Below are 101,699 nucleotides of genomic sequence, written 5' to 3' on the forward strand. Positions count from 1 at the left end.
GGCATTATACTACCACCAAAATGCTTCACTGATGAGGTGGTATGCATTGGATGTTGAGCAGTTCCTTTCCTTCTCCTGACTCTGCTCATCCCATTGTTCTGGTACAAGTTGATCTTTGTCTCATCTATCCATTGGATGTTGTTCCAGAATTGCACAGGCTCCTTTAGATGTTTTTTGGCAAACTGTAAACTGGCCTTCCTGTTTTTGAGGCTCACTAATGGTTTACAGCTTGTGGTGAACCCGCTGTATTCACTCTGGTGAAGTCTTCTCTTAGTTGTTAACTTTGACACCGATAGGCCTATGTCCTGGAGAGTGTTCTTGATCTGGCCAACTGTTGTGAAGGGTTTTTTCTTGACCAGGGCTTTCAAATAGAGCTGTCCACTGTCTACCAGCTTGACTTCTGCACAACACAACTGATGGTCCCAACCCCATTAAGAAGGCAAGAAATTCATCAAATTAACCTTAACAAAGTACACCTGTGAAGTGAAAACCATTTCAGGTGACTAGATCTTGAAGATCAACAAGAGAAGGCTAAGGGTTTGCAAAGCTGTCATCAAAGTGAAGCGTGGCTACTTTGAGGAATCTAAAATATAAAACATATTTAGAGTTATGTCACAATTGTTTGCTAAATAACTCCATTTATCTTGCTTCATAGTTTTGAAATCTTCAGTATGTGTCTACAATATAGAAAGTAGTAAAAATAAAGAAAAAACACTGAATGAGAGGGTGTGTCCGAACTTTTGACTGGTAGTGTGTGTGTGTCTACATACACTGCTCAGAAAAATTAAAGGAACACTTTTTAATCTAAGTATTGCATCAAGACAGTTAAACTTCTAGGATACTGATCTGGTCAGGTAAGTAAAAGAGGTGTTTTTTAATCAGTTTCCGCTGCTTCGGTGTTAATGAAATTAGAAACAGGTGCACTAGAGGGGTGACAATGAGACAACCCTCAAAACAGGAATGGTTTTACACATGAAGACCACTGACATTTTTTTCCCTCCTCGTGTTTTCTGACTGTTTTTCAATAGTTTTGCATTTGGCTAGGGGTCAGTGTCACTAGTGGTAGCCTGAGGTGATGCCTGGATTCTACAGAGGTTGCATAGGCAGTCCAGTTCCTCCACGATGGCACATCAATATGTGCCATTGCCAGAACTTTTGCTGTGTCTCCGAGCACAGTCTCAAGAGCATAGAGGAGGTTCCAGGAGACAGGCAGTTACTCTAAGAGAGCTGGACAGGACTGTAGAAGATCCTCAACCCATCAGCAGGACAGGTATCTGCTCCTTTATGTAAGCAGGAACAGGATAAGCACTGCCAGAGCCCTACAAAATGACCTCCAGCAGGTCACTGGTGTGAATGTCTCTGACCAAACAATCAGAAACGGACTTCATGAGGAAGGTCTGAGGGCCCAACATCCTCTAGTGGACCCTGTGTTCACTGCCCGACACTGTGGAGCTCGGTTGACATCTGCCATAGAACACAGGAATTAGCAGGTCCATCACTGGTGCCCTGTGCTTTTCACAGATGAGAGCAGGTTCATCATGAGCACATGTGAGAGACATGAAAGGGTCTGGAGAAGCTGTGGAGAACATTATGCTGCCTGTAACATGGTGTAGCAGGACCGGTTTGATGGTGAGTCAGTGAAGGTCTGGGGAGACATATCCATTGATGGACGCACAGACCTCTACAGGCTGGACAATGGCACTCTGACTGTGTTACGCCCAAGTCTAGGGGTCACTGTGCATAACACGAAGAGGCATCCTTCCCCTGGTCCCAAGCATCTCCAACACACGTTTTCTCATATAGTTTAGGTATTTATTTACAACAAATTTATGAACTGAAACAATGGGGATTGGTAACTGAAAGTGACAGTGAGCAAAACCAAAAACAACAAACAAAACGCCACTAAGCTATTAACCCAAAACTGATCTGCCAAAACAAAAAGGTAAAAAGAACAACAAAGTCTAACCTCCCTATCCTAACTTAAACATGAGAAAAAGCCGGTTAAACAAAAGGTGGCTGCTCACTGCGATTACTCAATATTAAATCCCTAAATCACAGCTGATCACTGGAACTCAAGCGTGCTGGCGTGTAGGTTGGAAGCAGGGTAGGATGTAGCCACGCCCTCTGACCCTCTGACCCGGAGACGACGTCACGGTTCCGTCTTTATATCGCGGTCTTCCTGGTATAGACAACCAATCCAGTGCCAATCCGTCATCCTGGCGTCCAACCGTGGCCGTGGTGCAGCACAGCCCTATTTGCATACGTGATAGGGACATAAGAAGGACACACGCAGCACAGGAAACTACATAAACGACCGGAGTCGTAACACCCCCTTCCCCAAGAATTAAATACCCCCCTAAGGTATTTAATTCAAATAGGACCTAGACAGAGTGTCAGCCAATACATTTTCAGAACCCTTCTTATGAAGAATCTGCAAGTTAAAATCTTGCAGCAAAAGAGAGCAACGCATGAGCCTCTGGTTGGAATTTCTCATCCTACAGAGAAACACTAGAGGATTATGGTCTGTAAAAACCTGAACAGGCTGTGAGCTAGAACCTAGATAAACTTCGAAGTTCTGCAGGGCAAGCAGCGAGGCCAGTGCTTCCTTTTCTATGGTACTATAATGTACCTGATGCTTGTTGAACTTTTTTGAAAAGTAGCAGATGGGATGGTCGAGCTTTTGGTCATCTTTCTGCAGGAGAACAGCGCCTGCGCCCCACACACTAGCATCCACCTCCAACTTAAAAGGACGCGCAAAGTCGGGTGCAACAAGAACAGGAGCGCTACATAACAGAGCTTTGGCTGACTCAAAAGCAGCTTGACAAGCGGGGGTCTACACAAAATTTCTTAACAGACTAACTAGTGCAGTAAGAGGAGCGACAACCTCCGAAAAATTTCTGCAGAATCCTCAATAATACCCACACATACCAAGAAAACAGCGCAACGCCCATTTCGACTGAGGAACAGGGAACTCTACTACAGCCTGCACCTTGGCTGTTACTGGACGAACCTGGCCCTGACCCACCTGTTTCCCCAGATAAGTCACAGTTCCTTTCCCAAATTCACATTTTGCGAGGTTAAGAGTGAGAGATGCCTGTCCTAAACGACTAAATATCTCAGATAGTGTCTTCAGATGATCTGACCATGTGGAGGAATAAGTCACTACATCATCCAGATATGCCTCAGTTTTTCACTCCAGCCAGAACTACATGCATAAGACGTTGGAAAGTAGCGGGAGCGTTTCTCAACCCAAATGGCATAACAGTGTACTGGAGGAAAGCATCAGGAGTAACAAATGCGGATATTTCTGAAGCACGGGGGTCCAGTTTGGTCACAAATCTGGCAGAACCCACCCGGTCTATACAATCCTCCATCCGTGGCAACGGATAGGAGTCGGGTTTTGTGACTGCATTTACCTTTCGGTAATCATTACAGAAACGAGGAGTGTTGTCTGGTTTCAGAACCAGCACACATGGAGAGCTCCATGTGCTGATGCTGGGGACAGCTAACCCATGTTCCACACGATAGCTCACCTCCTGCTGCATTAGGACCCGTTTAGTCGGATTAAAGGCTGGAATATACTTTCCGCATGAGCGAGCCGCGCGGAAATCAAATTAAAGTCCCAGCCCTAACACACATATATATATATATATATATATATATATATATATATATGTATATATATATATATTGGCTTTCTCTCCATGAGATTCATGAGGAAGTCACCTGAAATGCTTTTCCAACAGTCATGAAGGAGTTCCCAGAGGGAACTTGTTGGCTGTTTTTTCTTCACTCTGTGGTCCATCTCTTCCCAAATCATCTCAGTTAGGTTTAGGTCAGGTGATTGTGGAAGCCAGGTCATCTGACGCAGCACTCCATCACTCTCCTTGGTCAAATAGCCCTTACACAGCCTGGAGGTGTGTTTGGGGTCATTGTCCTGTTGAAAAACAAATGATGGTCAAACTAACCACAAACTGAATGGGATAGCATGTCACTGCAGGATGCTGTGGTAGCCATGGTGGTTCAGTGCGCTTTGAATTTTGAATAAATCCCCATCAGTGTCACCACCAAAGCACCCCCACACCATCACACCTCCTCGATGCTCATGGTAGGAACCACACATGCAGAAGCCAATCACTCACCTTCACAAAGACACGGCAGTTGGGACCAAAAATCTCAAATTTAGATTCGTCAGAACAAAGTATAGATTTCCACTGGTCGAATGACCATTCTGTGTGTTTCTTGGTCCCAAATAATTCTCTTCTTTTTGTGCTTCATCCTCAGTAGTTACTTCTTTGCAGCAATTCCATCATGAAGGCCTGTTTCACGCAGTCTCCTCTGAACAGTTGATGTTGAGATTTGTCTGTTTAAAGTTTACATTTTTAAGAATAAAGTACAAATAAAAATGACATTGTATGCAACACTTCTTCCCCTTCTTCCTGGACAAAAAATAACACATTCCTCCACTCACAGAAACACTACTCACCAGTGAAAGTTGCAGGACAACAATGTAGGAAGAAAACTACAGTTCACTACTTCCCCCTAGTGTACGGGGCAGTCCACTGCAGTCTTCAGCAGGAAAAGGAACAAAGGAGACATGACCAATGGACTCTACAGCACAATGTAGTCAATAAATACACAGTGCTCACCAGAAGCACAAATGTAATTTAACATAATATATGTTTCTGTTGTAATAAATACTCTTACAGAACACAAAATAAATTAATTAATAAAATATCAAAGAAAGTTGAATTTCTGAAGTGCTGTAATAATCAGGTAGCAATCAGACTAATAGTGAAAAGTTTGACCAGCAAAATAGGAGAGAATTATCCACTTACTTTCACCACTTAACCGTCATTAGGGTTGTGGGGGGTGGGGGGGCTGGAGTCTAGCCCAGTAGATTTAAATCAGCTGGAAGAAGCATCTCCCTTTAAACATTATCAGATGAGGGAAAATGTTTTATTTGTTAACACCTTGTACTGCATATTACGAAAACCACTGAATGAAGCTGTTATGGTGTCCCAGACTGTTTGCATCTCATTGCCATGGAAACCTAACATGTATTTAGCTGCTGATGCAGAAATTGCATAAATACATCCAATTCACTGCTGGCACTGCAGCTGATAAAACATTGATTAGAAAACTGGTTATTATACTCATTTTGGTACAGACGATATTCAATCAGATATATTAATTTCACTTTGATTTGGCCACAAATTAAAGTGATTTCCTGCATTATCGGACAGTGTCAGACCTAAATGCACTCCAATACAATATCATGTTGAAATATATGAAGTCTAAACTTTAATAATTTTATTGTGCAGCTGTCAATTGAAAAAATAAACATATTAACACACATTTAACAGTTTTCTACCAGCATTCGTGTATTGCATCATTTGTAGTAGCAGTGCTTTTTGCATACACTTGGTACCAGAGTACCTTAGGCCAAAGGTCGATGATCAATTTCACTGTCGTGTGATCAGACCTGTGGCCATATATCTCGGACACTCGGGTAAAAAGAGGAGCAGAGCTGTCAACTGATTACCATCTGGTGGTGAGTTGGATCCAGTGGTGGGGAAGGCTGCCCGACAGACATGGTAAACTCAAATGTGTAGCGAGAGTGAACTGGGAACATCTGGCAGAGGCCCCTGTCCATGGGGTTTTCAACCCCACCTCCAGAAGAGTTTCTCCTGCATCCCGGGGCAGGTTGGGTACATGGAATCTGAGTGAGCCAGGTTCAAAGCCTCCATTGCAGAGGTGGCTGTTAGAAGCTGTGGCCTGAAGGTCACTGGTGCCTTCAGGCCACAACCCTGTTCGGTGCAGAAACCCAAAAACCTGCGGGTGGACACCAGCATGTTTTTGAGTTTCTGACACGACAGTGAGGGACGCCATCAGGCTTAAGAAGGAGGCCTTTCGAGCTTGACTTGCTCGGGGGTCTCCTGAAACAGCTGACGAGTACCAGACGGCCAAAAGGCTGCAGCTGCGGCAGTCGCAGAAGCAAAAACTTGGATATTGGCGGAGTTCGGAGAGACAATCGAGAAGGACTTTTGGTTGGCCTCAAGGAAGTTCTGGCAAACCGTTCAACGTCTCAGGAAGGGGAGGCAGGGCTTTGCCCAAGCTGTGTACAGTCGGGGGGAGAGAACTGTTGACCAGTACAGGGGAAATTGTTGGACAATGGAAAGAGCACTTTGAGGAACTCCTGAAACCAGTAAACATGTCCTCTGTGAAGGAGGCAGAGCCTGAAGACTTGAGGGAATCTTTGTCCATATCCGTGGCAGAGGTTGCCGAGGTAGTTTGGAAGCTCCTCTGTGGCAAGTCGCCAGGTGTGGATGAGATCTGCCCTGAGAGGCTGAAGGCTCTGGACATTGTTGGACTGTCTTGGCTGACACATCTTTTCAATGTACGGTGTCTGTGGAGTGGCAGACTGGAGTGGAGGTCCCCATTTTCAAAAAGGGGAACCGGAGAGTGTGTTCCAACTACCGAGGTATCGCACTTCTCAGCCTCCCCAGGAAAGTTTACTCTAGGGTGCTGGAAGGGAGACTCCAACCAATTCTCGAACCTCAGATTCAGGAGGAGCAATGTGGATTCTGTCCTGGTCATGGAATAGTGGATCAACTCTTTTCTCTTGTGGAGCTGCTGAGGGGGTCATGGGAGTTTGACCTGCCAGTCCACATGTGTTTCGTGGATCTGGAGAAGGCCTAGGACTGTGTACAGGGGACATTGTTGGACAATGTGTGTGCCCAGAGGGGCTCTGTTGGGGGTACCACGTTTCCCGTGGGTGTTGCACTCCACCAGGGCTGCCCCTTGTCTCCGATCCTGTTTGTGGTCTTCATGGGCGGGATCTCAAGATGCTGCCGGAGTGAGGAGGGTGTAAGGTTTGGGGACCTCAGGATCATATCTCTGCTTTTTGCAGATGATGTGGTTCTCTTGGTTTCTTCAGACCTTGACCATCAGCACGCACTGGAGCACACGCAGTGTGAAGAGGCAGGGATGCCGCTCAGCACCTCCAAAGTCTGAGGCCATGGTTCTCTGCCAAAAACCAGTGGATTGCTCCTTCTAGGTTGGGGGGGAGTTGCTTCCTCAAGCGAGAGAGTTTAAGTCTCTCGGGATCTTGTTCACGAGTGATGGGAAAATGGAGCATGAGATGGACAGGTGGATTGGTGTGGCAGCAGCAGTAATATGGGCGTTGTACCGAACTACCCTGGTGAAGAGGGAGCAGAACTGCAAGGTCAACTAACAGTCCATCAACGTTCCATAAGTTCCAACACTCACCTGTGGTCATGAGCTCTGGGTAGTGACTAAAAGAACAAGTACGTGGATACAACCGGAAATGAGCTTCCTCCGCAGGGTGGCTGGGCTCAGCCTTAGAGATAGGGTGAGAAGCTCAGACATCCGGAGGGAGCTCGGCGTAGAGCCACTGCTCCTTCACGTCGAAAGGAGCCAGCTGAGATGGTTTGGACATCTGATTCGGATGCCTCAGGGGAAGCTTCCTTCGGAGGTTTTCTGAACGCGTTTGCCTGGGAGGAGACCCCGGTGTAGACCCAGAACTTGGTGGAGGGATTATGTACCTCATCTGGCCTGGGAACACCTCAGTGCTTTGAGAGACTGGTTCTCCGGCACATCAAAGACTGTCTCCCCCACATACTCGACTCCCACCAGTTCACATACTGAGTGAACAGACCCACAGAGGACGCCATCGCCATAGCTCTGCACACTGTGCTGAGCCACCTGGAACAACCGCATGCCAGGATGCTCTTTGTGGATTACAGCTCGGCATTCAATACAATCATTCCGGACATCCTGATCAATAAACTGGACACCCTGGGCCTCCCCCCTCTCACATGCGGCTGGATTAAGGACTTTTTAACCAACAGACCCCAGTCTGTGAGACTTGGTCCCCACCTTTCCTCCACCCGCACACTGAGCGCCGGTACACCACAGGGCTGCGTGCTGAGCCCTCTCCTGTACTGCCTCTACACCTATGACTGCAGACCGGCCCACAGAAACAACATCATCGTCAAATTTGCTGATGACACCACAATGGCCGGTCTGATCTCAAAGGGAGACGAAACAGCCTACAGAGAGGAGGTCCAGAAACTCACAACCTGGTGTTCAGAAAACAACCTGACACAAAACACCTCAAAGACAAAGGAGACCATCATGGACTTCAGGAGGAACAGAACTGACCCGCCCCCCCTCTACATCAACAGCGAGTATGTGGAGAGAGTCCACACATTCAGGTTCCTGGGAGTCCAGATCTCCAATGACCTCTCCTGAACAGACAACATCACAGCTGTCATAAAGAAGGCTCAGCAGCGGCTACACTTCCTGAGAGTCCTCAGGAAGAACAACCTGGACAGGAAGCTGCTGCTGGCCTTCTACCGCTCATCCATAGAGAGCCTGCTGACGTACTGTGTTTCCACCTGGTCTGGGCGCTGCACTGAGGCAGACAGAGCGAGGCTTCAGAGGACAGTCAAAGCAGCACAGAGGATTGTTGGCTGTCCTCTCCTCTCCCTCATGGACATCTAATCCACCTGGTGCCTCAGCAGAGCTCAGAGCATCATCAAGGACAGTTCACATCCCGGTTCTCAGCTTTTTGATCTGTTGCCCTCTGGAAGGCATTACAGATGCATTAAAGCAAGGACAAACAGACTTAAAAACAGCTTCTTTCCGTGAGCCATCACCACCCTGAACTCTCACATGTCTCATGTCTCACACCCAGCCAACAATATAATGTGAAATGTGCAATATACACCACTGCCTCTTTCACTCTGTTATTTATATTCACTCTTATTTATCCTGTATATTTGTAAATAGACTGTTTTGCATTATCTTTAAGATTTCTTTGCATTGAAAAGGAGAAGCGCTCCAACCTCATTATACATGGTATAATGACAATAAAGCATATTCTATTTTTCTATTCTATTCTAGGAGCCCCCAGGAAGATCTGGAAGGCATCGCTTGGGGGAGGGCCGTCTAGAATGACCTGCCTTGTCTGCTGCCTCCGCAACCCAGCCCCGGATAAGTGGAAGAAAATGGATGGATGGATGGATGGATAGATGGATGGATGGATGGACAGATGAACGGACAGACGGATGGATGTATGTTTCAAAATTCTGTTTTCAATGAATACTTTGTCTCTCTTTTGGTGTGGAGGGGAGGAGTCTGAGGGGAGGGTCAAGGAGTGCCTCATTTACATATCATTTACATTTCAAGGAGCATTGTCCTAATTACATTATGCATCGTTTTGTGTGTGAGTGTGGTTTGTTGTTGTTTGTTTTGGGGGTTTATTTCTATTTTTGACATCAGTCATATCTATTCTAAAAAAAAATAGCGTGCTCTATATATAGCTTGTCTGGACTGTTTTTGATTTACTTAACTCAATTTCGCACTGTCTTTTACCTTTGCTTGTTAAGCACTTTAAATAATCTCTAAGGTGCTATATAAATAAACTTGCATGATTGCTGTTATTTTTAACAAATTTGACCAATACACATTCATGTACCAGCTCCTAAATATTTATATATAATATAAAATCATACACAATTCTGTGGAGACAGTATTTTATAGCACAATTTCACCACTGATCAAACTAAATACAATCCATTTTCTATACACTACTTAATCCTCATTAGGGTCTCGGGGGGCCGGAGTCTATCCTAGCTAACTGAAGGTGAATTCACGGGACACCCCAGACAGGTCATCAGTCTATCACAGGGCTACATGTAGAGACAAACAAGCACACTCACATTCACACCTATGGACAATTTAGAATCCCCAAATTACCTCAGCATGTTTCTGAACTGTGGGAGGAAGCCAGAAAACCTGGAAAAAAAAAACCTACGCATGCACAGGGAGGATATACAAAAAGCTTTGCTTTTTGGTTTTCCAGCACATTAACTATCTGGTTCAGCAGCTGTTTCTTACAGTTGTTTGCTTGTTTTCTCATCCAACAAGCTTTAATAGACTCATTGTACACTACTGGCCCAGCACCAAAGAGTAGACAGAAACAATAGCTGGTGAAGATAATAAACACTGCCAGTTACTACTGTCATGAGTTTGTGGAGGCCAGATCATAGCTATAAGTGGAGTGAACATTGAACTTGCGTTCGCCAGTTGGACACAATCACTCCAACCCACTGTTTTCTCCTTACTTGTACCTAAAAAGATTTTTTTTAGTTAGTTTTTATTCCATTTATTGACAAAAGCAAAACAAAAACAACAAAAAAGCAATTCAATACAAGCCATAAACAAAAGTTTCCAAAGTTCTAAATGAAAGGGAACAGAAAGAAGAATACACTTACGTAATCTGCCCCTTTAAAACAATCAGTTTACAATGAAGGTTAAAAACAAACAGATGTACTTAATGGCTTTGTGGCAAAGAACTGAAGGTAAAACTGCATTTCCCATAGACAAAAAGGTGAAGTCTTCCTTGATTCAAGGCTTCATCTGCTCAACATGGAAACTGTTTCTGAACTCATCTGAAACGGGACTTTAAAGTATGAGTAGGCAAACATGACGGCACAACGAATTTGCAATTTTGATCCTGGTCCAATGGGCAACTTACACAAACCTGTTGTGGAAACATGGAAAACTTCAAATGAAAAACACTTGCATATTAATAGATTGTGGGTTTTTTAGTGAGGAAAGAAGGCTAGTCTACATTGCACAAGGTGACAAAATGTGAGTTGGCTTACAAAAGAGTCACCAGTGGTAAGAAGTGACAAACTAAACCTTACGGCCATATCTCATGTAATATTGCACGACATGTTACGTCATCTCTCAGACTTCATTTGACTCCTCCCTCTCAAGTTTTGAGGATTTTTTTTGTCTCTTTCTGTCGGATAGGTCTATTGCAAAGACACAATATCCACCTTTTAAACCTCAAATCCCTGCAGGGCTGATCCTGTGCTGTGAATCTGTGTCACTGTGTACTTGCAGAGTCAGAACTTCCACTTGAGTCACTCCATGCATTTATCTGAACAATATGCACCTGTTGTCACCTGTGTCCTCTGGGGCCACTCCCATTCCTCCCTTCAGTCTGCCAGCTAGCCTAGGAAAAAGCACTCAGCAGATTTCTGATCTACACCACAGGCTTTTTACCTGCATGGATATCATCACTATACAAATATATGTAGACAGACTTGTCTTTGCACGCTGGAGAAGCAGAAAATCTCAGAATACTTTTAATTAAAAGTGTCTTGCTTCTTCTTATTATCTTTAAGTCAATTTTGCTTTCCAAATCCCAGGACAACGACCATTAAACTGGTTTTATCCACTCTACTTAGATACAAAGAAATATTAAAGGGTAAGATCTGTATTTTGGAATATTAATTAATCTGTTGCATGTTAATTTTTCTCTTTCTAATTTTTCTTCTTCTGTAATCTCCCATTACCAGATATCTTTACTGTTTCTTACGGCTATGAGGGTTATTATTAAGGCTTGTTGTCACAAAAGGAATTTCCACACAAATTTTGTAGGGATGTGGGCAAGATGTAATAACAGAGCAAGAATGTAGAATATCTTTCTATGTGTGTGTGTGAATAAGAGATAGAAGGTCTTTGATGCTGACTAACCCTAACCCTCTTCTCCCTTTTTTACAGATTAAAATGGGCTGCTTTACATTTGTCAAATTGATGATGGTTTTGTTCAACTTGCTTACCTTCGTGAGTATGTTTCCACTTTGATTACAGGCTGAATTAAGTTGATGGAAGAGAGGTTAGTGATGTGGTGGTGGAGTTAGGGTTAGGGTTTCATTTAATGAAATCTTTATATGAAAAGTTCTGTGTGATTTTAAATGACAAATCACATCTTTCAACACAATGCAGTAAATAGTAAGTTGAATTTGCGTACCGAGTCTGGCCCGACCACTCTCAAACTGTTACAGATGAAGCTCTCAGCCGCTGGTATGGCATCTCTGGAAGTCGCCGCAGTGCACTGATGTGTTATTCCTATGAAATGCTAGCCAACAAAGCAAAATGTTTTCTCTTTAGTTCATAAAGACAGTGCATTAATTCAATGGCTCAATCACATCAGCCACTGTAGCTGTAATCAAAGTTCAGCGTTGCAGTTTTATCATCTCGTCTTTATCAGAGGACTCGTCTCCAGGGAGCATCTGCCTTTAGAGAATGTTTCCTTTGAAGAAGCAACCCCTGTCTATAGCGGAACTGAGAAAGCTATTTACAAATGAGTCAGTATTTTTTTCATACTGAATCAGAAAAACACATTTCAGCTGCTGTTTCCTGCGCTGTAATAATGTTGTGATTTAAAAGCATTTCAGAAAGACAGTTAATTGTGCTGTACAGTTGCTACCGGTAATGTTGTGGCTGGGAAAAAAATGGTTCCTAATTGATTTGTCCAAACTTCGATATACAAAACAAAATTAATGTGTCTAATGCACTAGTATAGACATTAGCTTCAACAAACCTCTTTTCTTTGCAACACCAACACCTATAGGTTGGGTTATGGAATGTACTTGCCTCTTCATTTTCATCATGTATTAAAGCTACATATCTCATTTATCTATTAACCTGCAAAAATGTTACTGCCCTCCATGACGTGATCAGGCATTTCTCCTTTATGTCAGCCTAAGATAAGATTTTGGAACAAAAAGAATCTACAGGACATTCTCCCTTGGCAATTTTTGCATGCAGTGCCAAAATATTTTGTATAATAATATTTTTATATTATTTTTTTAAAAATATTTTTATTTTTATATTATGTATAGATGCAACCAAGTTGCTAGTTTTTTCCCTTACTTTTTGGAATATTTGTTGAAGCTGAATGATGCTCAAACTATCCTAGGTTCTGATAGGATTCTTTCTGCCTCTGAAACACTGATTTGACCAATAAATAAGATTGCCTTTTAATTAAATTTAAGTAAATATAAGGCAGATGACCTCAGGGCTTAGTCTTGAAAACTCAAAATTTCAAGCACTGATGGCTTTTCTCCTGGAAGACGCAGCTTACAAGGTTTTTTTCCAAGAATAGACTCCACCACACTTCAAGTTGCTATAGCAAGTTAAAACAACTAATGTTAACTCAATGTGTGACTGAAACTCTGAAAAATAAAGCAGAAAAAGGTGTATAGAAATATAGAAGGGCACTGAACCCACAAAAGACAAACAAATAGATATAGGATCTCATAATTGTGACTTACTATCTCATATTTACAAGATAATGTACATTAAACTTATGAGACAAGGATTGGACAACTTCAGAACTTGCCTGAGAATAATTAGGTTAACAGAAATTCATTGAGAGCTGGCAGTTCATCCAATGATACAGAGCAAGATGGATCTGTTAACAGTGACTTCAGCATGTTTGTTTGTTTTTTTAAATACAAACAAATGGAAGCTAAGACCCATCCCTCATGTTGTAGCCCATGGCAACATTAGGCAGTATACACATCTGTGTTTGTGTTAAAAATGTTTGCTGCTCTAAGGAGGCAGCGAGAGCTGAATGAGTCCTCCAAAGAAGGTAGTGAACAGCCGATGATCATCTGAGTGCTGATCTCCTGTCTCCTGTTGAGCAACTGGTGAAAAACACAGTGATATAGTATGCTAACACCCTCTCAACGGGCCAGTGCTAAAAAGAAAGTAGGAGATTGTTTTTCTGTGGATCCTCAGGAAGCGGAGCCTCTGCTGTGGCTTCACACACAGTCCCCAGTGATGGTTAGTGGATCAGTGTCTGCTCAGTTTCTTCAAAAGTTTGATGAGTTCTTTAGTTTTTGTAGAGTTCAGGACCAGAATATTCTCTGAATACCACACTATCGGTCTTTGGACTTCATCACTGTAGGCAGACTCTTCTCTTACTGATATAAGTCTAATCAAAGCTGTGTCATCAGTGAATGCAATCATAGTATTAGAGTTATGGATGGAGCACAGTCATATGTAAACAGTCAGCAGATAATGGGACTCAGGATACACAGTGTGAGGGTGGAGGAGAGGTGGTTACCTTTTCTGATCGTCTGGGTATGATCGGTTAGAAAGTCCTTGATCCAGTGACAGGTGGTCTGTGAAAATCTTAGGTCACTCAGTGTGCTGGCGATGACAATATTAAAGGCAGAACTAAAGTCTATGGAACTCATCCTCACATAGCTCCCCTGGTGTTCAAGGTGGGTCAGTGCAGTGTGAAGAGCAGTGGCGATCCCATATTCTCTGTAGACCTGTTGGCTCTGTAGGCAAACTGGTGTGGGATGAAGGTGAGCGGGAGGCTAGCTTTGATGTGCTGTAGGACCATCCTCTAAAAGCATTTCATAATGACCGTGTGAGACTACCAGACAGTAGTCATTCAGCCTGCTGATGACAGACTTTTTTGGCAGTGGTATAATTGTTGAAGACTTCAGCCAGGGTTGGATGATGGATGTGGACAGGCACAGGTTGAAGATTTTAGTGAAGACCACAGACAGGTGATCTGCACTTTTATTTATTACGCTTCCTGCCACCACCATCAGGACCAGCAGCTTTCCTCAGATTCACTACTCTGAGCACACACCTCACCTCATGCTCCATCACAGTGAGGCTGTGGCTGTCTGAGGCTGAAACTGTGGCATTTGTGTCGACTGTTTTCACCTCAAAGAGGGCAAAGAAGCAGGAGCTTGTGGTCACTGAAGTGTCCTCAATCTTCCTCCTGTAGGCTGCTTTAGCATTCTCGATGCATCTCTTCAGTCTGGCTCTATCAGCACTGTATGGAGCCCTTAAAACAGCCCCATGATTTGAGCTGCCTCTGGATATATGCTCTACTGTGACGTTATGACTGTACAAGTAACCTAGGTCTAAACTTGCACTAGCATCTGGTGGATTGTATACAGTTGTGACTATAACAACAGTAAGCTCTAGTGGAAAGAAAATGGGCCTGTATTTAACTGTCAGAGTTCCAAATTACAAGAACAGTGGCTGTCCATGATTTTGGCAATAGTACTGCAATTGCTGTGGACACATTGTGTTAGCTGTAAGTGGGATTCATAAAACTGAAATTAAAATTTGGCACTACAAGAGTACAGAAAAGCATTAAGCCGCTTTGTCTGTGCAAGCCGCCATCTTGTTTTATTCTCTACATGCTTCTCCTTGTCAGGCCTTTCTAAGTGAGGTAATTTCATTGGTGTGGGTCACTATTTACCTCCTCCTCTCTGCAGGCTATGGTCTCCTATTCCACAGGATGTTATTCACTCACTGTCCTTGAACTGTCATAGACTATATTTTCCATCTCCATACAGATGACACTGCTTTTTTTCTTACCACTATTTCAAAAATCGGATTCATTTTCAGTCGTTTTGCCATGTAGGTGTTCAATGGATAGGCCATTCACCTGCAGATGACACACCATCATAGGGATTAGCAGAATGAAGGAAAGAATCCAAAATTAAATAAGAAGAGCAGGAAAGTGAAAGAAAAGAAGCAGGAGATTACCGTCACATGAGAACTGTCAGTGTCTGACAGTAGGGGTTTAGTGCTGGTTCCTGATGGAGATCAGAGCAGGGCAGGAGTGGGAGGAATGACTGATATCACCTGTCAGGTTCTTATGGAGCCTGACAGGTGATATCAGGTTTCAAACATGGTTTCAGTAGAGGAAGAGGAAAGAAGAAATCACTCAATAGGGCGAGTGCAGACTGAAATACAAATAGGGGATAGAGGAGAATAAAAGGGTGGAAAAGAAGAGAAGGTCAAAGGTGAAGAGATCAGGGAGGAGAGATAGGCAGACAGACAATGACAACGAAATCAAAGGACAATGGCTTGTACTTTGCTACCAAGCCATCCAGTAGTTATTAGAGTATAATTGTTCCCTGTTCTCTGAGATTTTTAATGTGAAAAATCTGCAGGAAAGGTAGAGTAATTGACATTGACTGACTGAATGATGAACAAAGCAGAAGATTTTTTAAATTATGTTACGTTCCTTGGTGTGAGTTTGTGTGTGGGTAAGGTAGGTTGTGTTATTTTCCTCTTTTTGTTCCCCCCTTTTTTCAGGTTACGTCAGAGTGCAGATTGGCCAGGTGCACCTGTGGCTCCTTTACAGTCAGCAGGGATTGTTCAAAGCTGAGCCTCCCTGGTCATCATTGCCAGCAGGCCAGATTAGTTGTTTGTGTGCTGAGTTGGTGTTGTAGTCCTCTGCCTAAAGCCAAGAGTGTGGTGCCTTTGGGTCAGCTTTGTGTTTGAGAAGCTGACTTTGTATTGAATTTTGGTTTTGTTTACTTTTTGGAAATGAATAATTTTTGTTACATGATCACTTTTCCTGCCTTATTACCCAGTTTTTCACTACATTTGTTACTCCCTTCATCCCCTAGTTCTCGGAGACGTAGCAAATTACTTATGCAGTAAAGTAACATCGCACCACTACAGAGCATCACTTGTAATTATATCCAGTGGTTATATCCAGTGGTCCAAATGCAGATACTTTGGGTAAGCAATGCAGCGTGGGATTGAACAAGTAGCTCAACAGCTTCATACTACTCTCAAGTCCACGTTAGTTACGTTTGTTTTTCTCATGAAACCAAAACTGTTGACAAGATTTCTCCCTTTGCAACCTGAGGTATGACTAAAAGCAGGGACACAGCTTTCAACTGATTGCTTGGTTTAAAGTGATTTGGATATCAGAGTTAAAAAGACCCAATCTGTTCTCATCTGGGTCATTTTCCATTAACATTATGGAAGTAAAATCATGCAGCTTGGTGTCCAGTAAAAGTACCTAATAATTTGCTCTCTGATGCCATTACTACCAATTGTATTTTTATGTTTTGCATAAATGACCGTAGTTTTGACTCAAGTCAAAATTTTATTGTTAATGTTAAGTGATTGGCGCAGGGGGTTCTGTGTTGTGATTCAGCCTCAGCACTGTGGTGAATCAGTCAGTGCAGTGGGAGCATGAATTGTATGCTCTGGCTGTGCAGGTACGGTTTGTTGTGTCATACAATATTATAAAAACTGAACAGTTTCCCAGTTTTTCCCAAATGAAGTTATCTGTCCTTCCAGCTTACTGCAGACCTTACTGATTTTATTGACCATTTAACATGGAACTAGGTAGAGACACAGTGAACTAAAAGTTTCATTGCACTTATAATTTGTTTATTGCTGTGTATGGCAAAAAAGCCTGAATCTATTCAGTTTTTTCAATTCAATTCAGTTTTATTTATATAGCGCCAATTACAGTCAAATTGTCTCAAGACGCTTTACCGAACCCATACAGAATCTCTTGATTCCTTAGCATTTTTAGCATTTTCAGAAAGACAGCTTTTCACTAATTTCCATTTCTGATTTCAAGAATTCAATTTTTCTCAGGATTTGCAGGAATGTGATATAATTATACAATAGTTTACTGGTCATCTGGTGTTCACTGTACTTGTAGTTGTTAAATGTGTACATTCCTGTCATGGCATTCGGTGTATGACAGTGGAAACACTGGTCACATATTTGTACAGTCTTTGTTGGGCTGAAAATAGAAAAACCTTAGTGTTGTCCACAAAATTTAAAATTTATCTTCTTTACTCTTTATAGTCCTGTAGCCTACTTCTGCACACACTATGGCTGCTTTTATCAACTAGCACAAGATGATCCCTAAATGAATTTCTGTCCATTGCATCTGTGCAACATTAATGGGGACAAAAAGGCAGCACTGAAAACAGGCAGTCATTATATTCAGATAAGTAAAAAGAGGCCAAGTTGTTGCACAGCCTCAATGCACACTAGGAAGCCTGAGGCCCAACTCTCTCGGCCTCACAACAAATCCTCCTCTCTGAATAGGAGGGAAGACTATTGAGGTGTCATGTTGTCACTAAGAGGTAATAGTAACGGAGGGATAATGACGTAACATGGCCTCTCATATTCCAAACCAATTACCCCCTCAAGAGATGTTGACTTGGCCAGGTATGAATGACTGCTTGGCAGCCAAATGATTGAGATTTTACTCGCTATTGTTAAGTGTGGACGACTAACGGTCATTATCCCACTTTCATAAATTATATAAATTAATTTGCTTCTTGCACACTTATGAACATATATATGTTGATCAATTTTTTCTGCATCCTCCTGCAGCTAGGTGGCCTAACACTGCTGGCCATGGGGACCTGGGTGAGTGTAGATGGGGGTTCCTTCCTCCACCACCTGGGGCCGTTCTCCAGTCAAGGCTTGCAGTTTATCAATGTGGCCTTTTTTTGCATTGCCATTGGTGGTGTGCTGGTGCTGCTGGGACTTCTGGGCTGCTGTGGGGCCCACAAGGAGAGCAAATGTCTGCTGCTCACAGTAAGTGCACTCAAGATTGTGGTAACATTATGACACATTCAAGTGTAAGGTGGTATTCTGGTTGATGATGTTCTGTCTGCTGAGATCTCACTCACCTGTAGCGTGTTATACGCTGGTAAGTGTACACCTCATCAGGACTGTCTGTGTTGTCTTCATGAGTGTCAATAACTGGCTTAAAGTCTTCGTCATCCTTTTCTGACATTTTGCAGGAAGTATTTTCTCTAGGTGCAGTTTATTCACTGGCAGGAATAAGTTCCTATGGACTAAGTCTGCAGTTTACCAGGCCTTCCTCTTTCTGACAGTTTTTTTTTTCTACCAGGTCAGTCAGGTAGTAAGATATTTTAGTCACTTATATTGTGTCCCATTGCCCTTTAAAGAAGACTTTTAAGAGTTCATGGACTGTGTTTATAATGTAAATCACCATAAATGAATATGTATGGGTTGATGGGGTGTGTTTACACTCAGCTGCTCAGTATTCAGTGTCCCACTCATTCTTGCAGTTTTCTGGTTCTTCAGAAGCCCAGCTAACATCCATGTCCACCTCCCCTGCCTTAGCAACACCACTAAACCCTGAACAGCGAAGTGTACATTATTGCACTTATTCATGATGGAGCTAACTGTCTCTTAGTCCACTAAGAGTGCATCAAATGAGGAGCACAGGCATCACATTTCCTTATAGAACATCCCTGTACAAATCTCCCATTGTGTTGAAAGATGATGGTTGTGTTGAAAGATGATGGTGGAGCAGATCCTGTGACAGCTCAGCACCCAGCGCATAACTGGCTCACAGGAGAAACAGCTGTAATGGACTGAAAAAAGACAATGGATGAGCTGATGCAACAGATAATTCAAGCTCTGTGTCTTCCTACTGTCTGTCTCTGTACTCAACTGAGCTTTAATGAGTGGAGTGATTATTATTATTTACCGTACATAGTACTGTTTTGTTTGTTTTTTGTTTATTAATGTAGACTTTTCTATCATCTTCCTTCTCATCTTCCCCCACAGTTTTTCTCCATCATTCTCATCATATTCCTTGCTGAAGTGGCTGCTGGAGTTGTAGTTTTGGCCTACTCTTCATTCGTAAGTTGTCATTTACTGCATACCCATCACATTACCTCCTTCTTCCCACCACTCTTTCTGCTTCTCCACTCGTCCTTTTTATTTCCTTTTCCTTTGTCTCTTAAATGTATTTGTTCCTCTGCTTCTCTCCCTTCCACCCTCTCACCTTCCTGTCCTATTCTCTGGATTTTATCTCCATTTTATCTTCTCTATCATAGCGGCAGACTACCATTAATTACTGACTTCATGTCCGCCTCACTAAATTCGGCTACTTAATGACTCTGTGATGGCCCAAGGCCATGTGCGCTGTCTCTCATTTTGAGCAATTTATCACCCAGTAATACTGAAGCTAAAGCCTTTTATATGCAAAACAGCCTATTTACATATGTCTGCCCCTCTCTTTCACTCACACACACACACACACACACACACACACACACACACACACACACACACGTTTAATAATTACAAGGATTTCAAATGAGCTATGTAAAAGGAGGTTAGTAACGACTGGCATCCTAATAAAGAAAGTGGTGGAGTTTTTTTTATCTAGTCAGAAGACGTATCTGAGACCACGTGAGCAAAGGAGGCAATGTAACATATATCCATCTGCAGGAAAGAGCTGATGGAAAAAGCGAGTAAATTATACAATTCTTGAAGCATTTCATTTGTGTGTGCTTCTGGTACTCAGCTTGCAGCTGCACTCTGCAAAAACATCAGAAACACAGCAGCAGCGTTAGTCCTTTCTTTAAACAGATTTTACCTCAAAGCCATGCAAAGTGACTGCTGTTTCTCAAAAGCAAAAATGTAATGGCCATGATATTTTTCTAGCATCACAAAGCTTCATAATGGCAACACGCACACATTTTGATGCACATTATCACAGATGTAAGCACATCAGCTGATCAGGATATTCTATTGACCTTTTCCCTGACGTTGCTGCCAACCACACAAAAGCAGCAACCATCAAGAATGGAGTACGTTAGCTACTGTGAATCATAATGATTTACAGGCATCAAATGATATAATGATTCCCTTTAAAGAGTCTGGACTTACAAGAAGAGGTCTGAGTGGATGGTTGGAACATGACATTCCATAAACCTCATAAATAATTTTGGTTGCAGATCTTAACTCCATAATAGCTGCAACAATTTAGTGGACATGGAAGTTATATGACTCCTTAAAGTCTTATTTTCTTACAAGGAGAAAAGCTGCCAATCACACTGTCTAAATTTTCAACTATTCATATCATTCTGGGAACATGAAGGTACTATGCAGCACATGGCATGCTGCCAGAGTAGGATTCTTGTATAACATGACCACCTGCCCAATATTGTGCTGGTCTCCTTTGTGCTGCTACAACTCCTCTGACCCAGTGGGTCATGGACACAGGACCTCTGGGGATGTCCTGTGGCAACAGGATGGTGGCTGCGAATTCTGTGGGTCCTGTGGGTTGTAGGACTTACCTAGATCAGGCTTATCCTGGTACATCCCACAGATGCTCAATAGGATTTGGATCTGGGGAGTGTGGAACCCGAGTGAACACCTTAGCTCTGTTGTATTTCCACTCCTGAGCAGACTTTTGCGGTGTGTCGGGGTGCATTGTCCTGCTGAGGGTGGCAATTGGCATCAAGGACTGCTGTTGTCATGAGGGGTGGGGATTAGTGGACACGAATTTGAGGACTCGAGGTTTCCCAGCAGAACATTGTATTTGAACAAGATGATCAATGTTACTCACTTCACCTGTCACTGGTCATAATGTTGTGGCTGATTGGTGTGTATATATTAGTGATGGGATGCAATTTAAAAAAGTAATCAAATTAATTAGAGGTTTTGTAATTAATTAATCACAATTATACCATTACTGCAGGGCTTTCCTTCCTGCTGGAATCAGACTTTATAATCAGCTCCCAACAGACTGTTAGCAAACTTCATGTGCAATAAACTAAAGTGCAATTCATTTGTGTGTATATGTATAATAATGAAGCTAACTAACTAGCTAGCAAATTGTAGGCCATGTGCTTGCTTCAATAATAATGAAGCTAACTAGTTACTAGTGACCTAGTTATAATGAAGCTAACTAGTTAGTAGCTAGCTAGTTATAATGTAGCTAACTATTTACTAGCTAGCTATTAATTATCTAACCTTAAAAACATTTTTCTATTCAATGAGAAAGTCATACGAACCTCAAAGTGTTAACCTATCACCTTTGACCTTCAACAGCTGCTACAGCTGTTACAGCCCCTGGTGCATCTAGGCATATGCTACTCCTGACCAGTTGAAATCTCATGCTACTTTGGACAAATGTAATGTACAGAAGTAGCTGCACTGCTTAAATACAAAACTTTTTGAAGGAAAAAAGTAATAAGCATGTTCAGGCATATGGGTTCTGTAAAGCGTCTTGAGACAATTTGACCTGTAATTGGTGCTATATAAATAAAATTGAATTGAACTGAATTGAAAAAATAAAGTAATTTTGATGACACAATTTTTTATGTGAAATGTGCATATTTACCCCCAGTTGTCATGGTAAGGTGAAAGCTGTTGGTATTTTAAACTTGAAACCTATTTTATTGGATTCCTTGACCCCAAAAATGTACACTTTGACACCAAATGTGTCATTATACCTATAACAGTAGCAAAGATATGGGCTCTAGAATATTTTCGGCGCATTAGTGGCCATTTTTGAAAAAATGTTTATTTCCAATACAAAATGTGAACTCACTTGTGTCTTAGGATAAGTTTATTAGTATGACCCTAAGGTACTTCCATACCAAAGAGGACCTTTGCATCATGACTTGAAGTCAAAGGCCTATTTTTTGGTCTTAACCTCCCTACTATTCATCGCATTTTTGTCAAATAGCGATATTTTTAAGATAAAGATAAAGATAAGATAAAGTTCTTTATTTCTCCCCACTCCAGGGGAAATTTACATTGTTACATTGTTACATTTGACTAAATAAGCAAAGTTTTTCAATTCAAATACATTTTGGTTGATGACTGAATTGATGAATAGACATAAATGGGAACTTTAACCTTATATTACCATTTGTATCATGTTTGATACATTATATTGCCAAAAGTATTCGCTCACCTGCCTTGACTCGCATATGAACGTAAGTGACATCCCATTCCTAATCCATAGGGTTCAATATGACGTCGGTCCACCCTTTGCAGCTATAACAGCTTCAACTCTTCTGGAAAGGCTGTCCACAAGGTTTAGGAGTGTGTTTATGGGAATTTTTGACCATTCTTCCAGAAGCACATTAGTGAGGTCACACACTGATGTTGGACCAGAAGGCCTGGCTCTCAGTCTCCACTCTAATTCATCCCAAAGGTGTTCTATGGGGTTGAGGTCAGGACTCTGTGCAGGCCAGTCAAGTTCATCCACACCAGACTCTGTCATCCATGTCTTTATGGACCTTGCTTTGTGCACTGGTGCACAGTCATGTTGGAAGAGGAAGGGGTCAGCTCCAAACTGTTCCCACAAAGTTGGAAGCATGGAATTGTCCAAAATGTCTTGGTATGCTGAAGCATTCAGAGTTCCTTTCACTGGAACTAAGGGGCCAAGCCCAGCTCCTGAAAAACAACCCCACACCATAATCCCCCCTCCACCAAACTTTACACTTGGCACAATGCAGTCCGACAAGTATGGTTCTCCTGGCAACCACCAAACCCAGACTCGTCCATCAGATTGTCAGATGGAGAAGCGTGATTGGTCACTCCAGAGAAGGCGTCTCCACTGCTCTAGAGTCCAGTGGCGTCATATTTTACACCACTGTATCTGACACTTTGCATTGCACTTGGTGATGTATCGCTTGGATGCAGCTGCTCGGCCATGGAAACCCATTCCATGAAGCTCTCTGCTGAAGCACTGTTCTTGAGCTAATCTGAAGGCCACATGAAGTTTGAAGGTCTGTAGCGATTGACTGCAGAAAGTTGGTGACCTCTTGGCACTATGCTCCTCAGCATCTGCTGACCCCACTCCATCAGTTTACATGGCCTACCACTTCATGGCTGAGTTGCTGTCGTTCCCACACACTTCCACTTTCTTATAATACAGCTGACAGTTGACTGTGGAATATTTAGGAGCGAGGAAATGTCACGACTGGATTTGTTGCACAGGTGGCATCCTATCACAGTTCCACGCTGGAATTCACTGAGCTCCTGAGAGCGACCCATTCTTTCACAAATGTTTGTAAAAGCAGTCTGCATGTCTAGGTGCTTGATTTTATACACCTGTGGACATGGAAGTGATTGGAACACCTGATTCTGATTATTTGGATGGGTGAGCGAATACTTTTGGCAATATAGTGTACATGAGTTTCTGAGACTACTATCTCATCAACATGGTAAATATTTAAATAAGACAAAACTAGTTTCTGTTCCTAAAATCAACTTTGCTGTGAGCAAAAAATTGTCAAAACTGCCCAATGTATCAAACGTGATTTTTTAAAAAATCATTAAAAAATTATATGGCAAATTATTTATTTGTATTTTTTGTGGATTTTGTTGAAGAGGTTGTTAAATATCTCAGTTTCAAAAAAGTAGAATTTTCTGGCAATTTTTGATAGGTCATGCTTTACAGGGTGAAACAACAAAAATGTCTGTTTCATTTATATTTATCTGCATTTTTCATCTTCTACTACATTAACAGATTACAGCAAAAAAAAAAGTCCAATTATAGTGATTACATTAAACATTTTAAGAATTTTTGTAAACTCAAGCACATTCACTGTCTTGAAAAGTGGTCCAGAACTGTTGTAGCTTACGTTACCTCTGGTGCTAACAGCAACATGTTTTGCATTGAGGTGATGCCGTTGACTTGAAGTGCTGCAATGATAAGAAAAATCTTTGTAGCACAATTTGCACACAACCACGCTTTTATCCGAGCTGGCATCATGAAGTTTTTAAAAAAAGAAATTTTAGACCAACAAGCTCAATACAGTCTTGTCTTCCTTCACTGTTCACCAAACTTTCTTGTGCACTGATGTCACTCCCATGCATCTTCTTCATGGTTGGCAAACACACTTTACCACCACCTACTGAGCTGGAGTGTGTATCAGTGTTACCGGCAAAGACAGTCTATGGTTACCAGTGTGCCAGAAATTAAGGAACTGCGAAAGGTGTGATTAAATGCGCTATTTTTTTAACGCATTATTTTTTTCTGTCATTAATTAGTAATTAATCAAAATTAACAAATTAAAGTCCAAACCCTATTTTTATATCTTAGATTCTTCAAAATAGCCACCATGTGTTTTGATTACTGCATTCTCTCAATCGGTATCATGAGGTCGTCACCTGAAATGGTTTTCACTTCATGCGCGTGCCTTGTCAAGGTTAATTTGAGGAATTCCTTACCTTCTTAATGGTGTTGCAAGCTAGTATGTTTGGTGGGATCGTTGCTGAGTGCAGACTTCCCAGTCAGCTAAGCAGCAGGTGAGGACGCTTTCGTCTGGCAGTGTCCGCATCTCTGAAACAGTCAACTGTTGCAGCTGTATTTCCCAATGCTTGCGTATTTCTCATAGATCTAACACATTTGGTGGGACCCTTACTGAATGAAGACCTTCCAGTCTGCTAATGGTGGATGTCAGAACATTACTCCAGCTGAGCCACCATCACTCTGACAACACCTGAATGTCCCTTGAGCATGATGATTATGGACATGGTCCTTCATCCCAAGCTGATGTTCCTGCCTATAACTTCATCTGAATTTAACCTGTCTCAGTTGGTTGAGCTGTGGTTACTTTTATCTTCCAGGGAAGATCAAGAGGATGAACACCAGCCTTGTCTGGGCTTATCGGAGCACATTTAGTGCAGACAGGCTGTCACGAGGACTGACCAACTCTTCATCTAACTCCAGTAATTTGGACAGGCACTTGTTGGGCTGACCTGCTGGATTGTCGACACCATTCAGCAGATGTGTGTTTCCCAGGTGTGCCAGTCACATCCTGGGTCTGAGTAAACTCACCTTGTGGTGTGACTACCCCATGGGCCCCGTAATGTTGAGCGTCTCTAGCTGCCATATGTGCAGCAGCCACATGGTCATCTCAGTCCACTTTTATCTCAAATCCATTACCTGAATATAGCAGCCAGTCCCTCCTTTGGGGTGGGCACTGGGCATGACTCCTTAGTGGATGGCTAGGCCAAGCCTCTGTTCACCTTCAATGTCTCCCTTGGTCTGCTTTACAGCTTGTTAGTTGATCTGAGTTCATTTTGACCTTTACCAGTGTTCCTGAGGTCATTCTTGCATCTTGTGGACTGGCCTACACAATCCATCTGTCTCTTGGGCCTGGTCTTTGCATTGTCCATTGCGTGCATTGTATTGTGGTTGATATGTAAATAAGTGTATATTTGCAAATAGTTCATTTGTCATATACATGTGGTTTAGTCTGCAAAGTCTCCTCACGGGGTGTCTTACAGAGTTACTCTGAGCACATAAAATATGTAAGTGGATAAAGAGATAGTCTTGAGATGACAGAGAATGTATAGTTAGTTTCTCTGAGTGAAGAGACTACCTCTCCATCGCTTCTGGGTGCTCAGAGACATGTTTTGATCAAAACTATCCATGAATTCACATGAAGGAGATTTTTATCATGTGTGTAAAATGTGTTTACCCAACCGTATGCTGATAGATGTGTTATCACCTCTTACTTCACTCCTGGCTTTGTCCTGCCTATCCATTCTGTGTGTGTGTGTGTGTGTGTGTGTGTGTGTGTGTGTGTGTGTGTGTGTGTGTGTGTGTGTGTGTGTGTGTGTGTGTGCGTGTGCGTGTGTGTGTAGGTTTGGTGAGGCTCTTATCAGTGCGTATGTATGGTGTGTGCTTAATGGGATGCAGCGAGGCCCAGGGAGTGACAGTGATGAATTAGCTGCCTGGTAATAACCCTCTCTGATCTCAACCACTCTCTCAGCTTCTTGAGGGGCATTTTTAATTGTGCCATTTATGCCTGCATTCCCTTGGGCACCACTGCCTCATTCATTACACACATGCTCACACACATCTACCACCACACACATGTTAAAATGAGTGCATGCATATACAGTAAACCACACAGTCTCGGTCCTCATGAAATGGGTCTTTGTGTGACTGTATGTAAGGGGATTATTAATCAAAAGTGTGTGTGTGTGTGTGTGTGTGTGTGTGTGTGTGTGTGTGTGTGTGTGTGTGCATGCTGGGGGTGGAGGCGAGGGGTGGAATCCTTCACAGCGAAAGAATTTCCCCAGCCTGAAACCTAACCTTCTTCTTTTGCATTTTCGAGGCAAAATGTTTTCTCACCAAAGCCATCAGGGGCATCAATATATATGTAAATGTAGCACCTTTTGTGACCAAAAAAGGAGAAGAGAACTGGAGAATACTGGCTTGGCCATCTTTTGATTTATTTTCTTTCTTCCAGGTGCCAGGCTAAGGTTGTTTATTTCCCAGGTAGCTTGTGTGAGAGAAGATTCTTTTAATTTCTGATGAATAGATGACTCCCAGTGAATTACCTTCCCTGCCCATGAAATCAGCTGCAGTGTTTTACTTTCAAGAGGTTTCAAAGTATGAATGTATCTGTACCTATGAATGCATAATTGTGTGAGACTTTGACAGTAAAAGCTCTGCTGTGCAATGATGAGTTTTCATACCAGTCCACAGGAAGACATTAACATATAAAAGCCCCTTGTTTACACAATGACCCCTATAAAAAAAGACAGTATGAATTTCTGATGCTGTTGAAAAATGTTTTTGATTTGATTTAAACCTTCAAATGGTAAGTACCTTTAAAAAGATGGATATTTTGAAAAAATGAAAATTACTGGAAAGTAGGGATGTTTTTGTATAACTATTTTTGACAATGATAAGTGGGGATGTGTACAGTGAAGACATTTTTGTGAAACGGAAACATTTTTAAAGCTACAAGAGTGGGAAAATTTTTAATACTTTGGAATTTGAGCACATGTTAGAGATCATGAATAATTTTTGAAAATTGGGAATTTTCTTTGGACAAACGGGACATTTTCCCTGCAGCAGTTTTCAAAAAGGGGACAGTTTTGTACAACAGAGAAGTTGGAACATTTTTTGAGAGTGAAGACATCAGTACAAGCAGAGGACATTTGTACTAAATAAACAAAATTTTGGAAAGTGTGGACATTTTTGAAAGAAGAGGACAGCTTTGCAGAGTGGAGAAAGCTTTGAAAATTGACTATATTTTTGAATAGAAAATTTTAGAGGGCAAGGACAGTTTAGGAACACATATGTTTTTGGACGACTAGGACATTTCAGTAATAGTTTCAGAATGTAACGGCTGTTCAGAAAAATTGTGACCTTTTAGCAGAGGTGGGTAGTAACAAGTTATATTTACTCCATTACATTTACTTGAGTAACTTTTTGAAAAAAATGTACTCTGAGAGTAGTTTTACTCTGCCATACTTTTTTATTTTTCTTCAGTAAATTTGTGAAGAAGAAACGCTACTCTTACTCCGTTACACTGGGCTACACTCGACTCGTTATTTTCTTATTTACCACATTAGATCTGCTTTATTTTGCCAGAGAGATGCCCGCAATGGATCTACCATATGACTGTGTTTCACCAATCAGATGAAGCAACAATAATCACGTGACTGTGTTTCACCTGCAGTCACATGACCTCATACGAACTGTGGCAGCATAGCGGCACAAATTCTACACACGTAGCAGAAATGGAATGAAAAAAATGCATTTTCGAGAAATTTGATCTTGCTTCGGAGTCTGAGAACATTAGCATAGCATTAGCATTGATGTCTTCAGCTTTCGTCTTCTGTTTACTAACACAGGTGAAGTGAACGGTGACATCAGGCTTGATAGGTCCACGTGATACAGCGAGGACGGGGGGTTTACAGCATACAGTATATCTTGTCACTGGAAATAGTTTGCACTGTTCAAACATAAAAATGTTGCCATACTACAGGTATTTGTTTCAAAAGCTTTGTGGTGAAAAACTGAGATTTGTGTTTCTTGTGCCTTAACTTGATATTTTGTAAAGATGTTATTTATTTTTGCAATTTTTTTTATTTTATTATTTGGAAATACCAGAGTTTGCACATTATTTTACATTTTTGTCTGTCTGATCACATCATTTCTTAAAAAATAAATCAGACATTGCAATCAAACAGTTACTCAGGACTTGAGTAGTCTTTTCACCAAATACTTTTTTACTCTTACTTGAGTAATTTTTTGGATGACTACTTTTTACTTCTACTTGAGTGAAATTATTTTGAATTAACATTACTCTTAATTGAGTACAATTTCTTTGGCTAATCTACCTACCTCTGCCTTTTAGACAATGAAAAAATTTTAGAAAGTGAGGATATTTTAGAGAAATACAGAAAGACTGTTTAGGAAAATAGGATATGTAAAATAGAGAGGCCATTTTAGAATGTAAGGATATACCAGAATACAAGGAGAACATTTTATCAATATTTGAACATTTCGGCAAATGAAGACGTTGAAAAATGTGGATAATTTTGAAGGTGAGGACATCAATCACACTATTTAATTCAAAAGTAAACAGATGACACCAGACAATTGAATTTCCCTTTGGGGATTAATAAAGTCATTGTATTGTATTGTATTGTATTGTATTGTATTGTATTGTATTGTATTGTATTGTATTGCTAGCCACCTAAGGTGGAGAACCTCCGTGATTAACTGGAAAATCTGGAGAACCCCAATAGGCGCAATAATCTACGTTCATGGGTGTCCCAGAAAGCAAAGAGAGCAAAGTTTGAGCCAGGTGTGTGTCAAGGTTAGGGAATGTAATCTAAGTAGGCTACTCACAGGTGTGTATTCGTGCATGCATGTGTTTTCCACAGGCTGAGGGGATCCTCAGAGTGTGGGCAATTCCTGCTTTACAAAGAGACTATGGCAGTGATCCTGTGGTCACCAAGATCTGGAACACCACCATGATAGAGGTATAATATGTACAGCCTTGAACAAAGTTTACATACCCTTGTAAAGACCATGTAAATCATGGCAGTCTTGAATTTCCAACGACTCCTATAACTCTAAATATTTGATGATGGAATCATTGAAACTTCAGTGAAAACAATGTGTCCTTTTCACAAAACATGAAAATATAAAACAATCATGCATTTTGGCTCTTTCATAGGTTTATTACAGGTCTTCTAGAATTATGACAACATTTGCTGTTTCAAAAATATACAAACAACAACTTGAACGATTAGTTTTGGTGACGCAGAAAACTGCGGTCATCAAATTTTCTTAGTGGCATGGCCTCTTAACTTCTTCTGAATCATTAAAATAGAGTACAGCTGCTGACTCAGGTCCAACAGGGTCCATTTGATACACTTGTTAGACTCAGCCACAAACACAATGGGGTCATTTTACATCAATTCATGAAAGTTTTGAAAAACTGGTCTCACCTATCATATTTGCTCAATGATTGTTCAAATATTGACCATAAATGCAATAAACTGAATTTCAATATGTTTTTTCTCGTAAAGTATGCCTCTGACTGGCCCTATATTTTACATTTTTAAAGCTTCTATTGGTCCCAATCACAAGGGGAAAAAACAAGGCCTCTTGGGGTGACAAATAAAGGTTTTATGGTTGGTGAAATATCAGAGTAGACAGAAATGTTGGCATTTTTTGACCAAGTTTGCACCATCATATAATTGGTTTGTATTGTTCTATCAAAGGGTTGTACCACTGAAGATCATATATGTTCATACACTCCTCTCCAAAAATATTGGAACAGTGAGGTCAAATCCTTTATTTTCGCTGTAGACTGAAAACATTTGGGTTTGACATCAACAGATGAATGTGAGGCAACAGATCAACATTTTAGCTTTTTTTCCCAGGTATTTGCATCCCAAATCCCAAACCCAAATGTTCTCAGTATACAGCAGAAATAAAGAAATTGGCCTCCCTGTTCCAATTCTTTTGGAGGGGAGTGTATCAATGACCCTGTAAAATTCTACTGTAGCTACATTGTTTCTCAGGTTATGGCACTTCAAACATAGTTTCACAGATTGGTGCAAAGAAAACGACACAAAAATCAATACGATTCAATCTTCTTTAAGAATTTTTAACTCGAAAACTAATGTTACTTATGGTGCCAGATTTTACACATGGTCAACTCAGTCAATATTAAACACTTCACATGTGACACAAAATCATCTGTGCAAACAGTTGTTTGCAAGTATAAAGTGCATGGTACAGTTGTGTCACAGTCAGGAAGAAAACACAAACTATCACCTGCTGCTAAGGGACAATTGGTTAGGATGGTCAAGCGTCAACCACGAATCACTAAAAGGCAGGTCTGCATTGAATTACAAGCTGGTGAAACACAGCTGTCAGTATCCACAGTCAAATGAAAATATGTTCTGAAGCTGTTTTGCTGCCAATGGCACTGGTGCTTTACACAAAGTAAATGGAATAATGAAGGACTACTACCTCTACAGTCTTCAGGAAAACCATTCTCCAAAAGGTTGGGTCTTGGATGCAGTTGGTTGTTCTAACACGATAATGGCATCAAGTGAAGAAAGTGGTGGTTAAGTCCTGACTTAAACCTCACTGAGACACTGTGGACTGTGCTGAGAAAACAATTCTGTGTCAGAAAGCTAACAAGGTTTCTTTAACTTTACCAATTGTGTCAGGAGAAGTTGTAAAAGATATTGTCAGAAGCTTGCCAGAGACCTTTGAAAATACCCAAAGGACATTTGACCATATATTAGCATTGCTGTCCATATGTTTCTGACCCAGCAGATTTTGTCGCATTTCCAGAAGAGTGATAATAATCTATGAAAGAATCCAAGTGCACAATTATTTTACTGAGAAAGATGCATGGATTTTTGATGATTCCATCATGGGAAATTTTGAGTTACAGAGATCATTGGACATTCAAGACTGTCGTGATATACATGGTCTTTACAAGTGTATGAAATCTTTTGTTCATACCTGTAGCAAGTATCCAAAGAGCTGCAGAGGTGAAATAACCTCAACTGGTGGAGCCACTCTTCTGATCTAAATCTTTTTAAGCTGAAGGCCAGATTAAATACAGAGAGATTCCACAACAAAAAAAGAACTGACAGTAACTGCAGTGATAAATGCTGAATTTTGAAGGCTGTAGTCATTGATTGTAAAGGATATTACACTATTAGGGGTGATCATTTTGTATCTGACAAGCCTACTAAACTCCTCAATGTTGGCCACTGTTTATTAGACGTAAAGTAAAAATATCTCCCACACATTTCTTCCTATATTTCTGTAAACTTATTTGGTTTGAAGATAGGTTTAATGCAGCATCCATTATTTATTATAGGTTTTAAAGAACAAAGGATGTGTACCTGTTCGAATCTTTACAGTCTGACTTTATTTCACAAACAGTAAATGTAGCTTTTGTAACAGTGTCACACCGTATCCTTCTCTGAGTTGCACTCATAACAAAGCCTAAACAAACTGTATTGGGATAAACTGCAAAGCTAATATTTTGTAACCCTGCATTGTTAATAAAATTTGTCAGCTTCATGTCATCTATCCTGCTGACAATAGCTTCAGCTTAGGTAACTCAGTTAGCATCCATCTTTTATCTCTCCTGACTCACTGCTAAAGAGACTTCAATCACTAATAGTGTGACAGGTTAACAGATGTTACATTTACATTAGCAATGTATAAAAAAGTGAATAATGTTAGAGCTTGTTTTGTATTTGAGGAAAAACAAACTTGTATTGCATCAAGCAAAGCAAATCATTTTTGTTGTGTATTCTACGGTGGCCGAGAGGTGCAAACCAAATTTACATAATGCAAAACACTTTTACAACCTCCAAGACAAATTTACAAGCGACAAAACACTTTTACAAGTCCAAAAACACTTTTACAAATCCAAATTCCAAATTTACATAGTGCAAAACACTTTTACAACCTCCAAGACAAATTTACAAGAGACAAAACACTTTTACAAATCCAAATGTAACCGGAAAGGGAATGTCCCAACTCCGAGATTGAACCGGAAGTGACAACGAGGAGCGGCTAATGCAACGGACAGCGAGCGGGTGATGTTTTGCCCGTTTTGTGGGGAACATACGGTTTTGTTTTTCATGTGGTCGGTCTTTAGAGTGTTTAAATGGCGCAGATCAGACCGACAGAGTGCATTAGCCGCTCCTCGTCGTCACTTCCGGTTCAATCCCGGAGTTGGGACAGTACCTTTCCGGTTACATTTGGATTTGTAAAAGTGTTTTCGGACTTGTAAAAGTGTTTTCAGACTTGTAAAAGTGTTTTCGGACTTGTAAAAGTGTTTTTGGACTTGTAAAAGTGTTTTGTCGCTTGTAAATTTGTCTTGGAGGTTGTAAAAGTGTTTTGCATTATGTAAATTTGGTTTGCACCTCGCGGCCACCGTAGTATTCTGTTTTAGGTGAATCGAATTTATAGTGCTCAAAGCTTCCAAAAGTTTTATTTGTAAAACTCTAAGCAATGTGATGCTGCCCACAGAATGTAATCATTACTTAAAATAATAGATTTCACTAATGGTTATCAGGGGTTTAATAATTTTTGAGACCAAAGCCTGTAAATACAAAACAGTCAGCATTGATTTTTTTCTGAAAATAAATGCACAACACATAGCAACATCTGAGGTGACAACATGAAATTTACTGATTGTTTCAGTGAATAGTTTACTGACAGAAAAGCAGAGTAAAATGTCTAATTTTTGTAAATTAAAACCATTATTAACTGCATAAAACTGTCTACTCAAGTGTTAACTGTGCATTTTCATCCCCCTCTCAGCTACAGTGTTGTGGTTTCTCCAACTACTCTGATTTTGTGGGCTCTCAGTTTGAAAAGGAGAATGGAAGCAGCCTGCCACCCAGCTGCTGCTGGACCAACAGCCTCCCCTGCAGTCTAGCAGAAGCAGAGCGCAGCACTGTGCAGGTGAAATGAAAAACTCTTGAGTGTACGTTCATTAACATAAAAGCGGGAGGCCAAAATATTAGGCATGCCTCTCAGTATAGTCCAATACAATTTAAACGTAGCACATTCTATAGTATCTACAGTAATTAAACTGAATGTAAAACGGCTTCAGTAAAAACATTCTAACATTAATTCATAAATATAGGATATACTGCACACTTGTATTTTAAGACTGCATTCGTTTTACCCTGTTGTCTCTAATGAACTAGTGACTGAATATGGATTAATCTTTTTAAGTCTACAGCCATATAGCTCTGAGAAACTGCAATAAGACAAAGTGGTTCTTTGAGCTAAATGCAAAGATCATCAAAATCATTTTACTATGCAAACAACAATTTTAACATGCCGATGTTTAGCAGGTATATTGTTTCCAATCTTCACTGACTTAGTTTAGCATGCTACCATTTGCTAACTGGCACTAACTACAACATACAGCTGAAGCTGGTGAATAATATTAGTTTTATGGTATTTGGTCAGGGCTGCACAGTGGCGTAGTGGTTAGCACTTTCGCCTTGCAGCAAGAAGGTCCCTGGTTCGCATCCCGGCTTTCCCGGGATCTTTCTGCATGGAGTTTGCATGTTCTCCCTGTGCATGCGTGGGTTCTCTCCGGGTACTCCGGCTTCCTCCCACAGTCCAAAAATATGCTGAGGTTAATTGATTATTCTAAATTGCCCGTAGGTGTGAATGTGAGAGTGATTGTTTGTCTATATATGTAGCCCTGCGACAGACTGGCGACCTGTCCAGGGTGTCCCCTGCCTTCGCCCGAGTCAGCTGGGATAGGCTCCAGCCCCCCCCGCGACCCTAGTGAGGATTAAGCGGTGTATAGATAATGGATGGATGGATGGTATTTGGTCATAAGTCAAAGTATTAATTGTGTTGCTAGAAGGAAGGTCACGCAATCCGTAAGGAGATTACAATTCTTCCTGACAGGTCCATGAATGCCTGTACCAAATTTCACTGCAATGCATGAATTAGCAGATCTTTCATTATTTTAATATTAAATATGACCAAATGGTTGACTAAATTGACTGAGTGGAAAAATCATTTAATAGATTCACTGATAGATATGTTTTGCTATATAGACAATACTAGTTGCAGCCAACCCTAATTTACTTAGGGTAGGAACGTGTAATACACTGAAACATAGCAAAAGCTTAAGATTTGCTCCACTGGCACCTGCCAAGATTGTCTAATGTGTGTATTGTGTAGAAATGACATTTTTATTGGACAAATACTTTCCTCCTCAGGGCTGTTTTGAACAAATCCTGGAGCTCCTCAAAGAGCATGCCAACACTGTGGGAGGAATCGCAACAGGAACTGGAGTGTTAGAGGTAAAACAAATGAAAGGGAAAAGCTAAATTCTCATGAAAATGTCAGTGTGATCACTTTGGCCGATAGTGCTTAACTCTCATGCACCCATGTGGACGTTTTTGTTATTTTCATTTTTGATTTGTCTATTACTACGTCTATTGCTACATAAGCTGCTGTAACAATGTGAATTTCCCCTGGCGTGGGGAGAAATAAAGGACTTATCTTATCTTATCTTAGATATTGTTGGCTATTTTTCTACTTTTGGCATACAATTTGGTAAAGGTGTGTATTTTAGGGGAATTTTGAAATTTTAACCTCAGCCCCTATGATGCATTAAGGTCCCAAGTGTAACAATTTTGTATACACAGTGTATTATTAAGGACAAAATTTCCTCATTGAAACCCATTATAGCTGCTATCTTTGATTCCCTGGCCATTACACATTCTGGAGCTTTGGCTTCGAAATTGTCATTTTAATGTTTTTTCATATTTGGCCCATGGAGCAAATACAGGCTCCCTGCTATATTATGGAGCGCTGACGCCAAGTGAAAAAGGTTTACAACTAAAATGGTTTGGGGATGCTGGTAGGGATATCACAGTGTGTGGTGTGTGTGTGTGTGTGTGTGTGTGTGTGTGTGTGTGTGTGTGTGTGTGTGTGTGTGTGTGTGTGTGTGTGTGTGTGTGTGTGTGTGTGTGTGTGTGTGTGTTCGGGGGGTGGGGGGGGTGAATATATGATGGAGATGTGTGCATTTTTGTAGCTGGATACTCTTGTACCAACAAGCCTGTAATAATCCAAAACTGAATTGTCCCTTTACCACTTATGTTATAGACAATAATTCATTTTAATTCATTCCGTAAAAAAACAGCAGCATGCAAACAAGCTGCCATTGAAAAGGTTAAAAACCTGAAAATGAATAAATATTTGGTAATAATGATCAGGACTGATATAGATCAAAAGAGATAAGTCATTGGAAGTGAAAATGATATTAATATGTAATGTTTTTTTGGTATTGTTTTCGATGTGGAGATTTTTGTCTTTGAGGACCTTCGTTTAACTTTTTAAAATCAGTGCTTAAGGGTTAAAATTGTATCAAAGAACCTAAAAATCCCAGATGAAAGACCTCCATCTGTGGGGTTATTGTGTTGTAGAGAGCAAAATCTCAACCCCGTGTTGAACTATTTGCCAAACAGTGTAACCTAATTAGGGAAACATTATACACCTATATGAGCTGGATAGTTCTATGCAGTTATGAGAATGTCAAAGAAAAATGACGGCCCTCAATCAGACAGTAGCTACTCAAGACATATAGAAAATACATTTATGCTATGAGAAGCAGCAGGAGAAGCTGAATATGAGAAATTTAAGAAAACAATATAAGAAATATAAGAAATATTCAGCATTCAATATGAATGGCAGTAAAAGAGAGTGACCTTTAAACCAAGTGCAAGACCTTCAAGTATGTCACTTCTGTGGGTTAGTTTTTATTTTTAGAATAAAATTATTGAAATTATTATTATTAACCTTTACCCTATAATATTTTTAGGATATAGGTTTTGGTGGAAACAAGTGGGTCTAAGAGGACTTGTCAAGTTTTTTTTGACTATTCTTGAGAAACTTTTGTGTCATCTGAGATAACCAAAACAGCATTTATCAACTACACAATCAGTATGGTTTAAATAAATATTTTAATTTTCCAAACCTTTGGATTTACAAGTTGTTGTGTTTTTCCAGATTGCTGCCATGATTGTGTCCATGTACTTGTACTGTCACCTGGACAACAGAGTCAGCTGAGGCTCCTTCACAGAAAACACAATGGGTATAACAATGATAGATCATGTGGTTGACTATTTAAATCATTATTTAGGGTGGTCTTGTTGTTCTGCCACTCACATTCTCTTTTTTGACTGTTTGTTTTCAGTCATGTTTAGGGTATTTTCCTAAAAATGTTCTTTTACATATAGTAAAAAGTTACAAGAGTAGCTACAAAGAGTAAAAATATCTAATTTGGCAATAAAATGTTTCAAACATTCATTACATGCATTATTGTGTGATCGTTCTCTGAATTTCTTTTCTGGATCCTGAGATTATTCAGCACATTCTGTCTTTTCCTTTGCTTTTTGGTAACTTTTAACTCATAGTTTTGATTAAAAGAATCTAATTTGGATTTAATTTTTGTGTTCCCTCTATAACATGAAGTACATGTTTTAAATTGGCTCTCATCAAAAGAGGCACCAACCAGGTTGACTGAGATGTCCACTACACCAAGCAATATTATTTGCATTCCCTCACAGAAAGTTTAGATTTAGATACAGTTATATACTGTATATGTAGACTATTCAACCTTCTGATCTACATTTGGTGTGTTGATCTAGTTCAGTCACAAACTACTGCTAGTTAAGGGAAACTATGGATACTACAGAAAGATGAAAAATATGGCAATTAATGCTAAATACTCATTATAATGGGGCAGTTTTTGATAGCAACTAGCTGCAGACTGTGAGCAGCTGCAGCTGTTCTGCCTGACTGTGCTTTTGAAATTGTAGTTCGATATGGTCATTGTTCAGACAGAGAATGAATGAGATTGCAGGTATAAGCGGCCGAAATGAGCTTGGTGCACAGGGTGGCTGGGCTCAGCCTTAGAGATACGGTGAGAAGCTCAGACATCCAGAGGGAGCTCGGAGTAGAGCCACTGCTCCAGTTGAGGTGGTTTGGACATCTGATTCGGATGCCTCCGGAGAGATTTCCTTTGGAGGTTTTCTGAGCATGTCCGCCTGGGAGGAGACCCTGGGGTAGATCCAGAACCTGCTGGAGGGATTATGCATCTCATCTGGCCTGGGAACACCTCGGGATCCCCCAGGCAGAGCTGGAAACCGTTGCTAAAGGGAGGGGCGTCTGGAATGACCTGCTTTGCCTGCTGCCACCGCAACCATACCCCAGATAAGCAGAAGAAAATTGATGGATGGATGGATGGATGGATGGATGGATGGATGGATGGATGGATGGCAGACATCATGACAATTACCTTGGCTACTGTTGATCAGATGGATAAATCACTCCTGCTCACCTGGGTCAGTGTCTATGTACCCTGAGCTATTGCTTATCAGAACGGACAACGTACACAAAAAAGACCATGTTACTTCATTAGATCTTTAGTCCTGTTTTAGCACAGCACAATCGCTAAAAAAAAATCAAATACGTCAAGAAGCACAAGCAATCAGGTTCAGACATTTTGCAAATAAACATATATAACTATATATAAATGCCCAGAGTGTCCATTTTTATTTCAGCTCCAGGTTTTGACCTGTTGACATGATGTAGTTCTGTGCTATCAGGAATTACCTTTGACATTTCAGGTGAGCTCGCATTTAGTTTGACCTGATGTGGTTTGAATAATTTGGAAAAACTGTTTACCTCCACCCTTTCTATCTGACTGCTTGTGTTTGTTGCTCAGTAACATTTATTGTAATATTTTTCTCAAATCTCACCTGTATTATGTCGGGTAAAAAATTATAATCAAACCAACAATCCACACATTAAGAACATGCATCTGCACCTTAAATTATTTATTGATCCAGCTCTGTGTCTCTTAAATTGCCCCCAGGGGACAAATACATATTTTTGAACTGAATTGATTTGAATTTAATAAGTAATACAAATGTTACCAAAAATGTTTTTATTAGTCCCATATCCTAATATAAGAACTATTACATCTTCTTTGAGAAGGTTTTGTTTTTTTTTTGTTTTTTTTATGGGGAACTCCAACAATTTCACATATCAAAATCTGCTTGCAGATCTCGGGAGTGCTACTGAATGTCAACACAGCCTTTTTTGGATCCAGCAAGAGATGTCCAAAATGTATAAAATTGCCTAAGTGTCATCTAATTTAACATCAGTTGGGACTGACAATGAAATAAATGTTTTTGGAGTTAGAAGGGAGCTTACAAAATTGATGCCTATGTGCTGAGCTGACTACCCAACAAGGGCAATAATGCACATGCCTGGCAGTAGTGTGGAATATGCACGTTTAACCCTTTGATGCATAGACCACATCAGGAGATACCCATTTTCCATTGGATTTGGGTCACTTTTGACCCAGGTTATGCATCAAAGGGTTAAACAAAGGAAAATTCTCTCACACACACAGCCAGTGGACGAAAGAGAGACAAAAGACTGTTTGGAAGATGGAGATCTTCCAAATATTGGAAGATGCATTTGTTACTTCCAGGCTTGACTATTGCAATTCCTTACTATCAGACTGTCCAAATAGCTCTCTGAAACACCTACATTTAATCCAAAACGCTGCAGAAAGAGTACTGACAGGAGTTAGCAAGAGAGACCATATTTCTCCTATACTGGCTTGTCTTCATTGGCTACCTGTGAAATCTAGAATAGAATTCAAAATCCTTCTTCTGACATATAAAGCTCTTAACAACCAATCTCCATCATATCTTAAAGACCTGATAGTATCATATTATCCTAGCAGAGATCTTCGCTCTCAGACTGCAGGCTTACTTGTTGTTCCTAGAATCTCTAAAAGTAGAATAGGAGGCAGAGCCTTCAATTATCAGGCACCTCTCCTGTGGAACCAGCTCCCAGTTTGGGTTTTGGAGGCAGACACCCTCTCTATTTTTAAGACCAGGCTTAAAACCTTCCTTTTTGACAAATCTTGTAGTTACGGCTGACTCGGGTGACTCTGAGGGGGTCAGTAGGAGTCTTCATTTCCACAACTGACTTTCGACGTCCCTTAGTTCTGCCCTAGTTACGCTGTGCTAGGCCTAGGCTGCTGGGGGCCCTTCTCTCATTTACCTATGTATTTACTATATATATCGTTATTGCATTACACTCACTCTGTTTCTCCCTGTGTCCTTTCTCCGAGTGTCTCCTGGTCCCACAGCTAGATGCTTCAGATCTGCTGTTGATGTCCCACCAACTGGCTTAGTCTCCATCATGTCCACTGTGGGATGCTGCAACTTCCTCCAACCCACTGTCCATTTCCACCAGTCTACTCTGCATCATCCTCACTATACTTGATATGCTCATCTACACGCTGTTTGAACTTTACTACCAGCTATATATGTAGTATATTTATGCCAGAGCCGTACATCATAACAGTAAACTTAGGAGTCTGTTTCAGTGTTAGCTTGTACCATGTATGTATCATCTAGCTTATCATACATGTATCCAATTGTGTTATATGTTCCTTGTTCCCCACCCACCTCTTCTTCCATCCCTCCCACTTCCCCTCCATCTCCCCTTCCTTGTCTCCCTCTACCTGCCGGCCAGCAGCAGATGGGTCCCCCCGTACAAAGAGCTGGGTTCTGCTCAAGATTTCTTCCCATTAAAGGGGAGTTTTTTCTTGCCACTGTGGCCTTAGGGCTTGCTCTGGGGGTTCAGGCATATGGGTTCTGTAAAGCATCTTGAGACAATATGACCTGGAATTGGCACTATATAAAAAAATTGAATTGAAAATCACCATCTTACAGAACCAAACAGTGCAGTAATAACTTGACTTTGACCATTTACAGTAGCCCTGGAGCCCTGAAGCTGGAATTCAAAGAGCAGAAACCTCTTTTGTCCTTGGTTAGCCACAGTGGACAGAGAAATCCAATGAGTCCTGAGGATTTGCATACATTTCCCTTGACATATAGGTGTCCTCTCACCATTGCTTTGCCTGAAGGTCTTGTGGGAAATCTGCAGGCAGCACAAGGTCACACAAATACAAAAATCTGACCTATGGTCTTGAAGAGAAAAAAAAAAACCTGTAAGAAAAACTCTGTAAAAAATATCTTTATTCATTTCCAAGAAAAAGAAACTTATTCCTGTCAAATCATATACGAAACTTAGAATATGTCTAAAAATCCTTACTGTCACACATACAAGGTACGTTCCATTTTTCCAATTTATATCACAGCTTTGGACAAAGCAAACTGATTTTCTGAGCAAATGATAATTTCAGTTCATCTTTTTCTTCGTAATTCATAGAAGTAAGTGTGCCACTATGAAGTAAATGACCAAAAAAAATATAAATAAAGTGTAGGTTGAAGAGTTGGTAGATTTTCCTTGGTCATTTTTCAGTCCCGTGGTACACTAATGAAACTGAATTCAGTCATAACACATGAAGCAATACTGCTGTGTATGAGTTTCTGTCTGATTGCATTGCCTGACTAGAGATATATAATCAGATGTGGTGGTTTCATTATACAAACACATACTTTAAAATGAAAAGACTGCAGGTACCAATTGAGCGGCATTATTATGTGACACACACACAAACAGCACACACACCAGTGTTGTCTGATATGAAAACAAACTGACCTCAGTGTCTTCTCACATAAAAACACTTTTAGTTTGAAGTGGTTAGAAATCAACTGAAATTGATGCTAAAAAGATTTTATTCAGACTTTGGTAACACTTTATATGAATCTATCCATGAATCTATCTTATTTAGGATTGATAATCAGTATATTAATGATTTCTAAATCATTTATGAGTCAATATAGTGTATTTTTAATCTGATATAAACACACAGTTCAGAAATACTTATTTGTAATCAACTATACCGTTTTGTATGAAGCAGCCATTATTCGTAGTAACAAATCACAAATGCTTGCTAACATATATATGAACAGCAACACTCTTACTAGCTGAATGTAGGTGCAAGCAGTATATATGAGTACAGTTAGGTTAGAATATGTTCAAATATTCAAAACCTGTTAAACAATAATCAGATGTTTTATAAGGAGTTATAGCTGTTGACAGATGCAAACACAGTTAATAAGTTGTAATAAATTGTTCAGCTCTGTATGTGTTAACAGTTAACATACTGATCTTGAATGCTAAAGTCTAAAAGAAAAAAGTTGAATCATGGTTTAAAACTGATTATGCTTACCTATCACTTTCTGATAAACATCGTATACATTGCTTTTACCAGAGGAAGTATTTTGTATCACATGATTATGAGAGAACAATTTGCATTTTGAAAAATGCTCAGGTTCTGAGCAAATTTTCATTTTCAGTTTAGGACACTAAATCTGTGCAACAATATTTTAGAACAAACCTATCAACCTTTTCACCACTCTGACATGGAGGACAGTACAATGAAAGAATAAAACAAAAGAAAATGTGGAACAAACATGAGTTCAAGCTGATAATATTTGATCACAGCACTTGTTTCAAGTCATAAAACACAGAAGTGTAATTCTGGTAAGTAGTAACTCAGCAGCACTGAGATCAGGATTTTTATATTCTGCTTATACATATTTTCCTAACTGATATCTCTACGTACTGGGGATGGAAATTAGGGAGCCTCTGGCTTCAGCGATGGTTGAGAGACACCAAAACTGACAGGCACCACCAAGAAATCAAGTTAATTCTTAAAAATAATACACAGCATTAACATATGCGTGCAGCAAAACCTGCCAGCAGCATTCAGCTTGCAAGGCCTCCAGAAAAATACTCACTATTTAAAATAAAACCACACTTTTTAAAATTAAAAAAGCAAATAATTGAGCAACACAGAAAAAGAGTTTTGAGTTTTGCACTATTCTTCAGTTGTGTAAGTTCAGGTCTAGGTTTCAAATGTCCCTAGTTGTGTAATGAGCACAGTTTACAGAGTCAACTGTCCAGAGTTGAATTCTTATGTTGTCACTATACTGGCACATGATAAAAAGGTCAAAGGATGCTTGCATGCATCATGCTTCTCAGTTCATCTATCTTCATCCAGTTGTATCAGAGAGACCAGCAAGACCTTTGACCATGATGATCATCTTTCATTTTCTTTACAATCTCTGATGAAATTGAGTGCCCCAGGCTTTTGTTAACGGACAGATGCAAGACTGTCTGAGAACTTTACCTAAATATAACCAAAAAGCACAGAAAAGGTTACATTACTTCTCCTCTTGATAACAAAAAAATCAATAAAATTAAGCTTTCTGTGCTATTGACATTGTGTCCAAGCACAACGCTCAGCTCTAATGAAATGTCCATCCAGAAGCTCTTTGTTGTTTTTTTTGTTTTGTTTGCACCTATCATGGGAAAGCATCACTGTTATCAGAATACACATTATGTGTTACTAAGCTACCATTTCTATAATGTATCATGTTAAAACTGTAAAAATTTCTCAGCTTTCTGTCTCTCAGCCACCATTTACATTCCCTCATTAAACCTAATGTGAGGCAACTGACCTAAGCAGTCAATAACAGTAAAAACCCACAGGGCTTCTTCAGTCTGAATCCGACTTTGAAAAATATGCCGACCCTTTAAATTGTCGTTAAAAATAGACATGCATGTACAATATTATTTCATTATCTGTAAACATTAGGCTCTTAAAAAAGCACTAACCTTGATAAAAGTGGATTTTGAAAAAACCAAACAAACCACAAAAACTTGACTAACGGATGTAAAATAAATATAGATAAGTTAAAAGATATGTACAAGTTGGATAGCACATTCAGTAGTGGAAAAAATACAAAAACTATGAATAAAAGTGCCTAAATTATGTTGAGTGTGTCAGTTGTACCATTTTCAGTCAAAAAACTTGAAATCAAAGTATGCCATGGATCAACCCACAGTTATCACAGGAATGAAAAGAACAGTTGTTGACAGATCACCAAACCGTTTTGGTTGTAAAGTCACCATTAACCAAAAGTGGTCTTTGCATCACCGCAACTCTTCAACCTGTTGGACGGATTTAGCACAGCTACTTATTGCAAAAAAAAAAAAAAAAAAAAAAAGGAGGGGAAAAAGGGACTCCATTTCCAGGCTATTCTCTGGTACACAAGTTCAATTTCTAGGAAAAGTCAGACTTTAGCTGTTAGCCCCATGCCGGATTATTAGTAGTAGTTGTCGAGAATACACAACATGTTAAGGCCTGGGCTGGTTGAAATGCTTGTGGCTGTAAATAAAACACCAGGTCTAGATTTGTTCCACTGGTGCTCCCTCTTCTTTGGGAGGAGGCTCTAAGTGAATTGGAGTGACACTGGCTGGTTTCTTCACACTGGTCATAAACAAAAAAGGGAAGAACAGATAAGAGGGCAGATATAGAGAGCAGACAACGGTAAAAGACAAGAGCAGTAATGGAGACTTATTTGTTATCAGTATCTTTATGGCCACGCATCTTTTATACTCTATAAATTTCTGTTATGTTGTTGTGACTAAAAAGCTCTGAGGTTGTTTTCTTTCGCAAATGTTCCTGTTTTTGTACACTAGCTTACTGTATACATTTTATAACAGATCAAAGTCATACAAGCGTATAAGCCAGGATAAAAAATGGGAGCCAGGAGGATTTACATGTGAGGTCATGTTTCACATCAGGTCTTTGTCCTCCATAAGTGGGGTCATTGTAAATGCAAATTAAATCATGTACAGTTCTGAAGCTTGTGATTACTTGGCCTTATTCTTGAGACTTCTCTACGGACGACTCTTCCTGTCAGGCTTTCTCTTTGTATTTACTTTCTGTCATCCACTTCAGATGTGTCTGAATGAACAGAAACACTTCAGATGTTCTCAGTACCGCTGTCTGTGTTGCTGCTGCTTGGCTGTTTATGTTACAACCTTGGCTGGAACGTAAAAATAAGACACTCTCTTCCAATAGATTTCTTACTCATAGAACAATTAGCTTCCAGGAAGCAACAGTACAACGACTAACAACATAATTAAACCAAACTCATAAATTACATGTTCTAATAATAAACTAAATTCCAGCAACATAACTGTTCATGTACTGGGCTTTGAGCACTGTCCAATACTTTCAATGCATTGGAAACCATCTCCTAAATGTATCCACACTGACAGAGGACTGCAGTTTCTACATATCATGAAGTAAAGTGCATTGGTGCACAGATAACTGGACATTAACAAAAATGGATATTACATGTCATGTACTCGATCTCTCCCGTCTCTAAGATAGCCTTTGAAACATTAGTGACACCAAAGCTATTCCAACTATGCATGTATTGCAGCATTATACAGTTCAAAGCACACATATACACATATACAATGTCCTGTTTATACTACACTGGGTTTATGCATAGGTGGACATCTTCATTAAGGCTCGTTTTGCATGTCAAGTTTGGGTCTGCACCACCATGCAGGTTCCAACATTTATTTAAACGCACGTCATTTAAACATTACTTACGAGTATGGGGAGATTGGCACAGCCACAACCAAGACATGATTTCTTTTTCTAAAGAGCCGCCACAGGCCTCTGTGATATCCCCGTACATCCAGGTCCCAAACGTGCAGGCACTGAACAGATGGCAAAGACAGGCAATTACTCTGTTCCTTATGGCAGGCTAATTTCATCTGTCAAAAACAGGGGAAACGAGCCGTCATGAGCATGATGTAAACAAGCGTACCTTGGCAAGCTCTGTCCAAGTGGACGTGTCTGTCTCAGTTTCCATCTTAATGAACATAACGTAGATCCTCCCCTCGTAGTCTGGCAGGAACGAATCCTCACATGGGTTTTTAGTGTGGTCCAGCACCTCTGCCTCTCTGGGATCACACACACACACACACACACACACACCAATACATCAACCATGCTATCCATTTTTGTGTTTTATTACCAGAGCAACAACACATTTTACTTACTTGAGCAGGTTTTGGATCTCTGCTTCATAAGCATCTTTCTTCAAGCTGTGAAGCACAACATTGAGACTGTCACTGTGTTGTCAAATACACTCCACAAAACTTACAGTACATCAACTGTGCAATATCATCTAAATGTCAAATGACTAAAAATTGTACATTCTTACAGTAAGTGCATTTTTTAAAAAGTGGAACACTATGGTATGTGCCCCTCATGTCAAATTAAAAACTGAGTTTAGATGTACTACATTAAAAATACAGACACAAAACAGACAAAAAAAATTACACTTTTCATTACTGAGATTAAGATCTCTTACTTTTTCTTGTCCACTTTTAATTTTGATGTCAAAAACAACCAGGCATGGAGGACACCAGTGTTGGAAAAAGACTTCTGCAGAGATGTTCTGCCATTCTTGAGTCTACTCTTTTAGCTCTGCCTTTCACTTGGAAGTTGTCGTCAGCCAGTATTTAGGACTTTCTACAGGCATTCATGGCGCTATCTAGAAATGTCATTCCCCCAAGCCCCTAACCCTAACCCCAAACACCTTTTGCACTTGTGCAGTCCCATATCATCACACTTCCATCTCCGTGCTTCACTGTCAGGACTATGCATTCATTGTGGTACTATTGGCCAGGTTCACACCAAACATGCTGGACCCCATCTTAGCAAAACAAATGTATGTTTGTTTCATCTGAACAAAGAATGTGCTTTTAATATTTGTCAGGCTTTTTTCACTTTGTTAGCAAATTATGATCTTGCAGTTTTGCACCAAACAGCAAGCAAGAGTTTTTTCTTATCACAGTTCATTGAGGATGGTGGAAAGCAATATAATTCACACTGTCCAAACTGTCACATAAACTCACATTTTCATTTATAATCATTCTTCCAAGTCTGAAGCACTGCTAATCTGTTTTTCACAGTGATATTGTGCATATAGCACAATGTCTGTGGTGCTATTTTAGCAGAATAACCAAAGCTCTAAACAATAAATTATTTCAGACTCTGATTTTGTCTCATTCTGTAACACCTGTTTACTGTTGTTTCAGTTTTTCAGTGTGTCTAGCATTTTTTTCCCGGCGGAGCAGTGATGCGAACATGCAGATAGACACAGACCTTAGGTCCAAAATTGAAAAGGTTCTGCTGCATTACACATGCATTAACTAGAGTTTCTACGTTTTCAAAATAGCCATTCTAATCTTTTGTTCTTTTATTTTTTACAAGTGGAAAAAGCACATTGTTCAGCTTCAAAATAATATATAGTTGTTATTATATAGCAATAATAGAGTTATTGAAATGTGAGACAAATTTGAATAATTTAACATCTAAGTGATATCGGACAGGGGTGTAGTTTCTTCTGTTGTAAAGTGTGCTTTTCAGATAAAAACAGCATTTCTTCACGTCACTTGTGTGTACAAACCTGTCAACATTCTTTAGCTGCACATTGGGAACAGTGTTGAACTTATGTTTCTTGAAATACACCTCCTACAGGACAGAAAAGACAAGGATAGCAATATGATCAGGCAAACAAATGACTAACTCCATCAGAAATAACACCTAGCACATTATGATTTTACTGCAATAACACATCATGTGAAAGCCATTTTAACAAAGAATCATCACTATGCAGTCGTTTTCCCCTTTTCAGAAATAAAGGCAGTTTGTAGATATTTGTGTTACTTAAAAATAGCATCATGAATATGTGTGGCAGTCTGTCTTATCTGGCTGATGCCCCTCACCTCATCCTGAATTATTAAGACTTTAAACTGAAAATGTACAACTCCTACACAAAGGTATAACAGGATAAAGGTTGAGGTCCTTGGTTCTGTTTTTAGGGCCCTATACTGCACTCTGCATCACAAGGGAAAAGGGGGGTCAGTCATCGTCAACAACAAAGAGACAGTAGAGAAAGCCTCCAGGTGGCTAAGGTGGATAAAGAGAGAAGATCCATGGTTGAGCTGCCACAGTAAGAGCTAAGGCCTGATCAACCTCAGCCAGGTTATCTGAGGGAGGGTGTCTGATGTTCGAGAGACTCAAACACCCAATGATCTCAGGATACATCACTGATGATGTGCCCTGGTTTTTGCATCAAAAGATGTATCATCACAACTGTCAGACTGTAGTAACCAGTGACTACCAGAAACAGGCTGGTTGACAACAGCTGGAGAGACAGACGACAGCTCGGAAAGACAGCAACCGGGACGGCGTTGGACACCATCCCTAACCATACCTCCTGTGAAGGAGGACCCAAAATAAGCTACGGAACAAGCAAAGGAGATATTCCCCCAGGGGAGCTTGAGACGGAAGGGGGAATGAGCACCTCAGCTGGACAGACATAAGGATAATGAAAAACAGCAATGGAGAAACGCTGAAGAGAAGAGAGTGCTGTTGTGTAAAAATGTGTGAGAATGAGAGGCCTAAAGATCCATCAATCAAAGATGAAATGTGGGGAGCTATTACAACCACAACAATGCTCAGGTCCAGTACCTGGTGAGACAGAGGAGGAGCAGAACCCAGTGGTGCCGTCAGTCCCTCCAAACAGGGAAGGATCAAGTGGCCTCAAGCCTCTAAAACATCCGAGTGTGAAGTCTGACAAGGATGTGGATGCAGTGTTGGAAGCAACAGCCAAAGGAGAGGTAGAGAGGAGGCTGCAGTCCTTCACATCATAGTGAGCATGGCTGTGGAAATGTTCAGTGTTGAGAAAGAAAGGGGAGCTATGCAGCCTTATATCATGAACCAGCAGGCAATTAAAATTCACAACATCAGGAAAGATATGAAAGCCTTGGCCAAACAGCACAAAGAGGCCAGGCAAGAGGAACAGGCACCAATGGCAGAGCTACATGCTATGCTCAGGAAGAGGCTCCTGTGCAGAGTGGAATACCATAGGAGGCAGCGCAGAGAAAGAGCTAGGAAACACACTGCCTTCATCAAGAACCCAATTGGTTTCACCAAAGAGCTACTTGGGCAGAGACACAGTGGACTCTTAGCCTGTGCACAGGTGGAAGTCGATCAACACCTTCAAAACACCTTCAGTAACCCCATCAGAGACCAAGATCTAGGACAATGTGAAACTGTGTTTAGCCAGTGGATTCAATCAGAGGGAACCATTCCTGAAAGAAGTTCAGGATGTGGTGAAGAAGGAAAGGTCTCAGGCCTCAGGGACACAGCTTTGATAAAGAACACCTGTGAGGAGCTTGAGGACTGGCTGAAGAATGTTGACAAGACAGACCTACGAGGAAAGTTCAAGGCATGGCTCTACCGGCACGGGATTCTGCCAAGGACACTGTGGCCACTGCTCCTCTACGAGTTCTCAATCCCCACCATCACAGACCTGGAGAGGAGAGTCAGCCACTACCTGAGGAGATGGTTGGGTCAACCACGGAGCTTGAGTAACATCACCCTCTATGGAAACACCTGCAAACTCATACTCCCCCTGAAAACCATCGAGGAGTTGTTCAAGGTCCTGTGAGCGAGAGAGGGGCTGCAGTTCTGGGAATGAACAGACTCAAAAGTCTCCTGGGCAGGAGTGGCAGTCAAGACCGGCAGGAAGTGGAGAGCAGAGGTGACAGTGGGAACTGTGGCCAGAGGGAGGACTTGACTAGGAGCCATCCCAGCCGCCTGTTACGACAAAGCACAGGGGAAGTAGCGGAGGCAACTAGTTCAGAATGAAGTGAGAGCAGTTGTGGAAGAGGACAGGTCCAGCAGAGCAATGGGGATGAGACAGCAAGGTGCCAGGACCAGATGGGAGCAAGTTGTGGAGCTTTTGTGACTACAAGCACCTCCAACAAAATGCACTTTAAAACTACAAGCACCTATGATGCTCTTTTTAATGTTGTTTTATCTTTTTGTGTGTAATTGTGTGTCTTGCTTGGTCGTCTTTTTTGAAGCTGCTTGTATGCCCTTTTAAATTGCCCCTTGAGAACAAATAAAGTTACTTGAATTGAATTGGATTGAACTGAATTTGTAGAAGTATTTTTACTAATATTTGGTGGGTTGAGATATGAGAAAAAATAAATATGTATAGCAATATAATATTTGTAATATAAATACAATGTATGGTAGTACCTACATGAATATACATAGATATGCATGATTTTTCCAAATGTGTGTATGTTTGATATACTCAAGTTCATTTACAAATAAATCCCTCAGTAAATAATCCTGTGCTACTGAAGAAAACTCGTGAATGTAATTCAGGACAACTGCAGAGTGGGTGTATGTACAGGTGCAGTACTTTGAACAGGTGTACACTAGTGAATATGTCTTTTGATGCACAAATTGTTTATATATGTATATAGCTTGGAAGTATCTTGTCTGATTTTTCAGTTTTTTATACTTATTGTTTCTGTTAATACATACAATAAAGAATTGATCGTAAATAAAACAACACTTTTCTCAGCTCTGACATGGAAATAGCCGTTCATATTGAGGCCGATGATGCCAAAGTGGTAAGAGCGGGACACATCAGGGATGATGCACTCTCTGCCTTTCCTCTGTTCCGGCATTCGCATCCACATGTCCCAGTCCCACAGCTACAAAACACAAAAAAATGATGCAGATTTTTCACACATCCACAATGTGGATCAATAACACAATGATCTTTCAGAAAGACTTCATTGCTTTCCTTTCATGGAACTGGTTTCAGTTAATCTGATGGAAAAAAACTCTAACTGTACATGTTGTAAATTATAAAACAACAATAATGCAACATCCTCTGACAAACTGATTATAGTTATAAAAACAGCTTCATGGTAATTCCTACAGTAGACACAGTGTGATATGACTGTTCCATTGGAGAAGTGTGCTTGTGTAGTTTTCACAGTATTTTTAAGTGAAACTGATATCAGACAGAAAGATGATTAAAATATGCCTGACTTGTAACCTGTCCAAGTAAACATCCAAATGCACTGACTGAAGTTCTTAAATACAGAAAAAAAAATCCCTGCACCTTTTCAGGTGTTGGCCACTTTGGTTCTAGTTCATCTTTGTAGAGGCTCTTCTTCAGCACCCAACCTAGACCAGGCATACTCTCAACTCTGTAGAGCAGTGCTGGATCATCTGCTGTGTGCTCATAGCCCTGAACAACAACAAAAAACAACAGCAGCTGCAATCAATAACACCTGGAACTTTTTCTGTAGGCTTAAAATCTAGGTTTTTCTAAAGAAAGCAAATGCTTGAGGCCTGAACCGGTGATTAGAGAATAATATATGAGAAGAAAAGGCAGTCACTGACTGAATAATATAGGGTTACATCAGAAGGTGTAAACAAAACTGATGCTCTCTCATCTCATGCTCTATCGTAGAAGTGACTTGCAGACAATTCTAAACTGTGCAGAGACATTCAGGCGTTGGTTACTCAACTCTCTACAGCCAAATATATATATACACACACACATATACATATATACATATACATGTATACATACATACAGTGGGGATCGAAAGTTTGGGCACCCCAGGTAAAAATTTCTATTAATGTGCATAAAGAAGCCAAGGAAAGATGGAAAAATCTCCAAAAGGCATCAAACTATAGATGAGACATTCTTACAATATGTCAAAAAAAGTTAGATTTTATTTCCATCATTTACACTTTCAAAATAACAGAAAACACAATAATGGCGTCTGCAAAAGTTTGGGCACCCTGCAGAGTTTATAGCATGCACCGCCCACTTTGGAAAGCTGAGACCTGAAAGTGTCATAGATTGTTCACAATCATCGTCTGGAAAGACCAGGTGATGTCAGTCTCAAAGGTTTTAAATGCCCAGATTCATCTGACCTTACCCCAACAATCAGCACCATGGGTTCTTCTAAGCAGTTGTCTAGAACACTGAAACTGAAAATAGTTGACGCTCACAAAGCAGGAGAAGTCTATAAGAAGATAGCAAAGTGTTTTCAGATGCTAATATCCTCTGTTCGGAATGTAATTAAGAAATGGCAGTCATCAGGAACAGTGGAAGTTAAAGCAAGATCTGGAAGACCAAGAAAAATATCAGACAGAACAGCTTGGAGGATTGTGAGAAAAGCAAGTCAAAACCCTCGTTTGACTGCACGATCCCTTCAGAAAGATCTGGCAGACGCTGGAGTTGTGGTACACTATTCCACTATAAAGAGATACTTGTACAAATATGGTCTTCATGGAAGAGTCATCAGAAGAAAACCTCTTCTACGTCCTCACCACAAAAACCAGCGTTTGAAATTTGCAAATGAATATATAGACCAGACTGATGCATTTTGGAAACAAGTTCTGTGGACCGATGAGGTTAAAAATAGAACTTTTTGGCCGGAATGAGCAAAGGTACATTTGGAGAAGAAAGGGCACAGAATGTAATGAAAAGAACCTCTGTCCAACTGTTAAGCATGGGGGTGGATCAATCATGCTTTGGGGTTGTACTGCAGCCAGTGGCACAGGGAACATTTCACGAGTAGAAGGAAAAATGGATTCAATAAAATTGAAGCAAATTTTGGATGCTAACTTGATGCCATCTGTGAAAAAGCTGAAGTTAAAGAGAGGATGGCTTCTACAAATGGATAATGACCCTAAACACACCTCAAAATCCACGGTGGATTACATCAAGAGGCGTAAACTGAAGGTTTTGCCATGGCCTTCACAATCTCCTGGCCTCAAAATCATTGAAAATCTATGGATGGACCTTAAAAGAGCAGTGTGTGACAGACAGCCCAAAAATCTCAAAGAACTGGAAGACTTTTGTAAGGAAGAATGGGCGAAGATACCTCAAACAAGAATTGAAAGACTCTTAGCTGGCTACAAAAAGCATTTACAAGCTGTGATACTTGCCAAAGGTGGCGGTACAAGGTATTAACTCTGCAGGGTGCCCAAACTTTTGCAGACGCCATTATTGTGTTTTCTGCTATTTTGAAAGTGTAAAAGATGGAAATAATATCTAACTTTTTTTGACATATTATAAGAATGTCTCATCTGTAATTTGATGCCTTTTGGAGATTTTTCCATCTTTCCTTGGCTTCTTTATGCACATTAATAGAAATTTTTACCTGGGGTGCCCAAACTTTCAATCCCCACTGTATATACATATATACATATATATACACACACATACACATATATATGAATATATATATATATATATATATATATATATATATATATATATATATATATATATATATATATATATATATATATATATATATATATATATATATATGAATATATATGAATATATATATATATATATATGAATATATATATATATATATACACACATACATATATGTATATATGTATGCACATATACATATATATACATACACACACACACATATATATAGAGAAAGATGTGTGCAAATACCTTTGATGCTGATATCTGTACATGTTCTTTTTATATATATATATTCAAAATAACCCCAAAACTTTGTTGTTTCAATGCATTTGATGTATTTTCAATGTATTTTAACTCTTAGTTTAGTTCCTTTTTGGAACTTTCATCAGTGTCATGTAACTATCTACAGTGTAGAGCAATTGTTGCCAGAGAACAGAAAAAAAAAGATACAAAATCTGAACTCTATCTCAGACATATCCTCACAGGCACTTATTAAGTATCATAATGTAGCCACAAGGCTTATGCCTCACAATGCCAACATCCAATTTGAGGTTTTGTCATTTAGGTTTTAACCTAAACTGAGAGGCAAGCCACTGTTACCTCTCTTTCACTGCAATGGGAACTGCAGACTAGATTTCTCCACAGCTTCCAAAACCATAAAATTGTAATTTTTTCCTTCACATTTAAACTGAAGGCTCTAACTAAAAATGTATGTGCTTTTAGTCTTTCTCAAAGAAATGATTGTTTCATTAGCTATCAGCATGTCTGATGAGTTTTTAAATACTATTTTTATTTGGTTGACTTGTTTTGTGTCACTTTAACAATAGACTTCATAGATAAATTACATTTACAAGCAAAACAGTGGTAAGTCCTAGCAGGGTTTTAGGCCACAGAAAAGAGTTAAATGAAAGAAAGACAGTGAACAAAATGAGCAAACGAGGCAGTTGGCAGTCACCTGATCATTCCAGGCTGAGATACAGTACAGACTGTCATCCTCATCCAAAAGGTAGATAGTCTGACTCAGAAAGCTGAGGGAAAAAAATAGAAAAAGAACAGTAACATTAGTAAAAGAAGCTACATCAGTATGAAGACTAGTATCAACGTTGAATAATCTTGTTGCAACTGACAACAGAAAGCTGACCATACCTTTGGAGAAATTCTTTTCAATGACTAAATCATTAAAATTATAACTTTTATTTAGTCCAGCAAGAATGTTCCACTTAACACCTACAAAATGGCGAAAAACACATGGACATTTGAACATTACAGACATGTAATGCCTGAACATGGGCATTATTGAGTGAAATTTTCTGGTTTCATCGTTACGTCGGACAGTGGATTGCAGGGATTTGCTCCCATTTAGACACAAGAGTGTTAGTAAGGTTCAGTGCTGATATTGGGTCATAAGGCCTAATTTGCAATCAGCATTCCAATTCATCCCAAAGATGCTGGGCGGGGATGAGATCAGAGTTCTGACTGGGCCAGTGAAGTTCATTACATCAAAGTGGGAAAACAACGCCCTCTGCCATGTTGAAACAGGAAAGGAACAAACTGTTGATACAAAGTTGAACACTCCTGTCTGAAATATCACTTTATGCTGTATTAGCATTAAGAGTTCCTTACAGCAGGTCAGTACACAGGTAGAACTGTAATAACAGGGAAGCATTCGGTTGGTTGAAGATATCTAACAGAAGACACCTGAAGAAATCACTCATTCACAAATAAGATGATTTCTTATTTCGGCAATTTCATATTGGTAAAACATAAGTGGGGACAAGATTCACCGACATGCTAGGGCCTTTACAATTACAGAAATAAAGCTAATAAAAGACAGGTTTGTTTTTGTCATGAGAAGAGCAAGTTTTCTATAAACTCTAAACTGAAATCCTGAAGTCCTTTTTCAAAGCGCAAATCAACAACCGACAGTAAAATGGAATGAGGGGACTAACCTATCCCAGCCAACTCAGGGAGAAGGCAGGGGATGCCCTGGACAGATGGCCAGTCTATCGCAGTGCCACACAGAGACAGAAAACCAAGCACACTCACTTTCATTCAGAGTCAAAACGTCAAATCAATTTAGAATTAAATTATTAATCTACTGATACATTTTAGTGTAACCTTCAGTCGATCAGCAACACACTTTATACAGTAAACCACCACATTTTTATTTTCTTTGCTTGCTAAATGGCGATTAGGAAATGATTATATTATGCTACTCAAATATACTGATAATAACACACTGTTATCTGCCTATCTTTGGTAGGGGTTGCACAGTTTTTAGAACATACCTGAAGAAGTCAATGGAAATGTCCAGGTCTTCTTCAAGTACGATCGCAGAATTGGCATCCTGAATGAAAAAAAGCATAATGTATGATAGGATCTGTACTATTCAGGGGAGCTACTCAATGCAGTGCAACCCCAAGTCATTTATTAATTGATTGTTCCATTCCATTCATAAATGGGCATAACATTCTTAGCAAAAAAGCTGTCATTATTTGTGATTGGTACAGTGTTTGGAAGTGATGCTTACTGGGTGAAGGTTGAAGGTTGCAGTCAGACTCGCCTTGTAGTGCTACAGTTGAGAAATACAGCAGACTGGTGATTTTCACAATAGAAACAATAAAGAAAAAGCAAAACAGATAGAGGTCTGAGTTTCCTTAATAACTTGAAATCAGGCTGAACCTCAAAAATTTCACCTTCAGTTAGATCCAAAAGTATTTGGAAATTGATGGAAATTTCTGCATTTCAACTCTGTACACCACCACAATGGATCTGAAATGAAACAATCAAGGTGTGCTTTAAGTGCAGACTTTCAGCTTTAATTTCAGGGTATTTATATCCAAATCAGGTGAACAGTGTAGGTGTGTGTTATTCCCTAATTATTTCACTAACAAAGAGCAGAAAAAAGGTTTAGAGTTCATTACTCTGCCAAGGAACGGCATAGTTTTGTGACGATCGGCGTACGTTTGTCTGTGAATCTGTCTGTCTGTGTGAAACATTACTCCAAAACGGACAAACGGGTTTGGATGAAATTTTCAGGGAAGGTCAGAAATGACACAAGGACCAAGTGATTAGATTTTGGCAGTGATGCGGCTTATAGTCTGGATCCACAGCTTTGTTAAGGATTTTCCATTGCCAGATATAGCTGCCGGCACGGCGTCGCTGTAACCATGACAACAAGTGAACACTGTGTCAGTTACTTGCTGACGATCACATGATTGCGATCCTACTACAAAATGACCATGACTTATCAGTTGGAAATCATACATGGAACAATTGATTAAACTGTGGGGTGTTTCTGAGTCCAATCAATTCCTGCCGCCTGCTACATATTTAGGTCATGCAATGTAGCAAACCCCAGCTAGACAATGGTGAAGCTCCTGATGTTTCACAAAGCCTTTATTTACGTTCAGCCGTCAGCCTTATTTTGAACACAAAGTCACCTTTCTGTCCTTCACTCCTTTCTTCAGGAAACACTGTAAGAGCTTGTCTCCTTTCCAGCTATGTGCTTCTGAGTTTATACACATCCTTTGCTAGACAGCAACAGCGTGGAACCGTTTTCTTCCATCTTTACATGAATTTTTGGACTTTTCAGCTGCGTCTTTGTCATATCAAGAAATCGCTTCTTAGATAAACACTTCCTGTGCCGTTGGAATGGTGACAGAATAAAAGCCTGTAACATTAAAAATATGCCTTCAAAATAAAAGCATGGAGGGAATGGTTATTTTAACAGTAGCAAAACAAAGGCTTGTCAAAAGTGAAGAACTGATCAACAGACCTTTATAAGAGTAATTTACATACAATTTGGTATCCGTACGTAACATGCACATGCATAACATCTGCCTGTGCTCAGCGCAAGGTCATTTTTTATTAAAGATTTCATCCATCGGAAATGATACATCAACTGAGCAGCCTTGGCAGAGTACTGCGCTCTCTGAGTGCTTTTCTAGTTTCAAGTGTGGTATTTGCATTTGAAATCTGGTGAGGCCAATTTTCAAGTCCAAAAGAGCTGTCACCATCAGTGAAGCAAGTCATCATTAGGCTGAAAAAACCAAACAAACCCATCAGAGAGATAGTAAAACATGTATCAACTGTTTGGTGCATTCTTAAAAAGAAAGATCACACTGGTGAGCTCAGTAACACCAAAAGACCCGGAAGACCACAGAAAACAGGTGTTGTGGATGACAGAAGAATCCTTTCCCTGGTCAAGAAAAACCACTTCACAGCAGTTGGCCAGATCAAGAACACTCTCCAGGAGATAAAAGTTACTAATTAAGACTTCATCAGAGTCAATACAGAGGGTTCAACACAAGCTGTAAACCACTGGTGACACTCAAAAACAGGAGAGCCAGATTAGAGTTTGCCAAAAAAAACATTTAAAAGATGAAAGCATACCACCGTCATCAGTGACGGATGGCGGTGGGTAGTATAATGCCGTGAGCATGTATGGCTACTGATAACATGACTGCTGATAAAAGCAGCAGGATGAATTCTGAAGTGTTTCGGGCAATCATTTCAAATCCATTGTGGTGGTGTACAGAGCACAAATGCTGAAAATTGTGTCAATCAATTGTGACAAGTCAGTGATAAATACAGAGGAGACAAAGTCTTTCTGAGGATTTTATGGAATGGTTAAATTAACAAGATACCTGGTCCTTTTTGAGTGGAACTCTGGAACCTCATTGTTCTAAATGACTGTTCTGAATTAGGTGTTAACTTTTAAATGAGGAGCCGGGTGTTTTTTACCTGGGACACCCTGGCATTCTTGATGCTGATTGGTGTGTGCTGAACTCCCTTAAGTCCGAACAGCTCTACAACATCCATTGGCTCCTGAGACAAAAAGAGACACAAATGTTTAACTACACATTTAAGAGGCTCTTTGAGCGGCCAAATAATATAATGACACAGCAGAGCTTTGTTGAGCAAATAATTAGCATGAAAAATTAATGATATTATTTATTCTATTGCTTAACTAATACACTCATATGGCTTAAATTAATTTTTTCTGGTCTTCAGAGAAAGGACGTATATGGTTAGAATGACAAACAGAAATCCATAATCTGACTGAGCATTTACTATACTAATCAGCACCAGCACAGGAGGAAAACAATTTGAGAAAAAAGGAAGGGTAGATGTAGTACCTCATAATATCCATCAATAAAGACAGTGATCATCAGGGGGTTCACGCCATGAGCTGAAAGAAGTGACCTCAGCATCCTAAAAAAACATATTGTTGACAGTAACTTATTACTTGGTTCTGTATCAAGGTAGGATTTTGGGGAAAATTGTAACACTTTTTGAAAATGCTGACAAATAGATTACTAAGGCGTGCCACTATCTTTCTTCATTCAACAATCCTGAGATATTTACTGGATATAGGGCAAAAGTGAGAGATACGAAAGTGCAGTTTACCTATGAAATAGCAACAAATAAGCGTGTAATTTTTTTAGAAATGACAAGCAAAAATCAAACAAGTGATCTCCACTGTATGCAATATAAAAAAGATAAATTGCATTGCCAATACTTTCATTTTTTTCCATAGAAAAAGGATTAAAAAAAACACAACAACACACCATTCCTTTTCAGATCTTACCGGTAGAGATAGTTGGGTCTGTTTCCTGCAATGACAGCGACTGGGACATTGAAGACTTTATTGTTGGGGAGCTGGAAGGAGGGGCACAAATTGAATAGACCTATGTTTATATGCATACAATAAATTACTACAACACATCAGGTTAAGCAGGAAATCAGACATGGACTGAAGTAACCTGATGATTTCAAAGCTTGATTTATACTTCTGTGTGACAGAGCCTGTGCTGAAGTTTATGAAAGTGGCGTATGTCTTTGTGAACTTGTATATTTTGCATTGCCATGTCTGTGTGACTCTGCGGTTAAACTGCAAAAACACCAGGTGATGGGAGGACTTCTATGGCACTGTGTGGAGTTTCTTTGTGGAATTCCAATGATGGCCGCTGAAACAGTATGCATAAAGCTGGAGATGAAGTGATAAATGTTAACTGCTGTGAATTACAGCTTATAGCATATTACATGATGCTACACAAAAGCATTATCTTTGCACAAAATCAATATGCCATGTTGCCAGGACATGTAGATACATTTTTTGGAAGCTGAAACATTAGGCTACAGTGTAGAATATGTGGCTGAGATAAATCAAGCTGAAATCCAAAAATACAAGCAGCAGTTAACTAAACACGTCATGCCTATGCCTTTATCTTATAGAGGAACCATGAGTTACTTATTGTAAGTTTTTTAGTGATATACCGAGTGGCTTCATTACTTATGTCACTTACTATGGCAGCTCCAGCAAAATTAGGAAATGGGTGTGGTACAATCCAAGAGCACTGATTACTCATGTATATATTTGGATTATTATTGTAGTAATAATATACTAACTACTGCATTATTACCTGAGTGCATCTTGAAGGCTGTTGCAACTGGTGTCATCCTATCACAAGGTGATATAATTTCTAAACAGCAGTAATTAAGAAAAGTCCAATACGCACTGTAGTAAATTTTTATGTTTTAGATCTTACATTATTTAAACTTTATAGCAATAGCAGGCAAAACCCTGGAAAATAAAAAACAGCTACAAAATCCAAAAACTATACAGCAGCTCTATGTTTTTCAATGTTTTGAACCTCTCCTAGCAGACAAGTACACACTCCAAATGCCAAAAGATAATCAAGCAAAAAGTCAGCATTAATTTATTGCATCATCTAGAATTAAAATTCAATCTTAGATTTCTAAAGCTCTATAAAAAAAAACCTGGAGGAGGTGCTGAAGTTGTTTTTTCTCATACCTCTTGAATTATAAGATGCTGAAAGGATAGTATGGAATTTTTGATCTATGATGGCAAAAGCATTGCTTAATCCAACTTTTAGTTCTTTGTCATAAAAAAAATTTCACAGTCTACTAACAGTTTACTGTTCAACGATAAAATCCTGTGTCCACTGATCACTACAAACTGTGGTGGGAAAAGTATTTTTGAGTGATCCTAACTAATGAGGTGATTCTGTACCGGTAAAGGAACATCAATGCTTCCTTATAGTCAGGCTTTTCTGTGTCCCCACTACGCACGGCTTAGTAAAACATCCAGTCTGAAGAGTAAGCCAGAGTGAAATAAAGAGCAATCCGGTGTGTCTTACAGGGTCAGGGTTGAACTCAATGGGTGCCGGGTCTTTGCAACTACAGATACTGCCGTATCCTTCCACTTTGCTACAGAAGAGTTTCCTCCTCCTGTTCAGCTCGGTGTCTGCCCAATGGCATTCTGCCTCTGCAGGACAGACAATTACATTCAGTTTGCTCGTAACAAATCTTCACTGTTATTTCTTAATTATAGTTTAGCATTTCGGACAATGCAACTGGATCCTGGGAAAATCAAAGGAGTTGGTTATTGACATCAGAAAACAGCACGCAGTTCATGTCATCTACATCTGTGGGGAAACCATAAAGAGGCTCAGCAGATTCTAATTCCTTGGGCTCACCCACAGTGATGAGAACCCAGAAACTGCCATCAAAAAGCCCACCCTTGCATTCACTTCTTCAGGCATCTGAGGTAAGTCTAGAACGTCCGATACGGTCCTTGTGGGTTTCTACAAGTGTGCTTTAGAGTCAGTGCTCACAGGGTGTATTACATACTCATATGGCAGGAGCACAGTTCAGGAGAAGACAGCCCTAAAAAGGGTGGGTAAAATGACTCAGAACACCTCTCTTGCAATCCAGGATATTTACCCCACATGTTGCCTCAGAAAAACAATACACACTATGACAGACTCCTGCTTCTCTCTCTTATGCCTTCTAGCAACAGCTCAGGACTATTCCCACATACACATATTCAGAGACAGCTTCAGCCACAACGATTTTAGACAGTTCAAGACATACTAATTCTACCCTCGTAATGTCCTCCCAGTTGCCATACACCTTTTGTCCTCTGGGGTCAAAATGACCCTTCCTGGTTTGACTGTTATTTAAAGTATAAAGTATAATTTGTCAATCAATTCTGCGTTACACCTTTAGTCTTACTTCAGTCCAACCCATTACCACAAATTTTTCCCTTCATTTTGGAATGCAGGGCCAAATAGACATTGTTACATAAAAGTATACGACAGCAAAAGAATTTTCTTGGGGTCAGAATGACCCCAAGGAAAACACAAGGGGTAATATATATGAATACTAAAATTTCACATGGTCATTTGTAAGTTATCTGTTGCACTGTCACTTAAATTGCCTAGTAATTCTGTAAGACTACTGCAGGATTCTCTGTATTATATTCTACCCACTGTGGCACTGTATATTGCTACTTTGCTGTCACACAATTATACCACCTCATGTTAAATGTAGTATTATTTGTTAGACATTAGATATCTTGTAGATAGCATTTTGTACTACTTTATTATTACAATGTTATTTTAATGTAGCATTGTGAATTGTAATTGTCCAGTTGGTGGCGAAGCATTCATGTAAGAATTCCATTGTTTTTTTTGCATATATAACAATATAATTTTGGATTCTTTCAATCCTTAAAGGTGATTTAACACATGATGCCAAAAATGGCCAGTGGTGAAGCAGGTCAAGGTTTTTTGTGAGTATTTTAATATTTTACAAAGATGATCTTTTGGTGTAGTTTTGACTATTAAGAGGCATTTCAACGAGATCAATTAGACAAAGTGTAAATTTTGACTGACCCGTTTACTCAACATTTTACAATTGTCACTTGCCTTCAGAGGCAGTAAGCTGCACCTCAGTCTTCAACAACACAGGGTCTCCCCAGGTGGACAAAGCTGGAGACTTGGAGTGCTTCTCTCCATATACCTGACCTGGACAGGGAAACACACACTTATACAAACAGCAAAGACAGGTAATCCCATCCAGAAATAGGACAGCAGTGTGCCTCATTTTGTAAAGACAAAGACGTACAATCCAGGAAGACCTGTCTGAGTTTTGGGAGGTTTTTTAACCAGATTTTAACATAGATTCAGCTTACCCACATGACACTAAGCAGATAGTCATTAAATATTTTCCTTCGATTGCTGTACATCAAAGACAACATTTTTCTACAATAGAAACAATTTGAGGTGTTTGGTTTCTCCTGAAAATGAGAAATGAGCACTGAACCATGAATGGCATTACTGCAACAAACAAAGGCGAAGAGTCAAAGGTGAATTAGAAATGTAGATTTGTGGCCATATGTGGAGTAAATAACCTCACCTAAGAACATTGACAAAGCCCTCCCCCAGTAGCAACCAAAAATATGCTTTTGAAGAAGTCATGGAAAATTTTTAGCTCTTGGACAAAACATGAAACTTATGATTTTCATGTGACAAGCAAAATGTCATCATCAGGGCAGGAGTTTGACGACTGCAGTATATTATTTCATTTTACTTGGCACAGTTTTAATTTGGCTGTTGTGTGTAATGAGACTTTCAATGCCACAAAATATTTGCAATGCAATAACACTTTGAGGACTTTGCAACTTTATCCCAGCAACAATCCTTCAATTGTCTGTGATCATCTTGAATAAACAGGACAATTAAACTGTTAATGCTACAAAATTGTCTACCTGGTGTGTGCTCTTGCAGTTTTTGTTCATCACTTGATAATATTTTCTTAACCTGCATTATTAGCTGCTTTTGTCTGGCTATTCTCTCCCAGTGCTTCCCACCTAAGTATTTTGCAGTGTTCTTAATTGACTAATCAACAAGTAAACAATCAATAAATGATTAATTACCAAATGTCAATCATGCCAGAAAATTTAATGTGAAGCTGCTCATAGTTGCCTCTCAGTTTTTCAGATGTCGCTCTTCCCCTGTTTTTAGGGACCATGAATCATCATGAATCCTTCCAGCTTCACAGAGATTTTGTGACTGAATGTAACAATGTATATATGGTAAATAATTTCACTTGCTGTAATTTGGTTTTCACTTCATGTATTGTTGGCTAAATATCCTTCTCTCTGAAGCTATAGTCTCCAGCTGGCATTGCAGCTGCACCGTCAGTTCCTGAGAGGCATGTACCAGGTAGGTAGTGGAGCACAACACGGGCTCTTCAGTAGCTGTTTTCTTGATGTTCCTTTGTTTATTTTACGCGTATATGTACAGTATGAATTACGTGGATGGTCATTGGAGTGTGTTGATATATATATTATGGTTTTATTTGTTTAAACAATAAAGTGTGAGACACTCTGTAGGCTACCTATCTAGTGAGCATTAGCCTAAATGCACATGCTGCTCATTTTATAGTGTGCTGTGCACAAGACGCCTGAGCCCACTGACCGGAGTCTTTTCTTATATTCCCCAGATGATACAATCAACAGCACTGAAAGGACAATTCTGCTTTCTGACTTCCTTTAAGAAATAAACACAATGTAGTGTTGAAGGGTTTTGAACCAACTGGTGACAGAGTGTGACTGAGCATGGCTACATGGGGAAATTAATTAGTAAATGTCTTCCTGTGTAATGGCTGACCAGCGACCCCAATGACATCTGACACAGTTAGATTTACTTCAAAATGAAAGCTCGCCCTACTACCTCCTTTCTTCACCACCAGAGTCCACATGTCTCTCCAGCTGAGGTTGAGGGACACCTGGCTACCCAGACTCTTTAGCAAGTTCTTAGCAGCATCCTTCAGGTGGAATGTGCCCTCATCCTGTAGAATAAAATTCCATCTGTATGGGTTATGACCATTACATGATTATCTGTTTCATAGCTCAGTCAGCAGTCAGCAACTGACCTTAATGGTGAAAATTAGGATACGACCCCGGGTCACCATGTTGAGGAAGAGGATCATGGCTTCATCCTCATGGGGCGAGTAGGTGTCAAATATCCTCTTTGCCATCACATGACCCTGAGACACACACACATAATAGACAGTGGTGGATATGTACCTGACCATTCTCATTTAAAGATTTGAAAAGACTGTTGTACATTTCTAGTTTTCCTCCATTAAGGAAAAAAAACAGAAGCATTGGTCTTACAGGAAAAGTGGTTATCTCATGTTTTGTTTCTTACTGGGCCTATTAAGTTGCTGTCTCACATGAAAGCTGTGACACTGAAACAGCCATAAACAACTTTGTTGATATTTAATATAAAGAAAAACCAGTAGATGCTTACAGTTGCCTGGTTGAGAACTATCACATGGATGCCTCTGCCTTGCTCTCGCATGTCATCCTCCAGCACCTGCAGTAGTACGGCAAAATAAAGAATTTTAACCTAGCTCCATCAGCAGTGAAGAAAAATGCTCCTCATAACAACTGACTCCAGGTTAGATGATAGACAATGTTTTACATAAGACACACACATTAGTCACATGAGTCACAACTTGGTGACAAAAATATCAAATTTTCAACTTCTTTGAAATAATCTGTAAACAGGCCACTCTTATGTAAAACTTTCCCAGGAATTTAATTCTGCAATCCAAAATACAAAGGGATCTCTAATCATTGAACTGCTACAAGCCTTTTTCCACAGACACGTTTATTAAACTTTATAATCATGTATGAAATCAATACAAGAAGTATCACTGCTTAAATGACATATAACTTGCTTTCAGCATTTTCAAAAGAACTGATCTTCACAAATCAACAAAATAAAGTTCACATACACCACATATAAGTAGGCTACCGGTAGTCAAGTCTAAGATCAGCCAAGGCTTGCTGATACAGCATCTGCATTTAATGTGATCTGGACGCTCTTGCAGCGTCTACTTTATTTTCAGAGAGGTAATCCAGATTTACAGTCTTTAGCTTACTGTAGATGCTTAATTAGGTCTATTATCTCTAAAATATACCAACAAGACACATATCCCCAGCGGATCTGAAAGAAATGATTTGTAATCTTGCTAATAACTGCCTATAGAATCACAAACATCTGTTGCAAAAAAAATTCCCATCTGTTTCTGGTTAAAGATATGTCTATATATATGCTACCATCATGTAACATATATAAATAGGTATTACCAGTTAAAGTTTTAGGAGTCTAGCTTTAAAACTGAAGGAGTGAGAATTTTTTTTGCAACATCATATAATTTTTTCACACGTCTTAAATTTAAGGGGTATGGGTAGAGAAACATATGAATATTTCTTAACTAGAGTTAGATATTGCTTATTCTAAGGTTCCCTAGAATTGCATAGGACCAACTGATTATTTTGGTATGCAATTTATGAATACAACTTTTATAGCACCACCACCATAGTAAAATGAAAAGCAAATCTTACCTAAAACATAAAATTTTGCCAATGAAATTGTCAACTTTTGGTCAAGTAATCATGAAGGATGAAGTCTCTGCTGCCTGAAAAGCTTGAAATTCAAGTTGTAACAGAAGAATACAACATATAAATTGGGAAAAAAGCTTAGTTTATATCCCAGAACATGTATTCACCTATTCATTGCTTGAAGAAATCACACACTGAAAAAAAAATTGTCACAGAAAAACACCTATTTTAGGGGTATTTTTAGTGTTTAACACAAAAAACCAACCAATTGCTCTATACTTAGCCACTTTTTAGTCCTAAAATCTGAAAGAGCAAATAGTTTTACCCCTGAATACAACCCAAAGCATCAAGAAATACCATTTTTTCATTATGAAATAATTTTTTCACACATTTGTCATGAAGTTGTGACTCAGACTTTGAACCTTGTCATAATGTCTGAGGAATCATTTTGTGTAATTTGTTCAACAATGGCTGCCTAAGCATTAATCAATCAATTGATCAATCAATCAAAGTTTATTTCTATGGCCCTTTACAACAGCCCAAAGGGTGACCAAAGGCTTCACAGTGAAAAACAAGAGAATAACTTAAAACAATACAGTAACTAAAAACAAGACAAACAATCACACTCGCACTCACACCTATGAGCAAATTTAGAATAATCATCTAACCTCAAAAAAATCACAATGAAAACGTTAAGATTGTTTCCATTTTTGTCCATAATTACCAGCTGCAACAGAGCAAGCAGACGTTGTCACTTTGCAAGTCTGTAAGTGTGTAGAACTGTGACAGCATCACAAAATACCCTTCTCAGGCAAGAACTACTGCAGCGTTTGACTACTTCAGCAGGCATATATGTGTCCATCTGCTGTTGGATTCACAGGTTTCATAAGTTTGGCTTGTGAGTAAAAAGTTACTACTGACTGAAGCCCTTCATGTGCTAAAGCAGAATTAATGATTTGGAACCCTGCCATCAGCTAGTAATTCAAACATTTATTCACTCACAGTGGTGCCATCGACTGCCACGTAGACTTTGGAGCGACTGGAGTACACCTCAATGTCCAAGACCTTGCGTCCATTGGCCGGCCTGCGTGGCGTCTCCATGTTGGGAATCGCATCCTCTAATAAGAATGAGATCAAGATACGGATATATTTTCACAAGCATATATCAATTTTCTATATACCACTTTATCCCCTTTGAGGTCATGGGGGGGTTGGATCCTATCGCAGGGGACTTGGACCCCAGGTCACCCATCCATCACAGGGCAGCACAGAGTGACAGACAACAAGCTCACTCACATTCACAGCAGCAGACAATTTAGAATTACCAATTGACCTCAGCATGTCTTTGGACTGTGGAAGGAAGTCAAGCACCTGGTGAGAATCCACGCAGGTACAGGGAGAACAAGCATACTCCACACAAAGTAACACTGCCATATATATCTAATTTCCCTATAAGTTCTATTAGAAAGTCAAGCCTTACACCAAAATCGCTGATTAATCCGATTCTGCAACTCCAAAGGTCAACTGAGAACAAAAGCTTTATGGACTGACCAACTGTTGAGAGATTAGATGTTCAGTCTATTCAGAGATGGGCCCAAATACTACTGCACACGAACATCTGTTGTCAAAGCCACATGACCTGACTCAAATATTGGTAACTGAAGCGCTGATGGACTTACCAAACACAGTTTCAATCAATGTTTCTTAAGTCAAACACTGGAAGTAGAGAATAAAGTAGGTGTGGTAGTCCGCTAGTCTGAAACATTGACAAAGAATGAACAAACAGTAATAAAAAAAGACATGGACATGTTTCCCACCATATTCTTGAGCTGCTGCATCTTCATTAGCTGCTCTTCTAGTGTCCAAGATGAGCTTAATGTTGACTATGACAGTTATGAGCAGAAACAGCACAGCACCAGCCTGTGAACGGAAAAAAAATACAGTGTTAGGTGTAAAATCTGAACACATTTCAGTTTCAGATTGTTCACATCTATCAACTATACACTCTACCAACAGATCGAGGAAGGCTCATTAGCTTGTTTAATAGAGAGACAGATTATGCAGAGATGTTAAAGGAAAAACTATTGTGGTATACATGGCTTGAACAAATGGGTAAATGTGTACTACTATATGTCTTTTATGGACTTACTCAAATCATTTCAGGATAGCTAAATCCTCAGAAAAACAGGATGACTCATAAAAAAAGACATGCTTTTCTTTTTTTTTTTGATTTTGTGTCTTGTGTCAAGTTAAAAGTAGTGATATTTAGAGCAGCTTTTACAGCTTTGCAAGTCAAAAAAACATTTTCTTGGATGGAATTTTAGAGAACCATGAAAGAAAAAAGAAATAACTATTTTTGTACAGTTCTGTAAACTAAAGCAGCAGTATTTGGCATATTTGGATCAATGTGCAGAAAGTACAGTTTTGCAGCCAGCAACTTGAGCTCCTGCAGCAACACCAGCTATCAGCAGAGGTCGATCCTCAGAGGCAAGTTGTTGTTTTTTTAACTGACCTGACAGAACCGACGAATCGTCCTCTTATTGGTTAGCTTGTATTTCCAGGTGAGATACAAGCTTCTTTGTTGTCGGGGGATGAAAGGCTTGGCTCGGGGATTGGGGGTCCAGGTTTCCATCCCGCTGACCGACAGCCGACCACAAAGTTCCAACCCTCCGCCTGCCCTCCTCCACCATAAACAGCCGGGACATGTACTGCTCCTCAACACCACGTAGACATGGGTAGCTGTCACATTGTTACCTATGGAATGAAAATATTAAACACAGATCAAGTACGACACTGGATCAGAAATAAAGTTAGCTAATCACCAAGTTTAGCTAATGGCAGCTAGTTAACTATTTTTACACCAGCAAAGTAACTGCTGCTGCCTCTTGACTGTGATTGTGTCGGGGATTAACAAGCTCCACTTGTCTCTTTTGCGTTTGAATTAATAACATTACTACTCACGGAGCCGTTGGTATGTCTTGCATTATCGATTTAATTTCGTACCTGCTGCAAAATTCAGCTAAGTAGCTTGTAACTGCTACTTTCTACACGGTGTTCCTGTCGCAGACAAAATACGTCATCGAGCGCCTTCTTCTTGAATTTATTTTAGTGTTCTTTGTAAGGTACTGCCCCACCAGGCTGCATTGGGGATCACTTTGTATGGATTGGCTCTAAGGCACTCTCCTGCCCTCTGCAGAACAGTGAGTTTACTACAGAGAAATGCACGTTTCAATATGTGGGTCAATATATAATTAAGGGAATTTTGAAGTCCATGGGATATATCTTGCATACATTTTTATTAAAAGTAAAAAAAAATGATAATAATGTTTTTATGTTCATTATGATCATGTCTTCGCGAATGCCATAATAATTTATTATGGTAACAATAACTTGCTAATTTGAAAAAAAAAGACAGAATATCGTTAAAATGTCAACTAAATAACTGTTTGGATTTATTAACAACCACCTTCTAATTAACTGAAATGAAATGAAACTAAAATGAGCTCATTCAAAAAATGCTTTGATTGTGTTCTTTTTAGTCAGTTGAGATAATCATGACAGCTATTTCTTTTTTGGCAATATATTAAATTTTATATGGAAAATAACAAATTGTGTCAGTGTCCAAAAAATCACTTTCCACTAAGTTACCCATTACAAAAACACCTCTCAAGGAAGTGTGTTAATTCCAGATCACATGACCTGCTCCACATGATGTCATTTCCTCCTGAAGAAAAGACTGGTAAGATTCCAAGACTTTCTGAGTTATTTAATGTAAAGTAGTGTGTGAGTCAATGGTGGATTTATCACATAACAACAAGTTTACTACAACATCTTTATAAATAAATTTGAATTCTACTCAGTTGTATATTTAATATTTAAAAGAATCTTTCTCTTAAAATGCCATAGGCAGACATGTTGATTTTAGGCCTGAAAACAACAAAAATGTCAACTATGATACCTGTCAACTATGTTAGAAAAGGTCCCACAATTATATATTGACCCATGTCAATATATAATTGTGTATTAAAAAGCTGAATAATCAAAATAACATTGATCCTTGATATAAATATATATTATAAAATAGCTTTTAGTATTGGTGTTCTTCATACAACATCACAGTGGGTGTTTCAGATTTCCGTTTTTGTTTTTTAATTATTATTTTACAGGGACAGTCCACTGTGACAAATAATTTCTCTAGCTAATGGACAGATTGAAAATAACAACAAAAAACAAAAAAAGAGAAAACAATAACAAAAAACACAGAACAACAATTACATTATGCAAATCAAAACAAAATGTTGCCTAAAAGTCCATCAGTGTGAGATAATAAATAAAATCAGTAAATACAATCAATATAATAAATACAAGGAAATCATTAGTGGTGATACTTTGTGCTGCCTTTAGAAAAAGACTGAGACTAGTTTTAAACTCTGCAAAGCTTCCTGAGCCTCTAATGTTTGTGGGGATGGAATCACATTTACCCATTGCTCTAATTGAGAAAGCAGATTGACCAAGAGCTTTCCTTCTGAAGAGTAGTGTCCAATTATCTCAAATAGATGCTCTAATCTTATCCACCATGCAAGGGACAACTAGTGCGTGATGGTTTTAAAATTACTTAAATTAAGTAGTAAACCCACAAAAAGAGATTCAGGTTATTACAACATTGTGCATATGTAGGCTCAACATTTGAACTGTTTGATAATTTAATGCATCAACCAAAGCTTACATGTATGTGAGATACATTATGTATGAAAAAATACGTATTTACCCTGCATGTTAAGTAAACATTTTTCCTCAATCTAGATACCTTACATTTAGATGAGCATGTGCTGTCTTTTTACATTGAACATTTTTAGCAACATCACTTTAAAGGATTTTCTGTTGTTTGAGATGCCAAAGTTGCCTTATGCATTTAACTGAGGGCTATATTATCACCAAAGAACTAAGTGCCCAACAAAAGCCCCCTCTGTCGACTTCAAAACATTTGGTTCTACAAAATGTGACTAATTGTTGTGTTTCAAGTAATTAACACAGAAAAACATACTGTGAGGCTCCACCCAAGAATTATTTTAATTATCAAAAATTTGTACAATTTTTTTTTGATTGAACTGATGGATTTTTATAGGGCATACATTGACAGAATCTAATAATCAGTGGCTTTTATTATGCCCCAAAGCTCACGTTAACACATCCCTAATTGCTTTTTATCATGTGACTCAAATCTGCAGAAGACTTACTGTCTTACCAAATTATTTTTGCTATTTTTTGAAAATCATGAACTACTGTACATGTACAGTGCATGTCATCAGGTGGTCAATCGCTCTTCCTTATGAGTGCTGCTTTAAAATGCATATTTCTGTGTCAGAAATGTTATAAATGCAAAGCCCCAACTTGGGGGCCAATTCACATTTTAAAGGAAAACTTTCCTTCCCACTTAAAGAGCTAAAAAGGTTGGGTCAAAGTTTTGACATGGTACAGTGTGGTTTTCACAAAGTTCAGGTCCTCAGACACGACATAATTAGCAACTGCTGTCACATAGCTAGGATGGTTTTCACTTTGTGTGTCTGCTTCATTGTGACAAAATGTCACCATGCTGTGTGTGCCATACCATCAAAACTGTGCAAGATACAGTCAGGAAACTTTACAGGTATGTAGCTGAGATCAAAGGATGGGTCACATGTTGACTAGCATCATGATTTGATTCAATCCCAACATCTAGATGTAGAAAGGCTTGATATATACTATCAAGCCAAAAGCCTGATAAGTCAAAAGATTTAAAAGATAAAATGTGCAATCAGTTGTCATTTTCTTGTCTACAGGCAAAGATAATCGTATAAAAAACATACAAGACGGAAAGCAACAGATGATTGTAACTGTGACACAGTAATCACTAAAATACCGCTGATCAGTTCGCTTTAAAATATTATAAACTCCATTTTAGCTTAAGTACATTTTTAGAAAAGAATCCATTATTTGTTGTCTGTATTCAGAACCAGAACATACTGTAGATCTGTTTAGTAAAGGCTAGCTGAACATTTTCAGCATAACAAACATGTGACTGTGTCTTTCTATTATTGGGACAGTCCTCAGAGTTCAAACCCTGCACTCAATATCACATCATTTACAACAGTACAGGTAGAACATTACTGAAGTTTATGGTGCCACACCTAAAATAGTGGCCATAAAAAAAAAAATCAGCAGTATTCAGTAAGCCACGGAGTCCAGCGAACAGCTGCACGATGAAGTGAGTAGCTGCTTCCATAAAATATTGTATATCTGAACGTCATTCCTCTATTTCTGTTTCATAATTGTGACTTACTGTTCTTTTTCTTCACTTCTTGGTAGTCTTCTGTTTCCTGTTACTATTCTTTCTTGTGTACCTTTTATATTTCCGTTTCCAGTTCCCTTTCTTCAGTTCTTCCAACATTTTACTATGTCCATACTTAAAAAAATAGTTCTTCTTCATCTGTAACTTCTCTTTTCTATCATTGTGTTATTCTGAATTATTGGCTTTTCCTGCCTCTGCCTTTTCTTAATGTTATTTATTTATGCTTAAAGAGTGTTATACAAAGTCTGATTCTTTGCCTCTATATTTGCATATACTCTTTTTTAGACTCTAATTTTACTTCCTTCAGTCATCTCCATCATTCAGTGCTTCTTTCTTTCGAGATGAACAGTAACTTATCCAAACAAGATACACCACGGAGTATGGTATAATACGGCATTGTATATATCTAATTTAAAATTTTCCATATTCATTTTCCATTAGTGCTACTCGGAGTCTGTCGACACTGGAATCCAAACTAGATTCTCTGCAATGTCACTTCACTTGGGGTCTGGACCCCAGCAGGTCCAAACTTCTTCATGTCAGGGACAATCTGGAGGACATTGGCACCCAGGAGGGATACAGTTGGCTGGGTCATATTTACAACCTGCAGGGATTCATCCACTGCCAGCTGGGCCTCACTGAAGATGCCTGTCGTTTCTTCAGCAGGGCCACAGAGACCTTCCGTCAGATAAGAAACACCGTCTCGGATGAAGGTCAGTGGCTAGTGGTGAGCTACGGGAACCTAGCTTGGCTGCACCACCAACTGGGAGAACGAGCACAGAGTCTGGGTTACATATCAAAGGTCGATGCTCTGATAAATGAATATGCATTGCCATTTCCTAATGAGCTCCATCCAGAGATCTATGCTGAAAAAGCCTGGACCCTCATGAAGTTTGGCAAAGACAGCAACCTGCTGGCTGCAGATTACTTTCAGAGAGCCATCGGGATGCAGCCTGGCATGGTGGAGTGGCAGACCAGCCATGTCATAGCATTAGTAAATGCCTGTAGTCACCATGACAAAAACCTAGGAGCTGACATCTTCAAGAAATTGAAACTTACCAAAGAACAGGATCAGGCGAACTTGTACCTTGCTGCTCTTTACCTTGAGGCCTGTGCTGACAAAGGAATAAACATTGAAAATGAAGCACGTGAGCTAGCTAGAATGGTTTTAAGAAAGCCAGTCAGCAGTTACAGTGGTATCCAACCATTACTAAGGCTGTACAGAAGATATGTATCTATGGATGAAGCTGTTGATTTGGCAGAGGAGGCTGTAGAAAGACACCCAGACAAACGTTATCTGAAGAAATGTGCTGCAACATGCTACAAATGGAGGATCTTATCTCAGAAGGACAACCCTCTGGAGCACAGCATGATCAACAGAGCTATCAGTCTCTGCAAGGAAGTCATTTCTCTTTATCCCCATTCTTCATTTAAAATGCAGGTAACTCTTGCAGACATATATGCAAAGTCGAATACCACCCAAGCTGCAGCTGACCAGATATATGTGGAACTGCTACAAAGTGATCTGGATCCCAAAGAAGCACAGATACTTTACAGTTACTATGCAAAATATTTACATTTCAATCAAAAACAGATCTACAAGTCGATAGAATTTCACATGAAGGCAGCGGCTATACCTCAACAATCTTCCTATCGTGACAACAGCATTAGAAATCTGGAAAAGATTAGAGAAAGAAACAAAAATAAAATGTGTGGAGAAATACATGAGTTTCTGGAGAAGCTGCATCACTGAGAGCCCTCACTAAAGAGGACATTTTTACTGTTCAGCTGAACGCTATAATCCAGAATCAGATAACTGTCTCAAAGGGTTTACAAAAACGGATAAAAGCTTGAATAAAATATGGCACCATTTATTAATCATATGAAAGGCCATCATGTTTTCTCATGCTAAAAATTACAGGCCAGATTCCCAAGCTTATGCGGATACTGTCACTGTTTCAACTGAATTCTTGAGTTTTGTCCTTTTGTTTTGCTCTTTTACTTATTTTCTATATATGTGAATGTCCAACTTAGAAAAAGCAAAATAAAATATTAAAAAATGGGCCTTTTATTAATATTTTCTGCATCCAATTAGCTTAACTATCCTAAGAACAGGTTCTCAATCAGTTGAATATAATCTGTTTTAGTAATCATGATTTTTGCAATAACATTAATAACATGAATTAATTTCAATGGCACTGTAAAAGACTTTACAAAAGCACTTGCAAACCTTGCAGATCAGAAGTGCTTTACACATAGCAAATAACTAAAACAGAAGAAAAGAGAAATCAAATAACACAGTAAGGAAGATGAAATATTAATAATTTTTTAAGAAATAAAAGAATAGAAATAAGCTGTCACACATAAGAAACACGATAAAACTCCTCAGGTTATGCAAGAAAAACAGTTTTAATAGCAATTTTAAGAAGAGAGTGATTTAGTGAGTCTTGGGATCTAAGTCCAGAGTTCAGGTGCTGTGACAGCAAAGACACAGATCCCTCCTACCTTTATGCAGAACTAAATACTCCACCCATGTTATTGGGCAGAAAGCAACTCTGAAATATAGTCTGAAGAGTGTCTCTGCCGAGGAACTACAACATTATCATCCTGCAACAAAACCTATATTCGCTGATGGATCTTAATTGGATTTTGTCTCATCACAGTCTGTTTTTATAATTACCCTCTTAGCTAGATCTATTTTCAAAAAATATATATAGATTAAGTAAATTAGAATCAAAACTGTGCAGTTTTTACAGTGACTTATTCATTTTTGACATTCTCCTGTCTTAATCTTACACAAATAATTGATATAAGCCTTTAGTGTATTCCACTATTCCTTCACACAAGCATCTCATAAGGTATTGCTGTTTAGATCATTAATAAATGTAATTGAACTACAAGTTGTGAATATGTGAACATTTCAAAAAAAGTGCACATTAGTGTTGTTCATGTGTAAAATGTTTGTGAATTGAATGGCCGTCTATAAAAATTAAAAACTGTCTAATATTTCATTCTTTTCCATTATGTGGATGGCCAAGAGTGTGTGCATTGTTTAGCAGAGGAAGCGATGGCAGCAGGATGTACTATGGGAAGGTAAACCAGCAGAGGCAGTGTCATGCAACAATAGAGTCCTTCATTCAAGTGGATGTTATAGTATCTTCTTAAATAAACTGTACATGCCTTAATAGCAGCCGTATTTCCTGATATCAGTAGTCTCTTTCACCAGGATAATGCTCCCCGCATCCTGCAAACATTGTTCAGGAATGACTTGAGGAACATGACCAACAGTTCAGTGTTGACATGCAAAATCCTCAGATCTCAGTCTGATTTGGCATCTGTTGGATGTGGTTGAAAAACAAGTGTATACCATGGAGGCTCGACCTTGTAACTTCCAGGAGTTAAAGGATCTGCTGCTAATATGCTGGTGTCCATGATACTGCAGGACACCTTCAGACGGCTGTGGAGTCCAGGCCATGACGGGTCACAGCAACTTTGGTAACAGAAAGGGAACCTATACAATATTAGGCAGGTGGTTTCATGTTATGATTGATAAGTGACCATTTTATCTCAAACAACACAAGTTATAATTTCGAATTCTTAGAGGTTATGGACTTGATTTAGTATCAAAATTTGACTAAAATATCATAATTTCAACTTTAAGTAATAAACTTGCTTATAAAGTCTTAGTCTTAACTTGATATCTCAGAATGGTGATCTGAAGTCATCACTTTCATCTAGCAAGGAAAGCACATCATTATCATGAGCACATAAACTAAAATCTTGACTCAGTACCTTATAATTTAGACTCAAAGAAATTTTCAACCTAAAGTCACTCAGTATCTTCTTCTAAAAAGCTTTGACTAACCAGCAATCTTCTAAATAGTATGAATTTTGACTCAGAAGCTAATAACCCAGTGTAAAGAAGCTGCCTTTAGCATGTCAAGATTTTGACCTAAAAAGTCGACATTTTGATTTAGAAAGTCAGAATTAAAGACCCAGTGTTATGAAGAAAAAAAAAGGCAGAATTTGTCCAAAAAGTGTCAGTACATCTTGAGTAGTCTTTTACAATCTTGACCTCAAGTCAAAGTTTTGATTTAATAACTACAATGTTGAAGGTCTGAAATCTGTCATAATACTGACAGCAAAAGCAAAATGTCTTAGTCTAATGACTTGGCATATTGCAAATTTGACTTGAGTCGAACTCAAATGGCAAAACAGAAAACTAACATGTACATGGAAAACATTTAAAATAGTCATGTAAGTCTGGCAAGAGTTTTATTTATTTATTACAGTATTTAAGGAAAAACCCTGAGAGAAACAAGCTAAGAGGGTCGGCTAGGTCAGGAGCAGCTACCAAGTCCAGTAGAGAGACAGAGTGTGTTCAGTGTGTGTGTACAGTGTGTGGTAAAGTGTGTGTCTTCAGCTACAGGTTGGGGTTAGCTGCTCCTGATCCTTGACATTCGATGACATAGGTGACATTGCTGCTCAGCTCGTCCTCGCACTTTGTTATTGTGAATTTTGCCTGCAAAAAAAACAACAACACAAAAATACTTACAATATATCAGTGGTTATACAAATTGCTTCATTTGGTGCAGCACACACTGCAAAAACATATCAGTCCGTGACATCCGAGACCTAACCAAGAGCATATCTAAGTTTCACGTGATGATTCTCACATTTTTAAATCAAATCCCATTTCCGGCCCAATAATCATAATTCACTCTCTGAAAACATATTTTCTTCTTCAAAAGGCTTCCTAAATTTGACTCATCAACAATTTAAATGAAATTTTCACCACTGAAATAGAGTATCACTTTTGTCACCACCTGACAGTTCTTCACCTCCCTGAAAGACAGGTCCTAATGAGACAAAGCGCTCAAAAAAATTGGTGACGTTTTGAAATAAATAAAGCAGTAAAGGGCCAAAACTCTTATGTATGCATGTATTAAATGGAATAAATGATACTATGTACTGTAGGTGTACTATGTCTACACTGTGAGTTGTTCCTGACCTCAGTCAGCTTTTCTGCAATGTGAATGGCCGTCTGTGTGTGGAGTGTCACAGCGCCAGTTCGAATTCGAGACGTCCCTTTTGCCAGCGCCATGAAGATAATGAGCTGAGGAGGAATGCAAGGTCAGAGGGAGGTCAGTAACGTCACAGTAAGGTCACCAGGTGTGTATCAGCAAGTGTGTCTCTCACCTGGTCCTGAAGGAATTCATCCACGCAGCCATTGTGTCTGATGTTTCTCAGTAGCATCTCAGCAGCTTCAATACCAACCTTATCTGCATACACACCTGAAACACACAGGTGAGTGTTGATGGGATTAGTTTACGTGGCCATCTGCACTGTGAATCACAATCTTGTACACCCGTCACCTGCGTTCTACAGAACGTGGTTGGTCAACTTAGGTATCAACCAAAAGACCTTTTTCTAATTGAAGCTTTACAAGTTGAGCATGTGATAGAACTAAAAGTTTTTTTAAAATGCCTTTTTATTTAAATAACCACCCCACCTTTCTTTCCCAGAGCTGAACCTGCAAACAGGCAACCTGTTGATGACTCTGCGATGATTCTGAAACACAGACGGGACAAAGACTAACCAGAGAGCTGCTGATGACACATCTACTTAAAACTAATCCAAAAAAAAAAGAAGTTACTGAACCGTTACATATTTTTTACAGCTTTTGCCATATTTCACTCAGTTGCAATTCAGCCTACTTCATGTTGAATCATAACAATTATGCCATTATGCTTACATTATTCCATTCCCGTTTCCAAAGGCTTTGTCTTTCTCCTGAAGTGGCTGGATGTTGATGTAAAGTTCTTTGATTTCCTTCCTAATGGTTCGAACAGCAGCAGCCGACATGTCTTTCGCCAGCTGAGGACAAACACAAAATCTACAGTCAGCTCAATAAAAACACACACACACACACACACACACCTACAGTTACAAAAGACTCAATCAAAAAACAAAAAAACAAACCCTACAGTTGACAGACTCAAAGTAAAAACAAAACTCAGTCTCAATACAATAAAACTGCAGTCAACAAATTGTAATAAAAAAAAAAAACTACAGTCTACCCATTAAAATATCAATAAAGTGAACTCAGAAGACATAAAAACATACAGCTACATGATCAGGACAAAGCTGATGAAAAAATGATTGTATTGAAACAACAAAAACTATAATGGACAAAATTTAAAACTACAGCTGACATGATAAAAACCAACAACTGTAAGTAAAAATACCGTTAATACAATTAAAATACAAAAATAATACAAATGAGTATTTGTATAGTCAACGTGATAATACCTACAGTTGATATACTAAAAAGTAGTCAACACAATAAAAATCACTGTCAACATTTAGCGACTACATTGGACTCAAATACAAAATACTACACAACACAATGAAAAGGCTAGTTCTCAAGTAAATTGATAACTTTTTTTCTTTCAATTCTTCAGAAGTGCTGAAATTCAAATTTCAAATTCTTTACTTTTTGCTTCAGGGCTGCAAAGTGGCGTAGTGGTTAGCACTTTGGCCTTGCAGCAAGACATCTCTGGCTTTCCCAGGATCTTTCTGCATGGAGTTTGCATGTTCTCCCTGTGCATGAGTGAGTTTTCTCCGGGTACTCCGGCTTCCTCCCACGGTACAAAAATATGCTGATGTTAACTGATTATTCTAAATTGTCGGTAGGTGTGAATGTGAGAGTGATTGTTTGTCTATATATGTAGCCCTGCAACAGACTGGCGACCTGTCTAGGGTGTCCCCTGCCTTCACCTGAGTCAGCTGGGATAGACTCCAGCACCCCCCCCCCCCCCCCCGCAGCCCTAATGAGGATTAAGCGGTGTATAGATGATGGATGGATGGATGGATACTTTTTGCTTTACTTGTTCATAAACAGAAAAATATTCTCAGAATATGAAGAAGAGAATATTTTTTTATCAACTTGTTTATCATTCTGAAACACTTTATATCATGAATCTTACTTTGAAGGGCAGGACTCCAGCAACATATGCTCTGCCGTGGATCTTCGTGATGTTTCCTCTCTCCATCATGGTAACAGGTTGCAGTTCTTTGACTGGATTCACCGTCACCATCACTTCACCACCACCTTTAGGGTAGAAACCCCTGATTCACAAACACACACAGTAAAGTCAGACACAGCTAGGCATACACACACACACACACACACACATTTCTACTTTTTCTACGATGTAAACTGACCTCATTCTGATGTCACAGTCAAAATGGATTCCAAACTTCTCCAAAATGGGCTTAAAAACCTGAAGAAGAAAAACCAGTCAACCCAAAGATGTCTTCTGTGCAGTCATAATGCTATCAATCATAAAAAAGACAAAAACAGTGAAAATTTGCTGTTTTTGTACAAAATGTAAAAAATGTTTCTAATACCCATAGGGGGTTACCAGTACTGGAAAAAATGGTGGCTCCACATCTTTCCCACTTCTCTGCACATCAGTTCTAGGAAGATGCTATCAATTTTTAGATACCCTCTATTTTTTTTTCTTTTACTCCGCCAAGGAACACGGCGGAGTTATGTGGCGATCGACATACAATTGTCCTTCTGTGAATCTGTCTGTGCACAACATCACTCAAAAAAAGAGTAACAGATTTGGATGAAATTGTCAGAGAAGATCAGAAATGACACAAGGACCACCTCATTAGTTTTCAGCAGTGATGTGGCTTATAGTCTGGATCCACGGACTTGCAAAAGTTTTCCATATCATTGCACCATGGCGTCACTGTAAATACAACAAGTGAACACTATTTCAGCTGCCTACTGACGATCACATGATTGTGATTCTACTACAAATCAACCACTGCGGATTTATCAGGACTTGCCCGTCAGAAATCATACGACTGAGCAGCCTTGGCGGAGTACTGCGCTCTGAGTGCTTTTCTTGTTGAGATATGTAGAATAAAGTTAATTTTAACAAAACGTCATGTTGAAGAAAATTTTTTGACAATTTCTCAATATCAGTATTGTCATGAAGTTAAAAATCTGTCAGTTCTTTCTGTTTCTACATTTTCTGGCTTTGTCTTTTTTTTTTGAAAGTAAACATGCCTTTCAGATCGACCAGTATGGGTTTCAGGTTCAGAAGGTTAAAGCTGATCTAGACAGAGACTTAGTATCTGTTTATTCCATTATGGCATCACATCCTATGCCCGATGTGATATGTCGCTGCTCTATACACTATCTCACCTGGCCTGGGTAAAAACACGTCTGTCTACTAGATATTTTTTACAGCATGAAAACTAAACCAGGAACAGGTGCAGAAGTCTAGCTTCTTTTCAGACCATTTCTATTGCGATATGTGGAAAGGTTGGTATGAAATCTATACCTCCAAAATGCTGCCAACCCCAGCTGTAAACAATGATCCATCCAAAAAACAAGCAGCGACACTTCACAGGTCAATTTCTTAGCAGACTTATGACAAAGTTTACCGTGTTCCATGTGTACAACCAATGTGCACACAGAGTACTTTCTGAGTATACAGTGAGCAAACAGAGTGTACTTCCACTGGATATTTTCAGTGTGTATACAGTGCACTTACAACATGCTGACAGCGAATTTACAGTTCATTCATGTAATAGCGCTGGGCTGTTACGCTCCCACCTTTTGGAAGATAGCGTTTGTATGCATTTGCATGTGCAAGACTCTGCATCCAGTTGGTGCCTGCACCATCTCATTTGCTCCTCCTCTAACTTGAATGCCTACTTGACATCCAGTTGGACCAGCAACACTACCAGCCTCCAATCAAGTCGTTCAAAATCACTGCCAGCCCGTCATTCAGCGACAGCTTCTGTGTACTGTGCAGCTTGCCAGCGTATCTTTGTGTCAGAGAATTTCGAGAGACACTAACTTTCAAGAAGGAGGTTTGGGATAGCCTAGGGATGCACATTAAATTACAACCAACCACTTGTAATTTGATACAAGGTGTTAAAACTTTAGATACAGGTGCTACTCCTCTTGTACTTTCTGTTTTGGTTAGAATACAACTGGCAAGTTGATTACCTATTAAAAAAAAAAAAAATAGCATTCACTTGTCTGTTTTTGGTTACTTCCCTTCCCCTCAGACAGCTAAGTGTCAACAAATTAGGGGCTTGTCCTGGACAATTTTGTTTGAGTCCCAGGTGGATTATTTTGGCTGAATAACTGAAGTGGCTAGGCATTACACAGAGCATGGCAGCTAACTTTCATTTGGAGCAGTTTATGGCAAGTTCCTCATTGGGGCTGATTGAAAGTGGCAATTAGTGATTTCTTGTAGGTTGCAAGCCCCTTTAAAATTGGCGTTCCAAAGCAAATTGTTAAAGATCTGTTTTTAAAAAAATCTAGTGGTAGAGCATCAATTTCGTGAAAATGAAGGTGTAAAGTTTGACGGCTCCCTTATGAATCTGCTGTGTGGGAGGAAGGCACCCTGACAGTCGGTAGACATGAGGGTGAGGGAACACCTCACACTTCTGCATTTGCTGTTGAAGATATACACTACCAGTCAAAAGTTTGGATACACCTTCTCATTTAATGGTTTCTTTTTATTTTCATGACTGATTACATCGTAGATTCTCACCAAAGGCATCAAAACTATGAATGAACACAGATAGATTCTGTAGGAAACAAAAAGTGTGAAATAAGTCAAAACATGCTTTATACTTTAGAAACTTCAAAATATCCACCCTTTGCTTTGATTACTGCATTCTTGGCATTCTCTCCATGAGCTTCATCAGGTAGTCACCTGAAATGGTTTTCCAACAGTCTTGACGGAGTTCCCAGAGATGCAGAGCACTTGTTGGCTCCTTTGCCTTCACTCTGCGGTCCATCTCATCCCAAACCATCTGGATTGGGTGTAGGTCAGGTGACGTGGAGGCCAGGTCATCTGACACATCCATCACTCTCCTCCTTGGTCAAATAGCTCTTACACAGCCTGGAGGTGTGTTTGGGGTCACTGTCCCGTTAAAAAAAAAAAAAAAAGATGGTCCAACTAAACGTAAACCGGATAGGATGGCATGCCGCTGCAGGATGCTGTGGTAGACATGCTGGTTTAGTGTGTCTTCAATTTTGAATAACTCTCCAACAGCGTCACCAACAAAGCACCCCCACAACATCACACCTCCTACTCCATGCTTCATGGTGGGAACCATGCATGTGGAGACCATCCATTCACCTTTTCTGCATCACACAAAGACACGGCAGGTGGAACCAAAGATCTGAAATTTGGACTCATCACACAAAAGCACAGATTTCCACTGGTGTAATATCCATTCCTTGTGTTTCTTGGACCAAACAAATCTCTTCTGTTTGTTGCATTTCCTTAGTAGTGGTTTCACAGCAGCTATTTGACCATAAAAGCCTATTGGCACAGTCTACTCTGAACACTTGAGGAAGAGATGTGTCTACTACTAGAACTCTGTGTGGTATTTATCTGGGCTCTAACCTGAGCTGCTGTTAACTTGTGATTTCTGAGGTCAGTGACTCAGATGAACGCATCCTCAGCAGCAGAGGAGACTCTTGGTCTTCCTTTCCTGGGGTGATCCTCATGTGAACCAGTTTCGTCGTAGCGCTTGATGGTTTCTGCAACTGCACTTGGGGACACATTCAAAGGTTTTGCAATTTTCCAGACTGACTGACCTTCAGTTCTTGAAGTAATGATGGACTGTCATTTCTCTTTACTTAGTTGATTGTTCAAGCCATAATATGGATTCTAACAGTTGTCAAATAGGACTGTCAACTGTGTACCAACCTGACTTCTGCACAACATTACTGATGGTCCCAACCCCATCAAGAAGGCAAGAAATTCCACAAATTAACCTTGACAAGGCACAACTGTGAAGTAAAAACCATTTCAGGCGACAACCTCATGAAGCTCATTGGTTTGCAAAGCTGTTATCAAAGCAAAGGGTGGCTATTTTGAGGAATCTAAAATATAAAACATATTTAGAGTTATTTCACACTTTTTTGTTTGCTACACAATATGTATCTTGCTTCATATTTTTGATGTCTTCAGTATGTATCTTCAATGTAGAAAGTAGTAAAAGAAAAAACATTGAATGAGTAGGTGTGTCCAATTTATTGACTGATCTTGTATGTTGTAACATTACAGCATTACTTTTGATTGACCAGTTGACTGGCTGTATCACGTGGACCTACTAACTCTGACGTCACGCTTCACTTCGCCTGTGTTTGTAAACAGAAGACAAAATGCTGAAGACTGAGATATCCACGCTAATGCTGTCAGACTCTGATGATGAACACCCTGAGGAGCAAGATCAAAGTGAGAAGCGAGAGATGGAGCAGTATTTGGCAAACTCTACTAGCGTCCAGTCTGGCCCACTTGGATGGAGGAAACGAAATTGCGACCGCTATCCTAAACTGGAAATAGCAGCCAAATACTGCCTGTGCATTCTGGCCACTTCCATCCTGTCAGAGCACATTTTGTCAAATGCTGTCTGCATTGTGAAAAAAAATCGGGAGTTCACTGTTTTCCCAGAAATGTAGATATGCTCATGTTCCTGACACATAACATGAAGAGAGTGTAGGTAGGCTACTGAAATGTCTGTTCTTGTAAATATATGCCACCATTTTGCACTACCTGTCTATATTACATCAATATTAATATTTGTAATACAATATAAGTCATCAGGTAAATGTGTCATTTTTAAAATTAGTATTTAATTGGCATTTGAATTTGCTTAAATGCCCTTTACGGTTTTAACAAATAAAGAAACAAATAATATAAGTAAATGAATAATATTCTGTCATTACACCAAAAGCCTGTGACTTCAAATCAAGGCTAAAGACACAACTCACACATCTCTGTGTTCTGTGTTGCTCTGATTATATTCTAAAGTTGGTCTTCTCAGCTATTCTTTCACTACACTGTCTACTGACTACAAAACAAACTGCCAGGTTGCCGTTGTGGCAGTCCCCGATATCATTCAGCGAGCTCTCAACTGAGTTTCTTGTCCCCTGGACAGAGACCAACTCCACTGTCTTGGACAGCAGCTGGTGACCGCAGTCTTCTATCACATTCAGATGAACTTTGTGGCAAACTTGTTCTGTTCTGTAGCCCCAATAAGCTAGATATAACAGCACATAAATGAGTTCTCCAACTGCTGCACGTTCTGGCTGGATTGGTCCTGAAGCTCCCAACTGAGAGCCCACCAAAGCCACCTGCTACCTGAGACAGTGGAATCAAGTCCAAGACTCACCGGAGAGGCAGCAGAATGACGCTGAGGACTACCAGAAAAGCAACCTGGCCAGTCTGCAGGTAGGGAACATGAAACAGGATGGGCTAGTGTTTACAGGTTAGCAGTGACTAAATTTTAAAAAATAAATAACACTTACGTATTCCACCCTTAACAAAATGATGTCTACAGCTCCTTTCAAAAGCAGTTCACATGTCACATTAAGATCATCTACACCCATCTCTCTCTAAAAAGTGTGTAGGCCAAATACCTTGATGGTGTAGTCAATCTGAGGAGCCATCTCTGCATTGGTTCCCCCTTTCAGACAGAGCTGTGAGGCAGCATCAGCATAAAGAGCACAAGGCAGAGCTACCTGCAGCAGCAGACACACGCTCCTGAGATACACACACACACACACACACAAATATATGGACATACAGTCTTTGAAGAAAGAAGAAAATTTAATGGCACACAGAAGCTGTTCACACAGTCAGTTATACAGTCTCACCCTGCTGTCTGTGTGTCTGCAGTGTGGTTTCCAGACTGGATCTTTCCTGGAGTCAGACTGATGTCGGTGGAGCCGATGCTGGCTCCCTGCAGACTGCCAGAACAAAGATCTGAGACCAGCTGCAGGCCGCTCAGGTGCTGTGGTCTGAACACAGGCAACATGGACATAAAAACCACCCTTGATAAAACTATCAACAACTTCACACTTAAAATCTAATGTTTCCTTTATTCTGTAAAAAAGGATTGCTAAGTTAGCCTGATGAAACCATCATGACACCTGGTATGTTTTAAACTTGGTAATAAAACAACATGATAGTCAAAAAAGGACTGATGTGTTTTTGTGCATGATGGATGTCATTCAATATAATACATCAAGCAGCAACATTAATCAAAGAAATTTAAATAATTGATTAACAGCTGCCAGATGACGCTGCTCTTAAGAAAGGACAGAGGCACAGAGACTGAAAAATAATTTAAAGGTTTCTGAGAATAGCCTCATGAATTTTCAGTTATGTCATGTTTCAGTAGTTATCGTGGGTTCGTGGACAGTCTTGTAGAAAAATAATCTGCGTAGACTGTGGTCAGTGTCTTCTTTCTCCACAGAAGTTGTACCGGGCTAAAGTTTATGAAAGTCATTATTCAGATGAAGCCGGGAGGTTTGAACAAATCGTTGAGATCAACGTGATATAAATAAAACACAGCTAACATAATTTTTTTTTTTTTTTTTAAATAAAAAGCGGTTGGTTTGTAATTGTTGATATGTGCTGATTAAGTTAGCCGATGAATCGACTTCAATGAATAGGCTAACATTAGCCTGCTAGCAAGTGCGCGCTACTTCACCTAAGTCCCGGTGTGCTTCTGCCGGCTCGTATTTTGGTGATTTGGATGGATGACCCGGTGATGCAGCTGAGCGCGGCGGAGACTCTCAGGATTTGTCCGCCCTGTGTGAAAACAAAACCGAATCCAGTGTGGTCAGAACCTGCTGCTAACCGCTGCTGTTACGGTTGTGTTAGCATGTTAGCAGCGCCGATAAACAGCTGATTTTCCTAAAATTTCTGCTGGGAAGAAAGCGTGAGTACTCACACCCTCCATCACGCTTCCGTCAATTTCCACCGCCGCAGAGTCCATCTTCATGCAAAAGACTAAATTCGAACTTTTTTCAGACACAAACGTTCAGTCCCACTGTCGCCTTCCAGCACTTTTCTCCTGATGTTGGTAAGGTTATTTCTTCGTTAAGTAGTACCGAATAACTGCAGCCACTTCCACTGGCTTCCAAAATAAAACAAACGTTTTCCCATTTACTATTTTTCTCGATGTGGTAATATCCAAATTATTTTTGTCAATTCCAAACGAATACAGGGATTTTTTTTCTATAAAACAAACTTGCGATATCGGCAAAATTTTATCAACACAAATCTTACCTGCTGTAAAATATATTATTTCAGTTTAAACTACAAGCCTGTAAAAGTAGTCTCTCTTAATTTGTTCAGTCCCCCACTCTTCAGTAAATTTAAAATCCATGCATGTGAGGGATTTAAGAAACAAATTCATCAGAAAAAGCAGTGATGATAGGTGGGGTTTTCAAGAATATAAAATATTTTGTCCTTAGAAAAAATGTGCTAATCAGCAGATTTTATCATTCTATTTTGCTTCACCATTCCAGGCATTTCATCCAGATGTAATTTATGAGATTCATTTATTTGTTTAAACCATTCTTCAAATAAAGCTGCTGTAACAATGTAAATTTCCCCTGGAGTGGGGAGAAATAAAGAACTTTATCTTATCTTATCTTATTTACCACACTAATATACGACCAGTTTGGCAATGTACAACTTTAAGTAATCCATTTTCAGCAAGGCACATTACAGGAAAATTGCCCTGAAGCTGAGACCTTTAGCAGCCAACCACTCATACATGCCATCCATGAAGGCTGATGGAATAATACAGTGTGGTCACTGTAATGTTACAACATACAATATCAGTCAAAAATTTGGACACACCTACTCATTCAATGTTTTTTCTTTATTTTACTACTTTCTACATTGAAGATACATACTGAAGACATAAAAACTATGAAGCAAGATATATGAAACTATGTAGCAAACAAAAAAGTGTGAAATAACTCTAAATATGTTTTATATTTTAGATTTCTCAAAATAGCCACCCTTTGCTTTGATAACAGCTTTGCAAACCAATGAGCTTCACGAGGTTTTCACCTGAAATGGTTTTTACTTTACAGTTGTGCCTTGTCAAGGTTAATTTGTGGAATTTCTTGCCTTCTTGATGGGGTTGGGACCATCAGTAATGTTGTGCAGAAGTCAGGTTGGTACACAGTTGACAGCCCTATTTGACAACTGTTAGAATCCATATTATGGCTCGAACAATCAACTAAGTAAAGAGAAATGACAGTCCATCATTATTTCAAGAACTAAAGGTCAGCCAGTCTGGAAAATTGCAAAACTTTTGAATGTATCCCCAAGTGCAGCCGCCAAAACCATCAAGCACTATGACGAAACTGGTTCGCATTCAATGCAATTCAATTTTATTTATATAGCGCCAATTACAGTCAAATTGTTTCAAGACACTTTACAGAACCCATATGCCTGAACCCCCAGAGCAAGCCCTAAGGCGACATGGCAAGGAAAACACCCTTTTAACAAGGAAAAAACCTTGGGCAGAACCCGGCTCTTTATGTGGGGGGACCCATCTGCCTGCTGGCCGGGCGGGTTGAGAGGGACAGAAGAGGTAGAGATAGAGGGGTGGAGGGGTTGAAAGGGAGAGGGATGGGAGAAGAGGGGGTGGGGAACACAGACCATATAACACACAATTGGATACATGTATGATAAGCTAGATGATACATACAAAGTGCAAGCTAACATTGAAACTGATTCATAGTTTGCTGTTATGGTGTATGGCTCTGGCATTAAATATACTATATATATATATATATATAGCTGGTAGTAAAATTCAAACAGTATGTAGATGAGCATATCAAGTATAGGGACACTCGGAGAAAGGACGCAAGGAGAAACGGAGTGAGTGTAATGCAATAACGGTATATATATTCAAAATAAAGGTAGATAGAGAAGGGCTCAGTGCATCAAGAGAGGTCCCCCAGCAGCCTAGGCCTATAGCAGCAGAACTAGGGGCAGAACTAAGGGACGTCGAAAGGAGAAGTGTGTTGTGCAAATGAAAACACCAGCTCACCCCGTCAGGGTCCCCCATTCAGCCCTAACTATAAGATTTGTCAAAAAGGAAGGTTTTAAGCCTGGTCTTAAAAATAGAGAGGGTGTCCACCTCCCGAACCCAAACTGGGAGCTGGTTCCACAGGAGAGGCGCCTGATAACTGAAGGCTCTGACTCCCATTCTACTTTTGGAAAATCTGGGAACAACAAGTAAGCTTGCAGTCTGAGGACCACCCCAGGAAAGGAAGACCAAGAGTCTCCTCTGCTGCTGAGGATGCATTCATCCGAGTCACTGACCTCAGAAATCACAAGTTAACAGCAGCTCAGATTAGAGCCCAGATAATTGCCACACAGAGTTCTAGTAGTAGACACATCTCTTCCTCAACTGTTCAGAGTAGATTGACCAATCGGGCCTTTATGGTCAAATAGCTGCTGAGAAACCATTACTAAGGAAATGCAACAAACAGAAGAGATTTGTTTGGTCCAAAGAACACAAGGAATGGACATTACACCAGTGGAAATCTGTGCTTTGGTCTGATGAATCCAAATTTGAGCTCTTTGGTTCCACCTGCCATGTCTTTGTGTGACGCAGAAAAGGTGAATGGATGGGTCTCTACATACATGGTTCCCACCGTGAAGCATGGAGGAGTAGGTGTGATGTTGTGGGGGTGTTTTGCTGGTGACGCTGTTGGGGATTTATTCAAAATTGGAGGCACACTGAACCAGCATGGCTACCACAGCATCCTGCAGCGACATACCATCCTATCCAGTTTACGTTTAGTTGGACCATGGTTCATTTTTCAACAGGACAATGACCCCAAACACACCTCCAGGCTGTGTAAGAGCTATTTGACCAAGGAGGAGAGTGATGGAGAGTGCTGTGTCAGATGACCTGGCCTCCACGTCACCTGACCTAAACCCAGTCCAGATGGTTTGGGATGAGATGGACCGCAGTGAAGGCAAAAGGGCCAACAAGTGTTCAGCATCTCTGGGAACTCCGTCAAGACTGTTGGAAAGCCATTTCAGGTGACTACCTCATGAAGCTCATGGAGAGAATGCCAGGAATGTGCAAAGCAATAATTAAAGTAAGTGTGACTATTTTGAAGAATCTAAAATATAAAACATCTGTGTTCATTCATAGTTTTGATGCCTTCAGTGAGACTCTACGATGTAAATAGTAGTGAAAAAAAGAAAAAACATTAAATGAGAAGGTGTGTCCAAATTTTTGACTGCAGTGTACACGATTATTGTGGTCAAGGCTAGATCATCTGGTGTGTAAACTGTATTTAATATTTTAAAATAGATTTCTTTTGTTTTTGGTATTTCCATATTTGGATCATATTGAATGTCTGATCCTGACAAAAAATGAATAATAGTGTTTCTGTTGGTCATTTGTATGGTTGATGGATGTTCAAATGCCCTAAAAAAATGCAATAGCTATAATTACAGACTTTACCAAGCAGGTCAACCAAAACTTTGTTATCAGCAGGCTTTGCACAACTGGTTTGTACCCAGAAGCATGAAAGTGGTATGCCAGCTAACTGCTCAGTGTGTCCAGGTGGCAGGTCAGCTTCTGCCTTTCTGAAGGAGTTTACATGAACAGCATATGTGCTCATTTATTTAATGCAACCTGCCACTTATATGCTGATAACTGCAGTTGTTATGTATCTCTTGGTGCTCTAATCATATATCTTTGGAGTAGTTTTCCTTTATTTTCACTGTTTACAACATTGTAGAAAACAGCTGAAAGCATCACAAATGGAATAAAGAACTGAGAAAAAACAGTGTAGACAAAAAGAAAATTTTCTGTTTTAATTTTCAGATTCCTCAAAGTAGTCACTATTTGTCTTGATGACAGTTTTCATCACCTTTGTTAATATGTAAACCTGCTTCATGAGGTCGTCACATGGAATGGTTTCCTTTTGATAGGTCAGCCTTGTTTAAAGTTTAGTAGTGTAATTTCTTGTCTTCTTAATGTGTTCGAGACCATCATTTGTGCTGTGTCTAGGTAGGGATGATGTGCAGTGAACTGTCCTATTCAACTACTGTCATCATCCAAATTATGGCAAGATGTAAAAAGAAACAACAGTCCGGCATTACTGTAAGACACAAAGGTCTGTCATCCTTGAAAATGTCAAGAAAGTTTTTCAAGTGCAAAAACTATCAAAGGCTGAAGTTAAACTGGCTCATTTCAGGACAACCTCAGTAAAGAAAGATCCAAAGTTCCCTCTGCTGCAGAAGAGAACTTTATTAGAGTAAACTGCCTCAGTAATTGTCAGTTAACAGCATTTCAGATTAGAACCCACTTCATTTGTACCTTCAAGTAGCAGACACATCACCAACTCAACATCAGCTGCGGGGGGAGACTGTGTGAATCAGGCCTTCAAGGTAGAGCTGCAAAGAAAGAACTACTGAGGATGACCAAGAAAGAGAGGAGGACTATTTGGACCCAGAAAAACAAGGAAAGGACATTACACCAATGGAAATCTGAACATCGGAAGAAAAATCTAAATGTGAAATTTTTGAAGAGTGTGCAAAAACTGCTACTAAGGAAAAATGCACAAGAATCTAACATTTTACTCATATTTTCTTGTGTTTGCTCTTTTTTTCTCATTACATAAATCCATTAGTGTTATTTCATAGTTTTAACTTATGATATAGTGTATATCAGGGAGCAAAAATAAGTGAATTAATATAGATGTTCTGATCCATCCAACAATCATATTTTATAGTGGCAAGAAGGCATTCTGTTTTTGTTTGCCAACTGCCTATAAACCTCAGAGAACAATTAATTAATAATCCACTTAGAAGCAAAGAGTGACAACATGTAAAGTGGATATCAAATCATGTAGCAGTCTTGACGTCAAAGCTTGTCTAATCTTGAGAACACTGTGGTGGGTGACAGAAGTTAGGCCAGGAACAATAATTATATGTTAATATTCTCCTGGAGCACTAAAAGGGGGGAAAGCAATAGTAGAAACTTTGTCTTAAATATATGAAATATGTGCATCTATGTCAAGGAACGCTATGAGATTTTTAGGGGTGCTGGAGAAGGTAGGAGCGCTAAAGAATGAAGAAACTTATGAGAGACCAAAAAATAATTGTTTGCAGGAAGAAATAGATCTTGAAACGCTGTATGGGAGATTAAGTATAGAATACATTTTAACGTCAATCATCATACCAATCAATCAAAGTTTCAATCAAAGTTTATTTCTATAGCCCTTTACAACAGCCTGACCAATACAACTTAAAAACAATACTGTTTGGCAGATTCAGGGACTGTATAAATCTTCACCGGTCAATAATTTTGTGGCTGCCAGGGGGGCATCGGTGGGACACAATACAAGATGTTCCCTTTTTCTCTCTTTATTCTTAACAGAAGTCACACCTAAACATCTCTATGTGTGGTTCTATAAGCAAGAAAAAATAGAAAGAAACAGCAATAAGTATACAAACTACATAAACATGTAACAATAACTATCATAATAAATATAAACACAAGAACATATCCAACCTACCAGTAGAATGCACGCACACAGAGAAATTCACAAGCAACACCAACTATACGTCTGTGCAGTCCCAGCAAACACTCTCCTCTGGAACCTCCATGAACATGAAAAAGAGTCCTCCACTGCAGAGCAGCAGAGTGCGGTGGCCTCTGATTGGCCAGTGTCCTAAAATGTCTGTTTGCAGGCCTTTGCCGGCCGTCCTTCGTCACAGCCGCCCCCAAATTTGTTCCATCGAATTTGTCACCCTAAGAAGGACTATCCGTATCAGTGTCTGGTATGCCAGGCTGAGCCACAAGGTGTGCAACAGGCCTGGTGTACATCTTATACTTGACCTGGACCACTGCAGTCCTGATTCTTCCATCCTTTCCTTTGATGACTTCAATGACGTGGCCCTGTGGCCACTGGGCTCTCGGCAGCTGAGGGTCAACCATCATGATGATGGTTCCTGGTTGTAGTTGTGTAGGGTCCTTGTGCCACTTGGAACAGGTTTGAAGGGCTGGGAGGTAGTGCCTGATGAACTGGATCCAAAATCGGTCAGCTAGCACCTGTGAGTGTCTCCATCTGCGGCGACTGAGGAGCTCTGGTTCTGCATATACAGCCTGTGGTAGTGAAGGGTCGAGCAGCCCCATAATGAGCAAATTGGGGGTCACTGGATCAGCATCTGCTATGTCTGATGAAACGTAACCCAGTGGCTTAGAGTTTAATACCCCTTCAACTTCGATCAGTACAGTCCTCAGTACCTCTTCTGGGACAATCTGCATCTGGATGGTTGCATACAATGCAGCTTTCACCGATCTAACCTCTCTCTCCCAGACACCTCGAAAGTGCGGTGCACTGGGATGGTTGAACTGAAACTTAATCTGATGTTGAGCCAGATGAGATTGGAGTGTGGGATGCAAGACCTGGAAGGCTTCCTGGAGCCATCTTTCTTGCCTCTTCGTGCGATGAAGTGACAGAGGGCCATCAGAAAGGAGTCCGTGTCCAGACTAGACAGAACATCTATGTGTATTGCACGTGTCGTCAGACACTTAAACAATATGCCACATCGTTTCTCGTGGCCCAACCTTCACTGTGAAGGGCCCGAAACAGTCCATGCCTTGGGAGAAGAATGGAGGCTTCAACAGTCTCAGTCTAGATGGTGGGAGATCTGCCATCTTAGGCACAGCTGGAGTGGCTCGCCACCTATGACAGTCTGGGCAAAAGTGTTGGTGGCGCCTAACGGCTTCACAGCCATGCAGAATCCAGTATTTGCACCGTAACTCTGCAAAGAGGCATTCTGCTCCTGGGTGATGAAGGTTCTTATCCATGTCCTGGATAATGAGCTGAGTCACTTTATGCCGAGGGTCAAGAATCACTGGGTGAAAATGGCATCCAGCTCTAGCTGGTCACTATGACGAAGCCTTCCTCCAACTCGGATAAGTTACACATTCTCATCATATTCTGGTGCTAGACAAAGTAATCTGCTGGTGACAGATACTGGCTTACCGGTGCTCAGCCGGCTAAAGTCCTCAGCGAAGCTGTCCTGCTGTGCAAGTCTCAGGACTTCTCTCTCTGCTTCCTGATAATCCTCAGCAGAAAGACTAACTTGGTCTGCTGCTGCCCCCTGATGGGTCTGTGCAACAGCTTCTATCAGTGCTCTGAGCGAGAACTTATTGGCATCTGGCAAAAGAGAAGTCTTGGTAGTCATAGTGAGGCAACAAACACTAGTTCAGCGGGGGTCCTCAGACTCTTGTGCTGCTGGCTGTGTTGGCCAGAATTCAGGTAACTGCTGTAGGAATGCTGGACCCTGACTCCACCTGGTTTTACGAGACAGTTCTAGCAGTGTCTTCCCCCGAGTGACATCAGCTGGGTTATTGACTGAATCCACATACCTCCAGGCCCGGACATCAGTCAGCTCCTGGATCTCAGCCACACATGTTCCAACAAATATCTTGTATCGACAGGAGTCTGACTGGAGCCATGTGAGTACTGTGGAGTCAGACCAGAGAAAGACACTGCGAATTGTCACTGTCAATTCTTGTTGCAGTAATGTGGCTAGCTGGGCAGCTGTCAGTGCAGCACATAGTTCTAGCCTTGACATAGACTGCTGTTTCTTTGGGGCCACTCTGGATCTGGCGGTCAAAGAAAACACTTCCACATGGCCTAGGCAGGATGTATTGTCAGCTGTAGGCTTCACATTAACATCATGCAAAGCTCGCAGATGTTTCCCTTTACACTTTTTTTTTTGCTATTAACATTTTATTGTTCTTTTTCGACAACAAAAACAATAACAACATGCAGTGGGTATTAAAAACAAAAAAAAACAAAAAATAAAAACAAGGCTTTCACACAAAATCTGGTCTCAGAGGTGTTATGTACAGTATCCATTTTGACCAACATTCTTCAAATATATCCATTTGTAATTTTAATTTGTATGTTATTCTTTCCATTATAAAGTCTTGTGAACCATATCAATCCACTCATTAATAGTGGGTCCTTCCTTCCTCCACCATTTTCGAGTGATACTTTTCTTGGCAGCTACTAACAATACTCTCATCAAAAAAGAGTCCACCTCCCTAAACTTTGTATTTCCCAATCTCCAGAATACATTGACTTAAAATCTAGGTTTATATTTTCATCTTGTTTTAATGTGTAATGAGCTGTGAGCTTTATGAATTTCACCCTGACTTAGATTTGGTTGCTGTTGGAATTTTTTAGTGACAAAATCTCAAATTTGTAAATATCTAAAATGATCCTGGTTGGTCAGTCTAAATGTATCTTTAAGATCCTGGAAGCTCATCATTTTCCCTTCTTTAAATGAAGTATAATACATTGTGAGATCCGAGTTACACCACACCTTAAATTTCAAATCAATTTTACCTGGTTCAAATTCTGGATCATAAGCAAACCATTTTTTAAAAAGCTGCCTTTTCTTGTATTTTGTATCTTTTTAGTATGTCATTCCATGTCTTGGTAGAAGTTTTGATCAATGGATTGCTTATATCTCTTGAAACATTTTTCATTGAGGGGTCACCTATAAGTATGTTAATTGGAAGTTTACCTGTTAAACCACTTTCTATCTCCTTCCATTTTGATTTATAACTAGGTGTACACCAGCCCATTAATGGACACAGTTGCGCTGCCTTGTAATAACCCAAAAGACATGGTAGAGCAAGTCCTCCACTTTCTTTTGAGAGTTGCAATGTCTTAAATTTTAATCTTGGCTTTTTGCCTGCCCATACAAATCTGGAAATAATTTTGTCCCATTCTATAAAAATAATGATCTGGTTTCTCAGTAGGGATTGATTGGAATAAATACAGAATTCTCAGAAGAACATTCATTTTTATAGTATCCGCTCTAGAGGTAATGCTCAAAGAAGGTATTAAATTCCATCTATCAATATCTTTGGTAATGTCTTTCTTTAATGGACAATAATTCAATTCCTCTAACTCGTTCAAGTCAGTGGGTATCTGTATACCCAAATATTTAATGGACTTCTTATCCCAGTTTAATTTGTATACCTGTCTAAGATGTTGAGGGGCTGTAATGAAGATAAAGAGCTTGAATTTTATGCTCATTTAGTTTGTAACCAGAATATGATCCATATTCTCTCAAAATCCTAAACAGTCCTGGTAGTGTCTCTGTGGGGTTTGACAAATAAACCAACACATCATCTGCAAACAAGGCTAGTATTTGTTCACCCGTTTCCATCTCATTACCCTTGATTTGGTCATTGTGTCGAATGTACTAAGCCAACAGTTCAATAAATATTGCAAAGCAAAGTGGGCTGAGACTACATCCTTGTCTTGTCAACCTTTCAAGCTCAAAGGAGTCAGAGAGAGCACTATTTATTTTCAATCTAGCTGTAGGTTTATTGTATAACGCCTTTAATGTTCTTATAATCAAATTTTTCCATAACTTTGAATAAAAATTCCCATCTTACAGAGTTGACGGCTCTTTCAGCATCCAAACTCAGCATTACAGCCTGTATTTTATTCAAATTTATGTGTCTAATAAGTTGTATGGATCTTCTATTATTATCATGAGTTTGACGTGACTTAATAAATCCTGTTTGGTCCAATTGAAAAATTTTTGGTGGAATCTTGTCTATTCTCTTAGCTGAAATGGATGTGAATATCTTATAGTCTAAATTTAAGACACTTATTGGTCTATAATTGGAACATTCTAATTTATCTTTGTCCTCTTTAGGTATATTCGAGATTATTGCCTCTCTCCATGAGGGAGGTGTTTCACCATGACTTAGGACCCAGTTGAATGTCTTTAACAAAACAGGAGTCAGTACTTCCCTCAGTTTTTTGTACCACCTGGCAGTGAAACCATCGGGACCAGGGGCCTTTTTGGTTTTAAGCCTTCCGATGACAAACTGAATTTCTTCTTTTGTAATTTCTCTTGTAAGTTGTTTATTTTCCTCTTCTGCAAGATTTGGTAGATTTAATAGTCTTAATAGGTCCTCCATTTTATGGTCATTGTCTGTGCATGGTTACAAATATAATTTTTCATAACAGCTTTTAAAACAGTCCCTGATTTTATCTGCTTGAAGACATACTTATTTAGTAATAGGATCCTTTATCTTATCCCTTTACACTTCTGACATGTCATCTTCAGACGGCAGTGTGCAGCTTGGTGCGAACGACCACATCACCAGCATCTTCTATTAGTCTTGATCCATGCTGTTCTCTGGTCTACTGTCAGCTGTGAAAAATGAGTACTTTGATCAAGAAAGTGCTGTGTGTTGGAGCAGTAAGGACAAAATGCTGTCCTCTCAGGTTGTTCAGCTCAGGGAGACCGCGTTCCTGTTGCTGGTGAGCTCTCAGGCTGGTCCGTGGTCTGAAGGACGCTGGTGTTCCTGCCACTCTTGCCATCTCGACGGAACTCTGTTTTGGGACCTGCCTTATTCTGGTGCTCACTGTACACAGACTCATAAACCGTTTCTTGTATTTTCAGCTCATAATCAAGCCAGTCAGAGAAATGCAAGAGATTGGGGATGGTAACACGAATAGGGTACAAGAACCTCTTAAACTCTGCCTGCAAGTCTTGTGGCAGCTTGGATAGCAGCCGTGTCACATGGGAGCCACACTGGAGCTCAGTCTGTCCACTGTCCCCTAACTGGTCTAACATTCCCACTAGTGCTCGCACCCTCAGTGCAAATCGCTTAAATGCATTGGTGTCACCACGAGCGATGGTCCATCAGGTCAGCAATTTTTCTGAGAGCAAGGTGGTGGCTGATTATAGTATTCAGTTGGACTGTTCATGGTGTCTGTGTAAGGCTGCAATGAGTTGGTATCGGAGTCCGCTATGAGCAGTGCTTCCTCATATTTCAGATGATCCACCAGTATCTGATACTTGAAGCACTCTGTTGCATCCTCAGGCAGCAGGTTCTCCAATGTGACCTTAAGTCTGGCAAATTCTCTTGGATCCCCTTTGCTGAATGCTGGGATAGTGGGCTTAGGGCCACGGTACACTATCTCATGATGCTGGGAGGGTAGCGACCTACTGGGCAGGGATGCTTGCCTTGGTGGACTATAAGGTGCACAATATTCTGGTGTCTGCACCGTGAACCGTGACTGATGGGGCTGTGATTGATGAAAAGACTGCTCCTGAGGTGCTATGCTCATGTCTCTCATCCTTGTTGTGAGCTCTCCCACAAGGTCCTGTGACGAGGGTGGCTGAAAATTATCATCTGATACAGGGGGTGGTGGCAGTGGCCAGTCATCATTGTCATCTTCAGACAGCATGTGACCACTAGCATGCACACGTGGTGGGAATGACGGAGGTTGGAACCCCGACTCGTCCTGTTCTATGTATTGCTGCAGTCATGGCTCAAATGTCTGTGCAGAATAAAGAGCTGACTGCTGCAGAGATGGTGTACTGCGAATATCGAGTCTCCTATGTAACTCCATCACTTGTCGCTGCAAACTCTGATTATTGTCCATTAGACTTTGAAGAGCTTTAAAGACCTCGGGCAAGGTTTCTGGTGTGGGACCCCGCTGTGGTGGGGCAGGCGTACTCAAGAACTTCGGGTCTGTATGTCCTGACTGATGTGAATACGAAATTCCTGCTCCTTCTATGGACTCGGAATAAGAGTCTCCCTCCAACAGAGGAGGTGTGAGAGGCGTCAACCTGACGTGTTTCTCTGAAACTCTGTGTTCTGGAAGTGCTGCTGTGGTGGAACAGACACAAAATAATCCTCCATCCAAACTGGTCACTGACTATTTTTTCGTGGACTAACATCAGCAGATGGTGTGCTTCTGCGCTGATCAGAGAACATCTTGAATCAATCCCACAATGACCACACTAGATCCAGCTCGAAGGACCAATTGTTTGGCAGATTCAGGGACTGTATAAATCTTCACCGGTCAATAATTTTGTGGCCGCCAGCGGGGCATCGGTCAGAACACAACACAAGATGTTCCCTTTTTCTCCCTTTATTCTTAACAGAGATCACATCTAAACATCTGTGTGGTTCTATAAGCAAGAAACAAATAGAAAGAAACAAGTATACACACTACATAAACATGTAACAACAACTATCATAATAAATATAAACACAAGAACATATCCATCCTACCAGAATGCACGCACACAGAGAAATTCACAAGTAACACCAACTATACGTCTGTGCAGTCCCAGCAAACACTCTCTTCTGGAACCTCCATGAACATGAAAAAGAGTCCTCCACTGCAGAGCAGCAGAGTGTGGTGGCCTCTGATTGGCCAGTGTCCTAAAATGTCTGTTTGCAGGCCTTTGCCGGCCGTCCTTCGTCACAAATGCAGCAACTTAAAACAGGACAGACAATCACACTCACATTTAGAACAATCAATTAACCTCTGCACATTTTGGACTGTGGGAGGAAACCCACGCATGCACAGGGACAACATGCAAATTCCATGCAGAAAGATCCAGAGAAGGCCTGGACACAAACCAGGGATCTTCTAGCTGCAAGGTGAAAGTGCTAACCACCACGACACTGTGCAGCCTGTAAAATATACAATAAAACAATAAAATAAACAGCAATAAAACAGTGCCTATAAAGGCAGGAGGACTGAACAAAAACTTCAATAGACTGAAGCTGACCCATGGCGGGTATAACCTGGGCAGGAGAACTCAGATCTAAAAATCGTCCGAACTAGGATCTGCAAGAGCAAAGAACATACTAAAACAAAAAAGCCAGAAGGCCCACGGAATACTTCACATGAGTCAGTATGAACTGAAAACTAAGGAAATCGTCTGTAAATGGAGTGAAAACAAGAACTATGACGAACTATACTAGAAACTCTAAAACGAACACAATATACAAGAAAATCTGATCTCTAATGCAAGACCTACAATAGGAGTACTAAGGTAAGCTGAGAGCTCCAAAAACGTAAGGCTTAACACAAGAACTATAAACTAATAACCTGACCGATCCTGCTTGGACTGGTGCACAGCCAGCAACTAGAAAGGATGGGGGCTGAGGCTCATAAGGTGGAAGCAGTGGCTCAGAGGTGGGTCAGCAGACAACGACGGCAGGTGGAGGCTGAGATTGGGGCTTGTCTGAAGATGGCGGAGGGAGTGTTGGAGGAGAGCCAGGTGGCTGAGTGAACAGGAGGAAAACCAACTGGCTGGTGACCAGGTGAGTCCAGAAATCCCGGAGGAAGGTGATCACACGAGGGGGAGGCAGTCCAGACTGAGAGGAGAACAGAAAAAAACCTAAAATTACTAGAGTTCGCAAGAATAAGAAAAGGTAGAATGACTCAGTAGTGATGGGTCCGGCAACATCGATGCACCGGGGCATGTGTTGAGCTCATAGAGCGAAACCCCGTGTCGGTGCACGTATCGGTTTCAGAAAGTCACGTGACCGATACAGCTGCTGTTTCGCCTGTCACTGAGGGGCCAAACTGTGTTTATAAGGAGACAAGTCAGCCAACGAGATGCATCTCTGCCAAAAGCATCACAGATCTTTTGAAGTGCAATTCTTCGCTCCAAGCCATTATGGAGCCTGAAATAAAAAGAAAAGTTTCCACTGTGTGGGACCGTTTTGATCTTATATCGGTAAATAAGGTATTTGTTTCATCCTGTTCCTCTCAGTTTCCACCTGATCTATCCATTATCTATACACCGCTTAATCCTCACTAGGGTCGCAGGGGGGCTGGAGCCTATCCCAGCTGACTCGGGCGAAGGCAGGGGACACCCTGGACAGGTCGCCAGTCCGTCGCAGGGCCACATACAAAGACAAACAAGCACTCTCACATTCACACCTACGGGCAATTTAGAATAATCAATTAACCTCAGCATATTTTTGGACTGTGGGAGGAAGCCGGAGTACCCGGAGAGAACCCACGCATGCACAGGGAGAACATGCAAACTCCATGCAGAAAGATCCCGGGAAAGCCGGGACGCGAACCAGGGACCTTCTTGCTGCAAGGCGAAAGTGCTAACCACTACGCCACTGTGCAGCCCTCCACCTGATCTATCAGAACCCAAATCCTGAATGGCAAGACCTCAGAAAAACTTATTTTTTTAATTAAAAATTTATTTAAAAAAAAAAAAAAAAATGCCCTCCCTGCCTCAAAGACAAGTCCATAAGCATCCTCACAACACTTTTACTTTGATTTTCATGTTCTGACACACATTCACATTATTTATTGACTGTATCTAGAGATATCAAGGATATTTTAAACTTAAATTAAGATATGAAATTATACAATATAAAATACAATAACTTAAATTATATTATTGTATATATATTGGTCATTAAATCAGTATGTACCACCTGGAGCTCAACGCTCAGAAGACAGCGGAGATGAGGATCGACTTCAGAAAAGCACCAGCCTCTTTGCCCCCATCACCCTGACTGACACCCCCATCACCACTGTGGACTCTTTGTTCTTCCTGGGCACCACCATCACCCAGGAGCCAACCATCAGCTCCCTCATCAAGAAGGCTCATTAGAGGATGCACTTCCTGCGGCAGCTTAGGAAACGCGAGCTGCCACCCAAGGTGATGCTACAGTTCTACACCACCATCATGGAGTCCATCCTCACCTCTTCCATCACTGTGTGGTCGCTGGGGCCACTGCCAGGGACAGACACACACTTCAGAGCATTGTAGCTCTGCTGAGAAGGTGATCGGCTGCAGCCTCCCATCTCTCCAGGACCTGTACGTCTCCAAGACTCAGGGGCATGCAGGCCGGTTCACAGCCGATCCTGCTCACCCTGGACACAAACTTTTTGAGCCACTTCCCCCAGACAGGAGGCTACAGTCCATACGGACCAGAACCTCCTGCCACAAAAACAGTTTCTTCCCCTCTGCTGTCGGACTTATGAACCATTAAATATCCTCCATTTACCAGTCACTTTATTCTTTTTGCTTGCACTCATTCTGGTTGCACTATTCTGTTCTGGGAAAAACGATGACAACCATTTTTTCTTGCTCTTTTATTATTACAGTTTGGGGAATGTGCTGCAATGCTTCATGAGGCCTTATTGACCCATCACTATGACTCAGCGCTTGTCCAGACGTAGCCGGGTATCTCACAAAACAAAGATATTTTTCTACGATTCGGCCTATCATCCACACGAAAACGCAGATTTACGTCATCAAAAACGATTCTTTTTAAAAACTCCGACCAAAGTGAAGATTTGCGAATTCTCCGTTTTATGCGTCTGCATGTGGACATCAATAACCCGGGTTTTGCGTTTCGAAACGTCACCGCCTGCGACAAAATATGATCTTACGTCACATATGCGACCTGTGTTTACATTCGGTAACAGTATGGATGCTCTCACAAGGTTTTGGACGCTGTTTCTTGTACAGGCGCTTTTTACTTGCTTGTTTTTACAAGCCCAGATACTGCTCCACATTCAACAACACAGGCGAAGGACGACGTTAAGGACGGTTATTCTCCACCACCTTGCTAGGATTTGGGGAACTACTGCCACCTAAAGGTCCGGCATGCTTATGAATGTGCTGAAAAACGCACTTATGCGGTTAGGTGTGGATGAAGTTTTGTTCTAAAAACAAGGTGGTGTGTACGTAAGTTTTTTTCTAGATGGAGGGGGCAGGATATTTGGTTTTAAGAAAACCCTACTACGTGTGGACAAGGCCTCAGTCAGCACTGACAAGCTGCATCAACGATCCAGCAAAGAATGAAGAGAAGAGTCCGGTTATATGGTGAAGAGGTTGAGGATGATTGGCTCTGCAGTGTCTGCTCCCATTTCCGCTGATTGCTCTGATGAGGATTTCCTACACCTGCTGCCACCGTCTCAGTGCCACACATTCCTAAAAAGGAAACACAACAAAGGGAGGGAGGGGCACTACCCAGAGCCTGCAGAGGCAGGCCTGACACTAAAAGAAATAAAAGTAATAAAATGTCACCATGACGCTAGGTATTAAAAGCCATTTTAAACAGGAAGGTTTTGAGCTGTGATTTAAAAAGACCTAGGTCAGTGATGGTGCACATGTCGGGGGGTGGGGGTGGGGGGGCTTGTTCCACAGCCTGGGTCTAGCTACAGAGAACACCCAGTCACTCCAGTGTTTTTATGTAGACCTCGGTACTTCAAGCAGCTACTGATTGGATGACCTCAGAGTTCTTCATTGGTCCTTTAAAGTCAAAAGCTCAGATAAATAAAGTGGAGCAAGATTGTTAAGAACTTTAAAAATAAACAATAAAAGTTTAAAAAGAAATCTTGACTGGACTGGAAGCCAATGAGAGCATAAAGGACTGGGGTGATGTGCTCACGTCTGGGAGTGTTTGTTAAAAGACACGCTGCAGCATTTTGCACGAATTGTAGGCAGCTGATGGACGACAGGGAGATGCAAACATAAAGTGCAGTGCAGTAGTCCAGTCTTGAACTGATAAAAGCATGAATAGCTTTTTCAAGGTCGATGTGGTTTGGAAAAGGCTTGACTTTGGCTAAAAGGTGCAATTGAAAGAAACATGCTCTGACAACAGTGTCAATTTGTTTCTAAAATTTCAATATCAGCAAAATTTGCACATCCAAGCTGTTAGGAAATATGCAGACACGTTTATATATATTAATACATTTATGCTTTATTAACATGAAATTTTATTTTAATCTGAATCTGTTGAACTGTGTGATAATTGTTGTTGTGACCTTTATACTGACTAAAGAGTGAATTGTTTGAGATGTATCCGGCTGAGCTAGCATTCCAGAGGTAAAGAGGACCTTGGAGTGAAAGTGGAGATGACCAAGACTGCGCTTCCCTGGCAATCAAAAGGAGAGAAACGAGGAGTGTAACGGGGGGGAGCCACTGGGGAGGGAGATTTCTTGTATATGTATTTGTGAACACACTGAGACTGCCTCAGTGCAGGTGTAACCCATTGCCTGTACTCCTTGCTGCAAGTAAACAATTAGAAAGACTTTAAAGCCTCATTGAGTTTTGATTTTGTGTTGGGAAATTTTGTGGTATGAACTAACAGCGAAAATACAGTCTTTGTCTTACAGAAGTAATTTCCTGACACAAGTACACTCTCATTTGCATGTTCTGTATCAATCTTGTATATTCTTGTATATTTTGTAAATGT

The 101,699-nt window shown here is 40.0% G+C and overlaps 4 protein-coding genes across 5 annotated transcripts; 2 read left to right on the forward strand and 2 right to left on the reverse strand.

Annotated features, from left to right (window-relative positions):
* The first annotated feature begins 11,097 nt into the window (after positions 1–11,097).
* Positions 11,098–36,621, forward strand: LOC111581767 (tetraspanin-1). The gene is made up of 8 exons (XM_023290084.3): positions 11,098–11,308; positions 11,605–11,667; positions 18,028–18,234; positions 19,240–19,314; positions 29,122–29,220; positions 33,053–33,196; positions 34,483–34,566; positions 36,278–36,621. The coding sequence occupies exons 2-8, from the start codon at positions 11,611–11,613 to the stop codon at positions 36,335–36,337; spliced, it is 726 nt and encodes a 241-aa protein (XP_023145852.1). The 5' UTR covers positions 11,098–11,308; positions 11,605–11,610; the 3' UTR covers positions 36,338–36,621.
* A 3,697-nt stretch (positions 36,622–40,318) lies between these two features.
* pomgnt1 (protein O-linked mannose N-acetylglucosaminyltransferase 1 (beta 1,2-)) lies at positions 40,319–67,542 on the reverse strand. Of its 2 annotated transcripts, none has more exons than XM_023290086.3 (22): positions 67,442–67,542; positions 66,951–67,192; positions 66,256–66,358; positions 65,441–65,556; positions 63,339–63,404; positions 62,959–63,072; positions 62,757–62,874; positions 60,948–61,046; positions 59,376–59,503; positions 57,803–57,873; positions 57,351–57,426; positions 56,956–57,039; positions 54,740–54,781; positions 54,498–54,556; positions 53,165–53,237; positions 50,080–50,208; positions 49,538–49,663; positions 46,552–46,616; positions 45,137–45,181; positions 44,902–45,037; positions 44,682–44,791; positions 40,319–43,541 (listed from the first exon to the last, which is right to left on the reverse strand). In XM_023290086.3, the coding sequence occupies exons 2-22, from the start codon at positions 67,068–67,070 to the stop codon at positions 43,460–43,462; spliced, it is 1,962 nt and encodes a 653-aa protein (XP_023145854.1). In that variant the 5' UTR covers positions 67,071–67,192; positions 67,442–67,542; the 3' UTR covers positions 40,319–43,459. The 2 variants fall into 2 exon arrangements, with proteins under 2 accessions (XP_023145854.1, XP_023145855.1); XM_023290087.3 differs by having other exon boundaries at positions 67,400–67,532.
* A 3,099-nt stretch (positions 67,543–70,641) lies between these two features.
* Positions 70,642–73,790, forward strand: LOC111581771 (interferon-induced protein with tetratricopeptide repeats 1B-like). The gene is made up of 2 exons (XM_035957184.2): positions 70,642–70,682; positions 71,208–73,790. Exons 1-2 carry the CDS (start codon positions 70,678–70,680, stop codon positions 72,517–72,519), a joined length of 1,317 nt encoding a protein of 438 aa, XP_035813077.1. The 5' UTR covers positions 70,642–70,677; the 3' UTR covers positions 72,520–73,790.
* Positions 73,791–75,024: 1,234 nt separating this feature from the next.
* Positions 75,025–84,718, reverse strand: rtca (RNA 3'-terminal phosphate cyclase). Its single transcript, XM_023290091.3, has 11 exons — positions 84,561–84,718; positions 84,318–84,418; positions 83,479–83,622; positions 83,242–83,365; positions 77,994–78,052; positions 77,756–77,897; positions 76,522–76,643; positions 76,279–76,337; positions 75,966–76,060; positions 75,778–75,882; positions 75,025–75,288 (listed from the first exon to the last, which is right to left on the reverse strand). The coding sequence occupies exons 1-11, from the start codon at positions 84,609–84,611 to the stop codon at positions 75,190–75,192; spliced, it is 1,101 nt and encodes a 366-aa protein (XP_023145859.1). The 5' UTR covers positions 84,612–84,718; the 3' UTR covers positions 75,025–75,189.
* Positions 84,719–101,699: the final 16,981 nt, after the last annotated feature.

Source organism: Amphiprion ocellaris, chromosome 2, assembly GCF_022539595.1.
Source record: "Amphiprion ocellaris isolate individual 3 ecotype Okinawa chromosome 2, ASM2253959v1, whole genome shotgun sequence".
Taxonomy (NCBI): Eukaryota; Metazoa; Chordata; class Actinopteri; family Pomacentridae; genus Amphiprion; species Amphiprion ocellaris.

What these genes read in the sequence shown, in the direction of transcription:
- LOC111581767 (XM_023290084.3), top strand. Translation starts at nt 11,611, where the DNA reads ATGGGCTGCTTTACATTTGTCAAATTGATGATGGTTTTGTTCAACTTG. An exon ending in TGTTCAACTTGCTTACCTTC is followed by an intron (nt 11,668 to 18,027) that starts GTGAGTATGTTT and finishes ATCCTCCTGCAG; the next exon opens with CTAGGTGGCCTAACACTGCT. An exon ending in TTTTGGCCTACTCTTCATTC is followed by an intron (nt 19,315 to 29,121) that starts GTAAGTTGTCAT and finishes TGTTTTCCACAG; the next exon opens with GCTGAGGGGATCCTCAGAGT.
- pomgnt1 (XM_023290086.3), bottom strand. Translation starts at nt 67,070, where the DNA reads ATGGAAACCTGGACCCCCAATCCCCGAGCCAAGCCTTTCATCCCCCGA. An exon ending in TTATTGATGGATATTATGAG is followed by an intron (nt 57,040 to 57,350) that starts GTACTACATCTA and finishes TTTTTGTCTCAG; the next exon opens with GAGCCAATGGATGTTGTAGA. An exon ending in TCTCAGCCTGGAATGATCAG is followed by an intron (nt 50,209 to 53,164) that starts GTGACTGCCAAC and finishes GTTGTTGTTCAG; the next exon opens with GGCTATGAGCACACAGCAGA.
- rtca (XM_023290091.3), bottom strand. Translation starts at nt 84,611, where the DNA reads ATGAAGATGGACTCTGCGGCGGTGGAAATTGACGGAAGCGTGATGGAG. An exon ending in GCAGACACACAGACAGCAGG is followed by an intron (nt 83,366 to 83,478) that starts GTGAGACTGTAT and finishes TGTGTATCTCAG; the next exon opens with GAGCGTGTGTCTGCTGCTGC. An exon ending in GACTGTGACATCAGAATGAG is followed by an intron (nt 77,898 to 77,993) that starts GTCAGTTTACAT and finishes TTTGTGAATCAG; the next exon opens with GGGTTTCTACCCTAAAGGTG.